Source organism: Xenopus laevis, chromosome 1L (genome assembly GCF_017654675.1).
Source record: "Xenopus laevis strain J_2021 chromosome 1L, Xenopus_laevis_v10.1, whole genome shotgun sequence".
In the NCBI taxonomy this organism is placed as follows: domain Eukaryota; kingdom Metazoa; phylum Chordata; class Amphibia; order Anura; family Pipidae; genus Xenopus; species Xenopus laevis.
In genome coordinates this window covers 84,701,794-84,845,972 of record NC_054371.1, presented here as the reverse complement: position 1 = coordinate 84,845,972, position 144,179 = coordinate 84,701,794, and the positions used below count along the sequence as shown (strand labels likewise).

General features: G+C 39.3%; 6 protein-coding genes across 15 annotated transcripts; 4 read left to right on the top strand and 2 right to left on the bottom strand.

Moving 5' to 3' along the window:
• Nucleotides 1–9,741: 9,741 nt before the first annotated feature.
• Nucleotides 9,742–14,597, top strand: LOC108719630. Its single transcript, XM_018268815.2, has 7 exons — nucleotides 9,742–9,753; nucleotides 9,992–10,060; nucleotides 10,582–10,638; nucleotides 11,151–11,231; nucleotides 12,904–12,939; nucleotides 13,302–13,334; nucleotides 14,079–14,597. Exons 1-7 carry the CDS (start codon nucleotides 9,742–9,744, stop codon nucleotides 14,565–14,567), a joined length of 777 nt encoding a protein of 258 aa, XP_018124304.1. The 3' UTR covers nucleotides 14,568–14,597.
• A 4,283-nt stretch (nucleotides 14,598–18,880) lies between these two features.
• Nucleotides 18,881–30,010, top strand: ambn.L (ameloblastin L homeolog). Its single transcript, NM_001090021.1, is given in 10 exon segments — nucleotides 18,881–18,910; nucleotides 19,201–19,265; nucleotides 21,277–21,327; nucleotides 22,876–22,923; nucleotides 24,938–25,054; nucleotides 25,365–25,613; nucleotides 25,828–25,917; nucleotides 27,789–27,833; nucleotides 27,999–28,043; nucleotides 28,844–30,010. Coding segments are annotated over 9 exon segments (1,227 nt in total). The 5' UTR covers nucleotides 18,881–18,910; nucleotides 19,201–19,211; the 3' UTR covers nucleotides 29,372–30,010.
• Nucleotides 30,011–39,851: 9,841 nt separating this feature from the next.
• Nucleotides 39,852–49,820, top strand: LOC108719629 (enamelin). Its single transcript, XM_018268807.2, has 6 exons — nucleotides 39,852–39,911; nucleotides 40,520–40,591; nucleotides 40,678–40,713; nucleotides 42,968–43,006; nucleotides 43,676–44,002; nucleotides 47,172–49,820. Exons 1-6 carry the CDS (start codon nucleotides 39,852–39,854, stop codon nucleotides 49,818–49,820), a joined length of 3,183 nt encoding a protein of 1,060 aa, XP_018124296.1.
• Nucleotides 49,821–57,780: 7,960 nt separating this feature from the next.
• uso1.L (USO1 vesicle transport factor L homeolog) lies at nucleotides 57,781–98,325 on the bottom strand. Of its 4 annotated transcripts, XM_018244045.2 has the most exons (26): nucleotides 98,025–98,325; nucleotides 93,994–94,080; nucleotides 93,003–93,067; nucleotides 91,852–91,925; nucleotides 89,314–89,325; nucleotides 84,627–84,727; nucleotides 83,775–83,877; nucleotides 82,502–82,557; nucleotides 81,624–81,744; nucleotides 80,928–81,106; nucleotides 80,517–80,657; nucleotides 80,169–80,257; nucleotides 78,973–79,127; nucleotides 78,259–78,464; nucleotides 76,515–76,535; nucleotides 67,228–67,338; nucleotides 66,996–67,114; nucleotides 66,621–66,802; nucleotides 65,978–66,099; nucleotides 65,586–65,724; nucleotides 64,036–64,193; nucleotides 62,117–62,188; nucleotides 61,011–61,109; nucleotides 60,775–60,876; nucleotides 59,615–59,830; nucleotides 57,781–58,883 (listed from the first exon to the last, which is right to left on the bottom strand). In XM_018244045.2, the coding sequence occupies exons 1-26, from the start codon at nucleotides 98,091–98,093 to the stop codon at nucleotides 58,782–58,784; spliced, it is 2,901 nt and encodes a 966-aa protein (XP_018099534.1). In that variant the 5' UTR covers nucleotides 98,094–98,325; the 3' UTR covers nucleotides 57,781–58,781.
• LOC121403134 lies at nucleotides 69,879–73,632 on the bottom strand. Its single transcript, XM_041590945.1, has 2 exons — nucleotides 71,342–73,632; nucleotides 69,879–71,225 (listed from the first exon to the last, which is right to left on the bottom strand). Exons 1-2 carry the CDS (start codon nucleotides 72,628–72,630, stop codon nucleotides 70,670–70,672), a joined length of 1,845 nt encoding a protein of 614 aa, XP_041446879.1. The 5' UTR covers nucleotides 72,631–73,632; the 3' UTR covers nucleotides 69,879–70,669.
• A 16,061-nt stretch (nucleotides 98,326–114,386) lies between the features above and the next one.
• On the top strand, nucleotides 114,387–136,973 carry g3bp2.L (G3BP stress granule assembly factor 2 L homeolog). Of its 7 annotated transcripts, none has more exons than XM_018246076.2 (13): nucleotides 114,387–114,563; nucleotides 116,762–116,842; nucleotides 119,309–119,427; nucleotides 120,187–120,268; nucleotides 121,653–121,826; nucleotides 122,028–122,118; nucleotides 122,599–122,716; nucleotides 123,670–123,850; nucleotides 128,996–129,097; nucleotides 132,705–132,807; nucleotides 132,966–133,094; nucleotides 133,802–133,920; nucleotides 134,215–136,973. In XM_018246076.2, exons 2-13 carry the CDS (start codon nucleotides 116,831–116,833, stop codon nucleotides 134,485–134,487), a joined length of 1,503 nt encoding a protein of 500 aa, XP_018101565.1. In that variant the 5' UTR covers nucleotides 114,387–114,563; nucleotides 116,762–116,830; the 3' UTR covers nucleotides 134,488–136,973.
• The last annotated feature ends 7,206 nt before the right edge of the window (nucleotides 136,974–144,179 follow it).

Sequence of the window (144,179 nt, the reverse complement as noted above, 5' to 3'; positions counted from 1 at the left end):
TCCTGAAGTCAGACGCGTCTGCAAGTCTGAATCGGGGAGTGGGAATTCCGCAGCACTTAATGAGAGGAGGTAGTCGTTCTTTTATTACTCCATTACTCCTAGCAGACTTTCAACCTGTTTGTCCTATAAACAGAAAAAACTTCGGGTGCCAGATCGGCAGAAGATCTGTGGCAAGGTGCTGTTGCCAGTGAGCGGGATACTAAATGCTGGTTAGACTGTCTGCGGTGCAAATGGTGCAGGCGCAAACAGTCCTTGCAACTTAGTTTGAGGGATGCCCGGGGCGAGACACAGCTGGTTTAGTAGGGGTTTATTAGGGCAGCGCATCCATTCCAGCCTGGTCGAGCCATATAAATCCATGGCTCTGTGGAACAGCTGTGTATGGTCGCTGGTACATCCCTCGCAATATGTGCGTCTCCTCCAGTGCGCGCAATTGCGCTAGATGAAGAGGAAGGCTGTCTATGACTGGACAAACTGATATAAGTGGCAGATTTAGCACTTTTTAGCAGGCATGGGGAAGGCTTCCACTGGTGACACTTTGTTTGGGAGAACAGATTAATCTTGGAAGCAAGAATCGCACACAATGTATTTCTTACAGTAGTTGCTTCCACGTAGACGTTTGGTCTAGGCTGTTGGGTTATTGGATTCTTCCCAAGGAACTTCGTTGGTCAGTTATTATTTTTCTGACAGTGCTAAATAATCTCTCACATGTAGCATTGCTATGAGGAATCAGACATATAAACTTTGCAAGTGTACAAAGGATTCTGTACTGAGGCTGGCCACTCACAGGATCTTGGATAAGGGATAATTTCTGCCAGAATTCATCTATTCGCTCATTCTGAAATGCTGGAAGACTGCTGGTTTGATACTCCCTAAATTCTGTGAACAACCTGTCCATGTCCTGGGAGCTGACTATGTTTGGGAATCTTGATATAAGCATCCAGGGCAGCCATCAGGGGGGGACAGGGGGGAGAGTTGTAGGGGGCCCGAGGGTAAGGGGGGCCTGGCCAAGGCACACTTACTTGATTAGCCGGGCCCCCATCTTTCTGAGAGCTGCTGACTTCGGGAAGGCATGGACGTTTAAGGGGCCCTGGCCACCAATTTGCTTATAATGTGGGGGGGGGCCTGGCCACCAATTTTGGCCATCAATATTTTTTTTCTCATGTGGGGTCCTAGCCACCAATATTTTTTAATGGGGGGCCCTGGCCACAAATGTTTTTTTATGGGGGGCCCTGGCCACCAATATCTTTTTATTTTTTATTAACATGTGGGAACCCTAGACACCAATATTTTATTTTGTTTTTTTACTGTGTGGTGGGGAGGACGGACCTGTAGGTGGGGTGGGCGCAGCCCAGGGGGCCCAGGAAATTTTGTCGTAGAGGGCCCTGCGATTTCTGATGGCGGTCCTGTAAGCATCTCTAGTTCCTCTATGGTAGAGGACAATTGTGTGTTGGGATTTAAGAAGGAAACATTTTGAAGAACCTGGTCCTCCAAAGGCATTGCCTTTTTCATGTACTCAAGGGCCTTGCAAAAAAAAATTAACAGCTTCCTTGACAAATGATTTGAACCTGGATGTGTCAATCAGATTCTCTCTCCTTGCATAATTCCTGGTTTCAAAACCAAGCATAATTTAATTTGCTGGTAGATGTAGTGCTGTATCATGATAACTGATATCAGTTATGTCCTGTACCCCAGCAATTACTGATGGTCCCTATATAATATTTGCATTGCTGGATGCAAGACATGTACCATCGGAGCTTCTGTTTGCAGAAGTACATTAAATATATTTTAAATATATTGAATACTGGAAATACAGAGTGCAAAAAAAAAGTATAACTTGGAAATGGGGTCTGGGTCTTGTATTGTCTGTAAAATCCTTTTCTCTCTGGCACCGAGATTAACACCTTGTTCTTCCTCAAATGTGATGATGATATAGGATTTAAGTGCATCCCATGTGACCAGTGTCCGCTCCACTGCTTTTTCAAATGACAACCAACGTGTCTTAACATGCTTCACAATTTTCCGTACTCCCGTGTTACAAAATGACATGTAATCCTGAAGAGTAGCCACTCTTTTTGCACTCTTTTGGAAGTGGTAATAGACGTCAATAATAAAGTCTTCCACATTTACTGACAGCATTTTTGCTGCATGCTCAGCCACCAAATGGACTAAATGACATGGGCAGCCAACAACATATACTTTTTGTGTAGATGTTTGGCTTGCCTTTATCCTTGAAAGAACACTGTTGTGTTTCCCTTGCATATTAGCAGCATTATCCGCTGAATATGTTGCACACATGTTCCAATCCACATGATGTTTTTTAAGCATAACATCGACAGCCTCAAATAGATCCTGGGCTCTGCTAGATGCACAAACTACCATATCCAAAAAGTCTGTTACTATTAGCCCAGTGTCTGGATGTTCGTAAGTAACTAGCACTGGAAAATATTTTCCAAACAGTTCAGAGCTTGCATCTAGCAAAAGCCCAAAATATTTATTTTTACTAGAAATGACACTCCTCACATTGGCTAATGCTTCTGGTGCAATTGCACCTTGAATTTTGTGTGTTGTTTTTGTCGATGAACATGCATATTTTTCTGTAATTTTAGAGTCTGGAAACATTTGTTTGAATAAATGGCTGACGTGATCACTACTGGCTAAGGAAATATTGTGTTCAACCAGAAAACCAGTGAACAACACTTCCGCTTTAGTTACACGTTCTGTAGCTCCTGGGTCAGAGAACATTGATGTTAATCCTTTGGAGCGTGTCACAACTTTTGCCGACCCAATGTGTTTATCAGTGGCAATGTGTCTTGTTACGTCATTGTAGCCACCATGACCAACTGTAAATTCAGCCCTACAAAGCTCGCAGAAAGCATATGATGAGCCTCGCCTTGACTTCTGCAGAAAATGGGTGGTCTTTCCGCCAATTATCTTTAAACAGACAGAACCTTTTAGCTTTTTTCTTAGGTGACTCTGAGTAATCAGCCATTTCTTTTAGTAATTGCTTAGTAGTTACTCTGTAAAAGCTATCATTGGGGGATGAAAGAAAAACAATACCAACCATTATAGTCACTGATAAATTAACAGTAGGTCGAACTGTTTAAACTGAAAAATATAACCTCAGCCTGGTAAAATGTGTTTACTCTTTAATATATCTGGGGTGGGGAAGCCAAGTTATATATCTATGTTATATGTCAGTCCTGCTGACAAACTTTCGCATATCATAGAGTTGTACTCTGATACAAAGTACACTTTGACCCAGGTTGAGGTTATATTTAAGACTTTTTTCAGCTCAGTTAGTTTCAGATTGTTCACCAGAAATAGACATTTCCCAATCACTTTCTATTTTCTATGTATCTTTCACCTTCTGAAGCAGCTTGGGGGGGGGGAGTCATCGGCCCTCTAAACTGTTCTACATTGATACATTCAGTTGATACATTTCTTATCTTTGTCCCTGCTGAGAAGAATCCCTGGGTGGCTGTTAGAATTGATACAATAGTTGCTAATACTCCAGAGAGGCTGCTGAGAAATGTATCAACTAAATGTTGCAAAATTGTCTGCACATGAATTACTGATGACTGAATCACCACAGGCAGGGACATTCAACTAAACTTAGATTTTGGAAAAACTGTAAAAAGAACTGTTTATTTCTGCTAAACAACCTGAAAGCTGAAAAAAAATAGAACTGAAAAAAAAAAATTTGGAAGATGAATCACCTCTTTAAATACCTGATGTTGATAAAAAAAACAATGCCCAGGTGAAAGCAATGCAAACTTCTGCTGAAAGAAAGGAAAGAGGGCATGCGCCCCTACAGAACAGCACATTTACTGCAGGGCATATTTAACAACAATGACAAAACAACAACACAGATGTTTATAGATTTGGAACAACTTTATTTAATATGTTAAAATAAACATTGATGCAACAACAAACTCACCAGACTGTGCCAAAATATGTATTTTTCAAGACGACTGAAATTGCTCCAAATAAGTCACTGTTTGAAGACATATAAAACCAGAATATTTAAATATACAACTTTGTTGTTCTTCCAGTCATTAAGTACTCATGTTACTATACTATATGAAAGGCAGGCACCTCCTACTTTACTTGTCTCCTGCTCTATTCTGCCTTCCCTCCCTGCAGGGCTGGAACTAGGGGCAGGCAGAGTAGGCGCCCACCTAGGGCACAATCATGAGTGGGGCACACTTTTAAGGGGAATTTACTTTCTTTCTTTTTCAAACCCTGATTTGCTTGGCCTTTAATAGTTTTTCAACTTTATAAAACCCCTGTTCCAGACAGAATCACTCCCCAGCTCCCTTTTGGCAGCAGCTGGCACAGGTACATATTTGTGGGCAATATCTTGGCTGCTACTTGCACAGGTAAACAGATGATATGATGGATATTTGGCTGCTGCTGGCACAAGTACATATATGGAGGCAATAGTGTGTATTTTTGGCTGATGCTGGCACAGGTACAGATTGGGGGCAATATAAGAGATTGGCTGCTAATGGCTCAGATCCATGGGGCAATATGGTGGCTGCTGGCACAGGTACACAGATGTTTGAGGGCAATATGATGGATTTTTGGCTACTGCTGGAACAGATACAAATTGGGGAAATATGATGGATTCTTTTGGTTGCCGCTGGCATAGGTACAGATTGGGGGTAAAAATATGATGGATGTTTTGGTTTATGCTGCCACAGGTACAGATTGGGGCCTGGGGGCAATCTGAGGGATTGACTGCCACTGGTACAGGTACAAATGGAGGCAATATGATAGGTGCTGGCACAGGGGGCTATATGACTGGTAAGGTGGGAAATGGTAATGCAGGACTGGGTGGGGGGGCAGTGATTGAAGCCTTTGCCTAGGGTGCAAAAATACCTTGGCCCAGCCCTGCCTCCCTGTGTGTGCCATTCTCTGCTTGCCCTGCCCTACCTGTAGGATGTAAGCCTGTTAAGGGTTTGTTAGCATTTGGAAATTGTTTTTAAGGGCCCCTAAGGTGTTTAATCATGTGTTGGGGGGTTGTTGTATTATCCACAGGGGAGGAGGAGGTATATGGATTTAAGGGTATGTTTTTCACATGACTTCAATTTTTCACATATGAGTGATTTCCCTGCAGTGAGCACCAACCATTTGGTTTTTTGGTGTGCTACCACTGTTAATGTGGATATGATCATAAAAGTTCTTGTGGTAATATGGGTGTGGTTTACAGTGTGTGTGGTTTAAAGGGGGAGTGGCCAACACTGACTTCCATTATCGGCCCTCCTCCACATAGGCCAGTCCTGATTTTTATAGGAACTTGTCAGTATCGCTTTAAGGGGTGATATGATACTATGTACTGTATAAATATATAAGGGGATCATATAATTGTCTCTGTAATGCTTTATTTACAAGTAGGTCTTTCCAGCTGACAGAAGAAAGAGGTTCCGGCTAAATATTCGGAAGAGGTTTTTACAGTGAGAGCTGTGAAGATGTGGAATTCTCTCCCTGAATCAGCTATACAGGCTGATAGATTAGATAGCTTTAAGAAGGGGTGGATTGCTTTTTAGCAAGTGAGCGAATACAGGTTTATGGAAGATAGCTCATAGTACAAGTTGATCCAGGGACTAGTCCGATTGTCATTTTGGAGTCAGGAAGGATTTTTTTTCCCCTCTGAGGCAAATTGAAAGGCTTCGATCAAAAGGGTTTTTCTCCTTCCTCTGGATCAACTGGCAGTTAGGCAGGTTATATATAGACTAAAAAGGTTGAACTTGATGGACGTGTGTCTTTTTTCAGCCTAACTTACTTTACTATTTATTATACCATGCTACTGTGTCAAAGATTTGATGTCTGATCCTCCTACATGTTTATTTTTCAATAAAATTATAAATAAAATTACCTTTTTCAGTTTTTAGAAGTTTAAAGGTAACTTTACCTACTTGGCTTGAATAGACCCTGCACAATGTTACACTTGTCAAAGTCAGCCTTATTTGATAGTACAGGTATGGGACCTGATATCCAGAATGCTTGGGACCTGGGATTTTCCAGATAATGGATCTTTCTGTAATTTGGATCTTCATACCTTAAGTCTACTAGAAAATCATGTAAAAATTATATAGCCTGACTAATGGCTTCCACTGATCACCTTTGACCAGGTAAGGTACAGGGGAAACAGGCCATACCTACTTGCAAATCCAGGGATAGCAATATAAGTAAACCAGTACCATAGCTGTCTGCTCATTTAGAGTAGCGTTTATGGAAACAACATAAAAACACCAGATCATAGGCAGGATGTTATGTTACCCCCAAAGGGCTGGCTCTGGACCCTACAGTTGGTGTCTTGGAGCAACTTAAAGAAATGTGAATCCCAGTATTCATCCTTTGGCAGCTCTAAACAAACCTTGACAGACTTAGAATTTCAAGGATTTTGTATGGACCAATAAATTTAGGTCAGACTCATAACTGGGTAGAGGGAACCTGGAATTGGATATATTTAGTAGACTGCTAAACCCTGGTACCTAGGAGCAGTCCTATCATGTATGTCAATGGCTCTGTTAGAGAAGGTCATTAGACAGGATAGGAATTACCTAGAATTACCCTAGTTTCTATCCCTTTACTGGACCTGTCAGGTATTTGCCTGGTCCTTGTACTGTTAGAGAAGGTCCTTAGACAGGATAGGAATTAGCTTGATCTTATATGAACTGACTAGCACTTTATAATCATTTAGTTCATTCAGTCCATATATTATCCCAACAAGGGCTTATTTGCACAGATATACCTACAGATTTCTTTCACTAATCGGTAAGAGTTATCATCCAGTTTTGTACACAGAAACCAGGGTCCTTTTTATATAAAAAAAATAAATATATATCTTTGAATGGTGGGGTTCAAGTGACAAATAAGGGATATCTTTTTCTCTCTCTCATACTGAGACTGGATTAATTCCAATAATTTCCTGGTACCTCACCACTAGAGGCATTAGGTCCTTTCTAAGGATAGAAACTAGCTCACTGCCATATGAATCATCTATTTCCTATCCACAAGAGGGACGGTCCTTTCCAGGGATAGAAACAAGTCGCTACCCTGTTCCTTATGGCATAGCGGCCTCAGATAGTTGTCACTTTCTTACTGCACCCAATTATATCAATATTATCCTACCCTACTTTTTCGTCCCCTTGTGTTCCTGTATGTTTCACTTATTCTTCTTTGCTTCCCCACATCTTTTTCTCTTTATGTCCCTATTGTGTTAGTTACCCATTCCCTCTTATTCTACACATGCTATACTTGCTCTGCCTCTCTTTTCCAATGGAGAGAAATTCCTGTGACGGATGGGGGAAGGGTATTATATTGGTAGAGACTGCACACCTTCAATCCCCAAGGTCCTATTGGGGATAAAAACCAATTACAAAAATAAATAGAAGGTGGACTGCAAAACCAATATATTAAAAGTACAATTCATTATATAATCCCAGAAACACTGGCCGGACAGAAAACACAGTGAATAAACTATGGATAAATAATTCTAAAATCAGTAATAAATACAATCCAGGTGGGCAATCACTTTTCCTGTGGAGAAAAATCAATTGACTGTTCCTTGGTGTTGGTATAGGCTTCCAATTAAAAAAACAAGATGGTTGTGAGTTGTAGTTCAACAGGAAAGAAAAGTTATCATCAGGAAGGGAGGGTGTTCCCCCCCGAAACGGTGAAATGTTGATTTGTTTGGTGGCATAATAAAAGGGGTATTTTCCCCAACTGCATAATCTTGTGTGTGTGCGGATCTGTTTCTACACATGTCCAGTACAGGCAGTCCCCATCTTATGCATTAGAGGTTACCCCCTAATTACAAAAGCCCCATTTAACTGCCTGCCATAGCCCCCTCCCATCTCCCTCCCTGCACTATGCATTAGTCAAAAAGGTGCCCCTTAAAATAAATCTGACCCTAAAATGCAGCGCAGCAGAGTTCCTGGGCACCATCTTCTGTTCATCCAATCATGTTCTTTGTGAGTGAATTTGAACGTGATAAATCTCAAGAATGTAAAGGAGATTTAGCATGTTATAATTCATTCACAAAGAACATGACTGGATGATCGCTTAGTTGCATATTGATGTGGATTGGGCACTTTTCTATTGTTTGTGTTGTTAAGAATATTTAAAGTTTATTGAGATTCTGTTGTACTATCCTTGAGATAAGGTCCTAACAATAATAATAGATTTTTGTACATATGTGTATATATATATATATATATATATACACACTTTAATGAGCTATTGCATTTTTTGCACCCTTCTTTTCACTGATGTGTATACAGACAGGGCAACTCAAAGAAAGACCATCCTACCAAGCAGGACATAGAGATGACACCACCCCTCCAGGCAGCTCATATGAACACCATCCAACCAGGCAGCTTATAAGAACACCATCCTTACAGGCAGCTCATCATAGGAACACCATCCTTACAGGCAGCTCATATAGGTGACACTATCGCCCGAGGAAGTTTATTGGAACACCATCCTACCAGGCAGCACATAGAGATGGCATCATCCCACCAGACAGCTCATGGGAACAAAAAAAATGTTTCTAAAAATTAGCTCAATAATTATGACGTGTTGAAATGACATTGTGCCTTTGTTTTAAAAAATCCATATTGGTCAGATGAGAGTAGTGTGATTTTGGTGCAAATGGATACCAGATAGAAACTCAGCACCTTCAAAAACCCTTGATACATGTTTTTTAAGCATTTTCTGTTTTTTATGGAATACTGAAATCTGACTTGCCATATACTGTAGAATGGTGGGCCGCTGTGGGTGGGGGGACTGAAGTTTTATGTACAAAAATCAGTTATTCGCTTTCTCCAGGAAGATGGTTCCTGAAAAGATTTTGCATTTCATGTCCAAATAACATGAAGCGACACATAAACTGGAGTTACTAGATATTGCACATGGGGCCTCGTGTTTTCAAACAGTTGTACCATGACCCTGCCCAAAAAACACACACACGAAGGGTGTAAACTTTCTCTTCTTTATATAGCGGATTATCAGATCAGTGTTAGAAAATATGTTTTAGTAAATGCTTGATGGAACCTTTGTTAGCTTTAGTGATTTAATTGGCAATGCTGTACTTTTAGCCCTGTAAACTTCATAGACCCCTGTAGCTTCAGTATCTGGGCAATGTCATTGGTATATTACAAGGAATAGAAAGCTACTTGGAATATCACTCCACACAAATCCAGTCACTAAGTAGACATTACTAAGTACAATGTAGTAGGCAGGAGCACTTACTGTGAATATCTGATATCCAAGATCTGGCCCCTGACACTGCACTGTGCACCCCACCTTTCTCTAACTAATAAGTATTCTTATTTCTATGGTTATTGTATAGTTCTTATTTATAGAGGTTACCTTACAGAGAAGTGCCTTTATTGCACTTTATTCCTAATTATGCACAATAATAATAAAGGATAAAGCAGTCTCAGACAGTGTTACATCATTATAGTTTTGTTATCGTAACAAAAGATTTCTCATACCACCTATTATTAGGCACAGACATATAAAGCCCAAAGTTGTCTATAAACATATTTAATGAACTGTTGATATCATGTGCAACCTCAAATTATGTTGGGCCCACATTCTCATTGGCTACATGAAGGGAGAACCACATTTTAAGATCCTCCTGAAGGTCACTTGCTATCTAAATACTTTTTGAGATTGTAAGAGAAAACTTCTGAACATTGTGGAAGAGCCTGCAATCATACATTATTGGCAATGAACAAAAAGGTAGTGTTTGAAGCTTATGTGCAAAGTGGACAAAACTTTTGTATTCATCTAGTTTAATGTAATGTGAAATCTTTACAATTTCCTTTTTATCCATTTAATTTTGCTCTTTATAAGCCTTTCTTTGGATACTGCATTTTCCAGGTCAGTCCTCTATATATGACTAACAAATGAAAGAAGTGTTGGTTGTACTGTATTTTACTTATGCAAACTCTGTAATACTCTTCTTTTGCTCATACAGGTTCCACAGAAATACATGATTGTGTTCTTGCTGCTGCTTTGTTTGATGAAAGCAAGCCTTGGTTTTCCAGTAAGAACTAAACTTAAAAGTAACATTTTAATTGGCAGCACAAATACTGATATTTCTGTTCAAAAAGCAATATATACAGTATTTATTATGAAATATATTAACATTAAGGGGGTTATTTATCAAAGGTCGAATTTGAGAGATTTGTGAGCTTTTTTAGACCTTGAATGAACTCACAATTCGAGTTTTCGCTAGAATTAATGGAGCTTACGAGTGAAACCGTCAAAAGCAACTCGAACATCATGAAGGCTATTAACATCTTCATATGGTTCAAGGGACCTCTGTCACTTCTACATGACCTCGACAGGTTTTAGATATTTTCGGGTTCGAGCTATTTCCAGGGACAGGGTATAATAAATTGAAAAATTTGAGTTTTGTTTTAACCCAAAAAAATTATTTTTGATCAAAAAATACCATTGAAAACTTTTGTGGAATAAACAACTCAACTTTTGATAAATAACCCCCTTAGTGAAATTATCTGAAAAAATGTACATTTCTGCTCATGCCTATGTCTATTTTTTTAGATGCTGCATTTAATGCAAATGTTTAACTTACTGGAAAGAGTCCCCGAGCAAACTCAGGTATCTTATGTCTTCTGTTTAAACTTCCTGGAGCCTTATATAAATAGCCATTTTCCTGTGAGCAGCATTTTATTTGTCCTGGATTTTTTCCTGCTGATAAAGATAGTGATACAGGCTCATAATAAGACACACATGTTACTACTCGTTTAACTGGAGTAGTTCTTATATAATAAATATACCAGTATATAGATACAACCTGTATTTAAAAGCATACAGGCATACATTATTGTTTTCTCCATAACTTTTTTTGGGCTGTGACTGCAAAAACAATGATTTTTAAAACTATGATTTGTTTGTAATAGCTATGCTTATGACACCCCCCCCTTCCCTTTTAGAATGTAGAAAACTATGAAAATTACACAGTGTGTATCTGCTTTAGTAAGATGTCATTTTATGCAGGTGTAAATTGTTACGTCTTGTGTTTGTATGTCTTTACTCAGTAAAGAGCTGCAAGAGACAGTATTAAACACTAATGATAATGTTTTCTTCTTGCCCAATTCTGTTGAAAATAGAGGAATCCCCACTTATTTGCGGCTCCAGCTCAGTTTGTTCAGCTCCATGGAAGACAGCTAAGATACATGCAGCCATACCAGGTAAAACAATGTACTTTTTCTCTTTATTTATTTCACGGCAGTCACAATATTTTTCATTTTACTGCAATAAGGTGGGGGACTTGCCAATTAAATAATGTTATAACTCTCTTAAGTAAAGATTCTTTTTGTTCAGTGATTCTCAAACTGTTAGTGGCTATGCAGAAGTAGCAAGATGGTGATTTCACCATCTTTAACCTGAAAAATCAAACCTTCAATACAGTGCTCTCGGATGAAATTCAGAAAGTCATGTTTTTCACATCTGTGAAAAAATGTGTATAGGTAGGGGATCGGTTATCTGGAAACCTGTTATTCAGAAAGCTCCAAATTACAGAAAGGCCGTCTCCCACAGACTCCATTTTAACAAAATAATTAAAAATTGTTAAAAAAAATTCCCTTTATACTGTAATTATAAAACAGTACCTTGTACTTATTTTTTAGTAGATTTAAGTATGGAGATCCAAATTATGGAAAGATACATTCTGTGTAACAGGTCGCATACCTGTATTATAAGACATAACGCACCCACTGGGAGTTCAATGAAGCAGTCAGCGTGTGACTTCATGTCATGTTATACCATACCATAATACAAGTTTTTTGCAAAGACCCTTGGTGCTGTTTTTTGTTTCTTATTTTGTATATTATGACTTAACTTGCACAAGGGCAGCTACAAGGTAGCTATATGGAATTTGGTGCTGTCCTGTATATACTTGAAAAAGGTCCCAGTGAGGACCGAAACGTTGGAAAATGAACCTGTGAATAAAGACACTTTTATTTCACTGAATTTGAACGAGTGCGGGTCCTGCTTACTGAATTATATATATATATATATATATATATACTATATATATATATATATATATATATATATATATATATATATATATTATGCCTGGTTGACATGTGGGGGCAAATTTACCTTAAGGTCGAATATCGAGGGTTAATCGAATTGAAATACTTTGAATATCGAAGTTGAAGGATTTACCGAATCGTTCGATTCAAAGGATTTTAATCCATTGATCGAATGATTTTTCTTTGACCAAAAAATACTTAGAAAGACTATGGGGACCTTCCCCATAGGCTAACATTGACTTCGGTAGGTTTTAGGTGGCGAACTAGGGGTTCGAAGTTTTTTTTAAAGAGACAGTACTTAGACTATCGAATGGTCGAATAGTCAAACGATTCAAAGTCAAAGTTGTAGTCTAAGGTCGAAGTAGCCAATTCGATGGTCGAAGTAGCCAAAAAAAACATTCGAAATTCGAAGTTTTTTTCTTCTATTCCTTCACTCGAACTAAGTAAATGGGCCCCCTAATATCCTAATATTTTACAATAGATCGTTTATTATTCACTATATTATGAAAAAAATTGTATTGTGTTCAAAACTCCATACATCCCTGAGGAGAATGGATCCCAAAGAGTTGGTTTGGCAGAGGTTCACTGGCCTTGAGCTAAATGGGAGGACATTCCTACAGCACCTTTTATTTAATACATACAATTGTAACAGAAAAGAAAATGTTTCAATAACTAATACATGAGCATAACTACCTCTTAACATTTCAAGCTGTTCCATATCTTAACTAGGCATATAACCTAGTAATGTATGTAACTGTATATATTTTTTGATTTTATTTACTTTTATTGACTTAATACTTCCCTCTTATTGCTTTATTGATAGATGATCCCAATCATGTTTGCACAGATGAGACAGCAGGTAACAGGGAGTTTTTAATACCATGAATAATTTAGAAACAATATATCTGTCCCTTAACAGACTTTGCTTTATTGCAGCACATCATATGGGCTTTCTGTACCTTGAGGTTGGAAAAGCTGGAGTTTCCCATGTCATTATGTGATCTGTTTTAGTAAAGAAAGTCCAACATACCCTGTATTTTAGCTTTATCCATACTGATTTTCTTTATTTCTCATTACTATATTGTACAATACACAACAAGGAAAGCAAACACTTAATTACTATGTTCTAAAACAATATTTTACTTAAAACATTGCTGTTATAAAGTTTCTATAATTTCCTATAACCATAACTCTTTCCATGTTGTGCCTTTACCAACACAGGCTTTGTTGTCAGGTTCTGATTCAGAGGAAAATGTAAGTAGCAAAAGTAATACTAAAACATCCTATACATAACTGGGTCTCTGTTGGGGCCAAATGTAGAATTCTTCCTCATAGATTCATCATTTGCATTAGCTGCATCTCAATTAAGTTCTGTGAGCAACAGAAACATTAATTAAATAGACAATTTACATATAAAATGTGCTTATCATCATTATCATCATTATACCTTACTGTAAAAATTATAAATAAATATGATCTATAATGTCTAGATATCAGCAGAAATATGACATATGCTTATGCAGGCCTCATAGAGGTAAAATAAAATGTAGTATAAAGAACCATTGAAAGCTATTTAACATCTACTATAAATTACATTGTGGGTTTTAATAATTTCCTTTTCTATTCTGGTTCTCCCACTTTAATCTGTTATCTGGACCTTAGCATCAGTGATTCCAGCAACCATAAAAAACTTTCTTTATTCATATCTAGTAATCATAGGTCTGTTGTACTTGCTAGTTAATCTTGAAAACGTTTCACCACTCATTGGAGTTGGTAGGGTATTTGTACCCTTAGGAATACAACAGTCAATTCTCTTCCACAGTTGAAGAAGAGAAGTTGATACCTTTTCAAGGTTACTCAGCAAGTCCATGAGTCATTAAATGCCTTGTCGAAAATTGCTCTAATCATAGGCGATGTATAAAAGTAGATTAAGGCATATGCATTTTGTTTCTTCAATTCAAATAATAATAGCAGTGATTATTCCAAATTCTTTCTTAGATCTTGTCTGGAGTCATCATGATGCCTGTCGATGCAGGACTGGATGGGAATGCAGCCACCATTCATCATGCTGGAGTTATTATTGATAATAGTATATTACAAGGACAATCAGGACTCAATCCTGCAGGCCAGCATGGAGTAAGCACAGCTAATCAGAATAAGAATCTACCAGAACTACCATGGGTTATGCCAACTACCCAAAACAATGTATCACTTCCTGATATTGTAAAAGAAAATTTTAAAGAGCCTTTGCCAACCATTACACCCCACATTGACATTGAAACTGCACCAGAACCCACCATGCCTATGGGAAGGGACAGTGAGTTGACTGTGAATGCAAACACAATGGGAGTAGAAAACTGGATTTTGTGCAACTCTTATGTGCCAGATATTCACGAATTGCATGATCTTGTAAGAGGGGATGGTTATATAGCTGTAAAGACACCAGAATATTTTACCAGTGGACAAGGCAATAAGAACTTCAAATAGAATCTGACTGAATTACATCTTTTTGTCTGTGTGATTCTCTGATTGTCATTATAGTTGCAGTGTTAGATTGTGAATAAATCTGATTCATGTAAATATTTTTTACATATTGTTCCTCCAAAGCATAATAAATCACCTGCTTTCCATTCTGATATCCCTGGGATTCATTTATGTATATGGATGTGTATGTGACTAACTCGTTCATAATATGTTTATATGAGTGTATACTATCATATGTTCTGCAACAAAACCTAGTCATGTCTAGTCTCTTGGAGTTCAGGTTGTGCCGAGCCCCAGTGTGCCACGTGGAAGAAAAGCACAAGACTGGCCACTTGTCTTCTGTAGATTCACTTTGATTACACTAAACCAGTGGATATCATCACATATCAGCCTAGGAGTATTGTGATTATGTGATTGTGGCACATGCTCCTAAAATGTAATAAACTCTTCCTAGTATATAGTAAGCTAAAATTATTATTATAATGTGTTACATTTTTCCATGGCCAGATGCCCGTAAAAAAATAATTTGCAACAAAAGTTTAATAATAAAAATAACAATAATGGTGCAATAGTGTTCCTCTATTTTATCCTGACATGCATCCCTAGGGTCACTGGCTACTAGGCCATAACTCTTGCAAGAACTATGGTGTAGGTACCCAACCAGTGGGGAGCTGATTTTCGGTTGTACACTGGTGGTGCAGAAAAATAACTCTCCAACCACCACTGGGTTACTTGAGTAATTTTATTATACCATACACCTGTGACATATCCCCTTATGATCAGTTAAAAACAACACTGCATGTGTCAGCTGGTTTGTGTCTGTCACTAAAATATAGGGGGTAATTATATATTGTGACCGTGGAGAAGTACACTGATTGCCACCCTTGCTCTGAGTTCCATAGCTCCTTGGCCTAGCTCACTGGCTAGTTACAGAGAAGTACACACAGACTGCTGTAGTATATCAGCTGAAAAATAATCAGTAATTACCCCACCTTTTCCCAGTGTGGAGTTTCATTTTCATATGCTAAAGGGGCAGACTTTAGAACATACCACAGAATACTCATTCCTATGGTATTTTAGAAGTGGATTCATCAAAGGGTGAAAGTTAGAATTAACCATTTGATAAATACACTTCAAAAAAATTCATAGTAAAGAATAGACATTGGAGTATATTTATCAAAGAGTGAAGTTAGAGATCACCACAGTCCTCTAGAGTGAAATACTGCTTTTCTCCAGTCATTTCTATCGGATATTTAAAGGCGCTTTTTTTAATCAAAGGGTGAAAGTGAAAGTTCACCATTTGATAATTACGCCTTTAAAAATCCCATAGAAGTTAATGGAAAAAGGTGGTATTCCACGATAGCGGGCTGTGGCGACCTCTAACTTTACTCTTTGATAAATATACCCCAATTTGTGAGTTTTCAGTGGTAAGTTCTATCTGGCCCTACGTGTACATTGCTCCATTCCAGACACCTGTGGCTGCACAATGGCCAGGCTAAGGGCTCTTACTGATGAGAGGTTGAAGCTGCGCTCCCCTGTGTTCCGTTTTTCTGCGTCCAGCCGCAGGGGAAAGCAGGAATAGACGCATTTAGCTTTTTTCAATGGGGCTGTACTCACACAGGCGCATGTAGGCGCCGAACGCAGGAAAAATGCGTCTCAACCTGCATTCGGCACCTACACGCGCTTGTGTGATATCACTTTAAGTAGTTACAACTGAGTCTGCAGTACTGAAAATGATAGCTGCTGGAAAAAGGCACAATCTTTCCTTGCATTTAGCTACAATCGTTGTTTAATTGTATAGAGCAGTGCTGTCCAACTGGTGGCCCATGACCCCCTTGTGTGCCCCCCACATGAAAGTCTGGCTGCTGTGACTGCCTTGTATAAGTTTAAAGACATCAGTACTGATATTAACTGGTTCCTGCACTGTTCACACCTTTAATTCCCTTTGCATTGTTCATACCCATGACACCTCTATTGCTCCCAACCCTAAAGCCCTGTACTGTACTGACACATCAGATGAATGTGGCAGAGTGGGGTAACAGTAGGACGCACCCCGTGTATAAGCAGAACTCTCCAATATAAAGGGGCTTACCTAACATGGATAACAACATTTGCCTTTCTATCCACATGTATATACTGCTTTGCATAACAAACAATGAGTGACAGGCATTGTATACAGGTGTCTTGGCGCCATTTTTTTACCCTATTTAAACCCCCAAACACTTGTGCACTGCTTTCTTTTCTTTCCCTGATGAAGACTACTGTGCGGAGCTGAAACGTTGGATCACCAATAAATCTCCACTTTCATTTGAACTATTGACTTGATGTATTTCCTTGGAGTGCTGTCAATCCCTGCATTTTATCTACATACTTCTCAGACTAGCACCCAGGTTTCTGCATACTAATGGTTGTGCATTCCATTCTGTTTGATATATATCTATATATATATATATATATATATATATATATATATGTATATATATACATATATATATTCTATACATTCCTAGTGTTGGGCTGGTCCACCAGGATACCAGGAAAACTCCCGGTGGGCCCAGGTGTCAGTGGGCCTCCTGCTTCTGCTCCTATTTCATGGTCATTCCCTATTTCTTCATGGGAACAAAGAGGTTTAATAATGGAAGAATAGAGTATAGTATGTAGACAAAAGAGGATAGTAGAATAAAGAGGTTGAGTGAGGAGAGGAGGTATAATAGTTTGGAAAGTGGGCCCTCAGCCTAAGGTTTTGTGGTGGGCCCCTGGCACCCCAGTCCAACACTGTCCATCCTTATGGGATTTTTTAGAAGTATAATTATCAATGGGTGAAACTTAGAACTCACCATTTGATATATATATGCTTCCAATAATCCCATAGGACTGAATAGAATGTGGGTGAGTTTTATTTATTAAAAGCTAAACTCACATTTTGATATATCTGCTCCCAAGACGTTCATTCTTGGCACAACCCACACAAAAAGATCAGTTCAAAGATGAAGCAACGCTGGCATTATCCCTATTTAATTTAGACTCATTCAATGTAAAACATCGGCATGCAACCTAGTGGAATCTACGCAGACAATAGTTGGAAATAAATATATATATATATATATATATATATATATATATATATATATATATATATATATATATATATATATACCTGTATAAATAAAACATAACTTATGCTGCTTCTGTTTGAGTACAATAATAAATACTCACGGGATTGTAGCTATAATAAAGTTATAGTGAGTTGCTGACTTACACTGTCTGCTTCTTCATTATAATTACTTCTAACCAAGAATACGTAATCAAAGCAAGTGCAGGTGATGAAATTGTCTAAATATCTAAATTAACATAGTTACACAGTTAAGTTGGGGTGAAAAAAGACCAAAGTCCATCAAGTTCTACCCCTCCACATGAAACCCAGTGCACATATATATAAATATACTTATACCAATCTATCTATAACCTGTATAAATTATACATACCAATATCTATACTAACTATAGATTTTAGTAGTATTTTAGCCTTTGATATTAAGCTTGTTCAAGAAATCATCCAAGGCATTAACAGAATGAGCCACCATAACATCACCTGGCAGTGTATTCCACAACCTCACTGTCCTCACTTGGAAGAACCACCTAAATAGCTTTTGTAACTATATATATACAATTGTTACAAAAAATGATGTGTTTGTACTACATACAAAATATGTTCACATGGTATATCAAGGTCCTATAGTGCCTATTGGTGTACTTAATCTCCTGCTTTAATTTAAGCCTTATTTAAATGGAACCCTTAAAACAGAAATTGCCTTGTAAGTAGGCCTTATATACTGTATTTAATTTACATTTGAAAATAATGACTTGATATCATTTCTGGCAGCTGGTCAACTCCAGAATGTAGATTAGTCTGTATGCAGGCATATGCATAGATATAGCTGCTGGTCAACCTTACAGCACTGGCTGATCACTGGCTATTTTTTTTATTTTCTTTCTCTTCTGGTTCTCAGAATAAAAAAAAATCCTTTTAAGCCACCGTAAGCATCATGGATGGTGAGCTGGACAACTCAGGAGTTAAATGTTATGCTTTAAAAATGCATATTATATTTAAAAAAACACATCTTGCCAAGGATCTCAGTATGCAATTAAATGTAATGAGTTTGTATGAAATGCTTTGCACGCAGTAAAATTCCCTAACATAATTACACCAGGAACCACTTGTCTCCTTCTTGTGATTGGATGTGCCTTAATTTAAACCTTATTTAAATGGAGCCCCTAAAACAGAAAATATTTCATTTTATTTATACAGAGCAGAGAGTCGTTTCTTGCAGCAGAACTCCTTATATGGTATGTCATGTATTTGGATTATAATTGTTGCACTTTGCCTCATAATGATAAGGAATTTATTTCTTGTGCATTTGCAGTCTTAATTGAAAGCATTTCTTCTAATGTAAGCCATTGGTTTAACCAATTCATTACAGCTAATCACAGCATATTTCAAAATGGAAGTTGCATCTTAGTGTTCAGTGTAAACTCATTGTGTGTTCTTTCTGGATTTCCAGTGGAAATTTTTTTTATAAATAATTTTTTCCTAGGTTTATAGATGGCATTTAAATAAAATGTGCACTTTTTTTCAGAATAGTGAAGAATGGAACTGTTAGCCTTGGTTTTCTGTCTCATAAGCACTGCTATTGCCTATCCGGTAAGTTTCCCTTCTAATGTGCTATTCTGTATTAAGGTAAAGAATATGACCTGGTTTTATTTAATAAATGGGAAATCATGTACAAGTCTTTGTACAAGCTTTAAACTTGGTGGGCAGCTGAAAGCTTCACCTGAATGTGAATAGTTTGGTAACATACCTGGAGGGTATTACAGGGAATCCAGTAATAAGTAAATATCTAGTGACTTAAAGCAACTTATTCCCTGGGACTCTCCATTGTAAATCTGAGCTGGCCTTGCTGTTAAAAGACATGTAACTGTCCCCCCGCAAAAACTTAATCTTCATCAAAAACAGATTCTTTGAAATCTTTAGATAAATAGTAAGTAAATAGTAAGGCTGCAGCGTCCCCTTAATCACTTAGAATTCCTTCTCCTCCTCTAGCCCACTCTGACCCCTCCCTTTAGGAATTTACTTTGGCTGTTGGCTGATGAGCATGCTCAGTTCTTCTCATCTCAGATTACTAAACACACCCTGCAGTCTAACAGCCAAATGAAGAGATAGCATTGCTGGTTCCCATAGAAACTATAGCTGTCTGATCCTATTTTTTTCTCCTAACCACCTCTCCTGAGTTTAACTATTACAGGGCTCAACCCCAGCAGAACTTTTTTTCAAAGTATTTTGTGCCTGAGAAAACCTGCATTCTGCATTGCATGAACTTTACAGCATACGTGTACTGTTTGCAGATGTCAATGTTACTGATGATGTGTGATGGAAAATGGTCGCCAGGTGAAAGCTCCTATTTGTTTTAGGAAAATGGGATGGTGCTGGAAAATGGAGGTGGTATAGACAGTACAAATTATGTGGCTTGGGTGGGGAAGATATGCCCAACTTATATACATAGTAGTAGAATGTAGGCTTTACATGTCTTTTAAGCTGCAAAAATATTCGGCTATGTCTCTTGAGCCACCATCTCCATAACACCCTGTATACATACAAGCATGGCTTTCTGCAGTTGTTGCATTTGGAGCAACGTTAGGAGACTGCGTTAATTTTTACCCTTGGGTAAAAAGTGTTTTAAGCATTCATAAGACCTGTATAATGTATAATGTATAACTGTATAATGCTCATAGGTAAAATTGCTTTATCCATGATCAAAGTCCTATCTAAGACATATATTCTATTCTATATGATCCTGTCTTATCTCAGTGACTTTTAGTCAATAAGAATCAGAGTGTTTATTACACACAGAAGTGATGAACATATGTATATACGTATATAGATTAGTAAAAGTGATCCTAACGTTTTTTTTTCTTTAAGGAATGTCAGTATAACTTGTTGTTCTTTCAATTAAAATCTAAATATTATATTACTGTGTCAGGCTTCCTTTCCCTCTAAGACAAACTAGATACAAAATAATACAGTTTTATAATACTACTACTACTACTACTACTAATAATAATAATAATAATAATAATAATAAAAAGATACAGCAATAATTTTTAAATTATTAAATATATAAATAAACTGATTAGTATTTAATTGTATAGCCTACATTCTGTTTTGCATATCTGCTGCAACTAATGCAATAATGCATAACTGAAATATAGTATATTAATTGGGTACTGCTATGTCTTAGCAATAACCAATGAGCAGTTAAATATTTTAGCAATTTAGCCACAGCCATCACTAGGCATGTCAGATATTAACAGAATTAACAGAATAGATAGATGGAGTCTCTAACAAGAATCCCCCTCTGACTGTGGAAACTGTCTCTATATTCAGGCTTTCAATTAACCCTGTGAGGCTACAATTGTATTGCTTATATTACTTGTCTTTCTAATTAAGGCCTCTGTTTTCAAACCACTGCCTGATTGCTAGGGTAATTTGGACCCTAGTAAACAGATAGATGTTGAAATGCCAAACTGGAGAGCTAATCAACAAATAAATAAAATTAAAAAACACCAATAGTAAAAAATACTCTCTACATCATGCTAACAGTTGATTCAAATGTGAAAAAGTCCTTTAAAAAAATACGAGTCTTCTTATTCCTTAGATGCATCAACAAACTCCCGGAACACAAGGTTTGGCAAGCATAAGCCTTGAGGTATGTTATCCTTTAGAATTTGAAAAATAAAGTTTAATTTACAAAATAATTGAGTAATGCCCCACTGTAATTTGTTGCTATTCCCAAGGCTGGTACAATGGAGAACAAATGGTAAATCTTTGATCTCTATGCAGCACTGCATGCATGTGCTATTTAGCCATGTGCCATGAAACCGCTCTAGTATTATTTAGATCCCAGAAGATGGTAACTGCCAGGGAAATAAGCACTTTATTTTAAAACACATGAAAAAATGAGGGAAAGAAAATGATAAATAACAAGTAAAGATGCTTTTTTCATGAGCTGGTGACATTGGGTTTGAAACATCTCAAAATCCCACTTTTCTTTATAAATAAAGGAACATTGACAACTTGAATGTATTCAGGTTCAGTGACCTTGCTCATGACATTGAAGAAACTGCCCTGATCCATATATGCAAATTGATAGTTCAGACTGGTATTCAGAAAATAAAACTCATGTAGCAGGGTAGACAGTTACTCACGCAAACCTGACAAGACAAATACAACTTTTTATTTGTTCCCATAGCTGAAAACTCCTGCATCTTACATTAAAGAGTCCTCCACCCAAAAACAAAAAAAACATTTCAAAACAATTTTCCAATGTACATTTATTCAAAATGTTCAATGGTATTAAAGGGATTTGTGAATGTACTTGCTAATGAAGACATCTATCTGACTGTTGATGATCCCTCTGCAAATCTGGCTCTGACTCCTGAAATGTTGCAAGCCAGCTGGTTAACCAATGTGGAGACCTGACTCCTGTTACATTGTTTTAAATGACAGAATCAGAGAACAGAAAGGGATAAACAAATACTGCTTTCAACAGCAAATGCCTTTACAAATAACTTTACAACCATTGTACATTTTAAATGAATATATAATGTAATGTTGCTTATAATTACATATTCTGCAAATACCCTCCCTACTGGAGTTCACATTGGAGCGTGGAAGGAAAACGGTGTTCCCAGAGGAAAGCCACACAGATACTGGACAAAACATACGCATTGCCTTTTACAAGTAGCTCTGTGGAATATATAGTGAATAAAGTACCCCCTCTTGTAAAATATAAGGATATTATTAGTTACCGAGGAGTTACCGAAGGCCGAGTGTTTTTATACAGGTCATGGAACTCCGAGGTAACTTATATACTAATATCCTCATATTTTACAACTGGGGGTACTTTATTTATTATAATACACAAATTTTAGTGAGTCATGTGACAGAAATGACATCACTACTCACCGTTTATAACTGATGACATGACTACTCACCGTTTATAAGGATATAATTTACAGGATATTCATGGCTTTTGTGTATTATATATAGTTAAAGATGTAATAGCTGGTATTGTATTTTTACTGTATGCAGGTAATATATTAGTTATGCATCCCCAACACCTCAGTGGTATGTGATTTTATAGTATTATAGAAAATATATACTCCATTATCATACATTTGTTATGGAATGTAATAACATTATTTTGTTTCAAAGTTACAATTTAAACTGTAAATTATTGCTTTTTATTTCTCAGACTATGAGACAACAGGCTGCTGATACATTGACGGCACCATTAAGTCAGGTAATGAGGGGAAATGCAGGAAGGACTTGGACCATATATTTTTTATTTAATACTGAAGAATGATTTTCTGTTTGAAACGAGAGAGAAACCACTGTTACTTAACAGGTGTTTCCTGTGTGCCAAGTTTGAGCATGGATATAGAAAGGAATTGCACTAAGTATTACAGATTAGCTATTATGAAAACAAAAATGTAATGAACTTTATCTCATGGAAATAATAAACATTTTAAATATGGTCACCAATACAATGCTAATTGCTGAGAGGGGGGAGAGTGACTTCAGAAACAGTACAGACATGGGTGTCTGCAAATAGGGGCAAAGGAAGGCACTTGCTTCCCCCTGGAGTTTTGCATACCTTACAGCACACAGCCAGCTATCCCAGATCGCTGTTTAAATGTCCCACATTGCCCTGCTTGTCCTTGGTTCTTCTCAGGTCCCTGTTTCTGGAGATTAAATCCAAGATTGCTGTGCATACCACTGTGTGATAGATTGAGCCAGAATAGTGATTATACTGGCTGGTCTGGGGTGAATATGCTTTTCTCCATTTTCTGTAGTAATTAGACTAACATTTCTGTGGTATCTTTTGGCAAAATGGGTGTGGTATTTTGTGTGTGTTTTGGTAAAATGGCTGTGGCATTTGGGTGTGTTTAAAAACTGCATGTAAGACCTAGGGTTGCCAACGTTTCTTGAAAACGAATACCAGCCTTCCTATATTTTTTCTCCCGATTTATCAAATTGGCATCAAGCACTAATTTATTGGCCAGGGAGGCGTTACTTTTGCATCCAGGTGAAGATCTCCGAGCTCAGCTTGAACTGACGCCCTCTGTGGATAATATCCTGTAGTCCATTGCCCTTCCAATGGGCCACGAAGGGATCTTCAGTTATAACTTTCTCATACACACTTCGCCAGGCGTAGTTTCGCCAGCGCTTCGCAAATTCACTAAAATCCGAAGTTGCGCTCAGGGGTAGCGTAAGGTTGCGAAGTTGCGCTAGCGTTGATTCGCTAAGTAAAGTGAAGTTACGCTAGTGAAGGCTAATTTGCATACGGCGCCAAATTCAAATTTCAATGGAGGAATACGTATCAGCACTACAAATGCGTAGAAAACCTTCAAAACATCAAATAAAATTTTTATTTTGCCCTACACATGTGCCCACTGTCTAGGTAAGTTGCCATGAGTCAGGAAATGTAGGGGGGAAGGAGGGAAGCCCCAAAAATTTTTTCGATCTTTTTTAGCCTATCACTCATAATGTAGAAAACACGCCAGCGTTTTTTGGGAATTTTGACTTTTTTTGAAGCAATCCCTATCTACTCTATTGCGCTTCGCCTGGTCTGAGGTGGCGAAGGAAGTCTAGCGTAAAAGGTAGCGTTCAGTACACTGCGCGCGTTAGTGAATTTGCGTAGTTACGTCGCTAGCGAAACTTCGCCAGGCGTAAGGGTGCGAAGTAACACTAGCGAAACTACGCCAGCGTTCGTTAGTGAATTTGCGCAGTAACGAAAATGCCAAATGCTAGCGAAGTAACGCTAGCGTTCGGCGCTTCGGCGATTAGTGAATTTGCCCCAGAGTGTGTGAGTGAGACAGAGAGAGAGAGACAGAGAGACAAGCAGTGTGGGAGCAGCAGGGTGTTTGGTGAGGGAAGGCTTTCAATCTATCCATTTCTACATTCATTTTACTGAATGGAGTGGCCATTCTACAATCATTATATCATTATACTGCCTGGAGTTAATATGTTTGTTTTCTCTAGTAATTATAGAGATCATCTGGGGACTGGGGTATGTTTTGGTAAAATGGGTTTGGTTATGTTAGCCAAAATATGTATTTGCAGTGCAGTGTACATCAACTTTTCATGGTTTATGATAAATATGGGCCCCCACACACCTATATTTAATGTATAGTTTATCACTTTTTTGCATTTTGTTGTACCAGGTCCTTTGATAATATAATAGATTTTACTGGCGTAATAATAGTTTATTATTTGAATAAATCAATAATGATACACTGTGTAAATCATTACAGATTTCAAGGTTTGGATATAACGATCCTTATTCAGTACTATGGCTACATGGCCTCCTTCCACCCCATTCCTCTTATCCATGGCTGCATCAAAGACCACAGCTGTCAGACAACCAGCAGGTAAGGTCACTCAATAATAGGTTTTCAACATTACTCTAATAAACTTAACAAATAACAAATAATACTGATACTGAACTCTTGGTATGCTGGTGTTACCCTTCTGGCCTCAGCACCTCTCCCTATTTTTTAAAAACATAATCATATTTATATTCCTTGAAGATGATAATGATCCATACTAAACAGATCTGCTGTTCATTGTTCTTTTTATATACTTCATACTGTTCATTGTATACAGTGTGAGACAGCTTTAGTAAGTTGTACCACTTAACACTTAGAATGTTACACTTTTAGATTTGTTATTGCTTTTCAGTTTGAATATGCCTTGCCTATCCATCCTCCTCCATTACCCGGAGCACAGTCTCCAGCTCAGACAGAGAAAGCAGGTCAGCATACTCAGAATATACCCCAACAGCCACAAGCAGCAGCTTCAACTGATCAGCTCTCTCATCAGCCATCGTTACCTCTTGGTTTTCCGATTCTACAGCAAGCAGATCCAGCAATAACTCCACCTAAAGGGGGACCTGTAGATGGTCAAATCCAAACGGTAGCATTGTATATGGTAATTATTTTTTTATATTATAGACTACTTTTCACTAAGTATGATTAAACAGATTCTTTAGCTGTAAAGAGTAAACAGACATGGCTTGCATTCTGAATCTTATTAGAATGTAAGCTATCTTTATCTATATTTGGTACAAACACATAGTCAAGCTTAATCTATAATCAAAGATACATTTGAAAATGACTTGTTTTTCTTCATTCTGATTTCTCAGTACCAAACAATAATGAATAAACTACTGCAACAAGGAGCAGGAGAGATAATGCCAGATCCAGCCGGCACTCCCCCAGTGCATCAACAACACGTAAGGCATCGCCATTCAAATAAACATGTTTCAGGACTAAATTGTAATAATGCAGTAGTGTAAAAATAACCACAAAAGACCACAAAGGCATATGTGAGCGTATTATAACAATATTTAATAATACGTTTTTTAATAAAATCATAAAGCAGACCTACATCACTCCTATCAGACTCTTCAAATGGTAAGATAGATGGATGACTCCTGTCACTGATGTGGGCAAAAAAACGGAAACCTTTTTCAAATGATCTGGTCTATTTTCACCAATAGCCAACTTTTGGCAAATATCATTAACAGTCTGGTGAATGACCTAGAGTTCCCCCATATAACATCACCCAAAATTTCCCTCTTGGGTCTCTGTTATGCTTCACTAGAAAAGACATTGTGCTGCACTGGATGGGAGCAACCCTATCCAGTGTTTCCTCATGGCAACAACTGGTTAATAAAGCAGTTCCTTTTATTAAACTAACTTCAGAAACCTGGGGTACCCAGGCCAAAACTGAACGAATCTGGTCACATGGCTGGATTTAGGGTTTTAACAATGTTTGTAACACTCTTTTCTGTACCATCTTCTACATACTGCAGCACGTACATAACAAACTATACCACTCCTGATAACTTTTATGTATAATGCCTAAACCTGGAAACTGTTGGAAACTTTGTTTATTTGTTTTTCCTATTAACAAAACAATAAAAATGCATATGTATTTTAAACAATGAAAACATGTCAATATAAAGGAAATGACCTTCTCCTATAAAAAAATATATAAATATATGTTATTGAAATGGCTGCAGGCTGAGTGATTTTGTACAGGTCATGGAATGTCAACACTAACATGGGAATGTGGTCAGAACATCTCACATAGCGGCACTGAAAGGTACCAGAGTAGCACCAATAATACACACTGTCTAATGTCAGCATTAAAAAAAGGCTGGAGGGGAAGACTGCTTAGATGGTGGGACAGTGGACCCGGTGCTGGGAATTAAGCATTACAAAGAAGGAGCTGGGAGCTGTTCAGGGTAGTAAAGGAGCTGGAAAGGAATCTAGTAAGATGATGGTGGATAGGCAAGTGCTGGTAAAAAAAGCAGTGGATGGGTGAACTCAAGTTAGGAGTTATATATGATAGTAGGGAAGGCTTGGTTTATCTGCAGGTTGGGAACTGTGGGAAATGAAAGTTACATGGACACAAAGAGGGGACTAATGCAGTAGGTTAAGCATTAAAGTGAGCGAGCTGTAGTAAAATCTGGTTTTATCTGGGGGTGCAGCAGTGCAAACACTGTAATTTGTAGGGTGAAAGAATAAATGGTGAAGCAATTAATAACAGTGAGGCAGTGTTCTCTACCAGGGGTTCTTTATTCCTTAAAAATTCCTCTGTTTTACTGTTACAGGTATGGGACCTGTTATCCAGAATGATCTGGACCTGGGGTTTTCCGGATAACGGATCTTTCTGTAATTTGTGTCTTCATGCCTTAAGGCGACTAGAAATTCATTTAAACATTAAATAAAACCAATAGGCTGGTTTTGCTTCCTATAAGGATTAATTATATCTTAGTTGGAGTTAAGTACAAGCTACTGTTTTATTATTACAGAGAAAAAGGAAATCCTTTTTTAAAATTTGGATTATTTGGATAAAATGGAGTCTATGGGAGAGAGCCATTCTGTAATTCAGAGCTTTCTGGATATCGGGTTTCCGGATAAGGGATCTTATACCTGTATCCCTAAACCTTTTTACACATCTCCCTGCTACATATAACTCATTGGCACATGGGGAATATCAATTCTAGAAACACATTTATATAGCACATTAGTTTATGTCACATTTTCCCAGAAGCAAAATGAAGAAAACCCTTTCTTTTATCTGTTCTATATTTAGCCATATCCTGGACTATTCTTTATGCAGTATGGTGGAGGACCTGGTGTAAGTAACCTTTGTTTACCCATGATTATTTATTATTATTTTCCTCTCTAAATCTATCTAACCTGAGTTAACTCTGTGTACTTTCAGCTTGCACAAGGGTTGTAAACTCAATGCGCAAATAATGTATTGTTAATTGTTTATTTAATTTCATGCATTTATTTACAGGGACCTCCAGCAAGGCTCGGTGCAATGAGTTCAGAAGAAATAACAGTAAGATATACATATTCTTGTTATGATGGAATTCTGAAGTAATAATGGCAATAACAAAATTACAGCAATATTCATAAAGTTATTCATAATGTGCTTTACTATAGTTCTAAAATTTTATAAGTATTTCATAGTAAAGGTTTATTTCTAATCTAAACTTAATACATGCAGAAATAGAAAACTTTTTGGAGTTCCAGAACACTGCGAATGACTATGTTCTTTAACTACAATTACACTTTTCTCCCAGAATTCCATTGAAACTCTTCTGCAAACAGTACCAGTTATTAGTGATGGGCGAATTTATTCGCCAGGCGCGAATTTGCGGCGAATTTGCGCGATTCGCGGCAGGCGAAAATTCGCCGAAAAAATTCGCCGGCGTCAAAAAATTTTTTCGAAAAAAACGGACGCCGGCGTAAAAAACGAGCGCCGGCGTCGAAAATGGGCGCCGGCGTCGAAAACGAGACGCCGGTGGCGTTTCGCGAATTTTTCGCCGTTTTGCGAATTTCGCGCGAAATTCACGAATTTTTCGGCGAAACGGCGCAAATTCCCCCATCACTACCAGTTATTAGTATACAACAACTGTAGGATTACATTATCATTATCTGAATAATCAGGTAGGAAAGACACAAAGGTGTTGGTGACGGCCACATTAGGTTATCTATTGCTTGTGTCTACAGTATGTTCCCCAGTCAGTGGATACTCCAATATGTGAGATTCTATTTCCCTTATTAATTAATAACACTTTGCTTTTCAAATATTATTAGTAAAAGCTAATTAATTTTAGTATCATATTTGATTTGCAGGGGGGCCGTGCTGGTGCTGCTCATGCTTTTAGTTCCTTATACCCAGGGCTTTTAGGTATGGGTCCAGGACTTGGAAGCCAGCCACAGAATCCAGCTTTACAAGGAGACTTTACAATAGAAGATGACTCTCCAATAGCAGGAGGAAAACCAACTGTATCTAAAGGTCCTATTGAAAGTCCACAAGCAGTTGGCCCAAGCCTAATAATCCCAGGTTCCGAGGGAAATCTAAATGGCCAGGGTGAAACTGTGGCATTCCCTAACATCAATTTACCAAATTTTGCTTTTAATCCACAAAGTCAAAGTAAATTGCCACCAGGTGTCACACCCGCAAATGCTCCAAGGTTGACCTATGATACTGGTGCTGGATTTGTTCCATTTGCACTGGATGATACCATACCTTTTAGTGTACAAAGAGAAAATGTCATCACTGGAGAAATGACTCAGGCAAATAATGCTAAAACTATTGATTCACCCATCATGCATGAGGTTCACCTACAGAACCATAATAATTACTTTCAGGAACCATGAATAGCCATAGGCAAACTCTTTCATTTACCTTCCTTTTGTTTTTTGAGAGAGATAGGCTTAGTAAACATGACATAATATATTTCAGGTATATATTTCTATTATTCATATCTAATTATGTAGAGAACAAGCATAACCATTTAGAAGCATCATGCTACTTTTAGACTGCATGCTTTAAAACTATGATTGGTGCACTCAGCATTCACAGACACAAATACTAATTACTAAATATTTCAGTTTCTCTCAGTTTTATTTCACTGTCTGGTACATGGGACTGCTTCATAGGGAATCTGCATGAAATATTATATACATAACCTTAAATCTGCCTGATGCCAGTTCCTAACATAATAGCTTGTTTGGAGAAAGAGAGTTATGGTGGAGCTAATATTGATAAACCAATACGTGGGCTCCTCATGCTAATCCAGTTAGCTGAATTTGATATAAGAACTGTGAATAATTATGATGAAAATTACATATTTACTTGCTCTTATGGAAGATTCAACATCAACTCAAATGTTTGTTTTCGCTTAAAGCTTTTATAGCGTAACATGTGCAGTAATCCGTAATGTAAATATATCAGATAAGTTATAATGTAATTCAAATTCTCAAAGCTGAAACTAATAAAAGACAAAAGGCATTCCATTCATGTGTGTATTTAATTCATTACCTTGGGTGATTATATACAGAAAGGATTTTTCGTATTTCTGCATTAAGTAAAATAACATGAAAATGAATGTTACATGTCACCTGGCTTAAAAGCCAAATGAGTCTTTAATTGAGAATTATAAATGACTTATTCTGAATAAGTAAAGGAGAAGGTCACCTATACGATGCTAATGTGCACAATACAGCACTGGCTAAGTTCTGGGCTGCACTTGCCATGAGACAAAGTAAGAACCTTGCCTTAGGTGACAGCGAACCTCCTCTTGGGAAGAGAGAGCGAAAGCACTCTCTGCACTAGTTATGCAGCTGGCCGCACCCCTTGAAACACCCCTAAATATGTTGTGTGCCCAGATATCATGTTTGATGAACCCACTTTTACAAATAGGCCCACCTACATCAAACCAATTATAAAGCCATACAGCATAGGGATGACAGTGGTTCATAGGCAACTTTATTGATTTATTTTCTACTGCTGTGCTGTACTGTATATGTCCTGCAGTAAAATGAACACTATATTGACTCTATGGGATATAGCCTAATGTATCCCATGCCTGTACTTTACCAAATCTAGACTTTAATATAACAATAATATGTAACATGGCTTCATATAAAGGTTATCATGGTATCTCTTAATATCTCTTGATGTCCTCCTTGAACTACTGTAGCTATTACTAGGGAATAAAGGCTGCATTCCACAATATTTTCCCAATACAGGTATAGGATTTGTTATCCAGAATGATTGGACCTGGGGTATTCTATAACAATAGAGTATATGGTCAACGAGAAAAAAGGGGGCCTGGACCATGGATGACCATGGATGTCCGCAGAACATTTTTCAGGGTTGGGCATATAGAAGTATCACATGTAAACTATCATGATGACAAAAAGAAATGCTGTGCAGAAGAGATTTTATAATAATGATTGGGGAGGTTATAAGCTACTGACTCAAAACTCAACCAATATAGCCATCTTTATCCACTTTGCAAGCAAATCCATGCCTTGGGCACACACATATTAGCAGGTGAGCAGTGTATCAGATGCAATGGTCAGTAACCTTAGTTTTTCTTACTTGCACACTGGAATCCACTCACTTTTCCCTCTTCATTGTCAGCCTGGGTGTACAAATACAGAGCATATTTTGGAGTGAAAATTTGTGCTGAAACTCATTCTGTGTTTTTACCCAGGCTGACACAGTGCCCTCTCAGAACAGAAACATAAGCAAATGGGTTGAGGCCCAGAACAGTCACCTGTGGCACTAGCCTGAGATGGAGGCACAGCTGCATTCGGAAGAAAAAAAACGGAATTTTTTTTGGAGGCATTCATTTGAGACCTACTGGAGCTCCAGTATTGGTCCAGGCACAGGGAGAGCATGCTGTTTTGGTTTGGGGAGGCTTAATACAGCTATATACTTAATTATTTGTTTCATAGTCAAATGGCAAAATAATTCATGCAACTACATAGAATGTAGTACCATAATGCCTAAGAATAGAGTTTCAGTGCCAGTGTCATGTAAATTGTCTCCATTTGGTAGCATAATTACAAATAGGGACAGCTCTGTGTATAATAGATCAGAATACCTTAATACACAGGGGATAATAATAAAGTGCCATTCCTTTTATAATGCAAACACAACAGAATAAGTCCCAATATAACATGGTGTCAGTTCCATTAATAATGCCCCCAAGAAGCCATGGCTAGATACAGTGCCAGTTCTAATGATGATTCCTCAGATCACAGGGTAGAATAATAAGAGTGCAGTTCCTGCTGACAGTGTGCATGGGCTGGCTCAATCATATATTGGGACACATAGGGGCAGATTTACTTACGTGCACATTTTCTGAAGGCTCTGCAATACTTCGCACAATTATGTCAGACATTGTTTCATGATGAATATGCGTATTCATAAAAATGTGCAATTACATCTTGGCAAAACAACTCTGGTGTACTTTCGTCAGCAATGATTCATTAGTGTGAAAATTTCTAAGCAAATTTTCTCTAGTGTTACTTTCTTTCTAGCAAAACTTACTTATGCTTATATCATTTTAAATTCAGTGGCTATATAAAGGACATTTGTATGTATTTATTAGGGATGTTGGTAAAATTGCTGGAAGGGCCACCTATAATTAAAAATGTCCAACATATAACATATCTTTAACAGTTACAACATGTAAAATCCCACTTTAAATATGAAAAAACGCCAACATTTTGCCTTTTTTATGACTTCTTTGATATACAAGATATTATGTCACTGACATAAAAATGTTAAGGATGTAGCTTCATCTTGTTAATTTACCAGGCAGTACCTAGCAAAATAGACTTTGCCGAAAAAGGTAACAAATAGAAATTTTCACACTTTGATAAAGTGTGTTACTCGCCTCTTAGTAAATTGGCGATGTCCCTGTGAATTGTTATTCTGGTGAATTTTCACCTCATAGAGGCTTATAAAGGCACTCCAACAAAAGCAGATGTAACAGACACACTTACACAGAAAGACAAGCTGTGACAATACTTAGCAAGCACATTAATACAGAATTTAGGCAGCACACAAAGAGATCTGGGTCAGGTCCAGACACACAAATGGAGAATTAGATATACTTTGCCAGGCACACACATACACAAAACATTAGAAGATTATAAAAAAACAGGAGCTTTCACTGATAATAAACTTTAGTGCTGTTACCTTATTCGGAGCTTGCTGCCTGCAGAAACTGCTCATCTTCCCCTCAATTTAAAGGGGTTGTTCACCTTTAAATTAACTTTTTGGGGCAAATTTACTTATGGTCGAATATCGAAGGTTAATTAACCCTTGATATTCGACTGCTGAATTGAAATCCTTCGACTTCGAATATCGAAGTCGAAGGATTTACCGAAAATAGTTTGATCAAACGATTAAATCCTTCGAATCGTTCGATTCGAAGGATTTTAATCCATCGATCGAACGATTTTTCTTCGACCTAAAAATTGTTCCAAAGCATATGGGGACCTTCATCATAGGCTACCATTGACTTTGGTAGGTTTTAGGTGGCGAACTAGGGGGTCGAAGTTTTTTCAAAGAGACAGTACTTCGACTATCGAATGGTCGAATATTCGAACGATTTTTAGTTCAAATCATTCGATTCAAAGTCGTAGTCGAAGGTCGAAGTAGCCAATTCGATGGTCGAAGTAGCCAAAAAAAACATTCGAAGTTTTTTTTATTTTATTCCTTCACTCGAACTAAGTAAATGGGCCCCTAAGTATTATGTAGAGAGGGATATTCTAAGACAATTTGCAATTAGTTATCATTTTTTATTATCTGTGACTTTTGCATTATTTCGTTTTTTATTCAGCAGCTCTCCATTTTGCATGTTCAGCTATCTGGTTGCTAGGATCCACATAATCCTAGCAACAATGCATTGATTTAAATGAGAGGCAGGAATATGACTAGGAGAGGGCATGAATAAAAAGCATTTCAGAGCATTTGTTCAATGAATTCAAAAACTATAAAAACAAGATAATGAAGACCAATTGAAAATTTGCTTAGGATTGGCTCACTTTGCACACTGTGGAATTTTCAATGAGCCCTAAATGTCTGTTTTCACATTATTGTGTTATGTGTTGTTTCAAATAAAGTTTTTCCACATGCCAAGGAGGGTTTCTAGTGTTGTAGTTCAACAGTAGTCTGAGGAAAACCTTTTTACTCTGCGGCACAATATACTTGTGCTGATTTGGAGGCCCTCTGGCTACAATGGATCTGCAAGTCCATCTGCAGTTCCTAGCTCTTGCTTCACCTGAACCCTCAACATTCCTTTATAGTACACCGGAAGGGTTGCTGGGAGTTGTAGCTCAATAAGAGAAGAGGGAGGCATCAGAACAAATTGGTATAAAAATCAAGAAAAATGTGAAATCAATAAAAGCAAATTAAGCTTCAAGTGTCAGAGTCAGTTTATCTTGTAAATACATGTACATTTTATTACTTTACTGTCTGAAGTACGAGGAACATCAGATTCACTGGGGCCAGTTTCTTAGGTTAAATTTGTACATCTGAACTGCCCCAGTGGATCCATCTTTTTCTGGGCTGCTGTTAACTGAGCTTAGGGACTGGCTCACAGTATAGTGAGCGTATAAACAATGTTAAATTCGTGATACAAGGCAGGGCCAGAACTAGGGACAGGCAGAAGAGGAAGCTGCCTAGGGTGCAATGATAGGGGGGCGCTGGGCAGCTACCTTTAAAATTGTCTTCTGCCTACCCCTAGTCAGCACCTATCAGTATTACTCCCCTTCCTTCCCTCTGTCACCCTCCGTCACTCTCCGCTCCCTCCTGTCACCCTCCCCTCCATCTGTCGCTCTCCCTCCCCTCCGTCACTAACCCCTCCCTCCCCTCCGTCACTAACCCCTCCCTCCCCTCCATCTCCTCTCTCTCCGTCGCACCCAGTCAGGAGCGCAAGCATGTGCGGGTGGCGGGGGTGTCCGACTGGGTTGCCTAGGGCACCTGGCCTCCTGATACAAGGCTGAAAGGTTGTTGATTTCCGACATCCTTAAAGCTTATCTTCTTAGCAGCTCAGAGCATGTGCAGTGTCACTGACACAAAACATGTTTCATAAAATGGGGAGCTGCTGTGGACAACTTTGAAGGCCTGGAACACTACTGTTATAAGGCTGCTGAATGCCTGGGCTATATAAAAAACTGAATTTCTAGACATTTATTTTTAAATTATAGTTATTCTTTAAACTTGCACTCCTAGTTAAAAAATTAGGGAAACTGGTTACCCGTTAGAATGCATACATTTGAATGGTTGCTGTGGTTTATTAGACATGGTACAAGCGTTATTCCTTTAATTACATTATCCTATGAGTATGTTAGCCATATAAAAATACCAAGTAGCATGGCAGATCTAACCTTCCTCCACAGATTTGCTTTTCTTTTGGGGAGAGAATAGCAAAAAGGAAGTGTGTGAGGTGTTGCTGCACCATTCCTTAATCTTGCAAGAAGGGCAACTTCAGTTTTACATAATTATTGTATATATGCACCCCATGACATTCCTTGGCTTAACACTGTATATGAGCAGCAGAAATCATTGGTGAGACATGTTAATTAAGGAACTGAAGTGGTAATTTGAAAAAATGATAAGTTCACAAGTCTTGTTGTTGTTTGGAGATACTTTTAAGGTATCAGCATTTTCTTATACTTCGACATCTAATTACAATCTGATGTTAGACCACAAGCTAAAACATATTTTTTTTTACAGGGAATGTGCAGTTTATGGTATGTGAGTATATGGTATATTCCATGTATGAGGTAACCTTCAGTAAAATCCACATCTTAGTGAATTTGTATTAAGTCAGTTAAATCTGTTCGCCTGGCGTTAGAGTGCGAAGCAACACTACCGTCTATCTCCTTCGCTAGCTTAGCGACGCCTGTGCCCGTTAGGGAATTGGCGAAGTTCCGAAATGACGTCACGCTGGCGAATTTTCACTAGCTTTAGTCACTTCGCCCTTTAGGGAACCTGCCTCCTAGTTCCTGGCACTTTACCCACATAAAAATGGATGCATTTTGAAATTTCGACCAGTCAATTGCTGTTAAACATCCCTGATCTTTTATCAGATTTGTTTCCTGTAGGTTGGAAAACTACTGCGGGAGCAGCGGGTGTGAACCTCGGGCCCATGGCCATGTGTAGGGTCCGCCGGAGACGCTGCACGACAAGAAAAACTGGGGTGAGAGCAGGCATGTGACGTGTTTCCCAGAGGGGTCTGACTGGGGGGGAGGTTGCAGTTTTTGGACCTGGGCCTGTGGTCCTCTAGTTATGCCACTGTTGGCAACACTGTCGCAACTACCTATACAGCAGACCCCGCAGGCGCAGGGGGGGTCAGGCAAGAGAGGGGCCCAGACCATGAGGTCTGCTGTATTATAGTCCTCCTCCCAGACCCGTCTTTTACCTTCAAAATAGCGTTGTGGTCCAGGTCAGTGAGGTGCGGCACAACTGGTTGGGAGGGGGCCAGGGGAGGAGGACTGTTGACACCGGGCCCCTCAGTAGATTTTTTGGGAGGGGTGGGGGTGGGCCCGAACCTACCAAGTTGCGTCACTGATTGGCAATGCCTACTGTCACAATGTATCTGTGTAGACTGGTCTTCCTACACTTATACTATATTTAAGGTATGAACAATTCTATCACCTCTCTCTAATTATTAGTACAATATATCTGACAACCACAAACTGATCCACCTGTTCCACCATTCCACCATTCAATCTGAGCACGACTGCTAAGTTAAATTCAAGGTGAACTGCCTCGTTAAACGATGGCCACTAATTGGACAAGCCGGCACAAAGTTTATCTATTTGTTTGCAGACAGACATGTAGTTATATGATACACCTGCAGATTTTGGACTACAATTTATTGGCATTGTTCATAAACACAGTTTGAATCACGGACAGTAATTACAATTCTGCAGGCAGAAGAAAATGACTCCCGTGATGCCGAACTGTAGAACTGTTTGATTTGTAGACTTGCCCTAGAATGTTACACTTCTAAGCTAAATTTGTTGACTAGTAATTACCTATAATACGAGACCAGCTTGCACAAGTCATATAATAACATATTTCATGTGCAGTTTTATTGTGTCTTTTCTAGAGAAAAAAGATGCAAAGATTAGTCTTTTGGTGGCTGCTGATTGGTCCTCTTAGGTTCTAACTGCTCTTCTTAAATACAGCCATGAAGCAAAGCCAGGGGCACCCAGCAGATTTTATTATCAATTACCTGATCGGCTAAATGCAAGAATTCAATCTGAGGATTTGAGGTAATGTCATATTTATATTATTTAAATAAAATTATGATAAAAACACTCTCATAATAATAGAGCATTACAGACTGGGGTTTGTGATTCGCTTTAAACATTTAAACCTCATAATCTGGTATTTTCTTTAGCATAACTGGTATGTATTAGCATACTCTAGCCCTTTCCAATAATGCAGCAAAAATTTTACTTTGTGAAAATAATTTTAAATTCTCCTCAAGTTGACTTTTTGCATTAAATGAGATCCTCACCTCAGGCACCACTTCTAATATTCTATTTTGGTGGTTCCTGAATAATTAGTAGTTTTAGACTGCTAATACTAGACTTTCTGCTCAGCATCTCTTTTTCAAAACTTCTGTAACCAGATTCAAGCACTAAATCAAGAGAATTTAAGGTGTTAATTAACTGTATGATCAGTATGATGTAGAGATTGATATTCTGACGAATTTGCAATAGGTTATCATTTTTTAATATTTGTGGTTTTTTTAGTTATTTGCATTTTATTCAGCAGCTCTCCAGTTTGCAATTTCAACAATCTGGTTGCTCGGGTACAAATTACCCAAACTGATGATTTAGGAGAGGGCCTGAATAGAAAGATGAGTAACAAAAAGTAGCAATACCAATATATTTGTGGCCTTACAGAGCATTTGTTTTTAGATAAGGCCAGTGAACCCCATTTGAAAGCTGGAAAGGGTCTGAAGAAGAAGGCAAATAATTAAAAAAAATGTAAATAAATAAAAAGACCAATTGAAAAGTTGCTTAGAATTAGGTCATTCAAACAAAGAAAACAAAGATGTGTGGGAATGAAATATCTGTCATGTTACTGCCAGCTGCCCCTAACCTGACCACCACTAAATTCTGTAAAGGGACATGTTACATTGTAATAAGGATATCTGGCGGCACCCCCTATCACCTTGAGTGTATGCCAACTTGTTAATTAGAATGAATACTGTCTTTATAACTTTATCTTTGTACTATTTATTGTTTGATTCATATTATTGCTTATTTCCTTTTCAGTAAATTACCCGTTTAGTGGATTGCAAATCAAAGTGGCTTATTGCGATTAAAAAGTGCTGTGCAGCTCCATTATGCTAGAAAATATACTATCCAATGCACAAAAACTCAAAGAGCAGTGGGCATGTCTATGGGTGTCCGCAAAGAGGGGCACTTTCCTCCCCCTGGGATTTTGCATACTTCACAGCTCACAGCCTCCTATGCCAGATCCCTATTTAAATGGCCCACATTGACCTGTGTGTCCAAGGGTCTTCCCAGCATCCTGTTTCTGGAGGAAAAAATTCAAGATGCCTGTGCATTTCACTGTGGAATGTACAGCCATGTTGTTTTTTTTTACATGAGCCAGGCAGAGAGACAGGTACGAAAAGCATGGGAGCAGCAGGAAAAAGGAACTTTCGTGTTGATATTCTGCTTATGCAATTGTAAGTGAGGTAATGCTTTCAATCTATCCATTTCTACATTCATCTGACGTTAGAGTGCTCATTGGCCATTTTTACAGTCGGTGGCACTTCTGTGGTTAATATACTGATTATTAATTTCCTGTTATACTGTATGTACTGTATGTATGTATGTATGTATGTATGTATGTATGTATGTAGAACATCATTTGTAAAGTGCTGTAAAGGAGTCGCAGTGCTGTACAATGTATAAAAGTACAATATGTAAACTAAAATAAAATAAAAATACACGGGAACAAAGTTTATATAAGGACACAGAGCTTAAGTGATATATGGCAAGGGAGACAGTAGTAAAGAGGTCCCTGCCCTGTAGATCTTACTGGCAAGTCTGGGGTTAATATGCGGACCATCCATTATCTATAGTAATATTACTGGCATATCTCAGATTAATATGCAGGTTATTGATTTTCCATAGTAATTGTACTGCCTTGTCTGGGGTCAATATGGCCTTCACTAAATTTTTTGTCTGGGGTTAATATGACCTCCACTAAATTTTTTGTACATTTATACTAGCATGTCTTGGGCTTATGCAGATTGTCAAATGTCCTTAATAATTATACTGACACTTTTGAGGTAACCAGCTGGTCTGGGTTAATATGCTCGTTATAAATTTTCTGTAGTATAGTAATTATTCTGGCATGTCTGGGGTATGTTTTGGTAAAATAGATGTGGTATTTGTATGTGCATCTTAACAGTTAATGACCAGGTCATTTTGCTGCTGCTATTAATCATCTCTCTGCAAGCCATAACTTCCTATATAAATCTATGTGAAACAATATTCCTGAATCGGACAGGCAGACCTCTGCTCTGTTTTATGCATTTCTGAGTGGAGTTTTGCCTGTGCCTACCATGTGCCTACCATGTACTTTTCTTAATATTAAAATTAATTAATATCAGAAACCATGATAGTTAGAGGCAAAGTGGGTTGTTTAAACTTCTGCTGTTTCTGCTTGACAGTGCTGGTCAACACACCTAACCTAACATTAGTGTGGGGACCCACAGTTATAGTAAGTGCCTATGGCTTTAAATCCCTATACTTCCTCATTTCCCTAGTTGCTGGGCAGATATCCATGTATCTAGTTACCTAATTTACATATTTGTATTAATGGCCTATAGGCTATGACCACTTCAGCCACACTTATTCTTTTAAAACATTTATTTTTTATTAGTAGAAAAGGAGGGAGGAAGGGAGGGAGTGGAGCTAGTAGTCCTGCCTGGGGGTTCCATGCAAATACTGTTGACTATTACACTTGAGTTACTTTTCACATTTGAACACTTGGTATAGCATAGTCATCCAGTCAACCAGTCCTTCCACATCAATCCATGGCTGCCAGATTTTGTGGTATTTACCAACTTTTGCCACATTTTCAGTGAGGGCGTTCTAGGGCCCATCCATCTCAGGATGACACCATTTTTTGCATAGTACAGTACGGCCCAGGTAATAAGGCACAGAAACATCCCTGTGACAGCACCATCCAGAACCCCAAGTAAACAGCATGCTAAACATGTAAAAAGTTAACTTCATTTAGAAAGTAGAGGGGCCCAGAACACTTGCACCGGTGGTATATTTTTGTAGCATAATGTATGCTGGTCTAGGTCTGTGGTTATACAAAGAAATTCCTGTTTCGGATGGGGGAAAGGTATTATATTGGTAAAAACTGCACACCTTCAATCCCCAAGGTGCTATTGGGGATAAAAATCTATTACGAAAAAATAAGTATATTAAAAGTACAATTTATTATATAATCACAAAAACACTGGCCGGCCAGAAAACACAGTGTATAAAATATGAATAAATAATTCTAAAATCACTAATAAATACAATCCAGGTGGGCAATCACTTTTTCTGTGGAGAAAATTCAAATGATTGTTCCTCGGCATATGCTTATAATTTAAAAAAAGATGATTGTGAGTTGTAGTTCAACAAGACAGAAAAGTTATTTCCCAGAAATGAAAGCTGGAATTTTTGAAGCAGTGGAGGATGGTTGTGAGTTGTAGTTCAACTAGGTCTGTGGTCTTGTTTACAGATCTATGCAAGCCTTTCAGAACCACATTTGATTCGTACTGAATCATACTCACATACACATTCACATCTTTAAACTCCTCCTCTGCTATCAAATCTCTTGCATGCTCCATGCTCCCAGAGTCGTACTGTATTTTCCCCTGTTCTGTAGATCTTAATCCCACTGGTTGTTTTCTGAGAAGAAACATGTTTTTGTATATAATTTATTACTTCATGTCATTTTAGGCATTGCCAAGACAACTGATGTTGCCTATTATTCTTCTCCTTTGCTTCCTGATCTCTTCTAATGCATTCCCTGTAAGTTCCATCTTCTACTGTATAGCCCTGTAGCCAAGCACAGTTCCACTTTGAAACAAAATTCATTCATTAATTTTCAATTACAGATGCGATTTTCACATATGTCCAGTAACAGTGAAGAGGTAAGAAATTGTAACATTTGCAAATGCCATAAATGTCCATTAGGCATACAAGTCTGCGTATACAGATATATCCACGAACATAGGCTGATTTTTAACAAGGCTAAGCCTCTCTAAACCTGCCTGACATCTGCAAAAGGCAAAAAAAAAAATGCCCAAAAATACAGTTTGCGTACCTTTTTTGAAAATACTACATAGTGGTGTTTTATAGTGATATTAGACATGTGTGAGTTTAGCCTGCCAATAAAATTCCCATAATTCTATTGCTGAAATTACTTTCAGAGAATATCTGTAACTCAGCAGTAAATGTTACTAAACTGTGTCCTGATATTTTTGCCATATAGTATGTTTCCTAATATATTAATTTAAATGTGACTTTAGATATATGTTTGGTTTGTTCTGATTGTTAACATCAGTGGCGTAACTAGATATTACTGGGCCCCACAGCAAATTATTTTTCAGGCCCCCAAAATGTCTAGAGTTTGACTTGTTTCTCCAATATTTATTGAAATTGTATATGAATTAGGGCCTCATGGGGCCCCAATACCTCCTGGGCCCCCCTGCAGCCGCAGGGTCTGCTTCCGCTATAGTTACGCCCCTGGTTAACATATTTCACAGTAATTAAAGCTTACGTACATATGTACAAAGAATACAAACCTGAATGTCCCTAATCCTGCAGTAATTAATCGTTTAGCCTGCATGCCCACTAGTTACTAACTTTTACGTTTGCTAGAATGTGTTGCCTTTAGCCTCACCAAATAAAGAAAAATCACCCTCCACCTATGTCCAAGAAAGCTAACTGTAGACTGATCGATTAACTAGACATCTTGCCAGTGCAGCTGACAGTCGATAACTTGCAGCAGGTCTCACCTTATCTCAAGAGAATCATCTGTGAAACATTTAGGGGCACATTTACCTAGGGTCAAATATCGAGGGTTAATTAATTTTAATCCATCGATCAAAGGATATTCCATCGATCAGAAAATTGTTAGGAAGTCTATGGGGACCTTCCCCATAGGCTAACATTGGCCTCGGTAGGTTTTAGGTGGCAAACTAGGGGGTCGAAGAATTTTTTAAAGAGACAGTACTTCGACTATCGAATAGTCGAATAATCGAACGATTCAAACTAAAAAATTTTTTTAGTTTGAATCGTTCGATTCGAAGGTCGTAGTCGAAGGTCGAAGTAGCCCATTTGATGGTCGAAGTAGCCAAAAAAAACATTCAAAATTCAAACTATTTTTCCTCTGTTCCTTCACTCGAGCTAAGTAAATGCAAAAATGAAAATTAAGTGCTTTATCATTTAAAATCTGACACCCAACTCCTGCATGAAGAGAGAATAAAGAGAGACAGATTCCAAGAGAGGGATAGTGAAAAATATTAACTTGGTTATTTCAGAAACAGGTCAGAAATTTTAATTAGCTATATATAGAAAATGTCTTATTTTAGTCAGATCTAGCAGATATCACATTATCCTTTTTGTGATAGTTCCCCTTTAAGAACCAGTACTGAGTACATAAATATCATGTACATAGATAGTTTAAAGAATTGGTTTCTGAGTCTTGGGCTCTTCTATAATTACGAAAAAACATAAATTTTAACCCTTTACTTACATAATTGTCAGGGTCACCATCAGGGCAATACAGGTGAATGATGGTCTTATAATTAGTGCTGGCTCACCAAGGAAGACCTTGAGCATTGGCTGGGGGGCAGCAGACTGAAGGCCAGTTAGGGTCAGGGCCAATTTTATTTATAGGCGCACATAGGCCCATGGCTGGGGCAGCAGCTTTAAAGGGCCAGTGCTTTGCATCTCTATAGTATGGAGATGGTTATTGCTCTGTGAGGTGAAGACAGATAAGCATACAAGGGAAGTGCTCACCCAGCCAACAGTGAATGAGCATTACAGTCTGCACCAATCACCATGTGCCAAATGTTGCTGTAATGGTCTAGTGGCAGGTGGAGGATTTTTTTTCTTACATTTCTTTCATGTTTCATTGTTAATAAATAGTAACCCATTTGCTGCCCCTTTAAAACTGCTGCCCCAGACATGGGTCCATGTGCCTTTATATAAAATTGGACCTGACCCTAACTGGCCTTCAGTCTATTGCCCCCCAGCCACTGCTTCACGTCCCCTTTGGGGGGCCAGCGCTACAATTTAAAACCACAACGTTATGGTGATAATGACATATAACAATTCTTTCTCATTCCCAGTAAAACATTGTACATTTAATAACAATATTGTTTGTTCTGATATTATCAGGGAATGCCTTATGGACCGTATGCCTATCAAAACCCACAGGTATGAAACTGTTAAAATAAAATAGGATATTTACCTATATACAAATTCACATATTGCTCTCATACCACATCTATGACACTCACAATGGCATGTTAATGCTGAATGTTTCAGTCTACTTAAATTACAAAATGATCATGTTAAAATTCCCTTTGTAAAGATTTATATCTTGCACAGACAAACAATGCTACTTTACTCTCTGCAGAGGTGCTGCAACATGTATTTCTGAACCATAAATCATTTAAGAAAAGTAATTGAATGTGTCATGTGTGCATTGCTTGATATCATAACCTACCTCCAGTGACACAACCCGCCCCCAAACACTGTGGGGCATATTTACTTACCTTCTAACATCCATGGTCGGGAAATTGATTGAATAATTACCATGTGAGCAAGCCAGAACTATTGATTGCTGAGGTTCCTGAGTGAGATGATTTTTTCTTCAACCTATTGTCCCTTATCTGCCCCTAATATTCCTGTTTGTCCCTTATTAGTTTCCCATATTATTTATTTTTCCCATATTATTATTCCCATATTAGTTGTTATATAAATAGCTACTATTTTCTCTGCTCTCTCTTTCCTTGCTTATTTCAACTAAATCAGCTTTCAGTTTATAGTGTTCTTTTTCAGAAGCCCACTTTTGCTTCAAGTCAACAAACTATTATTTTCTAGATGCCCAGTGTTGGCTCTATGTTTGGATTTGGCCATCCACACTACTTACAGATGATGCAGCTACAGCAAGCCTTAGGTAGACAACCTTCCCCATGGCTACCGCAGAACACAGCTAGGACCCAACAGATACATAAAGAGGCCATTCCACCAAATCTGCCAAGATTCCATCTGCAGCCAGTCCAATCACAGCTTCCACAGCTGCAAATGCCACCTGTACAGCAACCACAATTCAATCCTCCTCCATCAAAATCCAATTATGTAACAAAACAACCACAGCAGCCACTTCAGCTTCCTCCTTCACCTGACCCACAAGCACAGACACCCCTGGTAAGATTGGAAACTGATCTTTATATATAATATAAAGTACAGTGCAAGAACCTACTATAACTGCATAGTTATACAGAGTATATTTATATTTTAAGTTTGCTGAGTTTGTTGCTACCCTTAAGCACCTAGCCATTAGAAACAAAGCAGGTAATCATACTAATATTTGAAGTACAGGTATGGGACCTATTCTCCCGAATGCCTGGGACTTGGGATTTTCTGGATAACGGATCTTTCTGTAATTTGGATCATCATAGGTTTACTAGAAAATCGTAAATATTAAATAAGCCCAATAGGCTGGTTTTGCTTCCAATAAGGATTCATTATATCTTAGTTAGGATCAATTACAAGGTAGAAAAAGGAAATGGAGTCTATGAGAGACGGCCTTCCTGTAATTCTGAGCTTTCTGGATAATGGGTTTCCTGTTAATTGATCCTGTACTAGGTTGTAAATGTGGTACTTTCTGAACTACAAAGATAAATGTTCCTGGCACACAGTGCCCAAGGCAACCACAGCCCTATAGCAATAACGATCTGTGCCTCCAAAGATGCCCCAGTAGCTCCCCATCTTCTTTTCTGCTGATTCACTGCACATGCTCTGTGCTGCTGTCACTTACTGAGCTTAGGGACCCACTCACAATATACAGTACACATAGAATAAATATGTCACAGTATAAGCCTTATTAGTAATTAATACAGATGATTACTACATGGCAGCACAGAGGCCAGCACAATCAGATTATATTACAGGCCAGCCTAATTTTCTGCTTGATAATTTGTGATTAGCCCTAAGCTTAATTTAGCTCAGATGCTGAGAGCCCACTGAGCATGTGAGTGTCACAGACACTTTCCATGATGGTGACCCCCTGTGACAAGTCCGACCTAGATCATTGCTGCTATTGAGAAACTGAAATTTTAGGCTGGTGAAATAAGTTCAGTATGAAAAATATGGCATTTTTATCTATTTTAATTTTTAGGGTTTAGTTCTCCTTTAGGGGCACTAAACACAATAAATCTGATGTAAAGAACCTATTAAAATGTAAAATAACCATAAAGGTGGCCATAGACACACAGATCGTATCGTACGAATCGAGGATTCGTACGATTTTTGGATCGTGTGTGGCGTGTGCCGACATCTTTCGTCCGGCGGAGATCGCTCGTTTGGTTGATCGGTCAGGGTTGGATTTGACCCGACCGATCCCGCCGGAGCCCACGGCACATCGTAATCGGATCGTACGGCCGTACGGCCGAACAATCAGATTACCCCCGATATAGCCATGCTCGTTAATGGCATATCGGGGAAAGATCCGCTCGTTTGGCGATGTTGCCAAACGAGCGGATCTTTGTGTCTATGGCCACCTTAAGGCAAAGGACAATTAAATGTTTGACTTATGATAACACAAGTGTCACTTATATGAGTATGTGTGTTTACAGATGTTTCCTCCATTTTCCAATATAATGAACCCATATCAACCCTACTGGCAACAGGTATGTAAAACATGTTTTCAAATGAATACTCAGAAAAAGGTTATGTAATGCAACTCTAATAAAACTTGTCAGCAGCTGGACAGGGCAGAAAAATTAACATTTCTCAGTATGTCCTCAATATGTTGCAAAATATATGGGCCTTCTTAGCTTAAGGACCCTTACTGTGATTCTAGATCAAAAATTTGTTCATAAAAATAGAAATCAATAATCAGAAGGAAGATTGTTTATGAGGAAAAACAGAAGTCTAAGAATACAGATCTATAGTTCTCTAATACACCTCATTTCCCAAAGGCTTCACATAAGTCCCATAAATAGTACTAAATAAATAGTACCCTGACCCCTTAAAATGTCACTCTATCTGCAAATATTCCCAGTATATATATTTTCAACTAGAAATTAATATTTTATCCTAGAAACAAAATTCACACAATGATAAAAGGGCAATACATACCAATATCAAGCCTGTATAAAATACTCGTTCAGTGAAGGCATTAAGTACAGGACAGTTTTGCACCTGTGAGCAATGTGAATAACAAGTACGGCATTAAGGTGCAACTGCCATAGGGAAATAAACTTACAATGACTCAGTACCAGAGTGTAGATAAATGTCCTAGGGGTATATTTATTAGGGATGCACTGAATCCAGGATTCAGTTCGGGATTCCGCTAGGATTCGGCCTTTTTCAGCAGGATTCAGCTTTGGCCGAATCCTTCTGCCCGGCCGAACTGAATCCTAATTTGCATATGCAAATTAGGGTCGGAGAGGGAAATCACGTGACTTTTTGTCACAAAACAAGGAAGTAAAAAAAGTTTTCCCCTTCCCACCCCTAATTTGCATATGCAAATTAGGATTCGGGTTCGTTATTCGGCCGAATCCTTTGTGAAGGATTCGGGGGTTCGGCCGAATCCAAAATAGTGGATTCGGTGCATCCCTAATATTTATCGAGAGTGAAGTTAGAGATTGCCACAGTGCTCTAGAGTGAAATTCCACCACTCTCCATTATTTTCTATGGGGTTTTGAAGGGCCTATTTATTAAAGGATGAACTTTCACTTTCACCCATTGATAAATACTATTTTAAAAATCCAATAGAAATTAATGGAGAGTGGCGGAATTTCACTCTAGGGGGCAAATTCACTCACATTTCTTAGACTTGAATAAATAATAAAGACAACTACAAAACTGGGCTTATATGTAGTTTAAAAACTATAAAACTTATATTGAATATCTTCTTTTGCACATTTAAGATGGTGTAAAGTGCAACAATTTCATTGGAAAATATTGAAATGAACGTATTACATTGTGTGCCCTAATGTATAAGGGCACCCATATCCCATGGATACTTCGTTTTTTAGTTCAGAGTACAGTAATATTTCTAAGTTTGTTTTTTTTTGTTTGTTTTTTTACATTAAGGTTATGAGTCATTAAGTGATTTGAGCTATTTATCTGGACTGCCTGCTCATTATTTATAATAATTAAGTAATATAAGTAATAACCACAAATTGCTTCATGGTCATTCCTGATAGCTAAACATTATGGGAAATGCCCTGCACCAATTGAGTGTTGTTTCTTTGTATCTTACTTAGAATAGCTGTGGCATTGATAATAAATCAATGTTGACTATTTTATTCATTAAGTTAAAATATGTATGAATTGCTGTTTTTTTTTCTTTTTTCATTTTTGATAGGGTAATTACTTTGGATTGTTTGGAATGGGTGGCAGAGCACCTTATAATTCTGAGGAAATGAATGAAGATGACGAACCTGCAAAGCCTGAAAAAGAACCTCCCAAAACAGAGAGTCCAGTTGCAGAGACAAGCAATACAACAATAGTTGACAATAATTCGACAACCATTCCCCAAAGCCAAGGAAACACCACAACAAACAATGGAAGTATGGCTGGAGATATTTCACAGAGCCCCACCATTCACTTGAATGGCCAAAATGGGCACATAGAAGGTCCTCCCGTGATAGCTCTTGTCCATAATAAAAATACTTTACATGGGGCATCCAGACAAGAACATTATCTTGTTAGGTCACCTAATCCAGACACTATTTTAAGTAACCACCAACTGCATCAAAAATATCATATAGCTGACAAGATTTTAGTTGGACGGGGAGGCCTCCCATCTCAAAATGCCTACTATCGCCAAGAACAAATGACAGCTAAAGAACCATTAACAAACATCCACAACTCTGAAAAAGCAAGTTACATCAGGTATGTTCCTCAGACCAATTCAGACAAAATTCCACTCAGAACAGTGGCTACAAAAGATGCCGATATTAATAGTTTTGTAAGAGAAGCAAGGGGAATGTATCATGATCCTACAGTGAACACAATAGGAAATGAAGGCATACAGCAATATTACAGAAACAATGTGCCAGACAATACTTCCCCAAAAGGTGAGGAAAATAAGCATGTGGAAGAATATCTGTCTTTCTTAGTTAATGAAAATAAAACACCTAACCAAAAAATTATCCTAGTCCAGAATCGAGGTTTGGACAATTTTCCTGGGCACATTGTGAAATCCGTTACTGAAAATGAATACACTCCCCGGGAAATATTCTCAAGCAATAGAAATATGCCACCTAATGCTGAAATTAAAAAAGAAGAGCAAAAAATCAGTGTCCCTAACAATGGTGATTATACTGGCAACACAAATGCTCCCTATATAAAAAGTGAAGACCTCTTCAGAGGAATTGAATTTTTGCAACACCATGAGAAACCGTCTTTTTATCAAAATGAAGGCAGAGCTTCTGACATTGGCATGGCTAAACCTGGCCAGCAGCCGGAATCTATTTATTTGGTAAAACAAGTACCAGCTGACCACATTCAAGTTTCTGCTGATAACAGCCCTAAGCAAAATCCAAGTCATCTTTTAAGCAATACATGGCAAAAGAAAACAGATCCACTGGGAAGTCCTAGGAATTACTTACTAGGCCAAAAAGAAAACTATCTTTATTCTGACACAGAATTGTATCATCGGACTAACAATGAACTGCCATCAGGAATACAACACTCGGAAAATGGAATCGACTTTTCAAATGTTCAGTATGAAAATCCTGGTTCCCCTATGTACTATTTGCAGGGTTCACAAAGAAAGTTGTCTATAGCTAGCAATAACGGGGAAGAATTTTATATCGTTAAAGATAGACAGCCCACTGATCAACTAAAATATCTTTTAATATCAAAACTGGATCCATCCAAAAACACAGGCATATCAACCTTTACAACCAACGAACCCTTGAATCAGAATGGCTATATTACTAATCAGGAAGCTCACTTGCAAATGCAAAATAAAAAGTCACCTTTCATTATTAATAGATCAATCAGTTCTACAGATGGTAATCTATACATTGCAGTAGATGAGCCGCATGCTTCACAAAATAGTCCCATTCATCTTAAACTATCTCCACATTCCAAAACACATTCTGGGACCAATAGTCCAGGGGCTTTTTACTCACTTCAGACTGTAAATACCAACAATGGTTTCCATTCTTCCAGTTTAAGAGGTCAGTCTTTAAATCATAGAGAGACTGGACATTTTTCATGTACTATTCCAGAAACAGGGGTTGATCCAGCGTTAGAACTTAATAACAGATTAATATTATTTTGCTGCAAGCTTACTGATATGGAACAATCACATCCTTCAGCAAATGAAGATAATATTCATCATTTACAAGTAGTTTTGAATGAGTACAAAGAATCAGTACCACATCAAGATCAAGTTCACAGGCAACATACAAGAGATGTCATAGAGTCACCAAAATTAACCATCCAAAACAATGTAATGATAACGAGAAATAATAGTTCTAATAACCATGATAATATTCAGAGTTCTGGAGGGAAAACTTCAGATTCAGTCCCATATATCGCAAAACGTTCTTATGAGCAAAATTCAGAATATCCTTATGAAGGACCCAATGCATTTCCAAAAAATCCATGTCCTTATAGAGGAGATGCAGACAGTTATCTGCCCCCTAGCCAAGATGAATCAATCTCCCTTCGAAAAAGATTTCTAGCATCTGAAAATGGCCATATGCTTGCAACAAATGTCCTGGAGCCTGAGTCACCACATAAGAATCTTGGGAAGGAAGGGAAATTTAAGAGAGGGATTGGGAAATTACTAGAAATACTCACATGCCCACAAGACCAAGAAAGACATAAAAATGAAAAAGCAATAAATATTGCTAAAGCCAGGCCTAATTCATTTTCTTTAAACCACAACACCTTCAGTGCAGATGCGGCACCAGTAGTGGATACAAAGCCAAGTGATGCAGAAAATCCTATAGATGCAAAGGGCACCATGCCTGACTGTTTAATACTTAAAAAATAGTATTCTCAGTAAATATCCCATGCATTTTAGAAATCCTAATTTGGATTTCATACAGTTTTATTAGCACCATTTGTACATGGTAGCTATCAAAATACAGAAAAAGAATATCTTAATAACTTTAAGGACATTTCCAATATGCAATTTGATTATTCTTTAATGACAATTTTGCCAAGAACAGTATTTACAAATGGTAAATAGAGGTAGTAAGAAAATAGAGTTTCATGACTTATAGTAGAACTAAAGCTGATAATGCATATGGCTGGATTTTATATAACTTACTGTATCAGCAGAAGAATTCAGCAGCCCTGTAACTGTAATGCCATGTAATCTGATTCTGAATTAATCAGCTTCTTGTTGTGAGTTTTACCTGAAATAATTACTGTTACAAATCAGTCCCTATGATAATTGTGCATAGCCCAGAGCATGTGATGTGAAAGTGAATCCTACTGAGGACATCTATAGAAGCACATATATTCACTACGCTGTAGTCTTGGGCTAATGTGTTGCATTTCTAGTCTACTTCTTTTTAAGCTCTTTTTTAGTTCTCTTAAGTCTACTAAAAACATGTAAATATAAAAACATTTAAAATAGAACTAAAGCTCAAGAACAAGCTAGAAATGCTACACTTTTTTGGTTGTGCTTATGTACCATTGTAAGGCTTACCCTTTAGCAGGAAAGATCTGTGCCTCTGAAGATGCCCCTGTAGCTCCCCATCTTCTTTTCTGCTGAGTCACAACACATGTTCTGGGCTGCTGTCACTTACTGAGCTTAGGGCCCAATGCACAATATGCAGAGTATAAAGTACTTATATGTAGCTGACTAGAATTGATGTGCAGCTCAAAAACAACTCAATCCGCAAAATATTGCCATACTTCCCCAGTCTGACTGGCACAAAAACCCGCAATGGTTGGCCACAGATTTCAGGTCAACCCGCACATCACTACTAACTTGTAGTTCAAATTCACCTTACATGGCAGCTCATAAATCAGTGCATTTCTTATCAGAACTGGTTAATAATCATCCTGTAGTATGTTGTCGTCAGACAGATATAACCTAATTTTATGCTACCCTTAAAGGGATTCAGTCATGATTTTTATGATGTACTTTTTATTTCTAAATTACACTGTTTACACTGCAAATAATTCACCCTACAATATAAAATGTAATTCTTTAACCATCAAGTGCATTATAGTATTGTAATATTGGTGTATAGGTAGCCATCTGAGGTCTTTCAGAAAGAGCCAGCACTTTAGGATGGCACTGCTTTCTGGCAGGCTGTTGTTTGAGCATGTGCAGCATCAATGACAAAAATAGCCCAACAACAAGATCAGCTTGCTGTGGAGAATGTATAACAGAGAAAATGCATTTTGGAGCTTTCTGGATAAGAGTTTCCAAATAATAGATGTTAAACCTGTCTACAATCAAAAATAAATCTTTTTAACACGGTGTACATAAGCAGAATGTGTACAGTGGCATAACTATAGAGAAAGGACACCTGTGTGTGTGGGGGGGAACCTTGGGCTTGGCATCCTCTAAAGAATGAAATTCCGCCCCACCGCACTTTAGATTGTCACGTTCATTACTGCTCTCAAGAAGGGTTTGCAGACCACGTCAGCTATGTGCACTGGGCCCTTCTACAGATTTTGTTTTTGGTGGGGGGGGGGGTCCTTGCACGCTCTTGTTACGCCGCTGCACATGTATGGAGTACATTTTACCAAACTTTCATTTTGAAAGTGATAAAAGCCACAGACACACCAAAATTTAGATTATTCACCCTAGTTATTCCTCCTAAAACAAAGAATCTTAAAGATTTTTTTTAAATCCTGTGTGTGAAAATGTATAGGCCTAAATTACAACCATAGGTCTGTAAATAGCAGATCAGTAATAAGATTAAAACATGGTACAGCTTTCAGCTTTTGTTAGTTTTGTTAATAACCACAGCATTAAACATTTTTATTTGGATTTTGAGGCTATTGAATTCAAATTCTGTTATTCAGATCTCCAGATAAATGTTATCTGGTTTAAAAGGTCCTGCTTAGCCTAGCAACCAGCCATTATATTTAATAATGGACTGGCAATGTAATAACATAATGTAGGGTAAATCTAGTGAAAGACTACTGCAACCACATAGCTTTAAATGTTAGGGGGAAGTAGGGTTGCCACTTCGCCGGTATTTTACTGGCCTGGCTGGTAAAAATTATGGCTGATCCCAATGTTATAAATAGGGAAAAAAGATAAACATATAGGATGGGCGGTATTTTTTTCCAAAAAAGGTGGCAACGCAAGGTGGAAGAAATCTTCTATAATCTGTATTAAACGTCTGTCCACCACCAACTGAGTTACTGTAAAGCTGACCATACACAAACAGATTCACTTGTGGAAGTAGAGTTGCCACCTGGCCGGTATTTTACTGGCCTTGCCAGTAAAAATGATGGCTTATCCCAATGTTATTAATAGGGAGAAAAGATAAATATATAGGAAGGCTGGTATTCTTTTTCAGAAAAGGTGGCAACCCTAGGTGGAATACATCTTCTATATTCTGTTTTAAACGTCTGTCCCCCACCAATTGAGTTACTGTAAAGCTGACCATACACAAACAGATTCACTTGTTTGGCGAGGTCCCAAAATCAGCAGATCTGGGCCCAATTTGGACATCTACCTACTTGTGGATCCAACACTCTGAGCAATGCCACAGCCACATCAGTCAAGAACTTCTGCATTATTATATTAACAAGTCTCAAGTAGAGCCCTGCACCAGTGTCATCAGTTTTTACAATCAGTGTGTAGATATGTGTTGGGAATAACTCACCTTTATCAGTAATAAAACATTTATATGTCCACTACTATCCTCTGCAGTACATCATTTGTGGCATCTCATTTAGCTCATTACTAATGTTTATTTAGAATTAATAATATTTATAATTATTCTATGCTGCTAATCAGTAAGTGAAACAGGATGTGTCAGGCTTCTGTATCAACTACAGTACATATTGAATGTTTAACATGGCACCTTTTATCTCCAAAGTGTGATCCTGCTGTATTTAGTTTAATAGGATTCATTAAAACTTATGATATATTTGAATGATGTTCCATGGGGATACAATATATTCATTAGTACTGTATAACGGGCAGTAAGCAACAAGTAGCATGAAATACATACACAGGCAACATACATAGACATGTTTACAAAAGACCTGGCTACATCAGATATTACCAACAATTCCATGACAACTCTGAGACTGAGACTACATAACCTTAGATTTCCTTTAAATAACTGTATATTTCCTCAATCTTTTTGTGTTCCTTTAGATTTTTCCAATAATGCTAATTTGTTCCTAATGAATGCCTCACTTCCCCTTAAAGTGCCATTTGAATTATTTTCCACTGCAAGAAGGTTCTTGAATATTTCACTAAGGGGCCTATTTATCAGGCTACATAGAGAACTACACAAAGAACTTACGCTGGAAAAACGGCGTAAAATAAATGGTGCATTATAGTTTATGGCGCATGATTAGCCTGTATTTGATGCCATTATTTTATACCAATGTAAGTCATTAAAGTGAAAGGGAAAAATTCAGGCTGCTAAGTTAGATAAGGATGCAGAAAATGCAATATAAAAATCATCATCATCGTTTATTTATATATCGCTGTCAAGATACGCAGTGCTAAAAATGGCAATGGATTAATGTGGACTGCAACTTACACATACAAAAAGATAACTTTTTTCAAGGCAACATTTCATTAATCTTCAGTATGTCCTGTATGAGTTGAACTGCTTTATTCTCTTCTCTTGTAATTGTGTTTTGATATGCTTGTCTATCATAATTCTGACCAGGCAAAAAATGTCCATATACGCCAATGTATTGTGCGCTGAAAAAGTTTAAAAAAAAAAAAGAAATTAAAATGAAAAGAGATTTTAGTGTGGTAAAGAATGTGCTCTTGTTAGCAGCAACGTTGTAAGTTTTTAATTTATTTTTTATAGGTTTTAAGTTATCACAGGTATGGGATCCGTTATCCGAATTATGTGAAGGTCATCTCCCATATTGTCCATTTTAATCAAATAATTAATTTTTTTTTTAATCTTCCTTTGTAATAATAAAACAGTACCTTGTACTTTACGCCAAGATATACTTGATCCTTGTTGGAGGGAGAACAATACTATTGGGAATAATTCATGTTTAAATCATTTTTTTTAGTAGACATAAAATGGAAAGAACCCTTATCCTATTTTTCTTTCACTCACATGACATATTATGCGTAGCTCTTTCATGGATTGCTATAAAGTCCTAAGTATCATTTAAGCCAGGAGCCAAAATCGAAAGCATAATTATTAAAAAGAAATAATAACATCCTCCAGAAGATAAAAACAGCATTCACTGCTCTAATGGGTGAATTTCGAATTCATGGGAGTTTTTTGTTTGTTTTTTTTTTTAAACTCCCATGAATTTGTAATTCGAACAACCAAAATTTATTTAAAAAAATCGAAATTTCAATATTCGGGGGAATAGGATCGATTCGATTCGTTTTAATAACTCAATTATAGTTTTTTCCCCCCGAAAAAAACTCGAATGTCAGGATGGTTGCAAACAACTCGAAATTGATCCCAGGACGTCTTCCATTGACTAAAACAGAAATTCGGCAGGTTTTAGGTGGCAAATAGTCGAGTTTGAGTTCTTAAAGAGCCAGAGTATGATAAATCTCAAAAATAGAATTAAAGGAAACCTGTCACTTTTTTGTTGACAGTAGGACTGTTATTAAATAGTTAAAAAAACTTACACACTTCAGTCTTTTTCTAAATAAATGTAATTAAGGCAGGGTTTTAAAATTGTGCACGAGACTCCAAAGTCCCGACTTTCTGAAAGTCGGTCGCAAAGCCTCAAGGGAAAAACTATAGCTGGCTGAAATCTCGTGAGATTTCACCTCAGCCGTTTAAATCCGCGGGAGAAGGAGAACGACAAGAAGTAAGGAATCTCAGCAGCCAAGCACTAATTTTAGTCCGTGACAGGTTTCCAATGTGATTGATAAGCACTGCACTGTTCCTCCCCCATATCCCTTGATTTCACTTCTGAAGTTGAATGCCTCTGTTTTGATTTGCGCATAGCCTTCTCTGACCTTTGCGAACAGGAGCTGCAAACTTTCCCTTCGCATCCCCCTCCATGTGCCTTTCCGAAGAAGTTATATCTAAAGTTGAGAGCTTTAGTTTCCTTTGCGCATAACCCTTTATGAACCTTGCGAGCAGGAGCTGAAAACTCTCCCTTCACTGTCCCTTCCAAATGGAGTGATATAGAGTAAAGTTTAAGGCTCAGTTCCCCCCTACATATTACAGTAAGTAATGTGGAATGCAGTGGGTGAATGAGCAGGGACAAATGAGATGGAAATTCTGTGAAGGCATGGACTTGTGGAGGGAGAGGCTTGGAAGGTGAAGGGGCATTGCAGAACAGAAGGATAAAAGGAAATTTTAGGGGTACTGGAAAGCAGTGTTTTGGGTAGTAGCATATAAATAATTAGCTTTGCTGCACTTCCCCTCTCCATTTTTGACTACATTTTTGACCCCCAGCAGCACAAAAATATACCTCGGAGCAGCACATATCTGTAACACTGCTGAGGGAACACCTATCCTTCTATGTGTCAAAACACTAAATATGACAATGCAATAAAATGGCTAGATTGATTCATACACACTGAAACACCAGCAGGGAAAAACTTTATTCATCATCTAAGAATTTTTAATATGCACGAATAGGCAGAGCATCTGCCTTATTCTAAGCAAATTTTCGATTGGTATTCATTTTTTAAATATTTTTTGAATTTATTACCTTCTTCTGAAGTTTACCAGCTTTCAAATGGGTGTCCGTAAACCCATTTAAAAAACAAATGCTCTGTAAGGCTACAAATGTATTGTTATTGTTACTTTCTATTACTCCTATTTCTATTCAGGCCTCTCCTATTTATAGCCCAGTCTCTTATGTAAATCAGTGCATGGTTGCTATGGTAGTTTGGACCCTAGCAACCAGATTGCTAAAATTACAAACTGGAGAGCTGCTGAAAAAAAAGTTAAATAACTCAAAAAATACAAAAAATAAATAATGAAAACCAATTGCAGGTTTTCTCAGAATATCAACATCTACTTCATACAAAAAGTTAATCTAAAGGTGAAAACCCCTTTAAAGGGAATGTCAACCCAAAAAATAATTTTTGCCTTATAAAATAAAATTTACTCTAAATATACATGCATTACAATTTTTCTATCGTTTTCAAGTTATTTGTTTATGTACTGGCTTCTGCTCTCTATTCTCTGCCCTGATGGATCAGACTGTTCATACAACGTAAGACAAGGCAGCTGATTAACAGACCTGTCTTTGCTGCTGGAAAACTAAGACTTTTGCAACATTGTTTAAAAAGTACCAACCGGGAGTTAAGCAAATACTATAACTTTCAAAGCACTGAACATCTTCAATAAATATATGTTAGAAAGTTGCATAGAATGATGTTTTCTTTTATTAGGGACATTTTTATTTTGGGTTGACTTTAAGCAAATTTGCACCTGGGCAGTAACCCATAGCAACCAATCAGTGACTGGCTTTTTACAGGCAGCTGCAGGTTGAACGATGAAATCAAACATTTGATTGGTTATTGCACAGCTGATGATTTGCCCGGTGTTTATAAATGAGCCCCAAGGACTGCACATTCTTAGTAGGTTTTAACGTTTTGGTTTGAGATTTTTAGTAGTAGCCCACACAATGTGCTAATACAGAAGGTGTTTGAAACAATCCTAATAGAATATCAAGTCCTGGTGTGACATGAGTGGTGCAGAGCATGTCTATCACAGATACTCTACAACTTAAGCATGCATGAGATTTGGCAGTTTGGCTCAGCCCACACACAGAAAACAGAGGGGTCCTGTTTCAAGATGGCAGCACCTATGAAACACTTTTTACATGTAGGATATTTTCTAATCCGTTTCAGATATAGACAAAAACAGTTTAACTAAGGAGGGAAAGATATATATTACTCATGTCTCAAGGTGACAGGTCCTCTTTAAATTTTTTTAAAAAACTCGAATCGAATTTTTACAATTCCCTAGTCAAATTTGACAGTTTTGGCTATAAAAAAACTTGAAAATTCTAATTTTCAATCCGACACTTGATAAATCTGCCCATAAGGCTGTGCAGAAATGAGTTTTCTACAAAGTTACTGCTGAACTGTACAATCTACTCAGGCAGTGGGCAAAGCATTTACTGCATATAAATAACTTTCTGTGAATATTATAGATTCCCATAGATGTAAGTTATATAAAATGATTACACCTACACAATGCCTAATTGCTTCATATTTCAAAGCTGCTTTCTTTAAAGGTTTCATGAATGTTTTAGAATGTAGCTTTTTTTACCCCATAATGATGACCTGCCCCTAAGTAGAAATAGCTTGCATGGTTCAATTCCACCAGTAGGATAGAAGGTAAAAATCAGAGACCTGAATAATGAAAACTCACTGCTATGTATAAATACCATGGTTTAACCTAGCACCTATGTTAGTAAATGATGCACAATATGCTACCTTGCTGTCTAATTCACTTTCCGCTACTGTCATAATAAGATCATTACAGACAGAGAAGGCCTCACCACCTAGCACTGTAGATCATTGAAAATTGACTCGCCAATAATCCTAGCCTTACCTCAGTTACATTCTGCTAAAGTCCCGAAAACTTTGCATGTGTATTAGTGAATGTTACATATGGAATTTATAAAGCAATCTGTGTATTAGGATTATTAGGGTTACGTGTCTCTTACAGGTACTAATTCATCTATGGGATGCTGGGATATATGGTCTGATTCTGCAACTGATCAGCTAACTGTGTAAATGTGTGTAAAATTGAAAACACTGAAGAAAAAATAAATAAGAACTTCAGCTTGCTCAAGAACCATATATATATATATATACAGAGTTAAATAAAATCTGATAGTATATAAAATATTTATTGCGGTGTTTGTTACAAGGCCACCTTCCATGAAGCCAAATGCTGTATTTAGAAAAATGAAGCAATATTACATTAAAACAATCCTGCAAGTAGGGAAGTATTAGTAAATTCCATATTTTTTTATTTGTAAAACATGAAATTAATGTAATTTATATTTTTCACTCATAAAATTCTTTACTTAATTCCTTTTGGCCATCCAAGGTCAATAAATTATATGAATATTTGCATCTGTTTCTATGTGATTGTACAGTAAACCTGCCAATACCCAAGGGCTGTTACAGCACTTTATGAACCATCTTCATTAAAAAGTTATTCTCATGGTGCTAATAAAAGGTCAGGAGATCCCGAGTAACAACCAACACAGACACCTTCACGTGGATTGCAAGAAATGCAGCCGTCTCCGGCGTGAAGGCACTATACATATTTTCTCAGCTCTATGACAGTCATATACAAGCTAAAACAAAATGCAGTCTGAATAGATTTACACTCTGCGCTCAATTAACCCAATAGTCTCCATTAACATTTAAAAGAGCAAAAACTGTGGTTGGGGTAAGACTCTGTGATGTTTATTGCTGCAGAATAGTACAAGCAGCAGATGTAGACTTTTGGGAAAGAGAAGATGATGACCTTCAGTTTTTGGTATACACCATTTAACATTGCATGTCAATGCTTACCAATGGGAGAGGCAGCCTAAAGCACAACAAATAATGTAGTGCGAGAATAACACTGCCGGGGGTTTACTGCAGATAGTGTTTCAAAGCTTACATACTAGAGATCCTGGGTTTCTTGTTTTCTCAACGAGTTGCTTGATTTTTTTTCTATAATCTTTAACAGAAATATGTGAACAGCTGTAAAACTTAAATAGCAGTCCCTTTGGCAAACTCTATCCCCTGAACTACTCAAATGCTATTTGGCTGCATTAGAAAATCTCAATTGATCTTTCAAGAACAGACATCACGACAGCTTGTTATTGAGAAAATGTGCTAGTCGTCTTCATCTCTGACATTCTCGTCGTCGTCGTCATCATCATCAAGGTCATCTTCATCTCCTGCATCACCAGACTCCAAATCATCTTCATCCTCAACCTCAAATGATAAAAAAAAAATAGCACTGAAAAATGGAGTTTGTGTTGCAATGACACAATGTATACAAGTAGTATCAGTATTATTATTATTGCCTAAAAATGCTCAGAGTTGCAGGGAATCCACTGGGGATCAACTTAGGACAGGTAGAAAGCACTCTGATAATCACTACAAGAAGCAGCAGCAATCAAAAGAGCTGTGTGTGCCCTAGCCTTAGATTTATGGTCATTATAATGTAAAAATATGGTGATTAATTATCTCTATCACTCTGCTAGTTAATCTTCTGGAAGGCTGGAAATAGTTGGGAGTCAAAAATGCATGGCATCAACCTATAAGCAGCTGCAAAGATGGAGCCAGAAAAAGAGAGTCATCTGAAACAAATGATAGTGACCACTGTAAACAGCATTCCCCCCCAGTGACACTTGCTTGTCACCAGGCAATGAGTGGCCACCACAGACCATAGACTTAGAACCATAGTACTACAGGATCTATATATTCCTATATATTCTTCTGGGTTCTTGTTCTTTTCTACTCAGGTACTGGACAGGTTTTATTGTGGCTTGACAGCATCATGTCTGAATACTAAAATAAATGTGCTTATACTTATTTTTGTACATATTTCACTTCTAACACATTATTATTTGACCCCAGTCTGATAGCCTTGTATGTCCAAACACAAAGACACAATTATCTTTATATATATTATAGCTTTATATTATAGCTTAAGTTCTTACTGGCTCTCCAAGTTCTTTCAGTTTTTTCTTCAGACCAAATATCTTCTGATCTTGATCAGCGAGGAGAACAAGGAGGTCGTCTTGTTCCTTCTTAGATTCAGACAGCTCCTGCTTTAATTGCTGATTTTCATCCTGTAAAATGGCTGCTGTACTTTGAGCCGTGTCTAGCTGCTGTTTTAAAGATGACTTTTCCTCAGACTGATTTTTAAGCTCTTCCTAAAAATAGCCAGATCGACCGGTTACAAACAGCTACCAGTTTTTATATACAAATTAAGTTACACTTTTGGTAATTGCTGGTTTTCGTTTTATACTTCTAAATGATTAAATGTAATATAACAACATAATGTTCTGATAATAAATGCAAAGAAAAATATATGAATACTGATGGAGAGACAGGTTATGGCAAAGACACGGTACTATTTATCGCCCACGTTTTGTCACGATAAAAATAGACGCATAATATTTGTTGCCCTTGTTTTGTTGCAGCTACAAAACTCCAGGGACCCTGCCATAGACAATACTGTCTCTGCAAAAACACTCAAATCGCTTAATTGCCCAAAAAAAGCTTTGTATGCATTTTTAAGTGATTACATGATCAGTGTTTAATAGAGAAAATTCTCAGTACTGTCTATGGCAGGGTATTTTCTGAAATGTTGTAGCCACGACAAAACTCGGGCAACATATAGCACCTTGTGTCATTGCCCTTAATGAACAGCACTGATAATTGTGGAAAGAAAGACAAAGCGGAGATTTTTAGGCTTCCATGTCTCTGAGGGCAAGTGTGCACCAAAATAAAGAGGGGTCACAGTGCACGATAACCAACTACTTCCTTTCAATAATACTTGGGAATTTCAGTTTTACCAAAAATCACAAAATATTTGTCATTACCGTGCTATTTCTCATTACAGTGAACCTGCTTGAATCTTTGTGTGCTAAAGTGGTGTGAGGGATGCAAATGTAACAGCAAACACAACAAAACAATGTAGAATTAACTATTTTGAATTCTCATCTCCTTTCACACAGTAAAAATGCTGATTTTGTCTACCAAAGAGCCAGATGCTTAAGCAACTGGCTAGAGGACCTTTTACTCTAAAACCAGAAGGTACACTGTGTATGATATTATAATGTAGGCAGAAATGAATGGAATCAGACATACAAACCTTCAGTCCTGCAATCTCCTTCAATAATTCAGCCACTTTATGTTCCATTTCTGTGTTTGACTGTGAGTTTACTGATGGATCAAATGAGGCAGAAAGTGAACCCTACGAGACATGCAAGAGATTGAAGAGGGAAACAATTTGAGGCAAACAATTTATGCAAACTAAATGGGAAACCAAAATGTTTTATCACCAAAACAAGAAGAACAGGTTTACTGGAAAAACAAAGAAAATCTTACACTTATTTCTGTTTTCTGAAGAAGCTCCATTCTCTCAGCTTGTAGTCTGTTTATTTCTGCAGACTGAATGTGTAACTGGGATCGTAACATCTCAAGTTCCTATAAACAAAAGCAAATATAAACGTGTATGTAATTATATCTAATTAATATTACTCATATTAAACTTGGTCACAATTATGGCAAATGCAACACTTGGGCAGTCAAGTAATTGCTTTAATTAATTAAAAACAAAAAGTTTCTATTATTTCCTATGCAAAATGCACTGATCCCCACAAATTAATCTATTTATAGCCAGTGCAAATCCCACTGTGTCATCTGTCTGGGCTAAATAACATGCTCAGTATTTTAGATTTAACCTGGACATTAAAGAGGCTGTTCACATGAAAATTAACCTTTAATGATGATGTAGAAAGTGATATTCTGAGACAACTTGCACTTGGTCTTATTTTTTTTAATTTGTTTTTTTTGAATGATTTTGTTTTATGTTCAGCAGCTGTCTAGTTGGGAATTTCAGAAGCAATTTGGTTGCTAGAGTTCAAATTACCCTAGCAACCAAACAGCGGTTTGAATAAGAGAGTTGAATATGGATAGGAGAGGGCATGCATAGGAAGATAAGTAATAAAGAGTAATAATAATAATACTAATAATATTAATAATAATAAAACAACAATATCGTAGCCTCACAGGGCAATATTTATTTGGCTACCAGGCTCAGTGACCCCATTTGAAAGCTGGAAAGTCAGAAGAAGAATTCAAAAACTATTCACAAACTATAAAAAAAATAATGAAGACCAATTGAAAAAGTTTCTAAGAATGATCCATTCTATAGCATACTAAAAGTTAACTCAAAGTTTAACTACCTCTTTTAAATTGTTACACATATAGGACAAACATGAAACTGCCGATAAAACATATTTCATACATTAAAGTTTTTTATGCAAAGTCAAATTAAAGCTTATTCTTTATAAAAACTCTAAATATCTGAATAAATGTTGAAATGTAAGTATAGAGCACATAACTTATGAACAGAATATCTACCTATGTTAGGATTAGTACTTGTAACTCTCTTGTAAACAATTATGTAGTTTAATAGATTAATATGGTACCTTTTGAAGCTCTGCAGATTTTTCAGATACACCAGTCATTTCATCTGTTTGGCTATCCACTTGGCTTTGTTGCTAAATAAATAGAGAATTAAGGGATGCACATGCACATATTTTCCGATAACTATTGGCAATAATTTTCCAACAGAAGTTTCTGGTTTAGGTATGAACACAACAACATAGCGCTCAAAACGTATTTTCAATAGAGCTAACCTTTAATTATAAGATAATTAGATTATTGTAGCTATGAGTAGCCATAGTTAAATACAGTAGAGTTAGAAAACTAAGTATGATGTTGCAGAACAATTAAAAGCATTAAAATATTCTGTATGTGTGAACGCTGGATTTGTTATTTAAAATAAAACAGCAGGCTCTTCAGGCTGAAATGCCTCCTTAGCACTTTCATCAAGCTGGCGCCTCACTGAGTATGCTAGGAACCATTGTTCAGAAACAGCAGTCGAATCATTAGTTTACCTACTCCAATGTAAATGTTGCATGAAACAAAATGTGGGCCGATCTATCCGATGTTTAAAGGATAGAACAAGAGAACACATTAGGCCATAGAGAGGAAAGATGATAAATCCCCTATTGGTAAACATTTCTCATCATGCTCCTTTAGAGGCATCCAAGATCTCGGTGTGAGAGTCATTGAGAAGGTAAGAACTCCCCTAAGAGGAGGAGATACTTTGCAACCACTGAATTTAAGGGAGGCATTCTGGATTTTGGAACTTGATACAAGAATATCGAAGGGATTAAACACGAGACATGATCTTATGTATCTATATTGATCCAGATGCCAATTTTTAGAAAACAGATGCAGCGGTAGTACACCACACGGATAAGAACATAGCTAGCATAGGGTGGCCCATATTTATTGCATACATATTAGTGCGTCTGTATTTCTCTTTGCTAAAAAGTTTTTTACCTTTTTACTTCTTCTCCTTTTAACACTGAATAATTTAAAGTCCCACACTGTGGTTTAAGGCACATTCTCAGCTTAGTTAAAGTGGACCTGTCACCCAGACATAAAAAGCTGTATAATAAAAGTCCTTTTCAAATTAAACATGAAATCAAAATTCTTTTTTTTATTTAAGCATTCATAGCTGTTGTAAATTCATTTCAATCTCAGCTGTCAATCAAATATTGGCTGCCCCTCCTCTATGCCTTAGGCATAGGGGCGGGGCTGACAATTACTTTCACTTTCCATTCAGTACTTCCTAGATGTCACTGCTCTCCCCACATTCCCCCAGTTCTCTTAACCATTTAATTGTGTAGCCAGGGCTTGGGGATGGACATCAGGTCCCTTATTCTGGTGCACAAACAAGATTCTGAGATGATGCAAGGCTTGTATTAATAACAGTGTCCACAAAATGGCTCCTGTCTGCTTGCTATAATTATGAATTCCCAGGTTTATGGAAACAAGATTCAAATAATTTATACAGTGTAATTAAAGTTAATTTTATTTGACTAACATGATATAATAGGATTTGGAATAATTTATTTTTTTGGGTGACGGGTCCACTTTAACACAGCAGAAAAAGTTTCTTTGAACTTCTGTAGCTGTTTTAATTATTCGACGGTATTTTAACGTGTATTAATAGAGAGTATTTTTATATTTAGGGATCTACACATGTTTGGATACATATGGTAGTGGATAATTATGGACATTGCAATTTTGTGTAGTTCTTGAAGGGGCCGCTATTGCATGGCCTAATTAAGGAAGTGAAGTATGAATCTGTAAGCCTCTGATTAAGGGAGGTGTTCCTGAAACGCGTCAGGCGATTTTTGGTCTGTGACCCGTTGCAATAAACCACACTTTTTTTAACCAGAGTGCCGCCTTTCTTCTTGGTCAAATACAGTCGAATCATTAAATCCGGAATCCCTGATCTAGGACTCACAAAGTAGTAGAAGACAGTTCTTACCATGGATTCTATAAGAACATTCTTCTGTGACAGTTCTCCTTGTAGTATATCATGCTGTTTTTTTAGTTCTTCTATTTCTTCTTTTAACCGACTGACCTCCTCAGGTTGAAAGCCATTCATTTGTGTAGTACTGTTTTGGGAACTGTGATTGTCTTTCCCTGTTAAAATATATAAATAAATACACAGAGACACAAGTATAAAACAATAATTGGTATTATGTGATAAAAGCAGAAATGTCGGCTACATGTCTAGTCACCTAAAGCAACCAAACAGCAAGTATCATTTCTTGGTAAATCTTATTGGCTGCTATGTGTTACTGCAATTAAGCAGAATTTGTGGCTTTTTACAGATGGGAGAATGTTAGGCCAGACTGAGAGTGATTGAATTCATAGGCTGTGCTGCACTGTGGTAATAGGACAGACTAAAACTAGAAGGCTAGCTTTAATGATACCCTGCTGGTCGTACTGGTCACCCCTCCTCAGAGATTTGCCTTTGCCCTGCTATGCGCTAGGCATGATATTACTGCATTTTAATATTCTGCCATTAGATGGGGCTTGCACAACATTACAACAGCTATCAACAACTAATAGCATTCAATGGTAGGGGCCAATAGTGTAACTCAACTAACAAGAAGTAATAAGAAAAAAGGATATTTGTTGTAACACCTCTATCAGTGCCATTGCTAACCTACAGAATGCTGCAAAGGCCGGATTTTTAAAGGGGATGTCAACCCAAATATTGAGTTTTACCAAATGAAAGGAATTTTATTCTAAACAACATTTCAATATATATATATCCAATAAACATTTTTAATGCTTTTAACGGATAAGTTTATGCTAGAGTTACAAGGAGCTCTTTTGTGAAAAATGTACTAGGCCACTTTTGTCAGCAGAATTGCCCACTGTCTTCATCTAATACCTACCCAGTCTTCTCCTTCAATTAAGTCAGACCCTTAGATTTGGTAAATGCGCAGTACAAAATGTCTCAAGACCAATCCTGTACCATACACACACAGCAAACCTTATGTGGAGTAGAAAATGTCTGGGTAGGTAGGTGAAGAAGGCACGACCTGCCATAGTGAAAATGGAAATGAATGCAGGGTGCTTAACAAATTGGCATTTACAGTGGCTCTCGTTTTTTTTACATTCACTCACACTACGATCAATTGTATCGGGAGCCAATTAACCTTCTTGTATGTTTTTGGAGTGTGGGAGGAAACTGGAGGAAATGGAGGAAACCCACACAGACACAGGGAGAACATACAGTCTCCTTGCAGATGGCCTGAACAGAGGACCCAGAGCTGCAAGGCAGGAGTACCAAGCATTCCATCACTATTCTCATTGTTTCAAAAGTTTTCACACATTTCAGAATAACAAGGGAATAGAAAAGTAGGGTACAGACAAACACTGTGAAGTTCTAGACTTAAATAACTCTCAAACCACTGAAAAACTGTAATTAAATGTATAACTGAAATTTGCTTTAAATCCATCCTCTTTTATTTAAAGTGTTTGTAATGTACATCAAAAAGCATTTAATATTTTTTTGCATACCTAGTTGCACCTTGAGAAGATTGTATTGGTCTTTGTGTTGCTGAATTTGACCCAATTGTAAGGACATGGTTGACTGGTTCTGCTCATTTGTTGCTTGTAGAGCAGCAACAGTTTGCTTCAACTCTTCAATTTTCATGTCCTAAATCAGAAAACACAAAGCCCTTTTCACTTCATAATACAGGACAGAGTTTTCATTCGCAAAGTCATTTACATATTTGCAATATTTGTAAATATTTGTGCATACTGCGGGTTTTATAGCAATAACATACCTGCAAGTACAATTCTATACAATAAAAATAAAGATTAACATAAAAACAATAAACACCAAAAGTTAGCATGACAGATACAGAATGAGCATGAAAGTCTGTGTGTACGCTACGTATAATAATTACCTGCTCCCTGATGATGTTTTTGTAGCGGGAAACAATGTTGTCATGTTGCTCCAAAGACTTTTTCACTTCCTCCTCTTTCTTGTCTTCTTCGCTAGATTTATAGATGGCTTTCGTAATTACAACTGCATGAAGAGCAACATCATTATGAAATGCTTTGTAAAAAGATTGATTACAAACTGCCATTTACAACAGATAAAAATAGAGGTTTGGCCACTTTTAAGTTTCCACCAGTAGCCATAGCAATGAATCAGTAATTATTAGTTTCAGTCAGCTGCAGGTAGAATATTGAAAGGTCATAGGTTACTTCCCAGGTGCGAAATACCCTGTGCTTATAAAAGCCTCCAATTTGAGCTAATCCTGAAAAAAAGACAGCTCTGCAAAGCTACAAATGGAAGCTCCTGTCAAATCCAAAGCAGGAAACTATAAGAACTGTAATTAAACAGGAGAAACAAGAGTCTTGAGGTGCTGTGAGCACTCCCAATAACCATAGCATTCAAACAATTGCTTCATATACGAGTCATCTTAATTCTGATATCTGTGTTTTACAAACTAGACGTCTACCCTGACTTATGTTATGCTTTCCCATTTTGACTGTGTGCATACAAAAGCTAAAGGCAAGGAAGCAAAAACACTTCCATCTTACCTTCCAGCTCTTTTACAAGTTTGGTAAATTCATGGTCAAACAACATGTAGTCAGGACTGGAAAATATGGGTTGGGGTTTCTGTGCAGCTTTGGAGTAGAACTCATGCTTAGTAATGAAGCCTAGTTTCTCTGTGAAGTTCTCTTTTCCAATCCTCTTTACTATCAGTTGCTTCAATTTATCTCTGAAAAGACAAAAAACTTTTCAGTAAGGATTGAGGTTACTGGCAAAGTGTTCAGGTGGATCTTCACAGGCTTGTAGTTTGATCCAATCATTAGACTGGGTGTCAAACGATTGGATCCGCCTAATTTGGCCTTGTGTGTGAATGATCTCATCCAATAGCCTATGATATCATCCAAAGTGAACAATCATCTTACTTGGTATTGTTTTCCAAGGAGTTATCATTGTAGTATATACATATGCCCAGAAGCAGAGCACACAGGCCCTGTACCAAGTGCTCTTCTTCTCCAAGGTTTTCTGAAATCTGTGCAGTAAGCTGAGAAGGTGATTAAGGATGCAAATCCACAGTGCATCTAACAAGGTCAAAAACAACCCTAGATATGTTGTCTTGATGAGAAGGGTTGCAGCAATTCATGAGAAAAAGGATACAAATGGCACATTTGCCGCATTATGAAGAAAATGTGTGACAGCAATAGGACAGTTGGTTAACCAAGTGCAAAGCAGCATCAGGAGTCCGACTTTTGTCTGCACCTTGCTTCCCTAAAAAAGTTGAACAAATCAAAAGAAAGGAGAAGCAAAGGAAGAAAGAAGATATGACAATAACTAATAATTCTAACTGCTGTTAATGAGTTACAATTACATGTTTACACATCAACTAAATTATTTTGTGAAAAGTATTTTTTTTATGGTATCAACACAATAAACAGTTAAACACACTATTTTTTGTGCACAGATAAAATGTATTTTACCTAGAACCATATATGTCAAAAACTAATATGTATTAATAGAGACAGTCTGAAAAATGGTATTGTTGTAATGGCCCATGAAACAACCCTTTCAGCATTCTTGCCACTTGTCTCCAAATAAACTGAAACAGGATAAAGCAGATAAAACGGTGACTTCTTAAAGAGGATGATTTTTAGTATAACTTACCGTTAAATCTCTTTCTCTCTAGGCATCGGGGGACACAGGAACCACGGGGTTAAGCTCCTCCTCCAGGAGGCAGGACACTGATAGCAAAGCTGAAACTCCTCCTTCTCCCTCTTCTATATACCGCCTGCTTAACTCCCTTAAATCAGTTAGATAGCAAGCAGATAACAAGAAACTATATACACGCAACAAAAGTCAAGGCCACGGGAGAACCTTTCCCATGTCTGGCCAACAAACGACCTGTTTCAGGGTGGGCGTTCCTGTGTCCCCCGATGCCTAGAGAGAAAGAGATTTAACGGTAAGTTATACTAAAAATCTCCTTTTCTCTTACGGCTCGGGGGACACAGGAACCACGGGGACTTACCAAAGCAGTCCCATTAACTGATAATTCAGGGAGGGAAGAACAGAAACCAACTGCCTGCTTCAGTCTGAGCAAACTACTGATTGCAGGACTCTTCTGCCAAAACCCGCTTCAGCAGAAGAAAAGGTATCAAAACGATAAAATTTAGTGAAAGTGTGTACTGAGGACCATGTGGCAGCCTTGCACAGCTGATCAGCGGAGGCCTCATTCCTCCAAGCCCAGGAAGTGCTTAGGGCCCTAGTCGAATGAGCTCTGACCCCCTCCGGGGGGCTCTTGCGGGCCGCTATGTAAGCCTGCCGAATAGTCTCTTTGATCCACCTTGAAATGGTGGCCTTGGATGCCGCTGTCCCTACCCGAGGACCTGAGGGAATTACAAACAAAGATTCGGACTTCCTGAACGAAGCTGTTCTCTTCACATATGTAGATAACGCCCTGACCACTTCCAGGGAATGTAGACGAACCTCCTTTTTGTTCCTTGGATTCGGACAAAAGGATGGAACCGCAATAGGCTGGTTGACGTGAAATGCAGACACCACCTTGGGTAAGAAGGATGGTACCGTTCGCAAAACGACCTTGTCGGAATGAAAAACCATGTATCGTGGATCTATGGAGAGAGCACTCAACTCAGAGACCCGCCTGGCCGATGAGATGGCCACCAGAAAAATGACCTTCCAGGTCAACACCGGGAGCTCAATCGACCCTAGAGGTTCAAACGGAGGATCCTGAAGGGCTCTCAAAACTAGGTTGAGATCCCATGTCGGAACCGGTCGTCTGAAAGGAGGCACTACATGGGCAGCCCCCTGGAGGAAGACACGTATGTCGTCCTTTAGTGCCAATCTCTCCTGAAAGAGCACTGATAATGCGGAAATCTGCACCCTGAGAGAAGCCAACTTTAGACCGCCCTCGAGACCCCTCTGTAAGAATAGCAAGACTTGAGAAATATCGAGCTGGTCAAAGGGAACTCCCCTGGTCTCACACCAGGATGCGTAGGCATTCCACACCCGGTAATATGCCTTGGCCGAAGACGGCTTCCTAGCCCTGATCATTGTATCGATCACCGTATCTGCAAAGCCCTTTCCTCTCAGGATAGCGGTCTCAACAGCCACGCCGTCAAGGATAGTAGTCCTGGGTTGTGATGTAATATGGGCCCTTGACGCAGTATGTCGGGACGTCTTGGTAGGTGAAACCAGTCTCCCGATGACATTGATATTAGGTCCGTGAACCAGGCTCTCCGAGGCCAGAATGGGGCCACGACGATGAGATGCAAACTTTCTTGTCGAAAACGTCTTAGAACTCGAGGAAGCATTGGAAGTGGAGGGAAAATGTATGCGAGTTTGAACCGCCACGGTAGTGTCATCGCGTCGACTCCTGCTGCCTGCGGGTCTCTGCTTCTGGCGAAAAATCTTGGAGTCTTCCTGTTGTGTCGAGACGCCATGAGATAGACCTCTGGTTGACCCCACCTGCTGACTACCATGTCGAACACCTCCGGCAGGAGCTCCCACTCTCCTGGGTCCAGCCGATGCCTGCTTAGGTAGTCCGCCTCCCAGTTCTGGATACCTGGAATGTGCACTGCGGAAATCTCTGGTATCCGTTCCTCCGCCCAGGATAGGATCTGAACCATCTCTGACCAGGCTGCGGCGCTGCGTGTTCCCCCTTGGTGATTTATGTATGCGACTGCGGTCGCGTTGTCTGTCTGTACTCGTACCGAAAGACCCGTCAGGGGTACCTCCCAATGGCGCAGTGCAAGATATATTGCTCGTAGCTCTAGAACGTTTATGGGTAGTTTGGACTCCGCGGGAGACCAACTTCCTTGGGCCGATCTCTGATCGAGTCTTGCCCCCCATCTGGTCAGGCTGGCGTCGGTGGTGAGAACCGTCCACTGAGTGTCCCCCCACCGTCGGCCCTCCGCTAGATGTACTGGGTCTATCCACCATCGTAGAGACTGCAAAGTCACTTGATCCAACCTGATCCTCTGATTCATCGAAGACCTCCGCCAGTTCCGCAGAATGCACAGTTGCAGAGGTCGCAGGTGAAACTGCGCAAATGGTACTGCCTCCATGGTTGACACCATGAATCCCAGTACCTGCATGGCAAAACGCACCGACGTTGTTCTGATCTGTATAAGCTGCCGAGCAAGCAATTGCATCCTCTCCTGCTTCTCCTGTGGCAGAACTACTCTCTGGGCACGTGTGTTCAGAATTAGTCCCAGGAACTGCATTACCTGGGATGGAATTAGGAAGGATTTCTTCCGGTTGATCAACCACCCGAATTGCTCTAATGTCCTGATGGTGATTGCCAGATGCTTCTGAGCCTGTTCCAGGGATGCCGCCTTTACCAGGATGTCGTCCAGATATGGCGTGATGGAAATACCCTGAAGGCGTAGGACCGCCGACATTGCTGCCATGATCTTGGTGAACACCCGTGGAGCCGAAGAGAGTCCGAACGGGAGAGCCACAAATTGGTAATGCCGTTGGAGAAAAGCAAACCGTAGGAACTTGTGATGCCCTGGCCAGATGGGAACATGCAGGTAAGCGTCCTGGATATCCAGGGATGCCAGAAATTCGTCCCTGCTCAAGGATCTTATGACCGAGCGAATAGTCTCCATGCGGAATCGAGGGGTATCTGATGAACTTGTTTAAACCCTTTAGATCCAGAACTGGTCGAAAGGAGCCATTCTTCTTGGGCACCACAAATAAATTTGAGTAGAAACCCTGGAAGATCTGGTCCTCTGGGACTGGCACGATAACTCCGGCCTGAAGAAGTCCCGAAACCACTGTAAAAAAAAGCCTCTCTCTTTGGGTTTCTCTGAGGAATCCTGGAAAGGAAGAATCGTTCTGGGGGACGAGATAGAAACTCTATCTTGTACACCTCCGCTACAAGCTCGTGAACCCACGCATCTGACACCCAGTCGTGCCATACCTCCCGGAACCAAAGCAAGTGACCCCCCACTGCCTGATCTGGCACCGGAGGGCCTGTCCCGTCATTGTGAAGAGGACTTGTCAGGGGAGGGCTTCTGTTGGTTCTTCCGAGGCTGCCAGGCCTGACTTTGCTCTTATGTTGAAACCTGTTCTTGGATCGGAAGGAAGAGGTGGGTCGAACTTCTCTAGATGATCTGGAGGTTTGGCCACGAAAAAACCTGCCGCGCCTCTGCCAGGCCTGACTTTGCTCTTATGTTGAAACCTGTTCTTGGATTGGAAGGAAGAGGTGGGTCGAACTTCTCTAGATGATCTGGAGGTTTGGCCACGAAAAAACCTGCCGCGCCTCTGGCCGGTATGGATGCGGGATTTGTGTTGGGGCAGTAAAGTGCTCTTCCCCCCAGTGGCCTGAGAAATTATCTTCTCTAACTCATCACCAAACAGACGTCTGCCCTTAAAGGCCATGGATATTAGAGCCTTCTTAGAGCTGAGATCCGCCGTCCAGTGCTTCAGCCAGAGTGCTCTGCGCGCTGCTACTGCAGTGGCTGATGTTCTAGCGGATGCCTGCAATGAGTCCAGAAGAGCGTCTCCCAGGAATGCATTGGCGTCCACCATCTGATCAGCTAGGGAAGATAATTCTGCCCTGGGCAAATTATTCTTGAGGCCATCCAGGAGCTCCTGAGCCCAGTCCGCCATAGCCCTGCTGACCCACGCCGCTGCAATGATAGGCCTAAAGGTGGAGCCTGCGGAAATAAAAATTGAACGTAAGAACCCCTCAAGGCGTTTGTCGGTGGGATCCTTAAAGGCAGCCGCATCTGGGACAGGAAGAGCTGTATTCTTGGACAAGCGTGATACCGGAGCGTCTACTGCTGGAGGAACGCCCCATTTCTCTGTTAACTCCCTGGCAAAGGGATAAGAACGAGAAAACCTGCGTGAAGGTTGAAACTTCTTTTCTGGGCAGTCCCATTCCTGCTGGATAACCTCACCCAACTGATCGTGAAAAGGAAATTCAGCACTCTGTTTACGCTGTCGCTTAAATGGTCCCTTGGCTCCCGACCCCGCTCCAGATGGGTCCTCCAACTGAAGGGAGGTCTTGATTGCTCTGATAATTCCCTGAATATCATGTGGCACCTCCTTGTCAGGATCAGGAATACCCTCTGAAGATGCGGACGAAATCTCACCCTCGCTAATCTCAGAGTCACCGATATCGTCCGCTGAATCCTCCGATGATACGGACAAAGGCACCCTTCTCTTGCTCGGGGCCTTCCTGTGCTTAGCCTGAGGTTGAACAGATAAGTGAGCAACAAACTTATCCTGAGACGATGACAGGTTTGCAATTCCCTGTAGGCTAGCCAGGGATTGGGACAGCTGTAGCGCCCAAGTAGGAGGATTGTCCCCCATAGAATAGGGATGGGAAGCTGAAGCCCCTGAAGAGACCCCAGCAGGAGCATCACTCGCCAATTCTGAAACCTCCAGAGCTATGGAGGGATTAGAAGTCTCCCCTGATGCTGTGCAAGCTGCACAGGTCGGGTCCCCTTGACCCTTGGGAAATTTGGCGCCGCATGAAGCGCAGGCAAGGTAAGTAATTGAGGCAGAGGACCTAGTCTTCCCTCCCCTGGGAAACATGGCCTCCCTGCAGCCTTAGGCCTCTGGAGCGTGTACTCCCGCACCTAACCTCCTCCCCCACCAACCGCACCTGACGGAGAAGGAGAAGCAGCAGCCACCCGTGCCTGGATACTCCCGCACCTCGCCGTGGATAAGGCTCTCCACGCGCCAACGGCGTTACTGAAGACCCGTGCGCGCTGACTGCAGCGCCGTGCTAGGACGCGAGGAGCCGGGAAGGAAATGACGTCGTCAGGCGAGCGCACAGGAACTGCCGCTTCTGGGTCCTAATGCCCCCTCCTGACGGCGTACTCCTCCTCCCCTGCACGGGGCCGCTCACCGCTACCTCTCCCTCCCCCCAGTGCGTTGGTGAGAGGGCTGCAGGATAAATGCGGTCCCTGAAATGCACTAGCGGTGTACTTACCGATATTCCAGGGACCCAGAGCTCCCCTCAGAAGCCTCTCAGACTGGCCAGTCAGGGTCCTGCCATGCTGGCAGGCCCTATGTGATGGATGGCCAGCTTGCAAGCAAGACTTACAGACCCCAGCCGAGGAATCCCGCGATGGGGGCTAACCTTGGAGAACAGGACTGTCCCTGACTCTAGTCTCACCCCGGGTGTCAATGCTATTCATTGACCGTAGAATCACTACCAGTAGGGCCTCCTAGAGGCCTAGTCCCTACCTCCTTGGAAGCAGGACACTGAAAAACTGATTTAAGGGAGTTAAGCAGGCGGTATATAGAAGAGGGAGAAGGAGGAGTTTCAGCTTTGCTATCAGTGTCCTGCCTCCTGGAGGAGGAGCTTAACCCCGTGGTTCCTGTGTCCCCCGAGCCGTAAGAGAAAAACAATATTGCAGGTACTGCTCATAAAGCTATATTTGCAATGTACTTCAATTAGAAATCATGGGACCTGATATCCAGAATACTCGGTACCTGGGGTTTGCTGGATAATGGATTTTTCTATTATTTGGATCTTCACATCTTAAGTCTACTAGAGAATCATGTAAACATTAAATAAACCAAATAGGCTGGTTTTGCTTCCAATACAGATTAATTACATCTTAGTTTGGACCAAATACAAGGTACCGTTTTATTATTATAGAGAAAAAGAAAAATTTAAAAAATTCGGAATATTTGGATAAAATGGAGTCTATGAGAGATGGCCTTAATTCGGAGCTTTCTGGAAAACGGGTTTCCAGATAACAGATATCATACAGTACCTGTACTGCTTCTTTAAAGCAACAGATTATTTGTAGCTGAATTCATGGTGTGTCTCCTCTACCACCTTAAACTGTGGAATCCTTTCCCGGGAGGCCAGAGAACTTGTCTACATTCCGAAGGGCAAAAAAGCAGAGCTGGGGTGTTTCTCACTGATATTAGTCTCAGTGATAAATAAACAAATGAAACAATCCAACTCTGCTTCCCTGTCCATCAGAATGCCTGTCAGTTTTCTTACTACTCTCACTGGCTGGCAGGGAAGGTCCTGTGGGCAGCTTCAGCTAGGAGAGGAGACAAAAAGTGAATTCAGCTGCACAGAATCAGTTATTTTAAAGGAACGGTTCAAAGTTTCTAATTGAAATACATTGCAAATATGTTTCTTTTAAGGTTTACAGGCAGTTCATGTAATATTGTTTTTTGCCTTTATATCCCCATTAAGCACGCTATACATGGGCTAATAAAGAGGCTAACTCTGCATTTTCAAGTCAGCTGCTGGCCTGCATATGATGGTCCTTCCCAGTGGGTCTCCTCTGGCCCACAGTACTGTCCGATCGTTGGCCCAGCAGCTAAACCATTAGATCATAATTTGCATATGGAAAAAAATTGCCACCTGCAGTTGTACAGCAGTCATGTGAAGGATCTGAATTTAGCTCAGCCAGGCACACAGAATTTGGTGAATCCTGGAAAAAAGGCTGGAATGTGGCAGATTCCTGAACTGAATTTAGGATTCAGTGCAAACCCAAACAGTACAGCTATCTAATAAATAAATATATGCTTTATGGCCGAAACAATAACCTGCAAACAGTAAATGTTCTATTAATTCACTATGCAAGGCGCTTCAAACGTACAAAATAATTGACAGATATGAATTCTTTTATATAAATGACAAACTGGTGTTTTACTTAACCAAGCTTTAACCATAATACCTACAATGAGTTTATATGCAAACACACAGAAAACATATCTTTTCATAGCAATGCACATTATCCAGTCCATTCCACAGCACTGTGCTGGGAATGTTTTGTTTTTTTAAATAGACAGCAAAGGAAGTTAAATGTACAGTGCTGTTTAAGACAACCACAGCAAAGGAATTAGTGAATACACACCTACTTTAGCATTACAGTCACACACAAAGTCAGTAACTAACAGTACAATAAAAATTGATACAATGTTAGGACTTGCTTTTAGCAAAGAGTTTACAAGGATCTGACTTTTGTAGAACAAGTTCAGAAGAATCCAATTATTAATTTTAATAAGGGTCACTACACTAGCAGTGCTGCATACTTTGAAGAAATGCAATAAACGGCAGTTCTCTTGATTGGGACTGGTACGTACATGCTGTTTAAGTGTGGCTATAAACACGGACAAATGTAGGTGTTAGGACTGGTCTCGTGCTGGCTGAGCTATTATTGATGTAAGGGAATATGATTGAACTTGGGGAAAGTAGGAATTGAAGATTTATGTTTAAGTGAGGTTGGGTTTGAACTGTGAGATGTAAAACAAAACAGCAGGATAAAAGCAGGGTTGGTGGGCAAGGAAAATGCAAGAGCAGGTGTAGTATCAAGCGTAGACAACAGCAGTGGTAGGTTAAACAGATCTGTGCACCTGGAAAGCAATGCAAATTGGGACAGTGGTGTAAATGACTGTTGGGTTATGGTCAAAAGGGATAAAAGATGGGGGAGGGTGTTAAAAATAAACTGATGAGAGGCGTATGAAATAGCTGAATATATGAATGAAAATTTCAGGACAACAATTGGTAATAGTTATTATAATAATAAAACAAAAACAGAATAGCTCTTATAAAGATGCAGCTTCATCCGCCAACTTTGCTTTAAGTCCCAAATGCCTAAGATGTTCCCTTTCCTCAATGCCATAAAAAATAGAAATTACTCCGTTATTTCTTTTGTAAATCGATAAAACAAATGGGGCAACTGTAACTGCATCTTTAATTTAGGATCCCAAGTGTCTGAAAAACAGTGACAAAGTCCATTTAGAGGGAAATTATATCCTATTAATAAGTAGAATTTATTACTCATGAGTTTTCTAGTAAATCAGATGTTCCACAGCGCAGTGCAATGTAAGCAGGTAACCTTCCTTCTCTCCATGTTTCAATTTATAGGTATGAATGGGAGCTGCTGTTGCTTTACCTTAGGCTTAGGAGAATTTTCTTCATAAAATTCAAAAGAAACAGCTACCATATGTGGAAACTAGAGGAGTTATATACAGATTTATAGAGACTGTGTCAACACTAGAAGCAAACAATATAGTAATCTTCATTGTTGAAAGTTTGTGTAAAATGCTGGTACTGCTTTATTAAGTTTATATTGCACCAGCTTACAAACCCACAACAAGCAATATGCAAATATGTTTACTTGGTCCCAAAGATAAACCTTGCTTATCAACAGGGTATAATTTCCCTTTAAATGCATTTTCTGATTATAATGTTAATGTAACCAAGAGGATTTCATGCTGCTGCCTGGAAGCAAATAAGTGATGGGTCCCAACTCCCTACAAAGATGCTGTGAGTGAACAGAAGCCCACATCAGCCAAGGGATTGTGAGTAGAATCACATCAAAGCAGTTATAAAATGATGTAAAATATTATTGAAGGGGGAAAACCATAAAAACCTCACATCAGCAGAAGCAAAATAAGAGGCCCTGCACTGGCAGGAAGTTGTGCCAACACATACATACCCGTCTGATGAGCTTATCCCCCTGTAAATTATATAAATTACATTTGTAAAATCCCACACAATCCATACAATGTTAAGTATTGTAACCCACGAGATGGGGTGGTGAAATAACTGCACCTAGGAGCCTTCAAAAATATGCTTAAAACTAGAGTGCATGTGTAATTAGCAGTGCAATGAAAAGGTGCCTGTAAGTCCCAGAAGGGGGTGCAAAAGTTAGTCTTGTTTTCCCCATTGGATGTTATTGGGGTCTTGGTATAAATTGTATGACCTGCTTTGGTATCCACATTTATTCAATTCACAGCTGTCAAACTATTCCTAAATAATAAGCAAGTAGCTCACTGTGGTTTGGATTACCTTCATATGAATTGCAGTGCACCTTCATTTGACAATATACATGTAATAAAAGGTCTGAGAGATGCATGCACCTATTTGGGTATAAAAGAACATACCGAAGCAGTGGTTTGGGGGGTGCTTCATTGGCACATGCCGACTTATCCCTCAGGTCTGTAGTGGCAGTTTTAAAGTCCACTGTTTGGAGACCACTTCAATATTTAGACACATAACATTGCAGATTGTATAGCAACCTGCACATACAGGGACTATATTGCAGTGACATAATTGTCCTCCAAACTTAAATTTCCTTGCCTCAAAAAATCTTATGACCCCACTTCTGATGTTAGAGATATATTTGAATAATATCTTAAATCCTGCTGCAAACAGCATGTGACTCCTATAACCTCATGGCCTACTTTATTAATTGCAGTCTTCCCTCTGTGCTAAAACTGCCTATCTACGTTGGGAAGAGTGGGAGCTACTCACACCACCTTCGCTGCCCTACGCGTTTTGCTGTTCACACAGCTTTGTCAGGGGCGAAACACTTAGAGCGGCGTATGTGGTGAGTAGCTCCCACTCTTCCCAACATAGATAGGCTGTTTGTCCACGGAGGGAAGGTTGGTAGGGAAGGGAGGGAAAGAGCGGCTACTTCAGCTACAGTTTTATGATTATGCGTTTTAACAATATGGATACTAAAATTCCAACACTAAATATTACAATATTACGATTTTTAAAGTATGTGTCATTTTAGGGACATGGTCCTGCACGGCTATGATTTGAATAAGCAGTGAGTCTTTGTGGGTCTGGGCAGCAAGTTTTAAATTGGAACATGTATTAAAGGTTACAGCTACACTGTTACAACTGTTATCTGAACTAGTTTGCTTGTTACAAGAGGATGGCAATGTATTCTTAATACATTGTGTCCTAGTTTGTTTCAGTTTCATTCGAGCACTGTGGTAGTCTGTTGCAAACTTACGGAGCAATAGTTGTTAAAAGTACTTTCAGCTCTTTATATTAGCTAATATTATCAGTAACCTCCAACCTAGAGTATGGAAACTTTCAATAACCTGTTCCTTTTTGTGATAGCTTATATTGAGGTTTTAGTAACAAAACTTAACCAACAGAATAATTAAATAATAAATAATTATCAGGGCACATCCACAGAAGGTATATGAAAAAGATATTAAATACCAATTTGCAAGGGTGTTTACAGTTTTAAAATCTTTCAAAAAGAATCTCATCTTTACCAATTGTAGAGATGGGATTGTTGTTGAGCACCAACAAGTAATACATTGATAACATGACTAAATAACATTGTGGAAACCCCCAAAAAGTGCATACATAATCTCAGGCTAATTTCTCTGGATGTCATGGTTTCCTGGCATATCTGTTGGTCTAAGTGATAGAAGTACCTGTGAGAGAATGTTTGTACACTGTTGAAGCAGTGATACTGGTGGGTTACCAATACTTGTAGCAAGTTGTACTCTCAGTAGTTGCTCTTTCTGTGTAGCATTCTCTAGCAAGGCATGAGCCAGTGCAACCGCTGCACACCAGTTGGAGAGTGAGTCCGTAGAAAAGAGACCTCCACACAGCAGTTGCCCAGCTGATAGAGCATTAGCTGAAGAGAAGAGAGACACTTCTAAATTAGAGTCCTTTGTGTACGTTAGAAATCTGGTCTAACCTATTGCCAAGAATGCTCTTTTATGTAGATAGAACCTGATTTTTTTACCTGTTTCATTTAAAGCTGTCACAATAAAATGCATTAGGCATAGATTCAACACTGCAAGTGCCTTGTTTGAAACAATAAATTATGCGCTCACATTTCCCCAGTCACAGCAAATGTTGGGTTTAAACTTTTTACACTGACTTCCTCTTATCTGCCTACCAACAGAGAAGGGATGAACTGTAAATGCAGTAGGAGAGATAACTGAAAATAGAACACCCTCTGAGTAATGAAACCTCTGTAATCACAGCATTAAATAAAGAAAATTTAACTAAGCTCCAATTAGGAAATATCTAGTAGTGTATAAGGATCTTCAGTTTATTTTTCCCCTGTCTGTTTAAGGATCAAGTCGGATATGATACACTTAATTTGAAGAATAAACAAGGAACACAAAAATGATTACCGTCAATAGTAGAAGGAAGTAATGTAGCCACAATTTCTCTTTGCCCGCTTTGGTTCTTGTACAAGAAGCACTGAAAGCAGTATAACACCGCACATCTCAAAACAAATGGCTGTCTTTCATTTACCATTGACATCAGCAGCACCACAATAGCAGGCCTTTAAGGAAGTGGGGGAAAAAAACCATAATTATGAGGTTAAACACAGAAATTGTAACCTGCATGTTGCTTCAAAATTTCGTCCTATAGCAGAAATTCATGGGCCAATGTATATTCAATGGAGGGGGTGCCAAATGTTAGCTAATCGATTATAATCACTGGGGGTTGCCGACACCCTGGGCCAGTTTGCTTGTACACTGAAAAATAAATCAGCCCATGCTTATATTGTAGGAATGCAATGCCACCATTATCTTTTGCTTTCTGTATCTTCTCTATGTTCTGGTCCAGGTGTGCATATAAGGCAGAGTGTATAGCTGAATTTAAAAACAAAAAGCTGGGCTTTCACTCTGCTGCACATGCAAAGCAAGCCTGGGGATAAATGAAAATGATGAAGCAGAAGATTAAAACATGGTGCTCCTACAGATGAAACTCTGGCCCTGTGCAGTTTTCAGAAGCCCTAGTGTATGCCTAACATATTGCACCCTTAACCTCTACTTGTATACAGCACTACAACAGGATATCATCTTTAAAAAGCCTTTATTTGCTGAAGAGAGCGGTGACCTGGATAGCAGCAATATTTACGACATCTTTTTTAAGTTTAAATAAAAAGGGCTGAAAGATTGCCCTTCTCTTCAAATAAAGGTTTTTTAAAGATTAAATCCTGTTGCAGTGTGGTCTTTAAGTAAAAGTATTCTGATGCCATTGTCAGATGTGCAGAGGGGAAACTGATTTTCCATGGTTACCATGTATACACAGTAGGGAAACCACAGCTGTATGTTATTTAGGATGTGCCAACTTAGGCTCCACTTACCCTATGCCCTGTCGCCTGGTGTGAATAATCAAATCAAACGGCTATTTGGTTGCTGTAAATAATCAACCCATTTTGACCAGTTAGTATTTAAGCCCATGTGTGCCTTGGCTGATGGAACAGATTACAATTGCACTAGCTGATTTAATGAGTCCGTTTTAAACAAATGTATTGGAGACACAGAAGAACATATTATAACAATGCAGCGATCTATCAAAATGTGCGTATACGCACCTTGGAGGGTTTGATGGAGCATTTACTGAAGCAAAGTAGTCCTGGTTAACCTGACTTCCTCTAATCACTTCAGACACAGTGTTGATTGTCTGTTAAAAAAAAAAAATCAAAATAGAGAGCTGAGCTTTATAATTATGTCATTTATTTTAGATCAACTTTTATATCTAAAATATTTTACATACCTTTAGAAATTTGCCCCAAATGGAATTTAAAAAGTATGACCCTGATGGTCAGTTTGTGTGTATTCTTATGAACCAATATTTCTAAAGCCCAAAAGCACTGTATAAATGTGTTCTTCAGAACTATAAATTTCCAAGCAATGATCTGTAATTAGATTAGCCCATTTACCTCGGTTAGGATATCAGCAGGTACCCCAGTTGCCATTAAGATAATGCAGAGTTGCTGGAGGAGGTCGCACTGGAACATGGACCTCTGGCAACTGCTGGTTGCACCAGGAGGATTTACTGGAGACACCAAGACCCGGACAAGCTAAAGATATACAAAGTGCATATATATATATATGAGCAAATATAACATATGTCTCTTCATTCTTGATTTTGAGTTCTTTAAAAAAAAAATAAAGAATTTCATGACATGTATGGCTAGAAATACTGTGTGCTCCTGCAGGGTGCTTAAGCACACATATGCACACAAAATAAGTTGGATATGATATAACATTTCCTAAAAAACACTGCTTTGACCATACCCTAGTTGAGCTCTGAGAACACTTAAAAAAACAAGCAATGCAACAGTAAATACCTGCAGCATTAAATGGAGATTTGTGACTTTCTGTGCAGACCATCCAGAGTTGTCATCCCCCACTTCAAACCAAGGTTTCATTCGTTGGATGTACGAGCCTTCTTTGAAGAAGTTTTGATTTGAGTTGTTATGCTTCAAAAGGCTCTGTATCAACAAAAGACAGTCCTCTACCACGATTCCTGTAATGGTATGATTAACACACTTATTCATATATGCACATTTACATTTTAACAGGGTCTCTATCAGAACTCTTGGGACCCCATAAAATTAATGGTTCCCTGCCATGAGAATTGAAACAAACAAGTCCTGAACAAATTCTAGATGGAGTCGATACTTACAGGTATCTTTTTTTCCCCCTAGATGGTAGCAGCATTAGGCTACACCAATCTTTGGACATGAATAACAATGCACAGTTAATATTCTTATGCATAGCAGGGCAGATGATCTATGGTGGAGAAGGCCTCAGCTCTAAACTAGTGTCATATAGATCAGTAGAGAAAAAATTACTTCAAACTTCAAAATAATACAGCTGACTTATACGGGTTAAAATAAAATAGCAATGTCCCCTGCCCTGGAGCATATTCTAACATGAGTAATGTACACGTAAATGATTCAGGAAATAAAACACATTTTTCCTTAACATTTAGCTTAATACAAGTTTGAAATGAAAACTGATCTAATATGAAAAAGTTTTACCTCCATCGCTATTTCCTTCTTCTGTGATAATGTCAAGAAGTCTTTCAAATGCATTTTCAAAAGCAACAATTTTCTGAATGGCAGCATTACTTTTAGTAAGTTGCTGGAGCAACAAAAGACCCTGTAATACACAGAGAGATCCTGATGATAGAGAACAGGTACTCACTGTGGAATGCTTTATTTAAAAAGCCTACGCTCATACAAATAAAGCAATTTCACTTGAATATGAGGTGCAATGCTAATTAAACAGATTAGTGATGGGAAAGTTTAAACAAAATTTGCAGGAAAATTGCGTTTGGTGGTAATATTCTCACTACTTACACAATAAAAGCTGTCCTTCATTGAGTCTTCATAACTAGATTTATAATTAACTTTTTTTTTTTCATTTATTCATTTTAATAATTCCTGGCATTTGTGATTTTAGAAAAATATCCCCATATGTAATACAAAGCAGGAAGTTTGCCCAGGAGCAGTACCCTGTAGCAACAATAAGAGGTCTAAATATGTGACCTGTAAATGCTACCTGCTAATTGTTTGCTATGGGTTACTGCACCTGGGCAAACATAGTGCCTATTTATTTATTACCCCCACTGAGTTTAATCATGGTTTCAAAAAGTTCTAAAAGCCTTAAAATTAGACCTTTAGTAAATGGGTCTCTAAAAGTTAACTTAAAGGACAACCAACCTTTTGCTCTTTGGCTAATAATCAGTAGTAGATACAAATATAAGAGAGATTTATAAATTATTACTTTTTTGTAAGTCAAGTTCCAACACTTTAGTTGTAATTTCTCTTCAAATATTGCCTAATATACAGACTACATACATTGTGCGTACAAGAGCTTCCCTTGAGAATAACCAGTCCCGATAACAATCACTTACATCATTACGTATCACCTCTCTGGAATCATCTAATAAATCCATAAGTCTTGAAACACCTACAACAAGAATAAATGTCAGTGTCATTGTTCGTGTCAGTGTTAGACCTATTTTATGGAGCATTTTATGTTTAACAATTTTTTTTTATTGTACAAGCAGTCATCAAAATAACATTGCTGTTACAATTTACATTGCATCGTGTGGAGCATTTTCCCCCACATGTAATAAAAGGCACTAAGTTTGTCCAGGAGCAGTAACCAGTAGTAACCAATAAGATGTTTGCTTTTAAACATGTGACCTGAAAATTCTGCCTGCTGATAGGTTGCTATAGGTTACTGCCCCTGGGCAAACTTATTGCCTTTAATTACATAACCCCATTAATGTTTTACTGGAATGTGAAAAACACAGGGGTACCTATTTAGAGGTTAGTAATGAATGCATACCCCTTTTTACCCCTTGCAAATCTTGAAGGGGTAGTTCACCTTTAAGTTAACTTTTAACATGTTATACAGTGAAATTACAGCCTGGAAAGCTGCTGAATAAGAAGCTAAATCACTCAAAAACCACAAATAATTACAAATGAAAAACAATTGCAAATTGTCTCAGAATGTCACTCTCTACTAAAAGTTAACTCAAAGGTGAACAAACCCCTTTAAGCTGCAGTGCAACACACAGTGGTATTTCATGGCCATATTACCTAAAAAATGGTTGCAGCAAGGATGCTCTGAAATTAGGAACATTTTGCAGTGTGGGTTAAGGTAGCATGGCACCTTTGTTTTTTGTAGTGTATTATTGTTATTTTCCTGTATTTCTGTCTATGATATTTAGTTAAAAGAGGTGTTATATCTGAACAATTACTGGTGCATAATCATAATTAGTAATAATAATAGAAAGGCATCGTCCCTATTAACTGTCACATGGCTACAGCAATGATGTACAGTATTAACTATAGTAATGTCACTATTTTCTTTGCCTTTTATGGTCCATATCAGTTCTGATAAAATCAGTAGAAGTTATGTTTAGTTTATTAGACAAGATTTGCCATGTGTGCCATTTGCTATTTAGTAAAATGTAATAAAAGTATGTCCTCAGCTTTAGAGCAATTTAATTTCCTTAAAATGAATTATGAAAATAATTCCACCTTGCAGCTCACCTATTGTAACACAACAATGTCCAACATCATATTTTATCAACTGAGCTAAACAAGGCTAAACAACATATAATACATTATGTGATTACAAAAAAAAAAAAAAACAAATTTGCAGTGTACACATACCCATTGGGCTTACTAAAACAATTTGCTGTACTTGAGTGCCTTGATGTTTTAATAGTGTTGTCAGCAGTTTTATCCCGGGCCATCGTACATGAAAATCAAACTCCTGCAAGGAAAAAAATAAGTATTTTTATTATTAAATATTAATAAGGTAACATTATATTCTGCAGCAATATACTATATAAAGAATGTACACATCAAACACACAAATTGCACACAATACAAGCGGTAAAGAGAACCCTGCTCAACGTAACTTACAATCTAAAAGGAGATGGGTGTTGCAGTTAGAAATTTAAGGACAGTGTAAAACAACCAATATGATTCTGATTTTTACTCAGATATTACTATACTTCCAAAAACTGAATTATAACAATTATAGGAATGTGCCAATAAAGGAATGCAATATGCTAGAAATATATTTCACATATTTAGATATCCTATTTTTGTTACTATTATTGACAAGGATAATAAAATAGCATTTGCTAAACTTTGAACATTGATGTTTTCACATGTAACATCACTTCATAAGTTACTTTTTATTGCTCATCTTTTTATTCAGGCCCTCTCCTATTCATATTCCAGTCTCTTATGCAAATCAATGCATGGTTGGTTGGGTCATTTGGACCCTAGCAACCAGATTGCTGAAATTGCAAACTGGGGAGCTGCTAAATAAAAAGCTAAATCACTCAAAAACCACAAGTAATAGAAAATAAAAGCCAATTGCAAGTTGTCTTAGAATATCACTCTCTACATCATACTAAAATTTAACTCAAAGGTGAACAAACCCTTTAAGTCTGTATCACTTTAGTGTTAGTACAGTTAATAACCACTACTTTGCCTATAGTCCCTACTCACCTCCAAAAGTGACAACAGAAGAGTGATATTATCTTGCTGCTTAATGAAGGTTTCAGAAAACTGGACTCCTAAATCATCTGGGGTTATCTGCTGGTTCTCATCTAGAATATGATGAAAAGTTAGCACAATACTTAATAAGCAACTATTGAATTAAACATGGTTTATATTGCATTCATTCAGCTGTCTAGAGTAACTTTTTTATTTGAAGTCCTTTAAGCTGTCTTTTAAGTTTAATAATAAAAAAAATGTTAAAAAAAGCTCCAAGATTTTGCATATACAGGTATAGGACCTGTTATCCAGAAAGCTTGGGACCTGGGGTTTTCTGGATAATGGATCTTTAAAGACAATGAGAAAATCATATAACATTAAATAAACCCAATAGGCTGGTTTTGCTTCCAATAAGGATTACTTATATCTTATCAAGTACAAGGTACTGTTTTTATTATAACAGAGAAAAAGGAAATCATTTTAACAAATTTGGATTATTTGGCTAAAATGGAGTCTATGACAGATGGCCTTTCTGTAATTCAGAGCTTTCTAGATAAGGAGTTTCTGGATAACGGATCCCACACCTGTACTAAAGTTTATTACTATATTTACAGATTCGTGTACCTATGTAATTTACATGATAACCTGATTTTTACAGGAAAAGTTATTTTGATATTTTCCACACTGTCCGTATTACTACTGGTATTGACATGATCTATATTATATTTGTACATTTCTGCCACAAGATTTTATCAAAGACTTTTCCCAGAGGTTAGGGTCACACTTGGTTCCTTGGCTTAATGGTGTCATTTTAGGGAAGTACAGGTATTGGATCCTGTATCCAAAAATCCATTATCAAGAAAGCTCCGAATTATGGGAAGACCATCCTCTTCCACTGTAAATAATAATAATAAACAATACCTTGTACTTGATGGTAACGGAGCTGCATGAATCATATTTTTGTCAAAACAATCCTATTGGGTTTATTAAATGTTTAAGGGAGACTGGTCACCCGAAAATATTATTCCAAATCCTATTTTATCACATTAGTCAAGCGAAACAAACTTTAATTACACTATAAAAATGATTTAAATCTGGTTTCCTTGGTTCTGGAAATTCATAATTATAGCAAGCGGGCAAGAGCCAATTTGTGGACACTGTTATTAAGGCAAAATCCTTGCATTATCTCAAAATCGTGTTTATGTGCCAGAAAGAGGTACTTGATGTCCATCCCCATGCACTGGTTACACATTTAAATGGTAAAGAGAGAAGGGAAATATAGGGAGTGCAATGACATCTAGTAACTCAATTGAGAGTGAAAGTAATTGACTGGGTGTCTCTGCCTACAGAGGAGGGGTATAGCAGGAGGAGGAGGGATCAAGTTTCTATTTTTTTATTGTGTCCTGCCTCCTAGTGGTGCCAGCTATACCCCACTGTCCCTGTGTCCCCAAAGCAGACCTGGAGAAAAAGATATCATGACATGTAACAAATCCAAAGTGTGGGAGCGCACAAATCGGTCGCATTAGTTTTTCAATAAAATCACTTTTATTTATCCATCATTAAAAAGAAGAATTACATCAGCTTATGGTCTGACGCGTTTCGTATAAACATACTTCATCGGAGACCTTGAAGGACGTTTATACGAAACGCGTCAGCCCATAAGCTGATGTAATTCTTCTTTTTAATGATGTATAAATAACAGTGATTTTATTGAAAAACTTATGCGACCGATTTGTGGCCCTGCAAATGCGCTCCCACACTTTGGATTTGATACGGCTGATTGTCTCCTTCGCGACGGACTAGGGCGGCAGCACCCGGGTCACATTACCGAAAGGGTAAGCTTATCGGTACTATTATATATGTGGAAATTACAGGCATTTTGGATACGAGTGTAATCCCTTTTTGGGACACTAACAGGAGCAGGGTTCGGGGCATATTGCACCCAAACCACCATATCTGAACAGTGAGCGAACCAAAGGCAAAAAAAAGATATATAATAAACTAAAAGGATAAAGCTTCATAGAAAATTTACAACTCCTCGTAATTGATGCATGGTGAAATATTGTTTGAAAATCATGACATGTAAGGCTAGAAATACTGTGTGCTCTTGCAGGGTGCTAAAGCACACATATGCTATCAAAATAAGTTGGATATAATATAACAACCCCTTAAAACATAGGAGGCATAGAGGCGGGGCAGGCAATATTTGATTGACAGCTGAGATTTTTAAATAAGTTTATAACAGCTATAAATGGTTTAATAAAAAAAAAAAAAGTACTTGGATTTCATGTTTAATTTGAAAAGGACATTTATTATACGACTTTTTATGTATGGGTGATAGGTAATTGATTTTTGGCAGACTTTTTGATTTTAGGTACTGTGATCCAAATAACGGAAAGAACCCTTATTCCAGATAAAAGATTCTATACCTCTGTATGCAATTGGGAAGATGGATGAGTTCCTGTGAATAGTTATTAGCTCAAGCATATTCACTAAAGTAACAAAGGGTCCATAATCTGCAGAGTGTGCGTTTTAACAAAAGTATTCTTGGATTAGGATTTATATATATTTGTGCCTGTTTGTATAGCATTCCTTTCAAACCCCCATGTTCAAACAATAAAATATTGGTGAATAAATTGTGACAGCAAAAGCAATTCTTTGCAGTTAAAAGTAGTAAACTGCAAAAATAGAAGTGATACATTTCAATAAATGTTGTATTCCAGTGCAATAAACCTGTAGCCCTATAAGAAAATGTACAGTGGCAACTAAACAGGTAGCAGAAGACAGGTAGGTGAAAACACAAACTCTTAAAAGCAAGAACTGTCATGCAGAATTAGATATTAGAAATGATGGCATCTTTGCAGTTCCACAAAGAAACACAACAATGATGTTCTGTTATCATCTTCCTATTGGCGGTTTCCTCTTATGTTTAAAGGGATACTGTCATGGAAAAACATGTTTTTTCCAAAACACATCAGTTAATAGTGTTGCTCCAGCAGAATTCTGCACTTAAAGGAGAAGGAAAGGTTAAAACTAAGTAAGCCTTATCAGAAAGGTCCATCTAAATATACCAGTAAACCCCCAAAGTAGTGCTGCTCTGAGTCTCCTGTCAAAAGAAACACTGCATTTCTTTCCTTCTATTGTGTACACATGGGCTTCTGTATCAGACTTCCTGCCTTCAGCTTAAACCTCATTGCCCTGGGCAAGAGCATGCTCAGTTTGTTCCTCTTCCCCGCCTCCCTCCCTTCTCTACTGTAATCTGAGCCCAGAGCAGGGAGAGACTCAGGCAGGAAGTGATGTCACACCATGTTAATACAGCAGCTCCTATCCTAAACAAACAGAGAGTTTCTAGAGCTTTTTACTCAGGTATGGTAAAACATTCTACAGAATAAATATAGCATTCTAGCTTGCACTATTGCAGCTAATCTATTGGCAATAAAATGCCTCCGTAGCTTTCCTTCTCCTTTAAATCCATTTCTCAAAAGAGCAAACAGATTTTTTTATATATCAATTTTGAAATCTGACATGGGGCTAGACATGAAAAAAATACTGCACTGCACATGAGTTCGGAAAAGGAAGAAACATGTGAGACACAGGGTAAGATTCAATCAAATGGAAAATCAAATTCAGTTCCACATTTCCCCAATGTCTGCAGTGGTGTTTTTATGAAATGTTTTTCCAGCCTAATATGCTCTATGCCCACAATGATAACATGGTAAATCTTTCATGCAGCCTCACGAGCTATAAATGATCTGTTGCAAATACCCCCTCTATTTAATACAGGCATGGGACCGTACAGAGCTGTAAGAAAATTATACGTGACTTGAGTTGGTAGCTCAAACATACAAAAGCTTTATACTGCATTGCAAGTCGTCATGAATGTTAATGCACACTGCAGACTGCATTGGACCTTAGCATAAAGTATACATGTATAGCTACAAAGCATATCTCCATATGCTCCAGAGGTTTTTCCCCCCCTTGGAGCCATAAATTCAAGGGGTGACAAAAAGCTACAAATCTTCCTGTGTACAAGTAATGGAATACAGGGTGAATTGGAATATTATATAGCTGCACAGGTAGAGGAAAAAACACTCTACATCAACACAACATTTACTTAGAATCTAAAGGAGAAGGAAAGGTGTTTTACTTGGTGGTGCCAAAAGTTAGGCACCGCCAAGGGATTGTATCTACTTACCTGACCTGGGGCAGATGCATGTGCAGTATAAACGAAATAGCTGGCTTTTTCGTTCACTTTTGGCTTTTCACTGTACTGTGCATGTACAGCCGTGAAAACAAAGAAGAAGCCAGAAGACGATCAATCCGTGGTGCTTGCTGGAACAACCCCGGGCCGTTGCAGTTTTCTTTTAATAGGAGCACCGGCCTGGGGTGTCAGGTAAGTAAATAGAATCACTTGGGGTGCCTAACTTTTGGCACCCCCAAGTAGAAAGTGCCTTTCCTTCTTCTTTAAATCATATAAAAGCAACCAGTGTTTTGTGCAGAAAATTATTCTCAAAAGCATGGCAAAACACACAAATCACCCCATCTGCCTTTAAAGGAAAACTAGCACAATATTTTCGTTTTTTTGGGAACTTTTGTAGAACTGCAAAGTTGTGATAAAGCAAGCAGGAGAGTTTCACATCTATATTACGACTAGCAAGAAGAGCTGTACCACACACATGCAAGAACTTCACTTTTTTACCTTCAGATTCAGCTGGTAGACAAAGGTAGACATAAAAAAAAAAAAAGAGATGATAAGTTCACAACACAAGATAGCCACAGAGATGGTAAATTCAAGGTGACATTTGTGCTTCCAAAACTAGTGACATTTATGCCAAAAAAATATACCGCTTTGCTCTTAAGGATATGAAATGAGCATCACACGATTATAGCAAGACTGAAACTGTGCAAAAGCCTGGCTGGTTAAATAAGTATGTTTAACAAAAGTGTTATATGTAAACATTCATTTAAACAGTTATATAAATTTCTGTTCAAATCCTGCAAAGCAAAAATTTATTTTTTGTTGAAGTGATATTTTTTCACAGTTCTTTCTGCAAAGCAAAAAAGGTGCAACCAAACAAATGCGTTTTCTTAACAGGGAGCTCCATGACATCTACAATAATTGTTCATGCAGATAATGCTATGGGCCTGCCTGTTTGCCAGAAGCAATACTCATCACCTGTATCCCTTGTTAGAAGGCTCCAGGAAGGAAATCGACCAACTGTATGTATGAGGTTGGATCAGTCAGTAAGTGGAGAAATAAGGAAGCAGACATTGTATCAGGGAAAGGATATGATAGGCAGCTAAAATTTAAACCTCGATTCTCAAAAAGTCAGGGTTTTAAAAGTCTCAGTCACTAGAGCAGGGATCCCCAACCAGTAGCTCGTGAGCAACATGTTGCTCTCCAACCCCTTGGATGTTGCTCTCAGGGTCCTCAAAGAAGGTGCTTATTTTTGAATTCCAGGCTTGAAAGCAAGTTTTAATTGCATAAAAACTAAGTATAGTGCCAAGCAGAGCCTCTTGTAGGCTGCCAGTCCACATAGGGGCTACCGAATAGCCAATCACAGCCTTTATTTGGCACCCCCAAGGGACTTTTTCATGCTGGTGTTGCTGCCCAACTCTTTTTTCATTTTAATGTGCCACACGGATAAAAAAGGTTGGGGACCCCTGCACTAGAGGGTGCCAAATGTTTGTCACCCCCCCCCCACCCCAGGTTATTGTAATCAACGGATACCCCAGGTAGCAGAAAACTGCACCAGCAAGGGGTACTTTTAAGCTGGCATCACGGACCATTCCTTCAATGCCCCTGGGCTGACACATGTGCAGCTGATTGAAAAGGTTATTTTTTTGTTAAATGAGAACTAAACCCCCTGCTATTTAAAATCGCTACCCCCTACCCTACATAGCCCCCCTCCCTGCTCCCCTCGAGCCTAGGTGGCAACTCCTAATTGCCCCTAATTGTTTACTTAACTCTCCTTGCAGAGTCAGCGCAGTGGAGCTCACGGGTGTCATCTTCGGTCTTTCGCAAGTGAGCGCCGTATCAGCACATGCACTTTTGGACAGTCTTCTGGTTAGTGACAACTACACATGCGCCGAAAGTGACAGAAATTGCAGAAGGGAAAGAAGAAGACCCGAAGATGTCGCCCGAGAGCTCTGCTGTGCTGACTCTGCAAGGAGAGTTAGGGGCAACTACAGGAGTTAACATCGTGGCTGGGGGGGAGCAGGAAGGGGGCTATGTAGGGTAGGGGGTAGTGATTTTTATTAGTAGGGGGATTTGTTTCCCCTTTAAAGTTTAACTTTTCACTCTACTGCACATGCGCACCCACACGAAGTAGCAGGAAGTGGGTTGATTCGCTATTCTCATGCAAGTATGGGGATTTGTGCAGTTTTATGCTAAGAGTAGCCCCAACCAAGGGTATCAGATAAGAGATATACCTGGGCCAGTGACAGAGACTTCCTTTTCCTTTAATAATATAAAATTAGTGTATTCTGATGGTGTTGTGAAAGCTTGTGGAGACATGGGTGTGTGCTCACACATGGGGACAGTGGGTGGGGGAGAATTGACTGACAATCTGGTGGTGGGCTGTAAAGCCAAATCCTGTTACATGTAAAATGAATTTATATTCTGATTAAGTTGCTGTTTGGAGTGCACAGCCTTTGCACAATTCAGCCACAGGTAAATATAGATTATTACATGGGAGTACATTTTAATGGTCATATTTTGCTATCATAATTTGGGCATTTCTAGCCATGCATAAGGTTCTTTTTTGCAGGTTGTGACACACCAAATGAAAGCTCATGGTTAGTGTGGTATATACACCAAACAAAGCAAAGCATAACCTGCAATGGCATCACCAAAATGGAAAATACCCTTGTGTCTACTATTTAAAGAATTTAAATATATATTATCCTTCTAATGAAGATGCATATTGAATACGTTGAAGAGGCAATTTATAACTGGAAGCTTCACACAGAAAATTATTGGCCCTGGGAATAAACACTGGCACTAGAATAGATATATTTACATACTTTTTTGTGCCAATAAGCATATAGTGAGGATAGATAAAAAAAATGCTTATCTGGTTATTTAACAGACAGGCGCTTTCCAGTATCATTCAAATACTTTGCTTTAGGTTAAGAAACACCTATGTGAAATAAAAAAAGAGCTAAACCAAAAAAGTTACAACAGAAGTAGAAGATAGAAGCATATGAGGAGTATACTAAACATTAACACTCTCACCTGTTTCATCGGCGTCATTTGACATTATATTGTATAAAGTGTCCAACGCATAACCAATTATTTCAGAATCGGAACTGAAAGGAAAATTTTAAGGTCAGACAAAGTTCAGAAAAAGTTTTCACAGATTTCCTTTTTATCTAACAAAAGAGAAACCGTATACATTATTTGCTGAATATCTTCATAATTGTTCACCTAAAAAAGCCATCCTTCCTTTGAGTCTAACTGCAATGTAATATGCCAATGAAGCTGAAACTAGTAGTAGAATACTATACATCCAAAATGGCCTGTTTTTAACATATATGGGGTCAATTATGTCTCGCAAGTGCAGCCGCAGTCACAAAAACTTGCTGAGGTCATGCATAACTTTGCAGTGCTGCACAGTAGAGTCCTGCATCGGGTCGGGTACCTGCGGAATACCTGCAAAGTGGTCGGATTTGGAGCAAAAAGTCCCAGATTCCTTGGTCGTGAAGGCAGTCCACAGGTAACCCGGCTGAGTACGCAACAACGGTGTGGGCTTGATCGCTTTCAACCTCCCTTTGTGGTTCTTCCAGTTTTTAAAAAAATACTTGTGAAGAGTAAGCGCCAGAGTAACGTCAGTTCCGGTCAAATGTGATCGCACTTCCGATTTTGCATTTCCCCCAGGTTGGAAGGTTAGTTGGCCTATTGAGGGTCAGGTAGCGGGAACATGCAGATCAAATTGCGAGTTCAGGTTGTGGGTCCAAAAATTAACCCGCGCAGGACTCTACTGCGCAGCTGCACGGATGCAAGTGCATCCAACCCTAAGCAATCAACAGTTTCGGCCATCCTGTTATAGTTAAGACAACAGCAACTGTCTGTTGCTATGGTTGAACTGGTTATTAAACTAGGGCACATTTTGCAAAACTAGATCTCAGTGTAAGCAAAAATTATTTTATTTAGCCCCACATGGGACAATTGCTGCATGATCACATTCACTAGGCATAAAAACTCCTGTCACTTCTTTGTCAAGCAATTAAATAGCACAGGCAAAACAGACTTTTCAGTCTGGATAAACCAGTAACAACTAGACTGATATCAAAGGCCCAAACATGGGGGAGGCTAATTTAATATTGTTAAAAACCACCATCCATATAACCAATTTTATCTTCATTCTGAGGGGACTGACAGCTTACCGGTCTGTCTGTAGAACATTGATAAGATGATCCATAGCTTGAGTGGCCACATCCAAGCGATATTTCTGGTTGGAGAGATAATTATTAACAGCAGATCTCGCATTAGTAAACTAAGGACACTCCTGATATATAGCTAATGCAGATATGTCACATGACCGGTTTTAAAGTTGAACATATTTAATCTGCATTACACATAAACAGGATATAGAGCTTTGACCTTGTAAGACAATAAATGAATTCAATTACTGTCTGTATTGAGTTATTTTAAAGAAAAAAGTGGCTACACTACTGCAGACGTATGCTGCTTCTATTTTGCTTCTATTTAGACCCCAGATACAGCAACAATTAAGATCAGGGGAAAGAGCTTGCTTTTTCTTCTAAAGAGGGACTGAGTAACAACCAATACAAGCAGACCGGACTGCGACCAAAGTCTATCTAGCCAATAAGTCTGATGCAGCTCTTGTGATTCAGAATTTTTTTAATAACATAGGTTAACGCTCTGTGCGCTTTAGGCTATCTCCTCATACAAGTTGTGCCTGGTGCTGTTGGCTACACAAGGTGCATCTATCATTTGTTTGATGATAGCAGAATTGGTAAACCATTGTTTTGTATGTGTTTCTCCCAGCTAACTATTCAGAATGAGAGCGGTCTGATCTGATCAAAGTTAGATATAAAAATCCTCTTGTTTGATGAATCCAGAAGCATGCACGTCTCCTACTAATCTAATGTTTTAGCTGAAATATGAAACTAAGCAAATTTCAATCAAAGGAGACAAGTCAATATCAACTTAACACTTACGGCTACTGGCACACAGGCAGTTTCTCGGCCAACTATAAGCACAAGGCCAGGCTAAAAAAATGCCCGTCTGCTGGGATGTGTTGGCACCCAGAGCCACTGTGTCTGCCTTGGCGCAGACACATAAACAGTGTTCACATAAATCCAAACTTAGGGTTCTAGTAATAAATTACTTTACAGAAAACATGACACAAACCTTTGATAAGGATTTAAGGGCTCGAACTGCATCTCTTCTGTCATCTAGCAGAGTGGCAGAGGCAACTCTGTCGCACAGCTTCTGGATCTGGAAAATAATTATAAGAGAATATATCAAGATAATATATGGGAAAATATATGAGAATTGTATGAAATATAAATCGTATGAAATATAAATGCTTCAAATGTAGGGTAATGTAAACCATATTTTCCAAATTACTACGTTTAACCAAATTGGACTTTAATCTAAAAGGCTTGAATTTATAAAAATGTTCCTTAGGGCTAAACTCCAACAGGGATTTTATTAAAGTGGTGGTTCACCTAGTTAACTTTAAGTGTGTTAAAAAATAGCTTAATTTAAGCAACTTTTCAATTGGTCTTCCTTTATTTTTAATCGTTTTTGAATGATTCGTCTTCTTTTCTGACTCTTTCCAGTTTTCAAATGAAGGTCATTGATCTGTAAGGCTACAAATCTATTGTGAATGCTAATTTTTATTACTCATTTTCCTATTCTCGTCCTCTCCTATTCATATTCCAGTGTCTCATCCAATCAATGGATGGTTTATAGGGTAATTTGGACCCTAGCAATCTGAAATTGTAAACTGGAGAGCTGCTGAATTACTAAACTAAATAACTCAAAAAACACACATAAAATATGAAAAACTATTGCAAATTGTGTCAGAATATCACTTTCTACATCATACAAAAAGTTACTTTAAAAGATGAACAACCCCTTTTAAAAAGGCAAGCAGCTACTTCAATAAAGATGAAAATGAGTATACTTGGTCAAGGAATCTGCTGGGAACAGTAGATTCCACAGGTATCTACATCACTTTTCAAGTTAATTTACATGCAGTCTCTCACTAAATGTTGCGATTAAAGACCTTTCTTAGAAACAGATGAATGCTACCTGCAGATTGGTTGCAGATAATTTGACATGTTGCAAAATGTGAACTTTTTATTACATAACACCATTATAGCACAAACATTTTTGCCCTTTACTTCTCGGTAGAAACAAAAATTTCTTCCACATAATAAAAATCCCCATTCACTGTAGCCTTCGCATCCTGGCAAAGGAAATTTCCAGAAATAGATGATTTGGATGAAGCCACTAGCAGAGCCTATCACTATTTGGTCTCAAACAGAGACAGATTGATAAAGTTTAGAATTATACATAAGCTCCACCGAACGCCATGTTGTTCCATATGGGTAGATGTGATTATTCCGAATTTCCCAAATGCAGTGTACTGGAGATAAACTACCTCCATCTTATCTGGAAATGCCTGGATACACATTTCTGGGCACAAATATTATACAAATATCCCCTGGGACAACTCACATACGCTGCTAGGGAGTGCCCCCAGAAATATGACACAATATGGAGGAATTTGATTGAAGCTACAGAATAATGCATGCTTTTTTATTTTCATCTGAAGGTCAGACCCGAATTTTAATGCTTAAATAGGGTCACTTCCTTTACAAATGCTTCTTAAACAAGGCAAGTCTTATACAACTACTGACAACTGCTCCGCTATCAAAATGTAAAGCAATGATGCAAATATATAGAACATGTTTATTTACTGTTATTGCTTGTTATAAAACATAAATAATACAGCTTTAAAATCCCCCCGAACTGCAACTTCGGGCGTCTATGGAAAACGCATCGCCGCGTGTGCTTTAGCGCAGGCAACTTTTCATTATAGCCTATGGGAAAACACGCTGAGGCAGTTCAGGGAGATTGTTGCTCAGAAGACGAGGCGATTAGTCGCCAGGCGACAAAATCTCCCCGAATCTCCTTGTGCGTTTTCCATAGTCGCCCGAAGTCCTGCAACTTCTGGGGACTATGGAAAACGCATCGCCCGTGTGCTTTAGCGCAGGCAACTTTTCATTAAAGCCTATGGGAAAACACGCTGAGGCAGTTCGGGGAGATTGTCGCTCAAAAGACGAGGCAATCTCCTTATGTGAACTATCCCTTAGATCTCTTAACGCACTGCTATTTTGCAAAGGTTTTAATACAAAGCACTCATCCAAATGTTACATTTACCATAACATTGCCTTTACAGGCTATCTATAGTTTTGCTATAGAAGTATTTGCTCAATACTTTTACATTCACAGCTTGAGATGGTACAGTCAAGTTGGCAAAACAGTCAGGTTTAAGTACTTCAAGTAACAATTATATACAGAAGCAAACCTATTTGTGAAAAACAAACAACATGACCTATAGTTAACTATTTAAAGGTGAAGTAAAGCTTGATTAAAGAAGTAGGGTAGAAATGGTGTACATTATGTTTTGGGCTTCTGTACCAGCCCAAGGCAACCACAGCCTTTTAACAGGGAAGATCTTTGTCTAAAAAGATGCCCCAGTAGCTCCCCATCTTCTTATCTGCTGATTCACTGCACATGCTCTGTGCTGCTGTCACTTATTGAGCTTAGGGACCCATTCACAATATACAGTACACATAGAATATAAATGTCACAATATAAAGCTGATTAGTAATTAATACAGATAGTTACTATATGGCAGCACAGAAACCAGTGCAACTAGCATCAGAATTTAAAAATCAGCCCTGTAGCTTCAGCTTATATTACAGGCCAACCTCATTTTCTGCTTGATAATTTATGACAACCCCTAAGCTTAGCTTCTCAACAGCTGCTCAGAGCCCACTGAGCATGCAGTGCACGGACACTTTCCAAGATGGTGACACCCTGTGACAAGTTTGATGTTCTGGATCATTGCTGCTACCGACAAGCTGAAACTTTAGGCTGGTGCAATAAGGTCATTATGTAAAATATGGCATTTTTAGCAATATTCATTTTTAAGGTTTAGTTCTCTTAATGTACATTAATATTCTGAAGAGTATTTTTTTAGTGTTAGTGTTCACGACCTTTTCAAGAATACAAGGATGATCTACCTGCTACTTCCAATTAAATCTATGCTTTCAAGAGCCACATTTAATTTACTTAATGTGCCACTAAACATGCAATCATAACAAGAATAAATCTAAAAATATATTTTATATATAAAAAATACACAGACAATTCTAATTACTGACAATGTCTGCAAACTTTAACAAGACATCTGTAACACTATTATTATAATTATTAAGGCTCACTGCATTGTTAGAACTGTTCCAGCTATCTATCTGTATATGTGTCCACCAGATGCTTACTGAAAGCAAGGCCATCGTAATACTGGAAAAGATTGGATATTTGGCATACATGCCAAAGCCTGGTGTGTCGCATTTTGATGTTTCTAGAGAATTAAAGCATCATCATTAAAGCAGCTGCAATTGTACAGCTGCTGCAATTTGGTCAAGTGTGTGTATTGTTCAGATGGGCTTGGCCCACTAGCCATAGCTCTGGGTCCCACTAGCCAGTTCCACAATTTGGGAACCATACATTAGTACCTTTTGTGATTGATAGGAAAGCTCTATATTCGTCTAGTCCATCTAGCATTTTGGATACATCCTTTGCACTTGAGTGTGTGCCACATGTATGTGCAAAGGATGTATCTAAAAATATTAAAAGGACTAGACAAATATAGAGCTTTCCTATCAATCACAAAAGTTACTAATGTATGGTTCCCAGATTGTGGAACTTGCTAGTGGGACCCAGAGCTATGTCTAGTGGGCCAAGCCAGAAGACCAACAGGGGCCAGAAATGAAAAGCCTAACTAGATGGTCAATGACCAGGAGATTGGGTGTGATCACTACACTGCACAAGCTATCTTTGAAACAATGGCAGACCTCCTATGAGCTGGGGATGGGGAGCAAATCATTAGCCGGCCAGTCAAAATGGAGAACTTCCCCCAAAAATTATGAAAACCATTGCATTTTTGGAGAATCTTGCAGCTTGATTTGGAGGGATGATGTTGACCAATATTCTATATCAGGAATGACAAGGCCTTTAAGCTGCTGCATTTGCACTACAACTCCCAGCATTCCTGACCGCAGGAAGGCGTGTATACTACGTTTTGTACAACAGGTAGAAGATCAGTGTTCTATTATAAGAGGAAATCTGCTGTCACTCACGGTCTGGGTTCCGGACTGTTGAACTCCAGAGGGTTGCTGCCCTCCCATCACTCCCCTGAGGAAATTCATCCTGAATTATTTGATTCCTACAGCAGCAGCACAAAATGCACACCCCGAAGGAAGCCCCCTGCAGTGGTCACAAGTAGGCTCGGAACACTGGGTTACTCGCAGCGCCCTGTGCGGTGAATGGTGCAGGGGGGGAGGGCAGATAGGGCTAAGACTGTGTGTACACACAGGGCAGAAGTGCAATGACGTGTGCACACAACCCCGGAAGGTGCGATGGCTTGTTGCGCGTGCGTGGAGGACGTGGCGGGGACGTGTTGGAGTGTAGAACGTAGGCAGGGCGTGGCTTAAGATATCAGCTGATCGTCCCAAAGGCCTTATTGTTTGAAGCGGGTAGATGGACGCAGAGCTTTCATATGTTTTGGAACTGGAAATTCCGAAATAATTAGCATGCTTTCGCAGGAAGCGAGTTAACAACATTGTCCTGTGTGATTTAGAGTTTGTCGTACTATAAAACAAGCAAAGTATCTCTTTAAAAGTACCGCATTGTGAGCTGTAACTGTAAGGTGTATCTGTTCCACCAGTTTTGTGTAGTTGGGTCTGGACTCTGGCTAAAGCAGAAGTAGCCTTACTCAGTTACCCACTGGCAATGTGCGCGAGGGAGTATTCAAGGTTATGCTCTATAGTAAAATAGGAGTTTAGTCTGGGACTAGTGGTAAAAAAAAAAAAAAAAAAATGGCAATTGTGTTATGTATATTATATTACATGGGCGTCCACAGAAAAATTTCCAGGGATGGGGGGGGGGGCAAGGAAGAAAACATATTGCACATATTTTGGTTTCCACACAAACCTAACAACAGCTTTTCTATAAATATATAGAGTAGTAACTGTTGCACATGTATAGCATTGCCATTCTATTAGTGACACAATCTCCTTGTTTGCCAGGACAACATTTGGTATTTTCTACTTTCTTAACAAAATTAATAGCCAGAGGTTTGTAGAATGTTATTCCCTCTAGAGTTCTAGTTACAACTATACACATACAGTGAAGCCTCCATTTTACATACCCTCATTTTAAGTATTTCCATATGTTATACAACTTTTTGTGGCCCACCAATATTTAATGCATAAAACATTTCACCGACTTTACATTTTTTACATTTGGCAAGAGAATATCCTCTATTATGAAGTGTGTGTGTGAGAGAGGGAGTGTGTGAGTGTGTGTTTGTGAGAGAGAGTGTGTGTGTGAGTAGGGTTGCCACCTTTTCTGGACAAAAATACTGGCCTTCCTATATACTTCTCTTTTTTCCCTATTAATAACATTGGGATCAACCATCATTATTACCGGCCAGGCCGGTAAAATACTAGCTAGGTGGCAACCTTATGTGTGAGAGAGTGTGAGAGAGGGAGTGTGTGTGTTTGTGAGAGGGAGTGTGTGTGGAAATATTAGGCAACAAACAATTTGTTTTTCTCTGAGTCCTCATTAAAGGAAGCACTGCATGCAAACACTGTCCTTGACAGATTTAATTAGAAGGTGGATGCCTTCCTCAGCACCTGTTACAGTATTGTACATACAAAATATCTGCGGTTTCCAGAAACTGCTTCTGATGTAGGAGCCGTGTTATCTCTGAGAAGAGGAAAGGGGCATATTTATATTTAGGCACCCGAGGGCCTGTGCCTAAGGCGGCAGGTTTTGTGGGCATTGGACATGGGAGAGTCGAGTCAGGGACCAATGAGCTCTGATGGTGGCCTTGGTTCTATGACTGCTTATGTTTGATGTCTATTTGTTGTATTTTCATTAATGCACATGTGTGTGACTGATGTGATTGGCTGCCAATTACTGGTATATATATCATGCCTTACTTGAGGATGACATCACTCCCAGCTCAGCACTGATTGGCTGAAAGCTGTCAGGGAAGGTAATTGGAGCAGACTTTATGGGGGGGCATAAAGTCATTGATACAAGGGGATAGTTTGGGCAGTGGGGCTTCCATGATCTATAGTAGTTTGGGGACTAGAGCCAGGCCTAGACTGGCAATCTGTGGGTTCTGGCAAATGCCAAAGGGGGTAATAGACATACACTATTTATTGGCTGCTGGGGGGGGTGGCTGACAGGGCCTTTGTGTGTCTAAAATGCCAGGGCCGTTTTTAGATCCCAGTCTGGACTTTAGCCTAGAGAAAAGCTCCAAAAATTGTCTGGGAAGGTGCTTGTCATGAAATTGTCCATTGGAGATATCAGTTTGTCTTTCCAGTTCCATCTTTTCCAATTTCATTGGAAAAGGGGGAGGGGTTTCATATTTGGTGATAAGCCATCAGGGGGTACAAAGGAAGGGGACAATCAATGATGGGGCCTTGAAAATGGTTCCTGGTGGCTGCCCTTCCACTTTCCAAACTACTAAAACTTGTGGGTGCCAAAGTAACCAAAATCTGCCTGTGTGCCATTGCTAAGGGGAGTGAGACAACATGAGTACTTGCTGTCCCACTGACTCTAAACCTGTGCTGATCTAGCTGCGCCTTAACTATAGTTCCCAGCACCCCCTGTGGCTGATTCGTAGTTATAGAATATAGTGTGTTTGGTATTTCTTGTTTACTTGTTACAGCTTTTGAAGTGTTAGACCATTTACTCTGCTGCTCGAGTAGATGATGGGTAAGGGAGGACCTGAGAATAAAGACAAGTAGCACAAACCAGAACAATAGTTACATGCCTAGAATTAGGGTGCCTTGTGTTAAGATTACAAAATTGTGGAAATTACACCTTAAAAACGAGTTCTGGCAGGACTACAGATACATCAAGGCCCACCTGAAACACCTCTTCAAAGACCTAGAGAAGATCAACAAGGCCATACTGATTAAGAACAATGAGAGCTATTCAGGTGCAGTATATAATCCATCCTTTTTTCCCACACTTGGTCAATCATTTAATTTTGCTTAATCACCTGATTTGTGCTTAATGTGCTCCTAAATATAACAGGTGTGGGATCCGTTATCCGGAAACCCATTATCCAAGAAGCTCCTAATTACGCAAAGTCCATCTCCCGTAGACTTGATTTTATTCAACTAATCCAATTTTTTTTAAATGATTTCCTTTTTCTCTGTAATAATAAAACAGTTTCATGTACTTGATTCAAACTAAGATATAGCTATTGGAAGTAAACCCATCCTATTGGGTTTATTTAATGTTTACATGATTTTCTTGTAGACTTGAGGTATGAAGATCTCTTGTTTGGTTTTACAGATGGTCCTCGGAACAACTCACAAACAGCACATGTGTAAGGGCCCGAAGGCGCAGTTGAAGTGCGGACCAAGGAGGAGGCAGGTAGTCAGCGAGTTCGTGGTACAAAGGGATCAGGCAGAAGAATAGTCGAGGTACAGGCAAAGGGTTCAATCCAGGCAGCAAGGGGTCAATCCGAATAACAGGCAAGGTTGGTACACAAGAAATCAGTCAATAATATAACACCCAGGAATCACGAAGATGAACCTATACTTGGGCAATGTTAGCAATGTCCAGGGGGTTTAAATAGGCGAGTTTTGGCGCCAAGATTTGGACGCGATGACGTCATGACGCCGGCGTCAAGACGCTAACGTCGTGACGCCGACGAACGTTCTGACGGTCGCCGGCGACCAATCGGAGAGCGGGAGGCAGCCGACGTCATCACGCAGGGACCAGCAGGATCCACATGGGGGAGGAAGGAGTCGCCATCTTGGACGCCGTCGCCATCTTGGACGCCATGGCCAACACGAGGGTGAGAAACTTCAGTTTCCATTACAGTACCCCCTTCCTTAGGGGGGGCCTCAGGACCACCGTAACCGGGACTGAAAGGAAATTGCTTGTGGAATTTTCGAATAAGAAGAGGAGCATGGACGTCAGAGTCCTTCACCCAGGAGCATTCCTCTGGACCAAAACCCTTCCATTCGATTAAATACTGAAACCTACCCCTGGAAATTCGAGAGTCCAGAATTCTTTTGACTTCAAATTCTTGGTGTCCATCAATAAGAAAAGGAGTAGGAGAAGACGAGGAAGAAGAAGAAGAATCTTTTGCCAGTTTGAGAAGAGATACATGGAAGACATTGGGAATCCGCATCTCGGGGGAAATCTGAAGACGAACTGCCACGGGATTGATGATTTCAATAATGGGGAAAGGACCGATGAACTTGGGGCCGAGTTTAGGAGTAGGAACTTTAAGATGAATGTTCCGTGTAGACAGCCAAACCTTATCACCGAGGCAATATTGTGGGGAAGAAATTCTTCTCTTGTCCGCGAATTTCTTCTGAGACAGAGAACTCTTTTCCAAATTAGCTTTAGTGGCAACCCAGATAGCAAGCATATGAGCGGCCTGATCATTGGCAGCAGGGACGTTTGTGAGAAGAAGATCTTGCGGAAAAGCTAGAGGATTCTGACCATAGACACAAAAGAACGGAGACTTTTCAGAAGAAGCGTGCATAGCATTGTTGTGAGCAAATTCTGCCCAAGGAAGAAGGTCTGCCCAGTCGTCTTGGCACAAGGAGACATGGCAACGAAGAAATTGCTCCAATGCTTGGTTGACTCTCTCAGCAGCTCCGTTAGATTGAGGGTGATAGGCAGAGGACAACTGGAGGGAGATATGAAGTGCCTTGCATAACGATCTCCAAAATTTGGAAACGAATTGGGAACCTCTGTCCGACACCACTTCAGCCAGGAATCCGTGAAGACGAAAGATGTGTTGGATGAATAATTTAGAGAGTTCCTGAGCAGAAGGTAGCTTACGCAGGGGAATGAAATGGGCCATCTTGCTGAATCGGTCAACCACGACCCAGATAACAGTATGACCGAGGGAAACAGGCAAATCCACAATTAAATCCATCGCCAGGTGAGTCCATGGACGAGAGGGAATAGGTAAAGGTAGAAGTAATCCTTTGGGAGGGGAGTGGCCAGACTTGGAAGCTGCACAAACAGAACAGGAGGAGACGAAATCCTTGACGTCCTTTCGGAGAGAAGGCCACCACACTAGGCGAGACAGGAGTTCAGTAGTTTTCTTGATACCCGGATGGCCGGCTTGTCTGGAATTATGAGACTGAGCAAGGATAGAATGACGAAGATCTGGAGGAACAAAAGCAACCCCCAAAGGAGTACTGTCAGGAGCAGAGGACTGTGCGGACAATAACTGAGAGGCCATGGTGGGGAATAAGGCAGGAGGCACAATGGATTCAGGGTCTTCGGAACACGAATCCTCGGGACCCCGGGCGGAATGTGATCACGAAATTGAATTTGGAGAAGAAAAGTGCCCATCTAGCTTGTCTGGGATTGAGGCGTTTAAGGGACTGGATGAATTCAAGGTTCTTGTGATCCGTAAAGATAGATACTGGCACCGAGGAACCTTCCAACAGATGTCTCCACTCTTCAAGAGCTAGTTTAACTGCCAATAGCTCACGGTTTCCCACGTCATAGTTCTGCTCAGAAGAAGAAAACTTTTTAGAAAAGAAAGCACAAGGATGAAGTTTGCCATCATTAGAAGACCTTTGGGACAACACCGCACCAGCTCCTACGTCGGAGGCATCCACCTCAATGAAGAATGGTAGAAGAGGTTCTGGGTGCCTAAGGATTGGGGCAGATGAAAAAGAGTCCTTGAGGTTCTTGAAAGCTTCTAAAGCCTGAGGTGTCCAACATTGGGGCTTCCCACCCTTCCGAATGAGAGACAGGATAGGGGAAATCTTGGAGGAGAAGCCTTTGATGAACTGTCTGTAGTAATTGGCAAAGCCAATAAACCTCTGGATAGCTTTAGTGCTGGTGGGGAGGGGCCAATCCTGGATCGCTGAGACTTTGGCCGGATCCATCTTGAAGCCTTGTTGGGAAATAATGTACCCCAAAAAAGGAATAGAAGAAACTTCGAAGGAACACTTTTCCAACTTGGCAAACAGATTATTTTTCCTTAAACGAGACAAAACTTCCCGTACCTGGATTCGATGCTCGGAAAGGTTTGAAGAAAAAATTAGAATGTCGTCTAGGTATACGACCACACTTATGCCAAGTAAGTCCCGGAAGACATCATTTACCAGCTCTTGGAAAACCGCAGGGGCGTTACAGAGTCCAAAGGGCATCACGAGATACTCGTAGTGCCCATCACGAGTATTAAATACGGTTTTCCATTCGTCCCCTTCTCTGATCCGAATGAGATTGTAGGCTCCACGAAGATCAAGCTTGTTAAAGATGCTGGCGCCTTTGAGCTGGTCAAATAACTCGGAAATAAGGGGGAGCGGATAGCGGTTTTTCACAGTAATCTTGTTCAATCCACGATAATCAATGCAGGGACGTAGACTGCCATCTTTCTTTTCCACGAAAAAGAAGCCTGCTCCTGCAGGAGACGAAGAAGGATGAATGAAGCCCCTAAGCAGGTTTTCCTGGATGTACTCTTTCATCGCCGCAGTTTCAGAGGGGGAGAGCGGGTAAGTACGTCCTCTTGGAGGCATGGTTCCAGGAAGAAGCTCAATGGGACAATCATAGGGCCGGTGGGGTGGCAGGACTTCAGCAGATTTCTTGTTGAACACATCGGAGAAATCTTGATAAACAGGAGGAATTGAAGAATTTGAAACAACAGAGGATACCTTGACCAAGGACTGGGCTGGGAGACAGTTCTGTTGACAAAAGAAACCCCAACGAGAAATTTGAGTTGCGGACCAGTCAATAACTGGATTGTGGGTGCGCAACCAAGGGAGTCCAAGGACTACAGGAGTCGAGGGGCAATCAATAATCAAGAATGAAAGTCTCTCGGTATGCAGGGTGCCCACTTTGAAGGATAATTCTTGTGAAGACTTGGAGATGAAGGCAGAAGAAAGAGGCCGATCATCAATGGCAAGAACACGAAGTGGAACAGCCAGACTTTGGAGAGGAATAGAATGTTGTTCTGCGAAGGCTTTACCCAAGAAGTTCCCAGCTGCGCCGGAGTCAAGGAAAGCTTGGGTAGAGATGGTCTTGGAAGCCAACTGGAACTGTACAGGGAGAAGGAAACGATGAGTAGAAGCTTGGGGAAGTTGATTAATCCCACCCAGGTAAGTTTCCCCAAACTTACCTAGGCACTTGCGTTTCCCGACTTCGCAGGGCATTCATGGGCAAAGTGGGATTTGCCCCCACAGTATAAACAGAGTCCAGCAGCCCTTCTCCTTAACTTTTCCTGTTCGGAAAGACGGGCACGACCAATCTGCATAGGCTCTTCTGAGGTGGAGGGAGAAGAAGCCGGAGTAGAAGAAGAAGTGCTGGGAAGAACAGGTCTCTGGAAACGAGGAGCCAGGGGAGGTTGAAACTTCCTCACACGTTCCTTTACGGCAAGGTGCTCTCTTTGGCGGGTGTCCACTTTGACTGCCAGCGCCACCAAATCTTCCCAACGAGTAGGCAATTCACGTGAAACCAAATCGTCCTTCAGACGCATGGACAACCCGTTGTAGAAGGCAACGTGATAACTATCGTTGTTCCAGCTGGTCTCGGCCACCAGAGTACGGAATTCAATGGCATATTCTGGCACCGAACGTGTACCTTGGCGGATGTGGACAAGCGAGAGGAGGCAGATGCAGACCGGCCAGGAGCATCGAACACTGTGCGTAGCTCACGAATAAAGGCCTTCGAATCATCTATCAGGGGGTCCTCTTTCTCCCACAACGGTGATGCCCATTCCAGAGCTTTCCCAGTCAGGCGGGTAATGATGTATCCCACCTTGGCACGCTCTAAGACATATTGATGAGGTAGCAGAGTGAACTGGATCTCACACTGGTTGATGAATTCTCTACAAGCCTCAGAATCACCACTGAAGAGCGGAGGTGCCGGAATCCGGGGTTCGGAGACATGGAACGGCGCCACAGGAATAGTGGCCGGAGCAGGTGCAGGAACCTGAGCCGTAGGAGAGAGAGCCGATAACTTGTCCAAAATGGCCTCAAGAGCTTGGCCAAAATGTGACTGCTGAGCTTCATAGGCCTCCATGCGTGAGGCAATCCCACGAAAGGCTCTTCCGAAATCTGGTTGAGCCTAGCCTCCTCAGATGGGTCCATGGCCCAAGTATAATGTAAGGGCCCGAAGGCGCAGTTGAAGTGCGGACCAAGGAGGAGGCAGGTAGTCAGCGAGTTCGTGGTACAAAGGGATCAGGCAGAAGAATAGTCGAGGTACAGGCAAAGGGTTCAATCCATGCAGCAAGGGGTCAATCCGAATAACAGGCAAGGTTGGTACACAAGAAATCAGTCAATAATATAACACCCAGGAATCACGAAGATGAACCTATACTTGGGCTATGTTAGCAATGTCCAGGGGGTTTAAATAGGCGAGTTTTGGCGCCAAGATTTGGACGCGATGACGTCATGACGCTGACGCCGGCGTCAAGACGCTAACGTCGTGACGCCGACGAACGTTCTGACGCCGGCGACCGTTCCATCGCCGGCGACCAATCGGAGAGCGGGAGGCAGCCGACGTCATCACACAGGGACCAGCAGGATCCACATGGGGGAGGAAGGAGTCGCCATCTTAGACGCCGTCGCCATCTTGGACGCCATGGCCAACACGAGGGTGAGAAACTTCAGTTTCCATTACAACATGATACCAACACCACCAGCAGTTTCCTCGGTACCAAATACCGATGCACCTCAGTCTAGGCACCCCATCCTCAGGAAACAGCAGTAAGTATGGGGCATCTCAATTCCACCAGTGATGCCCGCCTTTCATACACTGCACTTTCACCAGCGGTGCTTTCAGCCACCGTAGTTCCACCAGTGGTTCCTCCCCTTTATCCAAAATATGGTGTTATACACAAGAACTCCTTTAAGCCACTTGGTAGACCCTGCATTCCTTTTCATTCCATCCCTCAGACTGCAAATGCCAGGGTCTGCAGGCTGCCTGGGGTCCAATGGAATGGAAAGGAATGCAGCATTCATCGTGCTGCTTAAATGTGCCCATGTTTATTCTGCCATATTCCCTTCTCTTTTTTATCCTTTCACCGCAGTCCCTTACTGTACCATATTCCCCCCCCTTCGCTTCCCTTGATTCAATGTGGCGCACTGATCGTGGGAGCAAATCCGATTGCCTTTAAGGGGTCAGGAAGGAGTTTATCCCTCTAGTGAAGGAAATTCGCTTTTCAGAGGTTTTTTGCCTTCCTTGTGATCAAAAAGCGCAGTTTATCTAATTATTAATAAAGCTGTGGATTACACAGATTAACCACAAAGTCATTGCGTATATCTTTATTGTGGGTATTGGGCTAGGGATTTGGCAGGGATAACATATAGAGGGGGAGGAAGAGAAGTTAGAATAAGGCTCTTATAGAGCAGGAAATGGTTGCATTGGCTATGTTTCTCCTTGGTTCCTAACAATAAAACTGAAACAACATATACCTGCTGTGTCAGTCCTACTATCCTCCATAGGACTTATAGGAGCCTATAATACTGAGAGCCAATAAACATCCTTCCCAAATCTCACCCTAACTGCCCTTTGGACAACTCTTCCCTTTGGTCCTTTGGAAAAGGGCCGGCCGCACAGTTTAGAAGGGCCCTGATGGTCTGTGTTGGTTTAAGGAAGCTATGGAAATTGAATATTTAGAGATAAAACCAGTTACATGCAGATCTGCAACCAAATTCTGTTTTAGAATCATCATCTCATGCTCTTTTACCTTAGTTGTCTAAAATTCCCTGGAATTAGTAAGGAATCTATTAATTTAGCCTCTTCAGCAGATGATAACAAAGGCAAGTTATATTGGGTTGCAGCTGGATTAGGTGGTATATTTACATAGACTTGACACTGCCCAGCCTTTATCACACCCATTTATTAGTGTAAGAAGGTTTAATCTTTAGAGGTTTTATGAAACAGATGTTGAGAATCAGACTCCTGGAAAGAACACAGGGTTGAACATAGCTAGCTGTACTGTATGGAGGAAGGTTATACAAGCTAAAAGTGCATTACACAATTCCCTCTGTAAAAAAACTGATAAAGCAACAGGGCAGTGTCGGACTGGGGGGCCCGGGCCCACCAGGGCTGCCCTCTAGACCCCCTGCAGTGCCGGCGTCTGGTGCGTCTGCTTGCGGTGCCGTGTCTGTACGCATGCACGTGACGCCGTAGTTGTGCGCATGCGCAAGCACACGGTTTTCTTCCGCGACCTCCGATAAAGGGGGTCGCGGCATTAATAGCTACATGTGGGTGCAGACCTGGCAGGGTCCACAAGAGCCGGGGGCCTACCAGGTTTTTTCCCAGTGCCCCCCGGCCCAGTCCGACCCTGCCACAGGGTAATACTGAGACTGTGGGTGGTTAATTGACAGCAAGACCAGCAGTTTAGACATACAGTATGAATGAGGGTATTACAGATAAAGGGATTATGCAGGCAATTGGTTGGCGGAAGTGATGTCATGCGCACAGTATAGAGGGCATGTTTAGGTCAGGTGCCTAGGGTGGCATTGGACTTAAATACAGCCCAAGGAGAGAAACAAATTATCTGAAATTAAATGTTAGTACCTTAAAATATTCAATATCATGAAATTTTTACAAGTAGTAAAGGGAACCAACAGCACTGCTTGTGGTATTTATTTCAGAACAAGGATAGTACATTAGCTCTGATCTCTGTTTGCAAGTGATATTTTTTGTTAATGTGGCTACACTTTCAAACAAGTTAAGCCTATTGTGAGCACTGGAATGAGATACCTGTACTTAGATCCTTTCTGGCACATCTAGATAAGTACACCAAAAGGGATTCTATACACTTACATATTACAGCAGAGTTCTGGTAAGCCCCGAGGAATGCCCAAGATGACAGTTTTATGGTATTTCTCTTCTCCAAAATGCACGATTTCAGGGGCCCCTAACTACTCAAAAGTGTTGCACATTATACTTCATGTTTGTAACTCAACACAATACCTTTTAAAAAAAATATATACAAATTTTTGAGATACTATCTAGGCGGTTTTTATTGTGCAGCATAGTGGGATGTCTAAGCAGTTACTGAATGAAGCAACATTGCATTGAGTTGGGACAAAGTGTATCATTTACGTTATATAAATACTACAGGGCACATTTACTTAGCTCGAGTGAATGAATAGAAGAAAAAATACTTCAAATTTCGAAGTTTTTTTTTGGCTACTTCGACCTTCGTCTTCGAATTGAACGATTTGAACTAAAAATCGTTAGTCTATTTGACCATTTGATAGTCGAAGTACTGTCTCTTTAAAAAAAAACTTCGACCAACTACCAACTAAAACCTTCCGAGGTACAATGTTTTCTAGCAAATTTCTGATCGAAGGAATTTCGATCGATGGTTTAAAATCGTTCCGAACCAATATCGGTAAATCCTTCGACTTCGATATTCGAAGTCGAAGGATTTAACTTCGATAGTCGAATATCGAGGGTTAATTAACCCTCAATATTCGACCATTAGTAAATGTGCCCCCGAAAGTCATATGGTGTCTGAGCAGCACATAACATTTTTACAGACAACACAAAGACAAAGATATGATAATAAAAATGTTTTCATGAGGTGTAATTACCTAGAGCATACCTCCCAACTGTTCCTTTTTCAGAGGGACAGACATGTTATATTATATACAGGGCCACCATTAGAAATCATGGGGACCTGTACACTAAAATTTTCTGGGCCCCGCCCACCCTACGCCACAGTAAAAAGGCCACACAGACATCAGTGATAAAAACAGTAAACCTCCCCACACACAAGTTATAAACAGCCATTGATGGTCAGGGCCCCTTAGAAGTAAATTGAAAATTTGGCGCCAAGTTTTTAAAAAAAAATCATTGGTGGTCAGGACCCCCCTAAACGTTTTAAAAAACGTTGGTGCCAGGGCCCCCCATAAAAGTTTTAAAAATAAACATTGGGGCCCCAGAGAATATTTTTTTTTAAAAAAACATTGGGGGCAGGGGCTTATAGAGTATTAAAATACTCGCCAGGGGTTTAATAAAATTAAAAAAAGACACATTGGTGTTCAGTAGAACTCAACTTGTGGCTTTGAGTCTTTAGCTTTGGCTCCTTTCGTGGCATCAGGACTTCAACTTCAGCTCCTTTCGTGGCTTCGGGACTTTTCGCAGCTTCAGGACTTCAACTTTGGCTCCTTTTGTGGCTTTAGTTCTCTTTGCGGCTTCAGGACTTCAACTTCAGGTCTTTCTTCAGCTCTTTGGGACTTCGGCTATTTAGGACTTCAGCAGTTCGCCACGACCTTGTCGCTGTCAAGGGGGACCTGGCTATTTTGAAAAGTGGAGCACAGCCGGGCACCCCTTTAGGCCCTGGCCTGGTACAACAGTACCCCCTGTGCCCCCTGATAGCGGCCCTGATTATATATATAACTGGGCAGTTATCAGGTCCTTTTTCATGAAGTTTATTTTGTACTGGTAAACAAAGGTAAAAACATTTTTCAGTATGAAAAATTATTTTCTTAGCAAAATATAAAAGAAAAGCATCCTTTTGTGATGAGAGAAAAATCCATGTGTAGTATTTTATGTTCAAAGAATCAATTTTTAACTATGAAATTATTTTTTATTTATCTTTTTAACAAAAATCACTTTATTGTTACCACCTTTGCTGGTGGCAAAACATGGAAAAAAAGGGGCAGGACAAGGATGTGACAATGGTGATGTTGGGGCCAAACCAATGACTGTGAAATCAGGGGATAGGGCATACCGTTCGGAAGCAATCCTGAAAGCCAGATAGGAAGTTTTGAACAGTACAGCCACTTAAAAACTGGCTGTCCAATCAGGTCTGGACTGAGAAGCAAAATAGGCCCTGGAAATTCAGGTTCACAGAAGCCTAAAGATTGCCATCCGGACCTGTGTCCAATTCAGAAATGGGCAGGTGGCAATCCTGTTTGTACCCGTAAAATGTGTTTTGTGCTGACAGGCTGATTTTAGTGCTCACATATGATTATGAATATTATTGAATATGCGTCAAACATTTCTGGATAAATGTTCCTTATCATAAATGAAACACCAAGCCTTAGGGCTAGTGGCACAAACAGGGCAAAATAAGCCGACAGTGTTTTCTAAAACATCGAATAATGGAAATGTATTAGAAATAAAAACACAAAAGTCTCCAGAAAAAAACTGGCAAATAATAGCTGCGAGTTTCTATAAAGAATTATGCCAAGAAATGTATTTTTCCAGCTTATTAAAACATTTGAGATTTTCTGCCCAAGTGGCAATGAATGGAACAATGTGATTCTCGCTTGGCAATGAATGGAACAATGTGATTTTCGCTTGTTTGCAAATTTGTTTTCATGAAAACACACAAACTTGAACTTGAATTTAAAAAAACAACATTATTTGTGTCTTGAGAAATCACATAAACATGAAGCAAATATGGATTTTGAAGAAGTGTATAATTAAATGCTACCTGTAATCGCCAGCTAAGATATGCCGAACACGGGCTCTAGTATGGCTATTTTTATTTCCTCCCTGGAAGAAGTTTTTATGATACAGGATTAATGTTTTTTTATTCTTTTAAGGAGAAGGAAACTTTTTTACTTGGGGTGCCAAAAGTTAGGCACACCCAAGTGATCGCATTTACTTACCTGACAGACCAGCCGGTGATCCTATCAGGAGAAAAAAGCATCGGCCTGGGGTTATTCCAGCGAGCAACACGGATCGATCTCCGATTATTCTTTGTTCAAATTTACCGGGGCAGACACATGAGCAGTAGAATGAAGTAGCCTGCTTTCTCGTTCAAGTTCGGCTACTCACTCTACTGCACATGTGCTGCTACAGGAAGAAAGAAGAAGCAGGAAGACAATCTCTCCATGGTGCACGCTGGAAGAATCCGGGGCCGGTGCAGTTTTCTCCTGATCAGAGCACCGACCCGGAGTGTCAGGTAAGTAAATGCGATCACTTGGTGGTGCCTAACTTTTGGCAACACCAAGTATAAATGGACTTTCCTTCTCCTTTAAGTTCAAGGTGTGAAGGGTTTTGAAGAGTATATGTGTATTTTTTACATGCTGTTAAATAGTAAAGGCCATTTATGTTAATTAGTAATGCAATGGAATGTCCAAGATGTTGGACATCTTGGTTTTATTGTATTGTATGGGTAAATTAATTCTGTAAAAGACCTATCTGTATTTGGTTTTTGATTTTATTATTTCTTACTATTTCTTTTATATCAGTTGATCAAGTTAAAGCGCTGTTTTGATTATATTGTATAATAAATTTACTGTAAAGTACAGTAGAACCCCCATTTTACGTTTTTCAGTGGACCAGAAAAAATGGTGTAAAATCCAGGAATATGTAAAATCAGGGAAATGTATTATGCATAATATATAGGTGGGACCACAAAACAACAATGTAAAATGAGGGAAAACTTAAAATCAGGGTATGTAAAATTGAGGTTCCACTGTATATTGAAACTTTTGTAATATCGGCACTGGCCGTACCCACTATATTACCAACTCTGCTGCTGAAATACTAGACTGGTGGAAACCCTACCAATACCTTTATATAGAGAGAGATGTAAGGTACACACCATAAACAGTCCCTATACCTGGGTGCCTGAGCTCCATGTTGAAAAAAACTATTTTATTCTTCCATCTCACTGCAATTCCAACATTTTGGTCTTTGATTTATCCTTGATAATGGTCCCAATACAGGACTGAAATGTTAGAATCACAGTGAAATGGTGGACTAAAAAAGTTTACTGTGTTTTGCAACACAGAGTGCTGTCCATGTATATTCTATATGCTCTGTGAGATATTGACCATGCACCTGGACTTTAAGCAGTTTGAGTGTGGGCTTAATTTGCACTTTATATACTGTGCACAATTAAGAGTTCTTAATTGTCTCACTCTTCCTCCTTTAACAACCACCTTTGGCTTCAGGAGGAGCACTCCCCTACTCGGGTGCTGCCAGTGCCAGGTCTTTATGTGAGATAACCAGGGAAAGAGCAGGCTTGGGAACCAAACTTAATACTGGAATGGAGAACAAGAAGCATGGTTAGGGTTGCCACCCGACCGGTATTTTACCGACCTAGGCTGTAAAACACCTGCCAAGGCCGGGGCCAGTATTACAAATTTACTGGCAATGTAGCTGCCGGTAAATTTGTAATACCCTTCAAAAAGACCCCTCAGCCTGCCCCCAATCCCCTGTAAACTTAACGTTTCTGACTTTGTCCCCCTTCTGAAAATCTCTGCGCCGTAGCCACGCCCCCTTTTGCGTCACGGTCCTGCGCCTTTTGCCGTTACTCTCCGCCCCTTTTTGTTCCTGCCCCCCACCGGCCAGTAAAACATTTGGGAAAAGGTGGCAACCCTAAGCATGGTTAGTGTTGCCATCTGGCCGGTATTTTACCGGCCTGGCCGATAAAAATAATGGTTGATCCCAATGTTCTTAATAGAAAAAAAAGATAAATATATAGGAAGGCCGGTATTTTTTTCCAGAAAATGTGGCAACCCTAAGCATGGTCAAGGTACCAATCATTACCAATCAGACAGTGCAGTATAAAAATCGAAGAAAAAAATCGTTTACCCAATCTTCCGAATTCGACCCTTGATAAATCTGCCCCATAATGTATTTTGCACAACAACATTTCTTCTGCAAAATGCATTAAAGTCAATGGGCCACCGACATTTAAGTCTTTTGGCAATATCAGTTGGCCTGTCTTACGCTATTAGGAGGTAGGGTTGCCACCTAGCCGGTATTTTACCGGCCTGGCCGGTAAAAATGATGGTTGATTCCAATGTTATTAATAGGGAAAAAGATAAATATGTAGGAAGGCCGGTATTTTTTTCCAAAAAAGGTGGCAACCCTATTAGGAGGCCATACACGTAACAGCGTTTTCATTACAAAAAAAATAAATGTGATTATTAGTAAATGGGCCCCTTACAGCTGAATCATCAGATATACAAGTAGAAACAATAGAATTCTACACAGTAAACACTGGGCGCCATCTAAATTTTCCGACTTGGCCATTCGATGGGCCGACTAATATTAGTCTTTTGCCGATATCTGTGCTCTCATCTTCCGCCATAAACGCACCGAATATTGTACGAAATGTCATCATATATAACCTATATATGACATTGTGAGATGTTTTTCTGGTGATTAGACATGAGAGGGACAATTTTGAACTGAAACCAGCTTTTGTTTTTTATCAACTTTATTAGCAACATTAAGAAAGAACATGCACAGTAAACCAGAGGACCAGTAGTGGAAGGACTACATAGGGCGACGTGTCCGCATTATATATTATATTTTCATGTTTTTACCATTGGCTTCTACATATTAGCAAAATCATAGACAGCTCTTTGATGTTTTTGCTAACAAAGTTCATTGAAAAAAGAACATGGCTGCATGTGACTCGTGTGCGCTGCGTGATGACAAAAATACATGGGCGGGGCGCCGTCGTTTGCTGAGGGTTTGTGGTACAAGCCCGCGTAACCGCCTGAGCCCTGCGTCACCGGCGTGACGTCAGTAGGAGAACGTCATAATCCCGCCCAGCAAGCTGCCGCTCGCAGCCGAAGAGGGTGCGAAAAATATTACGTGCTTATATTATCCGACGGGGTTCGGGTCGCCTTGTTCCGTGTCCGGTGGGATTAGTGGCCGCCTGACCGACTCTGACAGAGGTGAGCGCACTGCTGCCTTGTGCTGGTTGTGTGGGATGTGATTATCTAACGGGTACACAATGGGCTCTTGTTCTAACACAAGGTACACAAAGGGACGCAGAACTCTTGTGCCATATTTGAGTGCGTAGAGGACGAGTAGCCCCTCTTTGTACAACAATTATTTGTCTGTGTCTATATACATCATTCTGTTGGTTAATCTAGGGCGGGAGTGGGAAAACGTCAATTAAAGCTGAATTTCTGTGGAACGCATGGTGCAGTATTGGTGAACAGTCATTGTTTCGATCAAAACGAGACCCCCTTTGGTCCTTGGTTGGTAGGATTTATTAAGCCGTGCAGTTCAGTGATCATTCTCAACTGAGGCCTCGCCTAGATCTGGAAATTCTTAATTGCCCTTTATATCTGCGATATCCATTTTGTGTCACCACTGGCTGTTGTTGAAAGTAAGTTTTAACGCACATCGATTGAATAACCCTGCCTTAACCACAGTATAATAATGCATCATCCACAAGTCAAGTGCCCGTGTAAACCCAAGAGAGAGATGGGGGGGGGGCAGTGTAATATGTTAAAGGGGTTGTTCACTTTTGAGAACTTTTAGTATGATGTAGAAAGTGATATTCTAACACAAGTTGCAATTTGCTTTCATTTTTTTTTTTCATGTTTTGTTTTTAAATTCGGCAGCTCTCAAGTTTTTATCAACATGTATTTATATAGCGCTGTAAAGTAAATGTGTTTATACAGCTAAATTACATGAATTACATACATAGAACACATGGAGTTACATTACAACCAATACTGGTACAAAAGTTGAGGGAGGCCCTGTGCAGAAAGAGTTTAGTGAAGGGATTAAGACACATGGTGTGGGAGTGTGCAAGATCAGAATTAAGTGGGTGAGAGATGTGGTATTGCATTTGGTAGTTAAGAGTGAGGGTAGGCTTCTCTAAATAAGTGCTTTTTAAGAGATTTCTTGAAAGCCAAATGATTGGGAGAAAGTCAGACAGACCACCGTGGGAGAGAGAGTTCCAGAGGAGGGCTGCAGCCTGTGCAAAGTCTTGAATGTCAGCATGTGTGGAGGTAATGAGAGAAGAGTTGAGTAGCAGGTCAGTAGAGGAGTGTAGTAAGTGGTTGGGTGAGTATATAGAAATGAGTTGTAGGGTGGGGCAGAGTTATGAAGTGCTTTGAATGTCAGGGTCATTAATTTGAATTTAATTCTGAAGAGTACCGAAAGCCAGTGCAGGGATTGACAGAATGGCGAGGCAGAGGAGGAGCGGTTGTTGAGGCGTATAAGCCTAGCGGCAGTGTTCATTATGGACTGGAGAGGTGACAGTCTCTGGTGGGAAAGGCCAATTAAAAGAGAGTTACAGTAGTCTAGACTTGATATGACGAGAGAGTGAATAAGAATTTTGCCAGCATCTTGGGTGATAAATGATCGTATTTTGGATATGTTCCTTAGGTGGAAGAGACATGATTTAATAAGTGACTGGATATGAGGAGTGAATGGCAGGGCAAAATCTAGGATAACCCCAAGGCACTGGGCCTGGAGTTTGCAGCTTTAAGGAGAATTCAACCCTGTAATTAAAAACCTGAACCCCCCACCCCACATAGACCCTCCTCCCCGATTCTAACTGCCCCCCCCTGGGGAAATACCCCATACTTTATATTTACCCCGTGGCGCAGATTCAGGCACCGGAGTTCCACACAGCCATCTTCCTAGTTTTCGGTAAGCTGACTGGAAGATCGGCATGGTGGCACAGTTGGAACAATTTGCTGGTAAACGACAACTGCGCATATGCCGAAATTGCAGATCTCCCAGTCAGCTTACCGAAGACCAGGAAGATGGCTGCGGGGAACTCCGCTGCCTGAATCTGCACAGAGGGGTTAGTATAAAGTCCGGGGCATTTTCGGGGGGGGGGGGTCTACGTAGGGTGGGGGTTATAGGTTTTTTTTTTTATTACAGGGTTGAATTCTCCTTTAAGCTGTTCAACTGCAGGCCGCACAATGACACATAATATGCCCACTAGTAAACCGTTGTGTAGCACTGCTTTATGTTTACAGCTATTCATTTGTTTCCAGTGCAGATGGTTTTGAACTATTCAAAGGTAAGAAACATTCCACCCAAGTGATCGTGCGTAGATACTGATTCTGTCATTATGTAGCCATGAAATGGGTTTCAGTAGTTAATATAAGGTTTTCAATTTTAGGAGAGCAAATTCTCTGAGCAGTATTTGGTGTAGCATTTTGTACCTTTACTGTGACCAATTGCTGATGGAATGAAACAAAAGGTAATTTACATACATATGCTAATTTTCTTTAGCATACCAGAAAACCATTGTTCCTAGGAACGGCTTCCATTTTAATTGACTATGTTTAACAGGTTGTCCACTTTTTTGCATGATAAAAAAAAAATGTTATTATTGGAAACATTTAAACATACATTTTAACATTTTTATTGAAACTTGCTATCTATATCTCTGTTTGCCAGACAACATAAACTGTCAGAAATCAGCCAGGACTGCCACAATGTCTTGTATGTGTTATGTAGGTTATTCTGTTTATTCTCAGGTCTGCTAATCCCAGAATATGCATTGCATTATGTGGAGTCTTGACTCAAGCAGAGCTGACTGCTGATAACATATTTGTGTTATGAGAAGTCAGAACAAGCAGTGGAGGCTAATAGACACATTGCTTTCAAAATGTTAACATTTACTCACAAACATAAGATATCAACTTGCACGTAAAGGATCGTGATGCACGATCCTTAACGTGCAAGTTGATATCTTATGTTTGTGAGTACCCACCAAAACAAGTCTCTCTAAGGAAAGTTTTTTAACCCTTTGTTGGTGGTTAATACCGAATGAGGGTAACACTTATAAGGTGGAGTTAATTGTTAGTTTTTTTACACAAGGTGGCAACATTGTAAAACAATATTACCCTATATTCTGTTTCGTCTGACCACTGTGCCTTTGGCGCTGGCTTTTCATTTTTAGTGAATTTTTTGTCCTCATAAATATGATGTGAGTCTACCCTATCCTAATTTGACTTATTTCAATTATACACATTTTATGAACTCTCCAGTCATATTTTTTATTTATAAATGTTATAACAATTTGACATTTTCTATTATAATTAAATGTTTGGTAAAATTGAATGTTCCAAAAAAAAAAAAAAAAAAAAAAATTGAATGTTCCAGCCATTCTGAGCTTTTTCTTTTTTTGGATGTAACTATCGATCTGTCTTGGAATGCCCGTGACACATCCATTACTGATGACCAATAAAAGGTGCAAGATATATAGGCTAGAACACAACACAATTCAGACCCTTGTAATAGTGCTGGTGTCCTAAAGCATAAGGCTTTTTATAGTTGTGGTTACTAAAGTGAAACTGCAAAACCTAACTTTCTTGTTTCGTCTATTTTAGTTCGCAAGGTTTTACAGTCTCCCCTCTTTTTTTCCTTAATTTATATTCTTCTGGCAGGGACTTTTAGAAAAAAAAATATGTAGAAAAGGTTCCACTGAGTAGACATATAATAAAACAGTCCTTGTACACTTTATACTGTTAATGAAAATAAAATGTTTACTGCTTGTTAATATTAATGCAGCCAATTCCTTTAAAACCAGTCCTTTTTAGTTTGGGTTCCTGAGCAATATGGAAAACTGTCAAAACATGCCAGTTACTTCACTACTTCATTAGTTTCACATTGAGAAAGGCACTTAACCATCCATATGGATATGCTACCTGGCTTATGAATCTGTGAGCTTTGATTTCTTTTTTTTTTTTTATTATTTATTTCAACGCGAATACCGAATATGAATTAGTGTCATTCAGGTTTTTCAGGAGCAGTATTTTTAAGCAAATTATGTATTTAAGATAATTTCATAATTTATTTGCGGATGTAATTGGAACTGAAAGTAGCATTTGTTTGTCCCTTTCCCTTCACTCAGTTTGACTTCTTCTACACTGTTTTAAGAGTAAGAAGCATGTTCTCAAGATAACTTTTTCTTTCATTATGCAAATTAAAATGTTTTTGTATGGACATCACCTGTAAGAAGTGTCCGGTTACTTACATATTCCCAGACATCTGTTCATGTGGGGATGTGTAATTCATGGTGCAAAGGTTTTTAGAAATATGTCTACCCTAACCCAACATGAGACATCCTGTTCACTCCCTGATTTATATACCCATGCTGGCCCCATCTCTGAAGTCATTGGAGGGGGTGGGGCGAGTGGACCCATTTCATAGTGGTAGTTCGTTGGCTTAAACCTGCCCAATTTGTGGGTCCTATTGGATTTTGGCCAACTTGTGCATCACTAGTGGGAAAATCTTATTGTTCCATATTTCTGTTCTAGTGGGAGATTAATGGTTAATTATGGAATGATCGACTTCCCTAGATCTTCTCCAGCTTAGGCTTGTTTTCTTTTACTGGAAAAGCAATCTTTAGTTAGGCTCTTGTGTTTGAATAGAAAAGGGTCAAGAACACCACAAAATAAAAAATGTTGTGATTTTATATAATGTATTGATATAATATGAAGACCAACAGAAAAATTGCTTAGAATTGGCCAGTCTATAACATAACAAAAGTTAACTGAAAGGTAAACCACCCCTTTAAGCAAATCATTTTATTTTTTATCACTTGAAATTGCATATATAACATTAATTAAAGGTGTATAGGTATAGTTTTATTTATTTCATTATTTGTGATGTTTAAGTAATCTTAAACCCTCTGAATCTGTTGTATTCTTCATTGCAGCACATTACTTTCTGTACCAAAGAAATGGTGATGGAGAAGCCAAGTCCCCTGCTTGTAGGGCGGGAGTTTGTGAGACAGTACTACACACTTTTAAATAAAGCACCAGACTTTTTGCACAGGTAAAGGTGTTTTTCAAATCAGTCACATACAGTGTCTTTATGCTGAAATAAGGGTGATCACCTTAAAATGAAGAAGTGATCCAAAAGAATTAAGGGCTTATTTACATGCATTTTCCCCCCCGCAGTCAGTTGCTAGTACAATCCCATTTATTAAAGTACTTGTGTCAAACTGCACTCCTTGCACATCTGTATATTTGTGCTTGTAGCCATTGCCTTCCTATTACCACTGCACCCTGTGTCAAAGGACACTGCAAACCTGTACAATGGAATTCTGAGGGGGAAAACATTGCATTATGTGGGAGTAAAAATGCTGATTGACCTCGAAATTGCATTTTACTCACTGCACTTATGAGGTGCAGCCAAAAATCAGTTTATGTACATTGTTTTAATGATTGTTTTATATATACTGATTTTTACTGGCCCCAGTTTTAAATGGAATAACAGGCAACACTAACTATAGACTGTAGTTTGTATCTATTATAGACATATTTATTTGTAATATCAGGTCTTCTGTAAGACCCACTAGAAGGAATTTTATTGGGTCTCATTACTTAATTCTTCATCATCTACAGTGAATTTTAGTTTGTGTCATTCATTATGATTCCTTTGCAGAGAAGCACATGGCTGCTACTTGAGTACTCAATCAGTGGAAATGTCTGCAACCAGACATCGAAAATATATCCGTTTTGTTAACAGGGTCATATTACTAGCTAATGACGTTTTCAGAAAATGCCTTTTTTTTTTTTTCATTATTTTTAGGTTTTATGGAAGAAATTCTTCTTATGTACATGGAGGGCTGGATGCCAATGGAAAGCCACAAGAAGCAGTTTATGGCCAGGCTGTATGTATGAAATCTATTTTATGTTATAGATAGGTGTGCAAAATATGTTTATTAAAACCATCATTATTGTAACACATGCTGTAATTAAAAATGCTGCCTATCAAGTAAAACATTGCATCACACCATTTGCAATGAACAATCACTTTGTTTCACTAAAGGCAGCGGTTATAAGCACATTGTTACAGTAATGTGGAATTAAAGTGCATGAAACCACAGCACCTACTCTAAAGTACTGGAAGAGGCTGATAAACGAGGCACTCCTCCTGCTGACTTAAATGAGCATGAGATAAAATATAGTGGAATCCTACCACAGCCCCAATGCAGGAAGCTGACTAAAATGGTATTTTAGTATATTCCGGCCTGACTCCTTTCTCTCTCTTTCCTAACTCTTTCTGTTTCCTGCTATACTTGATAATTTATTCAGCTGTTCCTGTTGTCAACATTTAAATCAAATTCTATAATGCCTTTCAGTGGTCAACTAAATGACTTAATTTTTCTGTTATAAAAAAAAAATGCACAGAACAGTCCCCTATAGACTAACAACACTAACGAGAAGGGCCCATACCAGCACTTGTCAAACTGTAGGTACTTAAAAATGCAGGTGATTGCTATTGCCCTTAAAATTGCTGGGTTTATGACACCCAAAATAGCCTTGCATGCCAGGTATGCAATCCCTTATCCATAAACTAATTATCCAGATTATGGAGTCTATTTTAATCAAATGTTTTTGTTTTTTTGTACATGTACGGTATGGAAATCCAAATTACGGATAGATTCATTGTCCATAACTAGGGATGCAACAAAGCCAGGATTTGATTCGGCTAGGAGTCGGCCGAATCTTTCTGCCCGGCCAAACTGAATCTGAATCCTAATTTAATGCATATATGCATATGCAAATTAGGGGCGGGGAAATAAACTATGGTTTCCCCTTCACTCCTCTAATTTGCATATGCAAATTGGGATTCAGATTCAGTATTCAGCCGTATCTTTCGTGAAGGATTCGGGGCTTCGTCCTAATCCAAAATAGTGGATTCAATGCATCCCTATCCATAACCCTGGGCCTGCGCATTCCAGATAATAGATCCCAGATAATAGATTGCATACCTGTACTATATAATCTAAATGTCATGTGAAATAATGTCATATATACTGTTAGAGCTAAAATATAAATGCTATATATTTAATTGTATTTATGTTAGGTTTGCTGAAGGTAAAGAATTTCTTGCATGAAATGAAGGGAGGGACAATTATGTTCATGTTATATTTGACATTTTGAAAATTTATTACAACGTGGTGCTTTATGAAATACATCAATGTTGTGCTTTCTCTGTTGTACCTTATTTATACCTCTCTCAACTTTGTTTTATTTTTCCCCCACCCCAAGGAAATTCATAAGAAGGTGATGTCTCTTCAGTTCAGTGAATGTCGTACCAAAATCCGGCATGTAGATGCACATGCTACACTGAGTGATGGTGTTGTGGTTCAAGTCATGGGGGAACTTTCCAATAATGGACAGCCAATGAGAAAATTTATGCAGACATTTGTCCTTGCTCCAGAAGTAAGTACCTTATTGTGAGCCTCAGCAATTTGATTACAAAGTAATGTGCCTGCCTTAGCCCTTATCTGTGTTTTCATAACTGCATGAAAGTAGCTATCTATTCCCATTGGAGATTGTGTAGGTAATGTTATTTTTGTCTAAATACTTTTGTCGTCATGTGTTGGCTAACTGGAAGTTTATATATTTCATGGCACAATACAGGGTTCCGTTCCAAACAAATTCTATGTGCATAATGACATCTTTCGCTATGAAGATGAAGTGTTTGGTGATTCCGAAGCAGAGATGGATGAAGGTAGGTTATGTTTAAAAGTTTGCTACCAATAATATTTGCTAATTATATGATTAGTGAACATTAACAAAGACAAAAACAAAGAACTTTCAAATGGGGGTCACTGACCATCTAAAAATAAATGCTCTGTAAGGCTACACATGTATTATTTTTGTTACTTTCTATTACTTTTAGACCCTCTTCTATTCATATTCCAGTCCCTTATTCAAATCAATGCATGGTTGTTATGCTAATTGGGGCCCTAGCAACCAGATGGCTATAATTGCAAACTGGAGAGCTACTGAAAAACCAATTGCAAATTGTCTAAGAATATCACTCTCTACATCCTACTAAAAGTTAACGCAGAGTGCATAACCCCTTTAAGGTCCTCTATGGCTTTATTTTATAAGGCGTACTGCTAAAATTTCAGTTCTAGCTTCTGCTTTAATTCTGTACTTGTGTTGCATATGGAGAATGTTAAAAGTATTGTTATCCCTGATTTAGATGTTTCTGTTATAGAGTCTGAAGAGGAAGTTGAGGAAGAACAGGAGGAAAGGCAGCCTTCTCCTGAACCAGTGCAAGAGAACGCCAGCAATACCTACTATGAGCCTCACCCTGTTTCGTAAGTATACAGAGCTCCTCCACCTGCCAGGTATAATAATCCACAATTGCTTAATTTTTTAATGTCATTTTTTACAAAGAGTCTTTCTTGGTGATTATTCAATACATTTGCAGATTCATAAAGATGTATCATCTAAGAGCACTGTTAAGTACCCTGTTTATGATCTATTAACCTTACGGTGATGAACACCCCCCCATTTTTTTTTTTTGCCACAATAAATCTAAGTGAAATTATAAGATACTTTAAAGGGATATGAAGCATTTAATAGTGCTGCTCCAGCAGAATTCTGCACTGAAATCCATTTCTCAAAAGAGCAAACAGATTTTTTTTATATTCAGTTTTGAAATCTGACCTGGGGCTGGACATGTCAATTTCCCAGCTGCCCCAAGTCATGTGACGTGTGCTCTGATCAGCTTTAATCACTCTTTACTATTGGAGTGATATCACCCCCTCCCTTTTCCCCCCAGCAGCCAAACAAAAGAACAATGGGAAGGTAACCAGATAACAGCTCCCTAACACAGCATAACAGCTGCCTGGTAGATCTAAGAACAGCACTCAATAGTAAAAACCCATGTCCCACTGAGACACATTCAGTTACATTGAGAAGGAAAAACAGCAGCCTGCCAGAAAGCATTTCTCTCCTAAAGTGCAGGCACAAGTCACATAACCAGGGGCAGCTGGGAAATTGACAACATGTCTAGCCCCATGTCAGATTTCAAAATTGAATATAAAAAAATCTGTTTGCTCTTTTGAGAAATGGATTTCAGTGCATAATTCTGCTGGAGTAGCACTATTAACTGATGCATTTTGAAAAAAACATGTTTTCCGATGACAGGATCCCTGTCATCTCATTATTTCAATTGACTTTTTTCTTTCCCTGACTAATAGTGGTAACTAGGCCAAAGGCCACTGCACCTAAATGGCTATATAAACTTTCTTTAAAATGTTTTTAGCAATGGAGTGGAGGAGCCTTTAGAGGAGCCAATTACTGAACCCGAACCAGAACCCGAGCCAGAAACAAAGAATGAGGACATAAAGCCAGAGACAGAAGAAAAAGTGCAAGAGGAGTTGGAAGAAAAATCACCAACCCCGCCTCCTGCTGAGCCTACTGTTCTACCACAAGAACCACCCAAGGTTAGACTTCTTTAAACCTAGTTTATACTGTAGAAACTACTTTTATTCATGAATATATTAGCATAAACCTTGATAAACTGATAACTGTATCTTGTACACTGTAATTTTTATCCAGTTGTAATTGCAGTGCAGTGATATTTATATTTTCCATGGGGAATCTTTGACTTATTAGCAGCACAGATAAGAGGAAAATCTTCTAACCGGAATAGGCAGCACACATATGACCAAGGATGGCAGTTAGTTGTCTCCTCCGCTGCTTAAAATGTTATCTTATGACTAATTTTACAGAGCCTGAGTGTTTTATGTTAAAGCAAATGGCCAATGATTACTTGTAGGGAAAATCATTTAGATTGTCCTCGGCTCAATGACCTCTGGATAATGATTTCACTTGGATATGTAGTAGTCACTAGATGCTTTAAAAGTATAAATTATTTTGTTGATCCTGTTCTGTATAGCTTGAAATTGCTTACTTTGCCTTTGCAGTGTAGCCATATCTAGAGCACCGTAAAAGAATTTGAAACAACTTATTTTTCTTATAAACATTTTACAGCTGAAAACAAACTAATTTCTCCCATGTCTAGGGGGACACAGGAACCATGGGGTAAATGGAGGAGATCAGTGCTGACACCCCTCCCACTATCCCTTTATCCCATGCCCAGTGTGCGTCTGTTTTTTTCAGTGTCCTTCATTCGGGAGGCTGGGTCGGCCACTAGAAGGCACAACAATTAGGATTTAACGGCTGATGGTTAGAATCAGCACCCGGGCTGAGGCCGTGTCAGGCGCTAGCCTGTTCACTTGAGCTATCCACCAACTTGCTGCTGGTAATCAGTCTGAGGTGCGAACAGTGGAACGTCGCCAGGGAGGAGCTGAATGCTCAGCATACGTGCTCTCCCCTGCCGGACAGGTGAGTGTAGCTCCTAGAGCACTCCCCACCTGCCTCTCTGCCAAGTAAGCCGCTGGGTTCTCCTGGTGCGATCCCTCTCCCCGGGAAAGCTGTGTGCAGGAGATTTTTGCGCCACTCTGATGTCACGTTGCGTGTCTCCCCCACTGTGCGGTCACCTACCTACCTACCACGTACACCAGAGTGGCTCTGCAGTACAAGGAGCTGTTCCCTGCTCATCGAAACTTAGGCTGCAGCCCTGCCTCTCTCCCTTACAGCCTCTCAGCAACCTGGTACCCGGGGGATCACGCGTCATGCTGAAAAGACTCTCGGCAAAGGAGGGGGGGGCACTTTCTCTAACCAGCCAGTTACCTTTTTCGCCTGTTAAAATGCCTCGCTAAATTTCTGGAGGGCCAAGTTGATCCTATGCTCTGCTTGCAGCCCTAGTCAGGCACAGGCTTCCAGTTCAACAGCCACTGACCTGACAGTCACAGAGGCTCCAGCCTGCAATGCATACCTCAATTAGCTTCCTCTATTGACAAGATGTTTGCACAAATGATGGGCAAATCCACGGCTGCTGCCAAGCGCAAGTCACCACACAACCTGAATGATGCAATTGAGGGCTCCCCCCCACAATCCCCTCCTCCAACGAGGATGTCGGTGAAGGGGAAATAGTGTCCTCTTCCGAGGCATCTGACTCTGGAGTAGAGGACATGGCTGTAGCACCCCCTGGAATTGAGGGCCTCATAAGGGCAGTACTGGAGAATCTGCATATCCAAGAAGGGGACACCGCTCAGAAAAAATCCTCTTCACTGTTTAAAAGGCAATGCAAAACCTTGGTGTGTTTCCCTGCACATTATTAGTTACAGGCCATAGTCCAGGAAGAGTTGCAAAATCCAGGCAGGAAGTTCCTGGTTACCAAGCATTATGCCAGATATTATCAGTTTCCCAAAGAATGTACCGAGAAGTGGAGTACACCACCAATAGTGGATGCACCTGTCTCCCTTCCCACCGCCCTACCAGTCCCGGACACATCGGCCTTTAATGACCCCACTGACGAGAAACTGAAGGGCCTCCTCAAGGCTCCTTCAAGTGCTGCTTCCCCAGCAAGGGGAAGTCGTCATTGCAGCACTGCAAGCCTCAGCCTAAGAAGTCCGTAGACAAAAATTCTTCATCCTGACTACGCCCCCATGGAACCTCCAGACTACGGACGAATAGGGGGAAGGCTTCAATTTTTCGCAGATACCTGGACTCGACTAATAGACGACCCCTTGATTGTCCAACTGTCTCCACCGGCTACCGGTTTTAGTTTCACCATTTCCCCCCACGTCATTTCTTCATGTCCATGGTGCCAGTGCAGGAAACATAGAAGCGAACCTTCCTATCCATTATAGACTCCTTAACCAGGACAGGGGTCATAGTTCTGGTTCCCCCTCATCAAAGGTTTCAAGGTTTTTATTCAAACCTTTTCATTGTACCAAAGTATATCACAGGTTCAAGATGGAATCGGTTTGCACCATCATCAGAGCACTGGAGCAAGGAGACTTTCTAGCGTCCCTGGACATCCGGTATGCCTACCTGTATGTTCCATCCAAGTTCTTAAGGTTTGCCTACAGGAACCTCCGTTTTCAATTTGTGGCATTGCCCTTTGGACTGTCCCCTGCACCCAGGGTATTCACAAAGATCATGGCCTCTGCATGTGGGGGATGTTCATAATGCCATACTTAGACAAACTTCTGCTCAAGGCAGGTAGGTCCAGGGAATTGGCAGAACACAATGTTCAGCTGACAGTACAGAGTCTCCAGATGTTCGGGTGGACAATCAACATCCAGAAGTCCTCACTAACACCCAGCCAGACTATGTCCTTCCTAGGGCTACAGTTCAACACAGCCTGGCAGCAAATCTTCCTACCGCTAGACAAACCAATCAAGATCCAGGCAGCTGTCAGATCTCTGAGGTCTTCTGCGTTTTCAACTGTCCAGTTGTGCATGAGAGTCCTGGTACTGATGGTCTTCTCCATGGAAGCGGTCCCATTTGCCTCCGGCCACTCCAGACAGCAGTACTAAAGTGGTGGAATAGGACATCGCTTCACTAGAGGATAGTCCTCCTGGAAGTAGCAAGGAGATCCTTGAGCCGATGGCGAAGTCCGCGTCGTCTAAGCCGATGAAGAAACTTCCAGAAACCGACTTGGCAGATAGTGACCACAGACACAAGCCTCACAGGCTGGGGACCAAAGTTTCAGGGTCTCCTCCCACGGTCAATGGTCGCAAGTGAGACAAGTCTACCAATAAACATTCTGGAACTGCGAGCCATTCTTAAGGCACTTCTTGTATGGGATCATATGCTAAGAAATCAGGCTTTCTGGATCCAGACGGACAATGCCACGGCTGTGGCGTACATCAACCGACTAGCAGATAGAGAGGTGGCCCTCATCCTACAGTGGGTAGAAAGGACAACCACTCGTACATCAGAAATTCACATCCCAGGAGTGGCCAACGTGGAAGCAGACTTCCTCAGCCGCCACTAGCGGAATGGTAACTGCACCAGGACGCCTTTCAGATGATAGTCGAAAGGTGGGGACAGCCAGAGATCGTCCCCTGGCAACAGGCGTACATGCCATGACAATGCCCTGGCACTTTCAGGCGGCGTACGTGTTCCCTCCACTTACCATGCTACCGCCGGTGTTCCAAAAGTTTGCCCAGGAGATCATGGGATTCCGATCTCCTCGATCTGTCATTGGAACCTCCAGTAACACTTCCTTTGTTTCCTTAGCTATTATGTCAAGGACCAGTATTTCCCCAAAATCCCAAGCTCTTTGCCTTAACTTGCCTTAAGGTGGCAGTGCTGAGGCAAAACGTGTTTTCGGAGGATGTCATCCTAACCATGATTAAGGCACGCAAGCCGGTCGATTCCAAGGTTTACCAGAGTATGGGAGACATATATCGTTCCTGGTGTAAATCGGAGGAGTTCCCTTTGAGAAATTCAGACTCCCGTGGATTCTAAAGTTTCTCCAAGCAGGGCTAGCAAAAGCCTGTGCTCCCTAAAGGCTCCGGTATCCGCGCTCTCTGTCATTTTCCAGCAGAAGATGGCTATAGTGGACAATGTTTGGATTTGCCTTCAGGGCGTAGCACACGTCTCTCCTCCATTCAGACACCCAGTACCACTGTGGGACCTGAATTTGGTGTTGACGGCTCTTCTAGAGCCTCCATTCGAGCCACTTAATGAAGTGGGATTAGAAATACTCACATGGAATACGGTGTTCCTGGTGGCAATCTCATCAACAAGACGTCTCTCTGAGTTGGGGGCACTTTCTTGCACGGTCTCTGCTTCCACATCATCTCAAGAGATCATTCTGCAAGCCTTCTGTAACAAACCAATGAATGACAAGGAAACAAACCTGCATTGATTGGGTTTGGTCAAAGCTCTCAAGTTGTACGTTTCCAGCACAAGATCAATCCGGAAGACACATACTTTTCATTGTACCTTCAGGAGCCTGAAAAGGCCTTCTGGCCTCAAACAACCGTTGCATGTTGGATTAAGGAGACCGTGAGATGATCCTACTAGGCACAGAAGAGGGCCCTCCTATTAGGCTTAGGGCGCATTCCACCAGAGCCCTTGGGGCTTCCTGGGCTCACAGAAATTCGGCTGAGCAAGTGTGTAGGGCACCTACATGGTCCTCCCTACATACATTCACAATGTTTTATCACTTCAATACCTACATGTCTGCAGAAGCCGCCTTCGGAAGGAATGTTCTCCAGGCAGTAGTTTCTTAGACCATCCGAGTTCTCCCTCCCTACTGTGGGGGTGCTTTGGTACGTCCCCACGGTCCCTGTGTCCCCTAGACGTAAGAGAAAAGTATATTTATGGAATTACCGTTAAATCCTCTTCTCTCCAGTCATAAGGGGATAAAGGGAACACAGGGTTTCCCCCCCTCCCTGAACTCTTGTTCTTATAATGTTTTCTAATATGTATGAGAGTTTGTTCTTCAAATACATTACTGTTGTTTTCTTGGTTACTAACTGACACCCCCTGGGCATGACAGGGGATAAAGGGAGAGTGGGAGGGGTGTCAGCTCTGATGTCATCAGTGTTCTCCTAATGGGCAGGATCCTTTACCCCACAGTCCCTGTGTCCCCCTTACGACTGGAGAGAAAAGGATTTAACGGTAAGTACATCTCCTAATTTGCCTTAATAGATTTGTGACGTAGCCATATAGTTATTTAAGCAAAGAGCAGTCTTTTAAGTGTTGGCATTTATTTTCTGTAGGCTTTCTCCTGGGCATCAGTGACCAGTAAAAACCTGCCTCCCAGTGGTACTGTGCCAGCATCAGGAATACCACCCCATGTAATTAAAGCTCCAGCCTCACAGGTAATCAATCTGTGACTGCTCCTTCAAACAATATTTTGACACTTAGTGTGTTTTTCATGGCCTAGAATGCTGTTTAAAAGTTTTTTCCAAATCACACTGCTTTTTTTCCTGATTGGCTGCATTGGTTTGAACACATGTATGGGGTGTTTGTAGGCGTGACTACTGGAGGCAGGGCATCTCAAAATCTGTTCCTTTCTGTCTCATCCATATGCTCAGAACTGCATTTAATCCCGTATTATCTATTATAAATTGGTGTTGGCTTCATATAGCATATACAGTTAGTACCATAGACAACTTTTTTTTTTTTTTCTAATTTTGGTTCTGTACATTACCACAATGAATTTTAAATGATACAACTAAGATGCAGTTGTACTGCAGACTTTCAGCTTTAATTCAGTGGGTTGAACAAAAAGAAAATGCATAAAAATGTGATTAACTAAAGCCTTTTTTTAAACAATCACTTCATTTCAGGGGCTCAAAAGTAATAGGACAATAGACTCAAAGGCTGTTTCATGGGCAGGTGTGGGCAATTCCTTTGTTATGTCTATCAATGAAGCAGATAAAAGCCCTGGATTTCATTTGAAGGGGGTTTGCTTGTATGTGGAAGACAACATGCCGTCACAGGAGCTCTCCATGCAGATGCCAAAGTTTACAGTTTGGTACATTCTGAGAAAGAAAAACGACTGGTGAACTCGGCAATGCAAAAAGACCTGGACATCCACGGAAGAAAACAGTGGTGGATGATCGCAGAATCATTTCCATGGTGAAGAGAAATCCCTTTACAACAGCGAAACACTCTCCAGGAGGTAGGCGTATAGATATCCAAATCTACCATAAAGCGAAGACTGCATGAAAGTAAATACAGAGGGTGCAATGCATGGTGCAAGCCACTCATAAGCATCAAGAATAGAAAGGCTAGATTGGACTTTGCTAAAAAAAAAAAATCGAAATAAGCTAGCACAGTTCTGAAAAAACATTCTTTGGACCGACGAAATAATAATACAGATGGACAATGAACCAAAACCTACAGCCAAAGCAACCCAGGAGTTTATTAAAGCACAGAAGATCACCTGATCTGAACCCAATTGAGCATGCATTTCACTTGTTGAAGACTAAACTTCGGACAAGAAGCCGCTGCAGTAAAGGCCAGGCAGAGCATTAAAAAGGAGAAAACCCAGAATCGGGTGATGTCCATGAGTTCAAGACTTCAGGCTGTCATTGCCAACAAAGGGTTTTCAACCAAGTATTAGAAATGAACATTTTATTTTCAGTTTAATTTGTCCAATTACTTTTGAGCCCCTGAAATGAAGTGATTGTGTTAAAAAAGTCTTTAGTTCCTCACATTTTTATGCATTTTCTTTTTGTTCAACCCACTGAATTAAAGCTGAAAGTCTGAGTTGTTTCATTTAAACTTCAATGTGTTAATGTACAGAACCACTGGTGTTTACTGCACAAAAAAGCAGTGGTGCACTTTAATGGTAAGCACCACATTTCACCAATAAATTATAAAGGGAGGTATCTGGGACCTGATAAATTTTATAACTATTCTATACAAAGTCTATAAGGACAAAGGTTTCTGCTGTGTAGTTTCAATTAGTACTCAAAACTATTCACACTTAATTGTAACCTGAGTTTAGTAGCCAGTTCACCAGTGACACCTTAATCCGAAAAAGAGGGTTTCTTAACCTGAAAACTATATACATGGTTTCATGTATGTTGGTGCTTATGAAAAATGCATTTATTTTAACTTTTTTAAAGTTTTTCAGCCTGCCTGTTTTTGATACTTGCTTCCAGTTGTGTAATTCTAACTCTGTCTCACAGAGTTTGAGTTTGGAACTGTGAACTGCCTCAAATCCAGACATTTGCTAAGAAGAACTTGCATTTTTCAGATGTTTTTGAAGGTGATTTGCTACAGTGGCAGGGCTAAATGTGTTTATTGAAGCACCCACAATCTTGTCATGTTGCATAGCCCAAAAGAAGTTAGTGGTCCAAAACCCTATTCACTCTTGTATGAGAACCTGGCAGCCTGATTATTACTTTTATGCAAGGAAATGGGAGCGCCTTGAAGACTTGAAGAAAACTAGGGGGCACATTTACTTAGCTCGAGTGAAGGAATACAATAAAAAATACTTCGAATTTCGAAAAGGTCCCCATAGGCTTTCCTAGGTTTTTTTGATCGAAGGAAAATAGTTTGAGCGATGGATTAAAATCCTTCGAATCAAAGGATTTAATCGTTCGATCAAACGATTTTTCCTTCGATCGTACGAACGGAGGAAATGTGGTAAATCCTTCGAAGTTGAAGAATTTTACTTTGACGGACGAATATCGAGGGTTAATTAACCCTCGATTTTCGACCCTTAGTAAATGTGCCCCTAGATGTATGCATTTATTAGATGTCTCTAAATTTTCTAATGTGCTGCTATACAGACAAAGTCCTGTTACTCTAAAGCTGCAATTAGAAATGTATTTGTTTTATAAAACAAAAAAATTCAGTGTTAAACCAATCAGCAAAACCTTTTATGATGTTTAGAAAATCATTTGGGGGTTTGTGGTTTTATAGGTTAAAGGAATTGTTCAGTGTAAAAATAAAAACTGGATAAATAGATGGGCTGTGCAAAATAAAAATATTTTCAATATAGTTAATTAGCCAAAAATGTAACCTAAGGCTGAAATGACTAGATTATTAACATAATAGCCAGAACCCAACTTCCTGCTTTTCATTTCTCTTGGTTTCCACGGGTTAGTTACCAGGCAGTAAATCTTACAGGAAATTGTAAAAACAATCGCTCGCAATCTCTTAATATTTCTCCAGTTTGTAATTTTCCAAACTTAACTTTAAAAGGACTTGTGCAATAACTTGGTGTATCACCACATTTCTGTCTTGGGAAATTTAAAGTATATCTTGGTATTTAGATTTATTGGTACGTAGCCAGACCCATCATTAAAAGTGAAGTTGGTGTTTGCCCATATTATGTAAAGACCCGTTTGTGGTAATAACTATTAAACAAGTATTTTCAAGTTGGATTAATTGTAATTGAAGTATTGAATGTTTTTGTGGGCATAATATCAGTAAGGTGTAATTCTATGATTTATTTTTTTCAAATTTTAAAAGTAAATTTATTGCACTTTAGATCACTTTAGTAGAGGTTGATGTTACACACATTGTAGCAATACTCTCTTGTGAGTATCATTGTGAAAGCCACTTTTCAGTTGGTCTCAATTTTGATTGAAGTATTAATTACTATAAAAGGCAAATATTTACTGACTGTTGGCGCTAGTCACCTTAACAACCACAATTCATACATTTTGCTGTTAAAGATTAATCTTTACAGTAATTGTGAGGTTTTTGAAATAATTTGAATATCGGAACCAGGCTATATTTAGGAATATATTAAAGGGGCTTCTTTTACTATACATTTTACACCACATTAAAAAAGAAAAAAGTTGCTGTTATACTTCTGAAATTATGTTTCAATTACAGTAAACACTTATAGTAGCTGCAAATTCTGGTCTTGGTCGCAAGATTGTGCTTCAGAAATACTTGGTCTGGACATGAACATTTTTTATTTTTGTTTCATCTTACATCTGTCATTCTGTTTTGTTATAGGCAAGAGTGGATGTTAAACCAGAAGCTCCAGTGCATTCTCCCCGTGTAAGAGAACAGCGTCCACGGGAAAGACCAACATTTCAACCAAGAGGGCCAAGGGCAGGTAATAATGCCACTTATCTGAATACTAATTGACTTTCTATTCATGTATATTTTATTTTTTTACGGGGGGTATAACCAATTTGCTTTTACAAAGCAGATTAGTTAACTTTTTACCCAAACACTTTTTTTTTTTTTTTTTTTTTTTTTTAAATATTATAGGTCGAAGTGACAATGAACAGGCCGAGTCTGATAATCGCCGTATGTACCGTTACCCTGACAGTCACCAACTGTTTGTTGGAAATTTGCCTCATGATATTGATGAAAGTGAACTGAAAGAGTTCTTTATGAGTGAGTATACTTTCTTTAAACAAGTCTGATGTAATGCCCTATTGAGTAAAAGAATAACTATGCTGTTTTGCACCAAACTTAAAAAAGCATCAATAATTTTTTCTATTTGCATATATATGTGTAAAAAGGAAAGCAATATAAAATAGCACTGTATCATGTCTTTTTTTATGGTCTGCTATTTATAGTACTCATCAACTTAAGCGACACAGGAAGCATTGGGCACATAATACAAAATGGGTATGCATAAACTTTCTAGCTAAAAGGAGGGGAGTTTAGTTCTCCTTTAATGAATCAAATTGGTTAACAGCTACACAAATAAAGCTGATCAGTTCTGCATCAGTTGCAAGCAAAGCTTTTTGGCTCTGGCTGTTGGTCTCTCTGACTTAAGTTGTCAGTAAGTTTTATCTAAGAAATCAGAATCAACGGCAATCCTTCTGTAAAACTATTAGCCAAGCCACAGTATGGAAAAGCACCTGTCTTCCCTCAGACAAAGAGAGCTAACGTTTTTTTCTGCTTGTTATTGGTAAAAGCTATACGTTATGGTTCCTCTGTCCCCAAGTTAATAAAAAGAGACAGGGAATTAATATAGAATAACATAAAATCTATTTTATTTAGCTATACTTTAACATTGCAGGATATCTGAAACAAAAAATTTTATTTTGTTCAATGAAATGTATTCTTTAAATGTTTGCATATAATTATTTAAGGTTATGGAAATGTGATGGAGCTCCGTATTAATACCAAAGGTGTTGGAGGAAAACTACCAAACTTTGGCTTTGTTGTGTTTGATGACTCTGAGCCGGTTCAGCGAATTCTGCTTTCAAAAGTAAGTAGTACTATATTGTGAATACAAACCTATACATATATTTCAAGTTTAGAAATGCTTTTGCTTTTAAAGCAGATGTTTGCAATCCATCCAAGTCAAGTAACTATTTTCAGTCTGTTCCATTCAATGCTTGGTTTAGCTGGCTTTGTTCCCAGGTTTGCTGTGATTTATGGAGAGGCACATATATCAAAGGTCAAATTTCGAATTCATGTGAGTTTTTAAAAACTCCCATAAACTCGAAATCCAAACAATTAAAAAATTTTTTGTAAAAAATTGTATTTTCTTCCTTACCAGCCTGTTATGTTTCGTGGAGAAGTACGGTTGAATGTAGAAGAGAAGAAAACAAGGGCTGCAAGAGAAAGGGAGACCCGTGGTGGAGATGACCGCAGAGATATACGACGCAATGATAGGGGAACAGGAGGGCCTCGTGGAGTCATCAGTGGTGGAATGATTCGCGACCGGGATGGGCGGGGCCCGCCACCTCGAGGAGGAATGGTCCAAAAGCTTGGCAGCGGACGAGGAGGAGCACCACCTGTAGAGGGTCGTTTCTCTGGCCAGCGCCGCTGAGTTATCACTATTAACATCCAGTGAAGCCTACAGTGGTACCTTATTCATTGTGTTTGCATTCTTGTTCATTTTTTTTAGCTTTGGAATGTGACACAGCCTTTTTTTTCTCTTCCCCATGATTTCTTTGATGTGAGAAAAGCATCTTTTTGTTACCAGTTTCAATTGAGGTGAACTTTCTTTTTTTTCCAGTTTCTCAACAGGATTTAAACTGTTAATTTATACATCCCAACTTTGGAAATTTGAGAACAGAGATAACTTAGCGCTGCAAGTATTCACATGGGCATTGCAAGGCAACGTCCTAGTAAAATTCTCAACAAGCCCTCTGCTGCACATTTCAAGTATTAGAGTTTCTTCATTGGAGACAAGAGTAGTGCAACGTATGCCTCTTCCTGCACAAAATAACAAGTGCTTATGCACTCATCTAAAATGCACTGTCTGCGTCCCATTACGCAGTTAAAAGAATCTTAGAAAATAGCTCATAAACATGAGGACGTTCTAATTGTATTTGGTTTGCACACGTATGCCACAAAACTGAGGGTAGGCAAACCATTGTAGAAGTAAATTCTTCAAACCTCATTAGTTGTGAACTTAATAGTGTGAATTTGATTCTTCAAAGGGTATCCTCATAAGCACTATTCAAAGTTTTGTACATGAAGTTTTTTTTTTTTTTCCCCTGCACTTGCCCCACTGACATGCAGAGATGGGTGGCTGCTCAATCTTCAACTCTCCAGACCCACTTTTTCAGTTTTGTACAGTATAACTTGTACTGAAATGTCTTTTTAGTTTTCTGGTAATGTAATAAGCATGATGGTGCCTTCTATGAATACATCATTCCAGTCCTTGCTGGTGATTTTGTACAGTGAATGACTTACTGTGCTGCAAAGCCAAACAGCTTCAATACATTTAAGAATCATTGAAAAGCCTGCCTAACCAAACTGCAGTATCTGTATATAGGTAGACCTTCAAGTTTTTATGTTTGCTATGGTTCGCCTTATCTACTGTTGGCTGGCAGTTGCCAGTAGTAGGGTACAGTATGTGAAAAGGAGTCATGTCTGTGTTTAAAGCCCTACCTGTAAGCCGCATAGAGCGTACAAAGGGGGCTATTAACATGGTGCCCTGCAAATGTCCAGTTGCACATATCTGTTAAAGTTCTGAACCTAGAAGCAGAGGATTTACTGTAATGCTCCTAGAAAAGACCAGCAGCTCTAAGTGTCTGCATTATACAGTATTGTACAGGGTTTCATTACTTAGCTGTGTTTTCCGTTCTGCACAATTACTGGAAAAACACATCATCCAAGGCTTTAGGTGGAAGCCCACAGTTCCCTACATTTTTTTTTTTCCCCTCAAATCTGCTACTCTAAATGCACCATTTTGGGACTGACCGTCTAGATCCACACATTCCAGTAAACTGCAAATTTAGCAAAGGATTCTGAGCAGCCTAGTGCAGTAAGATGAAATGGTGCCCAGACAAGGGAACAAGTGTGAACACTTAAAGCTGCTCTTAAAGTGCGGAAGACCTCATTCCGCTGAAATGGCAAAAATGCACATGGACTAACGTGCTGCTTTCGACTTATGCAACTGTTTGCTGAGCCTCTTTTCAAACTAATGATTGTGCACAAAAGTATTTTCTTTTCCGCTCCACAAGGCTACTTAAGATTTTGCATCAGATATCTCATTTCTACCCCTCCACTCCTCTTTCTGTTTTGTCACTTGAGGTCTTCTGTGTTTGATGGCAAGTCTTGCACTATTTCATACATTTCTGGGACACAGATTTCTCATGGTTATAATTTTATATATACATCTATATTTTGTGTTATAAAAGTTTTACATTTGCAATCTGTTACCTGAAAGTATTGTACTTGAATTCCCTAAGATACAAGCAAACCTCGGACTGGTTTTTGTCATTCCACGTTCGTGACGGAATTGTTTGCCAGCAGTTCTGTTCCTTGGTTTTGTTTTTATCCCTCCTCCACCCCTTCCTTTTTTTTTTTTTATCTTTGCTGTTAAACTCTGTAATGACTGAACTGGGACAAGGCAAAAATGTAACGTGCCGTTCCAGAGGAGCAGAAGAGCCATTAAGCTTCCCAGTCGGCTTCATGTTTCAAACCCTTGAATAAACATTAAACATCCAGAACGTTTACTCGGTGATTGTTCACCTTACTATACTGTGTACATTTAAGTGTTACTGTCTTAATATTTCAGTAAATGTACCTCATCCAACATAGTAGCGGTTCCCTTTCATTATTCTTCTAATTGTTGCTTTATCATTGCACTTCTATTCCGACACAATTGGCACACCATATTTAATTCAGCGTAGAAGACAGTGGTGAATGGTTTACCATCTTTGCTGTAATGTGTTGAACATTATATGCCAATAGAATCTAGTACATTTGTTGCAGATGATGGAGTATTTTGACTTCAGTTTTTTTTTCCATATTTGAATGTGTTCAGACTAAACATATAATAAAAAAAACTACTGATGTCTACAGAATGTTAATCTCAATCATTCTCTTTTTAAATATGTTTCTTTTCCTAAACAATTTGCAAGTTAAGTTGCATGTGCAGCATAATATAATGCTAAATCAGGACATACTTCAATAGAAAGTATTTATGTATTTGATGAGAACTATTCTGCTTTGGTGTACCATCTAATAATTCTGGGTGTATATAAACATGCAACATACCTTGCATTCCAATTGTGACTTGACTCGTATACTTATTAAAGTGGTGGTTCAGCTTTTTAAGTTAAATGGATACTGTCATGGGAACACGTGTTTTTTTTTTTTTTTTCTCCAAAACACATCAGTTAATAGTGCTGCTCCAGCAGAATTCTGCACTGAAATCCAATTCTCAGAACAGCAAACTGATTTTTTTTATATTCAATTTTGAAATCTGCCATGCTCTGTAAGGCTAGGGCCACACGGGAAGATTCAGGGAGATAGGTCGCCTGGCGACTAATCGCCGCGTCTTTGAGGCGACTAATCTCCCTGAATGGCTTGCTGGTATCTCGCACTCGCTAGCGCTAAAGTCGCCTGCGCCTATTCACAATAGGCGCAGGCGACTTTAGCGCTAGCGGGTTCGAGATACCAGCAAGCCATTCAGAAAGATTAGTCTCCCTGAAATCTTCCCGTGTGGCCTAGCCCTAAGGCTACAAATGTATTGTTATTGCTACTTTTTATTACTCATCTTTCTATTCAGGCCCTCTCCTATTCATATTCCAGTCTCTTATTCAAATCAAGACATGGTTGCTGGGTAATTTGAACCCTAGCAACCAGATTGCTGAATAAAAAGCTAAATAACGTGACACGAAAACTAATTGCCTGTTAGGCTGTGTACCAACTGTCTCGCTTATTCAGCATTTAACTCCTTTGTAGCTGTTTATTATGGATGTGAGAAGATCCCGCATGTATTTTAAAAACCCTTATACTTTATCAGAATTATTTAAACAGCGCAGGGAGTTTTCACTTAGTCTAAAGTAATAAATGGGATTGAATTGGTGCATATTTCTCTGTGCAACACAGTGATGCTTTCAGATATTCATGCACAGCTCACTTTTGTTCTATGTTCTGTGAGGGATAGTGGTGACTGTCAGATCAGTATAGGAAAGTTATGGTTTGGTGTATACACCTTTCCATTTACTTAAAGGACAATCTCATATTTGAAGGAATTCTTGCGATTTATGCATGCATAATTCTTTTTCACAAAAAGGTTGGTTTATTTCTTCTAGTTTCTGGTATATTAGTTTGATTGTACAGGTATGGGATCTGTTACCCGGAAACCTGTTATCCAGAAAGCTCCGAATTATGAAATGGCTGTCTCCAAAAGACTCCCAACTAATCCAAATTTTTGGAAATGATTTGTTTTCTCTGTAATATTACCTTGTACTTGATCCAAACTAAGATAGTAGTAACCCTTAGTGGTAGCAAAACCAGCCAATTCGGTTTATTTCATGTTTACATGATTTTATAGTTGACTAAAGATATTATGATCTAAAATTACAGAAAGATCCAGTATCTGGAAAGCCCCAGGCCCCGAGCATTCTGGATAACAGGTCCCATATCTGTACTTCCTCAAGCTGACATTCTTTCCATGCTGCAAACTAATGGCCCAGATATCAGTTGGGAAAGGTTGATTTCATTATGATTTGATACTTGATAGAGGGCCAAATAATTGGGGCACCCCAATATCGTCCAGCTCAAGGTGAACATACAGGGTAGGGGGGGGGATATCTGTTCACCAAACAAGCAGATCTTTAGTTGTATGTTCAGCTTTTGTTGCAACCAGGGAGTAAATATTAACTTGAGGAACTTGCTTAGAAATCATTTAAAATGTAATTTAAAAAAAAATATTTATTTAACATCCACTGCAGTTTAGTGCTTTGGCACTGACCCGCTGTTGACTGTGGAGCAGTCCGCTTCATTACTAGTGAAGGTAAGATTTGGGAAGAATAAATATTTATCCCTGAAAGTCCAGTTTTTTTTTGTTCCTATGTGTTGGTATAACTGAATGGTTTGTTATCTGCAGCAATGTGTTGTATGTATATAGTGCAAAGCTGACATACATTCCTGTATTTTCTTGTTAATTATAATGCATGCCTATAGGACACTGCATATATGGTGTCACTAACAAGTCAATACTAAGGGAACTGCAAAAAGAATATTGCTTGTATGCACAATGCAGCCCCAGTCACATAGATCTCATTACACTGCTAACTTCTCTGCTGCCTCACATGTAAAAAAAATTTATAAAGACATAGCAAGATAACGAAGAGCGTGAATGTCAATGCGCTTCAATACATCCCTTGACGTTTGAAGAGGTACCGGTAGTAAATATTTAATTGCAACTTTAATGAGATGGCCATGCTATTCTGAGAGTATATGCAATTTATTTTTCAATTTTTTTTTTTTTTTTTTTTTTGATTCATTTAACTTTTTGTTCAGCGGTTTAGAATTCCAGATGCAATTTGTTATCCCATTGTAAAGCTGGAAAGAAGCAGAAGGTGAAAATGTAAAAGGCATACAAACCAAATTAAAAGTTACATAGAGCAACACACTTAGACATGTAAAGCCTACATTTTCCTACCATGTATAAAAGTTGGGCTTATCTTCCCCACCCAAGCCAAATTATTTGTACTGCATATACCCCCTTCATTTGACAGCGCCATCACATTTTCCTAAAACAAATAGTTGCTTCACCCAGCGGCCATTTTCCCCTCTGACACATCATCACTTTGACATCTGCAAACAAGACATGTATGCTGTAATGCAATACAGAATGCAATTTTTTACAGGCACAACATACTTTGATAAAATGTTCTGCTGTAAGGGTTAAAAGACCAGTAACAAAAAAATAGGCGCTCAATTTCTCCTCCCTGCCTTATATAGCCGATAGCCTAGGAGGAGAAATCGAGTGCCGCGCGATTAATCGTCGTCCTATCGCAGTTTCTGAAGAGGAGCACAAGCAGAGAATAGATAATTAATTTCTTAATAAAGACTCTGTGCATTTAAAGTTAAAACTGCCTTGGTGGTTTTTTTTCCATGTTACTGGGCCCTTTAAGCTGAGCTCAGGAGAGGTGGCTGGGAGAAAAAAATTTGCATCAGACAGCTAGAATATCTATGGGAGCCAGCAATACTATCTCTTCATTTGCTTTTAGACTGGAGAGTGTGTTTAGTATTCCTAGCTGAGAAGAACTGAGCATGCTCATGAGCCAACAGCCAAATCAATTCCTGAGGAAGGGAGCAGAGTGGGTTAGAGGAGGAGAAGGATTCCAGAATGGCAGTTCTCCAAAGATTTTTGTGTAAGTGGGTTTACATGTACATAAAAACTGGGTAAATAGGCTGTGCAAAATAAAAAATGTTTCCAATATAGTTAGACAAAACTGTAATGTATAAAGGCTGGAGTGACTGGATGTCTAACAGAACACAACACTACTTCCTGCTTTTCAGCTCTCTAACTCTGAGTTAGTCAGTTGACTTGAAGGGGGGGTCACATGAGACATAACTAGGGATGGGCAAATTTTCTCGTTACGTCAAAAAAATTTTTTTTTTGGACGCATGACGCCATACAAGTCTATGGCCATCATTTCTGCAGCGAAACAAGGCAAAAAAATGTGCCCATCCCTAGACATAACTGTTCAGTGAGTGCAATTGATCCTCTGCATTCAGCTCAGATTTAAAAACAAACACTTGTGTCCCCATCCCCCTGTCAAGTCTCTGATTGGTTACTGCCTGGTGGAAACCAAGGGAGCTGCAAAGCAGGAAGTAATGTTCTAGCTATTATATTAGACATCCAGTCACTCCAGCCTTTATACATTACATTTTTGGCTAACTATATTAGAAACAATTTTTATTTTGCACAGCCTATCTGTTTACCCAGTTTTTAATTTTATACTGAACAAAGACAAAGCATATATAGATATATATATTTTTTTTTATACTGACAAAGGTGCTGAATAAGGGAACTGTCAATGATGTAAAAATACTCAAGTTGTAGTATAATTATTTTTCACAAATAGAATTTATTTTCTTCTAGTTTTTGATCATTTTTGTTACGTTGTTTCCGCTGAACTTATCTAAGCAGCTAAAGATATAACTGGGGGAGACTTAAAAGTTGCTGAATCCCCATTCTTCCAATTTTGTTTCCAGTGGAATTGAAGTCTAAGTGCTGCCAAGCTCACCCACAGAACATATACCAGGCACGGAATCTCTTGCACACAGGGATACCTCCTGGCTGCAATTTCCTCTAGCTGTGAAATATCACAGAGCAGTATTGCAAGTACCAGCTTTCTCCTGCTTTGCTATACTTTGCCCCATCTACAAAATGCCCACCTGTTTGTCCCAGTTTGGTCCCACCCCTTGCATCACACCACCTCCATTACATCTGGGCTGGATTTAATTTATTTTAGAAAGGTGGCAACCTTATTTCCACTTTAAATTTAAGAAAGTAAAAGGGACTAGTAATTAGCTGCCTTTTAGTCAGTTAGATATTCTGAAAGGGGTAGTTCACCTTTAAATCCACATTTAGTATAATGCAGAATATCATTCTGAGACAATTTGTGATTGGCTTTAATTTTTTTATTTGTGGTTTGAGCTTTTATTTAGCATTTTATTCAGCAGCTCTCCAGTAATTTCAGCATTCTGGTTGCTAAGGTCAAAGTTATTCTAGCAACCATGGATTGATTTGAGTGAGAGACTGAAATATGAATAGGAGAGGCCTAAACAAAAATATAAGTAATAAAAAGTAGCAATAACAATATATTTGTAGCCTTACAGAGTATTTGTGTGTATAGATGGGGGTTAGAGAAAGCTGGAAAGAGTGAAAAGAAGGGCAAGTAATTCAAAAACTGTTAAAAGGAAAAATGAATGCCAATTAAAAAGTTGCTTAAAATTAGCCATTCTATAACCTACTAAAATTAACACTCCTTTAAAGTTGTACATAGTTTTTGATCAAATGTTTAAAATTAAAATATAGCTATACATATTCACCTCCCACCCCCCGTTGGACATATTGACTTTATTGGGATACTCAATATCTACGAAGGTGCAAAATGTATTTTATTGTGACATGTTTATTAAACAAAAAAAAAAAAGCAGACATTTGTTGGTGGTATGCATACTCCACGAGCCAATATATAACATCTACCTTTTTGTTCTTGAGCCTCTCCAGTGTCATTTAGAATAAACGCTACAATGGGCGAGGTTGGTCATTATGCTGTGGGGCTGATTTTTTTCAGCAGGGCGTGGGCATCTAGTTAAAATAGAAGGATGGTGCAAAATACAGGTACACAAATATGGCAAAAGGACGTTTCAGTCTTTGGAATCTTGGGAGAAAATTCATTTTTTAGCAGGACAGTTAATCCAAACAAAAGGCCAAAGTGACAATGAAATGGCCGAAGGTGTAATATTCTGTGTTGGCCCAATGAAAGCACTGACCTCAAACAATATACATTAACTGATTGGCTGCTAGTGGACCTATGAAAAATAAGTTACTCAATAGGCTATTTACCCAAAGGACAATGATCTGAATTATATAAGGCAATTCTAGACGCCACCTTTTCACTTAAAGCAAGGAAGAGCATTTCTTATAAGATATACATTTTCTACTTATAGATTTAAAAATTAGCTGCACTTACCTAGCACCAGTGACACAATTTGCTATCCTGATGCAACTGATTTAGTTGTAGCCACCTTTTAGTTACACAGCCATAATTCATAATCAGAATATTGCATTCCCGTGGCTTCCATGGAAAGTCCATCTTCTCTGCTTCTGAAAGGAGAGGGATAGTAATGTGCTGCTTTAAAGGGGTGGTTCACCTTTAAGTTAACTTTTAGTATGTTATAGAATGGCCAATTCTAAGCAACTTTTTTTCATTGGTCTTCATTTTAAGCAGTGCCTTCTTTTACTGACTTTCCAGGTTTCAAATGGAGGTCACTGATCCCATCTAAAAATCACAGCTACAAATTAATTGTTATTGCTTCTTTTTATTCCTCATCTTTCTATTCAGGCCCTCTCCTATTCATATTCCAGTCTTTTATTCAAACCAGTCCATGATTGCAAACTGGAGAGCTGCTGAATAAAAAGCTAAATAACTCAAAAACCACAAATAAAGAAAAAAAGAAAACCAATTGCAAATTGGCTCAGATTATTACTCAATGCATCATACTAAAAGTTAAAGGGGAACTCCAGCTTCCAAACCAAAATTTGATAAAGAGGCCCACATAACACAGAAACCCCTAATATACCCATCACAGTTACCCGTTGCTTCAAAAAGCATGAATAAAAGCCATTTTCTATGCTGTTTAACAGTTCATCTCTTTCTGCATCATTTGAAATCCTGGCAGGGAAGGAGGGACTGAAACACTGATGTTACAAATTGTAACAACTTCTGCACAGCTTACAGACAGCATGCAGGAACTACATAACCCAAAATGCATTGCACTATTATGTTCCTTATTGAAATCATATGTGTAGGGAATTGTGGGATTTGTAGGATGCAGTCTAAGGACAGCTGGCTGTTGATACAAAGTAACAGTAGTCAGCCAGCTCAGCAAAGTAGTCAGAAAGATCAGCAGGAGAGCAGGGGGCTAGGCTTAGGGAACTGTCAGAAACCATTAAATTCATGAAAAGTCTACAATAGGGCCCGAACAGTTCGGTTTTTCTAAGGCCTGTTCGTGTCTCCAGTTTCTGTTTTCAGCCTTGTGAAAACCGAACACAATCTGGCCAATAAATTATCAAGTGAGGTTAATGTCTTATTACAGAAACAACAAAAAAAGAGCAAACCAATCAAAAATAAGAAACTGTTTTTCTAAATTAGCATTGCTGTATTTCAGAGCTTTCTGGATAACTGATTTCTGTATAATAGATCCCATAGCTGTAATTAAAGGATTGGGCTTACTCAGGCAGACTATGAATAAGAGATAGGGTTGCCACTAGTGTGGTTTTGAACTGGACATCAACACTTTCTGTCCCGTTTGCAACATTGAGAAAACTGGATGGAAAGCCTGCTAGTTGCGTCTAAAGGTGGCCATACACCGGGAGATCTGCTCGTTTGCTCACATTGAGGTTGGCGATATTGGGCTGATCCGATCGGGAGCCCTAGGGCCCAACGATGGGATCAGAATGGAGGCAATACAGGAGGTTGAATCTCGGGACCACATCAACAAACAGATTTTTTACCCTGCACGATCGATTGG

Bases quoted from the DNA above. Each gene is read 5' to 3' on its own strand.
- LOC108719630 (XM_018268815.2), top strand. The intron at 10,639-11,150 runs GTATCTTATGTC...TGTTGAAAATAG, and splicing joins GAGTCCCCGAGCAAACTCAG to AGGAATCCCCACTTATTTGC. The intron at 13,335-14,078 runs GTAAGTAGCAAA...ATTCTTTCTTAG, and splicing joins GTTCTGATTCAGAGGAAAAT to ATCTTGTCTGGAGTCATCAT.
- LOC108719629 (XM_018268807.2), top strand. From the start codon at position 39,852: ATGTATGCTGGTCTAGGTCTGTGGTTATACAAAGAAATTCCTGTTTCG. The intron at 40,592-40,677 runs GTAAGTTCCATC...TTTCAATTACAG, and splicing joins TCTCTTCTAATGCATTCCCT to ATGCGATTTTCACATATGTC. The intron at 40,714-42,967 runs GTAAGAAATTGT...TGATATTATCAG, and splicing joins TGTCCAGTAACAGTGAAGAG to GGAATGCCTTATGGACCGTA.
- LOC121403134 (XM_041590945.1), bottom strand. From the start codon at position 72,630: ATGTTTCCCAGGGGAGGGAAGACTAGGTCCTCTGCCTCAATTACTTAC. The intron at 71,226-71,341 runs GTTTTTTCGTGG...GAGGCGCGGCAG, and splicing joins ACCGGCCAGAGGCGCGGCAG to GTTTTTTCGTGGCCAAACCT.
- uso1.L (XM_018244045.2), bottom strand. From the start codon at position 98,093: ATGAATTTCCTCAGGGGAGTGATGGGAGGGCAGCAACCCTCTGGAGTT. The intron at 81,745-82,501 runs GTAAGTGATTGT...TGTGTATTACAG, and splicing joins GAGAGGTGATACGTAATGAT to GGTCTTTTGTTGCTCCAGCA. The intron at 60,877-61,010 runs GTAAGATTTTCT...CATGTCTCGTAG, and splicing joins TTCAGAAAACAGAAATAAGT to GGTTCACTTTCTGCCTCATT.
- g3bp2.L (XM_018246076.2), top strand. The intron at 119,428-120,186 runs GTAAAGGTGTTT...CATTATTTTTAG, and splicing joins GCACCAGACTTTTTGCACAG to GTTTTATGGAAGAAATTCTT. The intron at 133,095-133,801 runs GTGAGTATACTT...TAATTATTTAAG, and splicing joins ACTGAAAGAGTTCTTTATGA to GTTATGGAAATGTGATGGAG.